The 144,179-nt window shown below is 37.8% G+C and overlaps 2 protein-coding genes across 2 annotated transcripts; both read right to left on the bottom strand.

Moving 5' to 3' along the window:
* Nucleotides 1-9,455: 9,455 nt before the first annotated feature.
* BCKDHB (branched chain keto acid dehydrogenase E1 subunit beta) lies at nucleotides 9,456-120,669 on the bottom strand. Its single transcript, XM_036380876.2, has 11 exons — nucleotides 120,557-120,669; nucleotides 118,009-118,086; nucleotides 115,381-115,449; nucleotides 98,968-99,101; nucleotides 98,131-98,286; nucleotides 94,124-94,232; nucleotides 87,261-87,358; nucleotides 85,037-85,147; nucleotides 56,443-56,529; nucleotides 16,307-16,459; nucleotides 9,456-10,962 (listed from the first exon to the last, which is right to left on the bottom strand). Exons 2-10 carry the CDS (start codon nucleotides 118,070-118,072, stop codon nucleotides 16,319-16,321), a joined length of 969 nt encoding a protein of 322 aa, XP_036236769.1. The 5' UTR covers nucleotides 118,073-118,086; nucleotides 120,557-120,669; the 3' UTR covers nucleotides 9,456-10,962; nucleotides 16,307-16,318.
* Nucleotides 120,670-135,397: 14,728 nt separating this feature from the next.
* Nucleotides 135,398-140,606, bottom strand: LOC118685763 (nuclear receptor subfamily 0 group B member 2-like). The gene is given in 3 exon segments (XM_036381436.1): nucleotides 135,398-135,531; nucleotides 135,534-135,650; nucleotides 140,036-140,606. Coding segments are annotated over 3 exon segments (822 nt in total).
* Between the last annotated feature and the right edge of the window lie 3,573 nt (nucleotides 140,607-144,179).

A 144,179-nucleotide genomic window follows, 5' to 3' on the forward strand; every position in this document is an offset into this window, starting at 1 on the left:
CAGGCATATCCAACAGAAATTAATTCTCCTCAATTCTCCTTCTTTTAATCAGAGATCTGTTCATCAAATCCACTTTAGAGAACTGACATTGCTGACAGTTTTAGATGTTCTCCACATGAACACCAGAGATGCCTCTTGGTCATTTTTTCTCCCTTTCAACAATGAAGGCAAGGAAAACAACAATAGGCAAGGATAAGGGAAGCAAAGGAAAAAAGCTGAACTTTGGTAATACATGCACAGATCCCATCATGGCAAAAAATATAGTCAGTCTAATAGCATATCCTAGGCTGAGTATATATAATAAAGGCATGTAGCAGTATACAATGTTTGCTGACACTACTGGGGTACAGTTAGTTCAACTAGAAATGCAAGTGATGAGGTAGTTTTTAAGGTGATGATGTTGACAGTGCTGAAGGAGAAGCTCTTCAGCTCTTCCCTGGTGTTCCTGTGCTTTTCCCTGAGAGGACTGCTGGCTGAGGGAGTAGGTGAGGATCTCATCCTGCTCATTGCATGTGTCACAATATTCCAGTGGAATTTCACCCATAACAGGGGTGAACTTCACACATAATCCAGGGGCTGCAGTTTGGACTGGACAACAGCCTTTTGTTCCCAGCTCTGTGGCAGAGCAGAGCAGAGCTGCCCCTGCTCCTGGCACTGTGCCATGGGGTCGTCTGCTTGCTCAGTGCAAGGCCCTACCTGTCAGCCACACAAACAAGAGATGCTGCAGGCACAGGCCCATCTGAGTCACTGCTCATGAAAGGCTTTCCTGGTGTGACAGGAATGCTCTGGCCAAACTGACAGCACTCTGGTCACAGCCTTTCAAATTCCTTTCAAATCCCTGAGCACACCACCACCACCACCTTCAAGGAGCTTTGCATTCTTTCATGGCCAGGAAGCTCTACCCAGGTGTGGGACAGAGCTGGAGCCCCTGTACTCTCGTGTCATTTTCACTGGCCTGTTTATTTCTGTGTGGGCTTGCAACCCAAAAATCCAGCTGGGCTTTTTGTATTCTGGGCTGCATCCAAAGCAGCCTGACCAGCAGCTTGAGGGAAGTGATTCTGCCCCTCTGCTCTGCTCTTGTGACACCCCACCTGGAGCACTGCATGCACCTCAGGGGTCCCCAATACGGGAAACACACAGACCCTTTGGAATGAGTCCAGAGAAGGGCCACAAAGATGATGAAAGGGCTGGAGCACATCCGTGAACACAGGCTGAGAGAGCTGGAGTTGCTCAGCCTGAAGATAAGATTCCAGGACAACCTCATGGCAGCCTTCTATGACCTAAAGTAGGCAACAAGAAAGCTGGAGAGGAACTTTTTAGAAGGGCATGTAGTGATAGGATAAGGGGGAATGGCTTTAAACTGAAAGAGGGCAAATTTAGATTAGATACTAGGAAGAAATTCTCTGCTCTAAGGTGAGGCAATGGAACAGGCTGCTGAGAGGTGGTAGATGCCCCAGTCCTGGAAGTGTTCAAGGCCAGGCTGGATGGGGTCCTAAACAGCCTGACCTAGTTGAAGGTGTGCCTGCCCATGGCAGGAAGGTTGGGCTAATGACATTTAAAGGTCCCTTTCAATTCTATGATTCTATGATTCATGCTTAGCACCCTAGTCCTGTGAGGTGATGCATCAAACCCCAACAGTTTTCAGGTCTAAGAGAAACCAGACCTGGTCCCGTGGTCCATATGTCTACCTCACAGCCATCATCACTGGGCTCTCAGTGGTTTGAAGATATCAGGACAAAAAGGTTTCCAGGAGTTTCTCCTACTGTTTATACTGCCTGAAACAACATTTTTCTCCAGACATCCCTAGATCTCAGCAGCCAAAAGGCAGAGCTGCATTTACCCTGGGACTAAGAGGAGCAAAACAAGAAGGAAAACAGAGAAGCCTTGCAGACAGGAGTCCAGAAGGAAGACATGGGGATGGGGTGAGCCAGAGCTTGCTCAGGGATCTGCCTGCAGCCGTGAATGCCTCTCTGCCTGATGCTGGCTCCGGCGGCTCAGACGGGCAACAGAGGAACCGTGACTGGCACTTGGCAGGAGGATAATTATAATCTGGGCTCTGCAAGTGTGGGTTAGCTCTCACTGAAATAAACTCCTCGAATCTATGATGAATATCAACATTGTAGGCACAAGGGGCAAGGCAGTAAATTGTAGTAGGATGAAATACCTACATTTAATTATGTAAAATTATATAGAATTTGAGAGTTTTCCTGATGCATGCTATTTAAAGCTATGCCTAAGTGCACTTCCTTGTCTGAATAAAGCAGCTTTTGTTGCAAGATGTGGGCTTACTTTGTAGTTTACAATTTATAATCTTCACCACATTTTGTCACTTTGTTATTTCTTAACTGAGATGTTTCTGAACATCTTATTTCAAATAATAGAACACTGCTCAAGTGCTGCACTATATACAGACTCTTAAAAACTCATGAACAGGGTTCTGTTGATTTTTTTTCCTCCAAGATACTGACACTTGAGTATGCTCTTCACTGAAGTGTGTAACACATGCATGCACAGACAATAGTCATTGTTCCACCAGCCTAAAATTCAAGCATTTGTACACCAGGTGGATGGTGCCAACCCCAACCCCACTGATTTTCCTTGCAAATAATTTTTGATCAAACCAACCAGGAGCATTTAAATAGCCCCGGACCAGCCCAACTGAGCTCACTCTTAGTCTCCAAGGTTGAGCCCTGCTTTGGGACACTGCCTTGGGAGCTGTGCTGCACTCTCATCATGGTGGGGCTTGCAAATTACAAAGTAAGGAGCATCCATCTCAAGGCAGAGGGACACCTAAGTCATTTCCAGTGTGGGCAGAGGAAATGACCAGCTGGGGAAGCTGAAAGGGTTGCCACCCACACAGTTTAGCAGCCCTGGAAATAAAAGAGGGTTTTATGTGCAAATAAGAGCCTGGAATATTCCTGCCTGACTGGCTTGGCATGCAGGATTGTGCAGAGTGAGCTTACAGCTGCAGGCCAGTAAGGATGCACAGGATGTCAACAGAGAGACTGAAATTTTGTTCAGCCTCAGTGAGCACAACATTTAGCTGGTGACGGTGACCCAGACCTGAACCCTTTATTCACATGCAGAGACACATGGGAATATCTCTGATCTGATGTTCCTGCCAGTACCCAGCCCTCAGCACCCTCCCTGAGCTGCAGGGCTGTCCTGAGGGGTGGTCAATCCTGCACAAGCCTTGCAGCTGCATTGGCTGGTAGGACCAGGGCCTGGTGATGAGGCAGCAAGATCTGATGTCCTCCAGGTGTACAGGACACAGGACAGTGGAGTCATGGCTTTATTTCTCAGTGTTGTGGTTTAAATCCAGCCAGCAACTAAGAACTGCACAGCCACTCACTCCTCCCCTCCACCTCCCCAGTGGGGAGGAGAATAGGGACAAAAAAAGTAAAGCTTGGGGTTTGAGGTAAGAAGAGCTTAATAATTGAAATAAAATAATATAAAACAAAATAAAATAAAATTATAATAATAGTAATAATAATAGTAATATTGGAAAGGAGAGAAAGAGATGAAACCCAAGAGAAACAAGAGGCACAACATACTTGGTGACCAGCTGCTGACTGATGACCAGTCCATGCTCAAGCAGCAATCCTCCTGGCCAAGAGCCCCCAGTTTATACACTGGTCATGGCATTCTATGGTATGGAATATCCCTTTGGCTAGTTTGGGTCAGCTGTCCTGGCCCTGCTCCCCACCAGCTTCTCATTTGTCTCATACTGGCAGAGCATGACAAACTGGAAAATCCTTGAATTAAGGTCAGCACTTCTGAGCAAAACTCAAAAGATCAAGGTGTTATCAACATTATTTTTGTACTCAATTCAAAACATCACATTGTACCAGCTACTTGGTGAAGAAAATTAACTCCATCCCAGCCAAAACCAGGACACTCAGATGCAGTATCAGGTCTTCATATTCCCAAGCAGAGAAGGGGAGTAATCACAGACACAGCTCATTGCATGGGACTGCAGCAACACTTACTGAGAAGATTTTTACAGCATAGTATCAGAATTAATGAAAGAACTAAAGAGTTTCATAAATAATAAAATAACAAATCTCATTTGAATTTAACTATTTCCCCTGGTTGAAAAACAAGCAAATAAATCCAAAGAACCTGCTTAACTGATAGCCCCATATTTAATACTTAGTTGAAGAATCTTAAGATTTCATCTATGGATATATGTTTCATGTACAGATATTTATGGATATTTATCTTACCAGGACAGTGGAAGGAAATTACTGTAACATAAGGATTGCTTGTCCTTAAAAATAAAATGAATCAAATTCATTGGGAAAGATACTTTAAATTTCAATCTCATGGAGCCAGATTCATTCAAGAGCAGCCTCACTAATTTCAGTGTGTCTGTAGACACCATAAACATCAGTTTCCTTTTGCAGCTATGCTCCACCGAGATAATTTTAACTGCATTCATAACTTGAACATCCTCCTTCCCAAAACATCAGGATGAATGCAGGCAGTTGCTGTGCTGCCACAAAACAGCTTTGCAAGAGCAGAGGCAGATGAAGCTGAGGGGAGTGAGCTGGTGCAGCAATGACAGAAACCCAGACAAATCTGCACAGGGCATCCCTTAAACCACAGGACTGTGGAAGCCGAGGCTCAGTTAGCGATGCTGACAGCAAAATGCTCCATGATTTCACTGCTCGTAACACAAGATGAATCACATGTTCTTCGTTGAAAGCTAATTAGATAAAGTGTCATCTCCCAAAGGCTCAAGCTGTGCAGATGACAACACCCAGATCACTGCCTGAGTGGGTGTTTCACAGCCTGAGCAGTGAATTGCTGTAAGTCACCAAAGCTGCCTCCACCTGGGTGAAAAGGAACAAGAAGGGATGGGGATGGGACACGGTGACTGCACGCACCACAGGCAGGGAGATATGCACAGTCTGTGACATCCAGGCTGGCTCCCTCTCCCAAGGGACTGAGGCTGGGATGGCAGTGGAGTGGGAAGCCTGGGAAGGCTGGAGTCACTGGTTGAGGATAGGCAGGGCTAGGACCCTGCAACAAAATGCTAATGCCTTCCTCACACCTCTTCTCCCTCTCACTCCATCACCCAGCAGCAGCAGCCACCACTGCTCTGGTCCACACTCCATGACCTCCCCGAGCCCAGCCCCCCTGCCTGGGGCAGCAAAACACCCAGCAAAGTTGTGGGTTGGCTGTGGCATGGGGCCAAGCCAGGAAGGGAAGGACCAAGGAGGAGGCCAGGGCTTCAGCTCTGCTTTGTAAGGCTGTTCAATGTCCATTTGCTTCAGTGGCCTCTAAGTCAACTGTAACACAGCAAATGAGGAAGAATAGTTTGGTTTTATTACAAAAAAAAAAAGGTCTGACAAAAATTACTTCAAACATTGAAAAGTGTTGTAGTTGATGGAGAAACTAGGTTGTTGGCAAAAAGGGAGGGGGGAAACTTTACTGAAGAGATAGGTGGGGGGACTGACAAAAAATCATTTGAGAGGACTAAGTTACATTTACACTAGGCTTGTCCTTAGTCCTTTTTGTTCTCCATGTATTAACATTTGAATGCCAACCTGCTCACACTTTCCTTCCCAAGCTAAATTCTGTTTTGTGAACAAACCACAGGATCAGTAAGTTACAACAAGAGATGCCATGAAACCATCAGAGCAGCACTTGAACAAGGCTGCACTTTGTTCCTCCACTGCCTCACCACTCTTTTGAGAGCCATCTTTGAAAATTCCTGAGGCCAAAACACTTTATTATGTAACACACACATCTCAATCATCTTATGCTTAGACTTGAGGCACTACCCTGCAGCAGGCTGGGTGGTAGAGAAAAGCATACAGCACTATGTTACAGCCACAGGTCCTGCTGGGGGCACCTTCCCTGCACCTCCTGCACAAACCATCCAAAAATTTTAAACGTGTCTGGGTTGGCCCCTTGCAAACCCCTAGACTAGCAAACAACAAGAGGGAGACAGCCGAGCTGCATGTGGAACACTGTGCACTGCAAATGCAGGCAGGTCCCAGGTCATCACTGGAACACCATCTCTAATATCTCCCCTGTGCAGCTGCCACTGAGACCTGCCTGGCTGTGCTGCTCCAGCCGTGCCAGAGCCCGTTCCCTGCTCACAGACCCGAGCGGTGCCGCTGTCGCAGCTCTCACAGGGCAGGGCTCTGCACCCTCTGCTGCCCCCGCCCCCGCCAACCAGAGGTACCTGGGATCCCACAGGGCACAGCTCCGCACAGCCACAGCGCCCTTCGCCGGCCGCAGCCTCGGCAGGGGCTGCCTGGAGCCCCCAGCACAGCTGAGACTGGCAGGCAGCAGAGGGGAAGGGGCTGCATCAGCTGAGACTGGCAGGGCAGCAGAGGGGAAGGGGCTGCATCAGCTTCAGCACCCGCAAAGTCCCGCCTGCAGCCCGGGTCAGTCCTCAGAACTGCCAGAGACTACTCAAGCCTGGAACTAACAGTGGCTCAGGCAGGGCAGAGCTCACCAGTGCTGCAAGAGAGCAACCAGAGGCAAGTCAAACAATTTCTCTTTTCAGCAAGTACTCAGCTGCAAGCAGAGTGCAAGTAAACAGGAATGATTTAATTACCATATAAAAGTAATTAATTACACACAGGAATCAACAGGGATGCCTTATGAGACACTGGTGGCACATTACTGTCAGCTGTAGAACAGTTAGCCACAGACCTACATGAGCAAGACCAGACACTAGTTTCTGCTCTTAGAGTAGCAGAATCATTTTGGCAGACAAAAATAGGGTTTAAAAACATCACCAAAGACCATAAAGCCATTTCAAAGCAAGTAACATAAAACCAAGGCTGGGGTTGCTTCAGTGCTGCCCTTGAAATATGAAAATAGGCAGCTGATCAAATTAATTGGTATTGCTCATCAGGAGGTTGAGTTCTTTCTGTTAGGGGGCTGGGGATGACTTTATGACCTGAAGTATGGATTAGGCCAATGCTGCTTGTAGCAGCTGGACTGAAGGACAGACCATCCTCCCCCAGCTTCTTCCACCATTTAGTGCATGGCCCTAGCATCCTCAAAACACTTCATGTGCCTCCTCTCCATTCTATCCCTTCTGCCAAAAGCATAGAATGAGAATTTTGTCTGAAGTTAAGAATCTAATGCCCACCTTTGGGCTGTGATCCCATGGCAGCCACTGGGGAATTAGATCCTGCTGCCCACACATTTAGCAATGATGATCTGCAGCCCTAGATGACTTCGAGCATGGTGAAAGAAGGACTGATGGGAGACCTGAACCTTTCCAGACAAGCAGCTGAGGGCCAGACAGGACACCTTACAGCACCTAATGTGGCACCAGGCAGAGACCAGTCAGTGGAGTCAGTTCAGCCTGCAGAATGAGTCAAGATTACCTTAAAGGAACTTAGTACTAGCTCAGCTGCTCTGCTCAGTCATACACACCCAAATCCAGACACATTTAGGTGGCTTAATCCTGAGCTGAATCCCACACAGAGCCTACAGAAAGCAAGGGAACTCATGTCCCATTAACTCACTCCTGTTGCTCATGGTTTTGCTGAAATAGAACTAGGTCCTTGCCCCGTTACCTTCAGATAATCATCAGAAACCTTGTGACATATGGCAACCAACTCCAGCCAGGTAACAGTTCCAAGGTTGGGGTTTTGCTCTAAATTATTCTCCTTGGGGAACTAACAGGCCAGTGCAGCATCAGCCCATCACCTAGGAGATGATATTTTCTTTCACACACAACATCATGTATCTCACCTTATGTACATACTAAGGATTTGAGCAATTTACTTGGAAAATCAAGGACTGGACCAATCTCAGTGTTGGCATTTTATGCAAGCTTGCAGGAAAAATAGTCAGACATCAGCTATCCAAAGTTCTAGAAAACAAAGGACTCCATTTAGATGCCTGAATGCCAGCATCTATGCTATTTGAGATGCACATGGGGTTGGCAGATGCCAATAGGTCCTATGGAAGCAGCAGCTGGAGACATGGAGACCATGCAGGATACCCCAGGGTGTCTCAAATGGTACTCGATGCCAAAGCACAAGCAACTGAACCAAGTTCTAAAAATCATGTTTCATACTGAAGTCAGCTGTAGCCCTCCCATATCTAATCAATGTGTATCTTGCAGAGCAGCTAAGCTGAAAAAGAGCTACAAAAGAATTGCATCCTTATTTCAGGTCTGCTGAAATCTGGCAGAGCTTACAGACTGTGTCAGCTTATTTTGTTATGAACATATAATGCTCACTGAACCCCATGAGCTGCTGTGATAACAATCTCTGCCAGCTTGCTGAATGGATTCCTTTCAGTTGCTGCCTCTGAAGTTATGTGGCTAGAACAGAGCTTCTGCAGTATACCAGTGCACCAGGAGCACCAGGTTTTAGCTAAGGGAGCAAGAAATCTGTCTGGAAAGATTAATGGGCTCAGAATTGATTATCAGACCGTAGGAGCAGAAGGTCATTGTGTCAAGGCTCCTGGCTACGGCAGTGAGAATGTACTACTGGCTAATCCTCTTACAAACACATGCACTTCCACGAGGAAGAATACATCTAATGATTTAAGTCCAATTTTTATATAATCAGCACACTGTTTATTATGGTGAGGTTGTTATGGCACTACAGTCTTAACTGAGCTAGATGACAGAAGAGGATACAAGTCTTTCATCTGCAGTTAATAAATCTGGGGTCTTAGGAAGGCTGTGTAGGTCTTTCATAGAATAATAGAATAATTTAGGCTAGAAAAGACCTCTAAGATCATCCCAGTTCAACCATTAACCTGGCACAACCAAGTCCACCACTAAACCATACTCATAATGTCAAAGCTACACACCTTTTAAAAACCTCCAGGCATGGTGACTCCCCAATTTTCCTGGAGCTCTTCCAATATTTGAAAACCCCTTCAGTGAAGATCTCAGGATTCAGCAATAAACTTTGTACTGTAAGTATTTCCAGCAATTGGTGTTAAATGAGCATGACTAGATAGATTACTAATTTTCTGGACTATCAGCAAGGAGTAGTGACATGATTTTTCCTTTAGGAGTTACTTAGTGTGAAACAATCATTGCCCAGGTTAAATCTGAGAATAAAATTAGGAGACCTAAGTGGTTAAAACCCAGAAAATATTACTTGTCTTTAGATTTTATTATTAGGAAACTTAATAAGAAACAGTTATTTGTGTGTACCAGCATACACCTTCCCATCCAGTTTAGCACTGTAAGTCATTTTTCCTTAACACGCACTTAAACAGCCTCCATCCTTGAGCACAGGTTATGTGAGTGAATACTGCCATCTAGGCAGGCTTTTGGAGGCAGCACCTATTTTAGAACATTAATCCATGTTTGCCAGGGAAAAATATTCTATATTACCCAAAACAGAGGAGAAAGGAACAATTTTTTATACTGTTAAAACTGACACAACACCAGTCACCTGAAAACACAAAACCTGCCCCTCAACCAGATTGCAGCAGTCCACATTAAGTGTGAATATTTTCTACATGTTTATTAAGAAATATATTATTTCATATATCAGTACAGGAAACTTGAATTTAAGCTTTGCACTACATTAGAAATCACTTTTTTCTGTGAAAACTGTAAATACAAAGTATATTTTATTAAGGCTATTAATTACCAAAGTACATTTTACTAAGGCAGTACTATAATTGCATCTATTTTATATGCTTTGAAATACAGTAACAGTACATTTTTAGGAGACAGTTACTAAAATATCTATTAATGTTTTACAAAGACAGAAATAATTTTTAAAACCATTTTCCTTCATATGACCAAAATAGCTTCCATCCAGCACAAAAAAAATATAAATTATGTAATGCACCTATCTTATTTCAGACAATAAACAAGTTCTATACATGGCATCTACAGGAGACTTAACACAATTTGACAACAATTTCATTTTGATTGGATACATTAAGAACTAGCTCCATTATCAGGTGTGAAATTCTTCAGGGAATGCACAAACTGTGAAGACATAATCTTACACAAAATGGTAAGACCTGAAAAGGTAACAGTTTAGCACTTCCCATAGATCCACTGATATTGAATGTGAAGTTATCCTCCTCAAGTTCCTCCCTGGTGTGTTTCACCTGTCACCTTGAGGATTGTCCTGAGCAGGTTTGTGTACAAAGGTATTCTTCTCTCTCTCAGAAAGACCCCCCCTGAACAATCACAGAAATGTGATTATCTGGCTACAGCCATCCATCTCCTCAACCCCCCCCAGTCCTTCCCCTATTCAGTAAGAAGCAATGCAGCATGAGACTGATTTGTACAGAGAGCAAAGCAGGCAAAAAGAAGAAGAATTGCTTTTTGCACAGCTGCTTAGTAGCAAACACATTCCATTTCTAGAAGGAAGGATATTGCAGCAAAGATGTACCAATTAAGCCTCTCACTCACAGCAACAAAGCAAAAAATGCTCTCCTCCCCTCTCAAGAAAAATGGACTTCCCCTTGCAGAAAGGGAAATCAGTATTAGGGACTATTTTGCATGAAGCCACTCAAGTAAAACACTGATGCCACCAGTTAAAGCAGGTCTCTATCCCACAAGTTGGTCTGGCTGTGTAAGGTTTATTGTGTGAAAAACAGTCACATTCAAATAACTTCTTTGGGTTCTTCCAAAACAATAGCAAAACGGAGAGACTACATGAGCATAACATGTTTTATTGAATAAAATTCTGCTTCTAATATTTACACAATGAAGTCTAGATGTAACCTAGTGAAGCACGGCAATGTGCAATTTTCATTCAACATCTGGAATATCTTTGAATACATCTGAAAGTACTTACTGTAACAATCACCTGCCCATCACTGATTTCATAATTAAGGAAAATTTGAACTTGCTGAAGAATAGCCAAGATGAACATTCAGGATAGCTGAGTTAAAAGAAAAGTCTGCTATGTAAATTCAAAACCCAAAAGATCTGATTAAAATGTCAAGAGTTTTGAAGGCAGCTTCTGTATTTTCCTGTTGTTCTTCTCCTCTCTGCAGAAAAAGATGACAAAATAAATTATAAATCTGAAGACTGAAATTAATATCTGCACATTAAACAGACAGCATACTCCAGGATAATCTTAGTTCTTAAATTCATAATGTCTTAACTTCAAGGTGTATGAACTAAAACAAATTACTATCAATTACTTACTGATTTTGTATTAAATACTATTTCATGTCTGCCAGGGTAGACCCACAGAAATTAGAAATGCTGCAAATGATACCTAGAGTCAGCACACCACTAATTATTGCCATTTACTCAAAGAAAATTATGATGAACTACCTTCCCTCCTACTCTAGAATGTTAAGCATTAAATGTTTTGTATTTTTTCTACTAGATATACTATTATTCTACTATTACAGAGAAGAGGGGTCTGATAAAGAAACTATAGTCAACACCTTTCCTGTTTACAGGGATTTTTTTAAGATAATTTCATTATTGATCTTGCATGAGTTCTCAGCAATGCCTGAATGCAAGTACAGATTTGCAGCAGCCATACTAACAGTCTAACTCATAGCTCTAGTAGAGTGGTATCTTATATGTGGACTACTCACTTGTAAGACATGATTCACTGACCACCTGTATGATTTTTGTCATCCAGAAGGAAAAGATTTATAAACCAGGAATGTTGTGTCCTACTCAAGTTTCTGGAGGTTGTTAATTCTAGTGGGTTAGAGATAGCTCTTATTAAGCAGGCAGTCTTGTCTGACACATTTTTGATTTATGTATTGAAAGAAACTGGTTGTTAGTCTCAGGTTAAAAAGATTTTGCACAGTCTCTCATATCTTATTTACCAAACAGGGAGAGGAAGTACAGTTGTCCTGTCCTCAAGCTAACCTGTATGAAGCCCTGCCAAACAGCCAGGAGTGCAAGGAAGACACAATTACTAACTAAAGTACCTTCCAGGTCCCTTCCTGTTTCCCAGCACAACCAATTTCAACTGCATGCTTGGAAAGAAAAACAAATTTAAATCAGCCCCCTAAGATCCCCTAACATCACCTAACCTTTAAGCACCAAGATTAAACTTCTCATAAAATAGTTCTGCAATGAAGTTTGGTGTGCTGCATTTTTAGAGACTAAGTTTGTAACAGTAACAATGGCTCTCCATGAACACACATGAACACTCTCGTGGAGGTAAATTGTAACCAAGCTTTAAAATTCAGAATTTGACAAGAAAACAAAATATGCAAATGTGGTAGTAAAAGCTGCAAAATATAACAGAAAAGCACTTAAATACCTGCCATTTCAATGCTACAGTCAGCCTTCAACGTATTTGTGAACAAGAGCATATTTTATAAAACTTGTCGCTATTTTCTCCAGTTTCATGGCTATCTTTTGTTTCTTCCTTTAGGGACTTTTTCCCTCCTCAAATAAACGGCCAGACACATTCCATTTACCCAGGAAATGTAGATCCATCCTAATCTCACTGCTCTTTTTATTTTTATCTGTTTTCCAACTGCAGAGAGTTATCTGGAACACAGCTGCCTACCTGGAAGCTATTTCTCATTCTCATTCTCTCTAATGTAGCTACAAATTTTAATAACTGAGGAGCTGCTGAAAGACAGAGACTTTGCTCTTGCCTGTCTCGTTGGTGAGGCACACAGGAGACATTAACAAACACTGGCAGGAAATCCATCTGTACTGACAAACTCAAGATAAGCAACTACCTGTGTGTGAGATGCTGTCAACATAGGCTGAACAAAACTAAATGTACATTAGGATAATAATGGTAACTTTAGAAATTATTAACCACAGTACCTAGATATTTTTACTTTTCTAGCTCTCTCTCCCCTATCCCTCTGGGGGGAAATGAGAAAGGCTGTGTGGGGTTGAGTTGCCTGCTTGGGTTAAACCACACCATCAGCTTGACCATTTCTGTAACTCAAAAGCCAACCCTACACCCCTCTTCACCACAGGGAACTCCTAGCTGCCCTGTCTCTCCAACAGCAGGATGTGAAGGGGCCCAACCTCTCTAACGTCCAGAAGGACTAGCTGTGCTCAAATCCACACAAACTGTATAACCATTTCTTAGAACAACATATGAGATGGTTTGGAACACATAACTTCATCACTCTGTACCAATGGCAAGTAACAAATGTTACCAATGAGTACAAAAATAAGCAAATGTAAAGCAATCCTTCAATTTCTTAGAAACATAAGTGAGCTACCTTGCAGGCAAACTCTGTGGAGTTGACAGCAGAATGGAGGTCTGTTGCAACTGCTGTGTCAAGTATGTAAGACCAATGTACAGCAGACAGAAAAATAAGGAAATACTCCCCGGAAATGTGCCTTACAACAAGACACATTAATGTTCTCTCATAGAAAAACATAGAAGAACTTTGAGCAGCTCATTTTGTGACACTAACATCTAGTCACACCGACCAAAAGATATGGTGCTATGGGCCCCAATATCTGGATGTTTTGTTAGACAAAGCAGAAAGCAGAGTTTTCTGTGTCTTGACACTGTTTTTCAGACAACCTCTACTAAACCTGCTCCTTGATATGCTTATGCTAAATCCAGGCAAATTTTTTAGACCAGGGTTAGTGTGGATTTCCAGTGTCGAAACTGGGCTGTGCACAATTATGATGCAATCTCAGAACCCACTTTTCAGCTCATACCTCCCTCACTTTACCATCCTATAGAGGAACAGGGGGTTAACTAAGTCTCTGAACCACCAAATGCCCTCAGTTTGTCTCCCTTTTCTTACAGAGGTAACAGTATTTGGTGCTTTGATTTCCTCTGAAAAGGAACAAATCAGAGGCTATCTAGCATGAGCCAGTAACTTGCCTCAAGGAACAAATACAACCAAACCATTCTCCTTAGGTAAGATACTCTGACTTTGTTACAGAGGTGCCAAAAAAAAGGAAATAAATCTTTAATGAGTTTACTTCAACCCAGATCAAAGGCAAGGACAACTGTTGAAAAAAGAAGAGCACTGATTACATATTCTACAAAAAATATGACAGGTTAGAAAACAGCTTTACTTTTAATACCAAGGAAATGAGGTGCACTAAGAACTGCATCACTAGCTGGGCAAGGGAGGGGATTGTCCTGCTCTGCTCTGCACTGGGGCAGCCTCACCTCGAGTGCTGGGGGCAGTTCTAGGCACCACAATGTAAACAAGCCATTAAACTATTAGAGAGTGTCCAAGGAGGGCAACAAAGATGGGGAAGGGCCTTGAGGGGAAGCTGTGTGAGGAGCAGCTGGGGGCACTGGGTCTGTTCAGCCTGGAGGAGACTGAGGGGAGACCTCACTGCAGTTACAGCTTCCTTGTGAGGGGAAGAGGAGGGGCAGGCACTGATCTCTTCACTCTCATGATAAGGCAGGACTAAGCTCAGGAAGCTGAGTCATGGAAGGTTTAGGTTGGATATCAGGAAAAGGTTCTTCACCCAGAGGGTGGCTGGGCATTGGAACAAGAACCTTAGAGAAGTGATCATAGCACCAAGCATGGCAGAGTTTAAGAAGCATTTGGACAACCATCTTAGGCATGTGATGGGACTCTTGGGATGTCTTCCACAGGGCCAGGAGTTGGACCCAACGATCCTGATGGCTTCCTTCCAATTCAGCATAGTCTGTGATTCTATGAATTGCTCTGGTTTGTCAGTCATAAGCGATTTTTGAGAAAAGTAGAACTACTACTGTAGTTTTTGCAGAAACTGCATCACTGGTAGCAATCCCATTTCTCATACAGAAACTCTACTGTCTGCTATTGAGGGAAACAAACAAGAGTGGAATGCCAAAAAGTCTCCTGAAAGTAACTCTGGGAGTTGGAGATGAGGGTTTGAATCCTTTCTTCCCAAGACAGGGTGGTGGGGTAACTCTAAGAAGGGGTACAGTCTTCAATCTTTGGCTTACAAGACCAATGTTTTTATAAACTATTAGAGTTAATTAGAGTTTGAGTAGTTTATTTTCTAGGGCGGCCACAAGGGGGAATAAAACTAGGATGATTGTGAAGTAAGTGAATGAGGCTAGTTGGCCAATGATGATGAATGGGTGTTCTACTGGTTGGCTGCCTACTCAGGTTAGAATGAGGACCTTAGCAACTAGGGTTCAGAATAAGATTTGTGATAGAGGGGGGAAAGTTATTGATTGCAGTTTTGATGTGTGTAGTAACGGAGTGAGGAACAGGACGAGGATCGAGGCAGCTAGGGCTAGTACACCTCCTAGTTTGTTTGGGATGGATCGGAGAATGGCGTAGGCAAGTAGGAAGTATCATTCGCGTTTGATGTGGGGAGGGGTTTAACATTATGGTATTGGTAACCTTCTATCCATGGCTCTAAAGTTAATTCACAGTTTAATGTAGAGGTAAAACAGACAGAAGATGGCACCCCTCATATAGGGCCCACATTGGCCTTCCTGTATTTGGTGTCAACAGCTAAAAATCCCTTGCCTGTCCATTACAGTTTCTATTGTTTTCTTCTTTTCATTTCCCATGTACAAGATCCATCAAGACTGTATCTCAAAAACCAGGTTACTTTGTTCAGTTAAAGGAAGCACAGAATACATTGTGTTAACACATTTTCTAAACTGTTAAATTTTGGTCATTATACACCAGAAGTTCTCCTACAGCACAATTCTAAATCCTCATCAGCCCACCCCACAGTCAAATGTTACTTAGTAATATTATCATGAAACAAAAGATGTTACAGACTGTGAGTAACAGACACAGGATTATGTATTACTTCACAGTCTTTGCACTCTGCAAACAGCAATCTTCAAGCTTGATCAAATTACATTGAAGACCATAAAGGAAAATTATTTTTATAATAAATATTAAACAGTAGTACTTCAACAGAACTGTAAGACACTATAGATGCTTCACGTATTTCCAATGGTTTGTGTGTGTTTACAATACAGAGGCAATATTCAGAGTAAATTGGGTGTTATTTGTACAGGATTACAGGCCACCCTGAGAAGTGAAAAATTACAAAATTTAACACTGTGGTTTGCCTACGAAGTAACTCTTGAGTATTCTAATAGAGATGAAAATATAGTCTCTGCATAAGTATTCTTTTCACTCTGCACTTTATACTCTTTTTCACTTCTCAAGATTCAAGACACTTAATTTTTAAATTGATCAAGCAGTGTAATTAATTTTGAACACTGATTTCAATGGCAGTACTCAAAAATATTCAGACCCCTTTAAGACTGAAGGCCCAAAGCTGTAAGAGGCAATTCTTATTAAAAATAATTAAATAAAGCAATAAATTAAATAAATAGTTTAATAATGATAAATTAATTAAATATACAAGTAGCAGTATAGGCCCAAACCTTGCAGTAATCCTGTCAGAACCCTTGGAGGCAACCTGTCAGTACAAGCTGTTATTCCTCACCTGTAGTGTTGCTCAGTAGTTAATCATTCTTCTAAGAGCATCATAGCATTTCCATTTGTCTGGGATGTAGAAAGGCTCAAAGATGTGAGGGAAGGGAGTGTCATAGCCACATACTCTTGCAATAGGAGCTTCTAAGTTCAAAAAGCATTCCTCCTGTTAACAAAAATACAGAATAAATGTTAGTGAGGACATTCTTTTCAGGAGTCTTGAATCACAAATTGGGGTCATATGAACTTTGCCAGACAGACAGTCCTGGAAACTCAGAAGTTCTATTTATATCACTGAATAAGTAGTCATAACCAGAATAGTCTTCCTCTTGCACAAAGGTCCTAATTAAAAATACAAATCATATTAATGTTATTTTCATTCTCTGCATGTGTGCTGCATTAAATCACAGCCAGTTTATATTTAGTACATCTGCTATACATTCAGACAACTCCTGCCAAGAAACAAATATTTTAGGAGCAAAGGAGTAAGAGTCTATTTCCTGTGCCACTTTTAAACATATAGAAAAATTATATAATCTAAGAGTGCATATTATTTGTTGGATAAAGGAACATCATATTCAAAATTCTTTCAACTCTTAGATTATTAAGGCTCTGCCTAAGCATTAAGCAGTTAGGAAAAGTAAGTGGATTTGCATATCTCCAACCTTTCAGTCAAATCCATGCTCTACTCAACGCCCCACAATTTGTATTCTACTTGGAGATCAGATTTGATAATGACTCATAATGTTTCATTACTTGACCTAGAACAGCACAAAATATTACAAACACCACATTAATTTGAAAGTAACCTGTAAATATGTAATATTATCAGCCTTAAAAACCAAATAAATAGTGGGGTTTCCATCTTCTTATTCTCAAGTGCCAGAATGATGGCATGGACCACAAAAATCCACGAGAAGTAGATGTAGAAATAACTTAGCCAGACCAAACTGATGTTGATGCTAATTATCAGCTCCCTTTTCTCCCCATATCTTTAGTATAGGTATTTGCTTTCCAAAGCAGACAAATGAAGTGATAAAACATGTCTCCTCCTGGTCTCTCCTTTATGGCGTGCAGCAACTGAGAAATCCTGGCCAACTTCCCCTGTACTTGGCTCAGCAAAATGGAAGATGAAGTATTATCTACCGGTCCTTTTCCGCCAGGCCCACAGGGAAAATAGTTAAAAAGCTTTTCTACAAATGCTTGAACGAAAAGTTAAAATGCTTTTCTACAAATGAGTGCCAAGTATTTTCTCAGACTGATGAACTGTTTTGAATGCACATTGCCTTGCAGTCCATGGCAGCCTAATTCTACTTACTGTGCTTTCTATACATCACTATTTAGCAGGATAGAAGGTACTGGTAGCACACTGAGATCTCAACCTTTCACTCCAGTATTGTGAGATGGGTTTTTCTGGACAATGAACCAAAGTAAAAAGTCCAAGAAGTCGTGTGATTGCACACAGTATCAATTACACTTAATAGTGCATTAAATCACCTAGAAAACTTCACAGTCTGAGTAGCTCTGAGGTAAAAGATAAAGGCAAACAATATAAATATTTTTGAGCTCCATTTCTAGGCACTCTTTTCTTTGCAAAGCAAAAGATTCACATTAGTACAAAACCCTGGAAAGCAGAGTGTAGTAAGTCCTTTATCTGCCTATGAGATAGATCATGATGTCTACTCTGACCTGCTGGCCAGGGTAATTTTGATACTAAACAGACCTCGATTCCCATGTTGTAACTGACCAATAAGACAAGGCAATAGATTTTGGACCATCCCAAAACTGACTGCCCAATCCACCTGTCAGTTGCATTACACCAAAACATGCAAATATATTTTAGACCTGCAGGCTCCCAGCCCTGCAGTGCTGTTTTCAAGTGCCCAACACAGACCACTATCTAGAAGACAGACTGTTTAAACAAACTGATATCTCCCCAGGAAAGACATTAGGAAAAAACTTTAAAGTTAAATGGTTTTGGAAGTAAAGTAGTAGGCATGGGATTTCTGGTTCAGTGTAAAATGTTTAGTTTTGAAAACCTGTATGAAAAAGTCATACTCTATTAGCACAATATCCATAATCTCCAAAATTCAATTAAAGTAAAAAATTATTATTTTGTTAGAAAAGTGTTTATGAAACCAACAGCTATAGTTATTAGTTCAATCTATCAAAATTTTTTTAATGTAAAAAAATAAAAAAACCATTAAATTACTGTTCTTGCCCTGCTTCCTAACTGCAGAGGCCAAATTCTGGCCTCAGTTATTCAATATGACCTTTGCCAATTTTCCTTCATTTGCCTGATTTTCACTGAAAGCTTTCTGGAAAATACATTATTATATTAAGATATAAAGGCATATAATTGGTCATATAATTCTATTTGAACATGTGATGCTTAATACACTCTCATTAAGACTTTTCAAAACACCTAAAGAGCACAGGTCGCAATAAAAATGTGTTCCTGAAATTCACAGCAATCAGTCAAATGTATCACACATGCAACACTTTAAAACAATCACATGCCTTGATTTCTTAGAATAGGACCTAAAACCAAAGACTTGCTGGATGTTAGATAATTGTATATGAAATGGATCCTCCAGTATGTGGTACACTCAATCTATTTCCCCAGATTACAATGTCCCAGTATGTTAATATAGAAAATTTTATCCAAGTTTCTTTTAGCTTTATTTAAAAGCATGTTTTACTTTTATCAGAGATACAGGTACTCATTGCTAAATCAGGGTTCTGAGTTAAAAACTCTTTAAAATCTTTGAATGAGAACTGCAGACATTTACAGAGATATACACTTGTATAAAAAGGATAAAATAAAATATCAAGTCCATTATTGGGCATTACTGAAAGAAAACATTACTCATCCATCTGCAATGTATGGAAAAATAAAGCAATCTCATCTGCTGTTTGGAGGAAGTGCTTTCAGGCATCGGGGCAAGAAGAAGATAGTTAAAAGAGGTTTTTTACTCCAGCCTGTCCTTCCTCTGAAGGGAATCTCTGCAATTCCACAGTCACAGTAAATGACCTTCAAATGCAAACACTTTGGTAAGTAAGTACTGGTAAATGAGACTATTTAATGCATAGCTAGCAAATCAGGCAAATTCAAACTCAGTCTTTCACCCATTACAATCCTAATTTCTTTATTTCTATCTTTTGGATCTATTTCATTTTCCCCTGTAGCTGGCATGGATTAAAATCCATAAACAGGAATTTTTTTTATTTTTAATTTCTGTTGTGCATAGAATACTTCCTAAGTGAGAAAGCTTTCCTTTAAAAATAAATTACTTCTGCAATATTTTATGTCCTCAGAGTCTCTCCCACACTATTCTTATTTTGCAACCCTACAAGTACTCCAAAAATTAACAGCTACTAGAATTCCAGATGTCATCTACATGAGACCACTGATTTTACAACTCCTTCTTCAGTACAGGAATTTACTTTCTGAAGGATGATAAACAAAAAGTTTATATAAAAGGCTAATATGAATACCAAGAGTTAGATGGAACTCTTGATGTTTATTCTGGTATTATAGGTATTATAATAAAAAGAAGACTAAACATAAAGTCCATTACACAAGGCAAACTGTAGGAACATTCTTCATGCAGAAGTACTCATTTTTTGGCTAACAATTATAACAAAATTTAGACTCAGGAATTCATTTGCAAATGAATTGCAGGATGCAAATCTTTAATTAAATTGTGGTCAGTATTGTCAATTAGAACTCTGAATTTTGCCATCTCATCTACAGATTATAAAATTTTAAAAACCACATACTTAATTAAAGAACTTTTCAGAGTGAAAACTTACTGCATCAGAGTTTCAGTTTCTGTTCTGGATTTTTATTCAGATTTATTTATGCTATTGCCATGAACTCAAGTGTGGGGCTTAAACAGTTAAGAAAATTTATTTCAGATCACTTTTTTTCATGATTGTTACATCTGTATTATCAATTACTTCCACACACAGATTTTCAACAGTAAATTACCTATTATTTTAAAAATAAGATTAAACCTATTATAGGTTAATAATGAACACGGAAATCTCATTTATAATAAAATCTGTTCTTTAACTCATAGCTTAGATTTTCAAAAGAAGCTTTCCAAAGACATTTTCAATCAAGTCCATTTTATAAAATGTGGATTTCATGCAATAAAGCTGACACTAAATAAAGACTAAAAGTCTTTTTCCTTGGTTTCTGCTTAAAAATAATGTCTTATTTTAAAAACCTACTTTTTTATAACAGAAAAGTCAAGCGTTTTCAGTTTTCATGTTTCTCAGTTGTAGTACAATACTTTTTACAGCTGCAAGCACCAAATGCTACACATTTTAAACACACTTTGCTTTGACAACAAATATATGTCACATTCCTATGAACAGTCACTTCTATGAGCTACATAAGTACTATACAATGCACCCCGAGATATTCTCAAGTTGACATATGAGTAGAGAGAGTGATCTATACATTCTTTCTTTAGAGGAACTTTCTTTTTTCCAACAGCTTAGCCATTTTTGTCTTAAAGTACTTCTATAAATCTTTTCCTGATAGTTACAACCATGACACAATTTTTCCTCAGAGAACTCTGCAGATGTATGTTGTAAACTTTTAACTTCTATCAAATATTTTTCTCCTGTTCAAATCACTTTAAGACTATACATTTATAACTTAGCATAGATTAATAATGATCCATTTTATTTGTTACCAATTCTTTGAATATATGTAATTAATATTTTGTCAAATACAGAAAAATAGTTAGCTGCTAAAATTATTTATTTTGTAATTGCCAAAAGAGATCATACTTTTACTTTAAAAATACTTCAGTAATAATAAAACAAAAATTTAGGGGGGAAAAATGTCTGTTCTGTGTAATTAATTTCCTTGTTACCATTAAAAAGCAATTAACTGCAAATATTGTCTTTGCAGTAATAAATCATATAAAAGAGTATTTATAGAATAGTTCAAATGTATTCCATAAAAGATAAAGTAATTATAACATAAAATGAACAATTCATACACAGGCTTGAAGATTGCTTTCGAATTTCATTTAAGCCAGCTTAAAAAATGAATGGAACAATCTTTAATTACCCAATACACAACTGGTATGGTCTGTTAAATTTTCCTTATCAAGTTAACAACAGAACCACTCCAACAAACATTGACAGCAAGAGCATTAACTTGAAGCTGTTGGCTAAGTTGTCTTGGTGGCAGAACTGCACAAAGAAATCGGCACTGCATTCCCAAAGTATTTACAATACCAAACAAACAAACAAAAAACCCCACACAAACCAAACAAGCCCAAAACTTTATTTATGACAAATAATTATCTTTTGAACAAGGAGTAAAATTAATAAAAAGTAATTTTTATTTCTTCACAACCTATTCCTGTGTTTTATGCAAAAAGTCAAAGACTTTGTATGAAAATACTACCCACTTAAATTGATTCTGGTAGAATCTAGGACTAGAATTGAAATATATTCAACTCAGAAGAACACACAGACAGGAATTAAGGTCTTCCTGGTAAATGTATAATTTGCATTGTTTGGGGTATGAGGTGCAGCAGCCAGTACAATTCTTCTCCACAAATTAAAGGGCACTAAACAGATACACTCAAGACGATGTGGAATGACTTGCAGATTATGGAATATGCTACTTTAAATTAACCATAAGAATGTCTTTTGGCAAGTCAAGTTTTTGATAATTAATTGCAATCTGCTAGATGATCACTTCCCACCGTTTTGCTACAAATACTAGAAATACTATATTGTCCTAGGCAATTATGTTATGTATCATGTATGCAGAATATGACAAAATTATCCAAGCGGAAGTTGTTCCTCTATATAGCAGCAAACCACCTTACAGCAAAGTTACTACAAATTATGTTATTCTATAGGATATTCCAAGTTTCCTGTGCACTTCTTAAGTGGCAATTACAAATATTTGCAGCAGAACCCACATATTTTCTAAAAGCATGCCCAAAGCGCCAGAGCTAGAATGATTCCCCAGGCCCATGAGTATCTGAATTCTTGCTTTTTTTAGCTACTTGGCATTACTAACTGATCTGTTCAGTAAATGATCCTGCAAACTGCTACACATACAATAACATGGCTGGATAATCCAAGGGAAATCAACAGAGCTGAAGTGCCTGCATAAAATTATTCTTACATGAAATTGTTTGCAGATCACGGGTCATTTTTCTGCATGAATGAGCAGTTGTTCTGTACAACAAACATTTGTTAAGATTTGCAGTAAAGATTAACCTACTTCTAATTACTTCCTACCTTTTAATAACAAAGCTAGAAATATGCTACCAATGTAATCAAACTTTATACTTTTCGATCATCATTTATCACCTACCATTCTAATTACTTATTTAAGTATTTTGTAAAAACATCTTCTGGTTAAGCTCAGCATGCCAAAAGTGACTGGAAGGATTTGCTGCTAAGAGTTTTAATACTCAGTGAGTGGTATTTTTATTTTTACAGCTGTCGAGGCAGCTGAGAGATTCTTGCAAAGACAGCCTTGTCAGTCTATCTATCTGGCACAGTAAAATTCTCGTAGAAGTATTTCGCTCAACACACACTAATGAACTTCAAAGGAAATGCAATTTCAGCTGCTGTTACTAAACAATTTAAACCAGCAGATTTCCCTCTTCACACTGAAGCATTTGCATTTTGGGACAGCGCAGCGAGAATGATGCTTTCAATGTGACTGTCACCAAATCCTTCCCCAGTGCAAACCTACAGCTTGGCCAGGCAGCCAGGGCACAAATACAAAGGAACTATTCTGTCCTCCTATGAAAAGGTTAGGGCTTACCTCATATCTTTCCAGAATTTTTTACATGATCACCTTTGCAAAACAGGCTCAGAGTGGAGGAGATTATTAGATCACTCACACAAAGATATAAGGAATTTCATGGTGTACTATTTAAACCAAGTCATAATTTTAGTTATAAATTTAATTTATCAGAAGCTGCTTGATGGTCCAAGCCCTCGGGTAGAAGAATTCTAGTGAAAAGTTTCAAGTGAATAATAAATATTCTCTCATACAAAGGCAAAATTAACAGTTAAGAAATCTGACTGGTGAGAATAGACACAATTTTTATTCTACAGAAAAAGTTTTAAAAGTTGGAGAAAAATGTAATGAGCTTTTAATATAAAAGTTTATGCAAAAAATTACTCAGAAATACTAAAATAATTATATTGGAGTCTGAGCTTTTGGGTACAGGTTAAACTAAAAAGCATGAAATAATTATTTCACCAAATTTCTTAGAGTAATTAGCTTTTCTTCTTTCCTAGAGAGATGCAATTTTTTATAGTTTTGATCATTCTACACTTCATTTCCTAAATTACTACTCAAACAGGCTACATTGATATTCCAGTGTAATGAAAAATTGCCAACAAAACAAATGAAAACAAGACTGTCTAAGAAAATAAGAAATTAATACTATTAATTTTTGCAGTTATAAATAGTCAATGCAACTCTGCTACAAAAGACCAAGAAATGGACTGCACATGAAACATTTTTATTTTAAAATGTTTAATAGACCATAAACAGTTCACATTACATCTCTTAATTTAAAAACTGATCCAAAAATGAAGACAAAGAATAACATATTTTGGAGGCTATGAAATTTTGAGTTTCTTTTATGCCAGAAAAAACAGTTGAAAATTATTGCCCTGATTTCGAGGAGTCGATGAAATGCATGTATAAAAACAAATGTGTGGGACCTGCGACATATTCAGCAATATTACACACAGAAATACAGATAAAAGAATTAATTATTTTTACACAAGAAACATAACATAGATGTCAAATGTATATTTTAGGAGTCTCACTGAAGTTTTCATTGGATTAAGCCCAAGTATTTAACTTGGTCTATGTCTTAGATCATTTAAATAAATTTCTTAAAATGGTTATGTGAACTTTACTTTTATGCTAAATCATTTACACAAATTTAATTTTCACCCCACTAATGAACTTACTGCTTTTAAGTTGAAACTATAAATCTTTTATATAACCTAACCAATCTTCTATCAATGTGACCAATCGTACAGTGAAATTTCTTAAAGAAGAAATGAAGGAAAATACCTACACAGCTGCCTTAGTTACTATGAAGCACCTCTCATAATTTTCTTCTTTTCTGTTTCAGTTAGCACTCAACATAAAATTGCCATGAATGAAATGCAAAAATAAGCTATTGGTAGTACAGCAAAAGGAAAATTGCAATAGAGTTCACACTGAGATTTTCTTTTCCACCTATGTGTCTGCTAAACAGTAAAAAAAAGTGTTTCTCTCATGCAAGTACTTGAGAAAAATTCTCAGTTTATTCACTAACTAAAATTTTTGCAGAACTCAATCCATCAGGACTCCACTGGACTAGAAGTCTCTAACAAATGACATCCAATAGCATAATACATAAAATCAGAATATCATAAATATAAAACAGAACAATAGTACAAATGGACATTAATTTACTATTTACAAGGTCTGATTTCATTAAGCTAATTATTACACAGCAATCCTAATTTACATCGCCCTGAAAAAAAACCCAAAACACTAGTATTATACTAATGCAGGATTTTTTGAGAATTAATGTTCCCTATGTCAGATTTTTTTTTCAATTTTTAACATAGCTCTTGAAGCACATTGGGCTTCTGGTCTCATCCAGTACTGTGATTGTACAGTAGCATAAACTCTAACCTCCTGCACTCACAGAGGCTGTGATACATGACATACAACAGGAAGCATAAAGGGAGAACCCAAAATGTAGAATTCTGTGAAAGTCTGAGATTCTATTTCCTTTGCTAGTGACCAAACTCACCACTGCTTGAGTCAGGCTTCCTGTCACCTAAAGCCACTACTGATGTCAGAAGGGAGGGATTAGGTGCACTTACACTGATGTACTCTCCCAGCTGGGCAACCACAAAATCAAAGCACATTTTCAAACAACAGTAATCCAGTCATGGACATTTCTGTGCCCACCAGTCCATATGCCTGATTTACTCTCAACAAATGAGACCACCAGGCCATGCACAGGTGAAGTTGGAGCTTTTTCCCCAGACTTCTGACAAAGCATAAGGATACAAAACTTGGTGAGTTCTCTGAAGTCCTGTCTCCAACATCACAGAAGGCCACAGTTTCTATCACAAATTGATATTGATACATCTGACTGTATTGTACTCTATTGTGGTGGTAATACTGTAATATGGTTATTGGCTTTTTTAATTCACACTCCTTCTATGTGACAGGTCATCTTTTTCTAATTTCACTCTTTTTCTAATTTCAAGCTATTAATTTCAGATTCATTCATATATAGTTTCCCCCAGTATTACTTCAGCAAACACTTTTCTGCTGGTTACCTTTGTGTATTTTCCCAGTAAATTTATAAACAGGACTTCCATTCCTTTAGTCTTCCTTTTGAGAGTGGAAAGAAGGCAGGCACCATAAGCTATTTTCATAGAGCAAGCTCTCCATAGCTTTTGATAACCCTAACAGCTCCTGACTCATGTCACCTGGTTTCAATACTTATTTTAAAAAACTAGCTCACCACACCACTGTCTTCTACAACAAAATAAGTCCTTACTATTTCTGCCATAATGGCCTCTGCCAAACACACTTGTCTTTTTATCCACCTGCAGGATATACAACTGAGCCAAAGCCAACTGATACACCAATTCTTCCTCTTTCACCCAACAAATCATTTATAAGCTTATGCTTTAAAAAGTTAGGAGTTCCTAGCCATGTAGAAACTCTGCTTCTGAGATCCTCAATATCAACCAGATAGATTCATTATAGGACTCTAATTTTTACTCATCAATAATAGACTGACTTTGTGACTTCAGAATTCTGTGTTTTTGACTAAGAAAGTAAAAGAATGTTAAGATCTAACTAAGTCTTAAATAATGCTTCTCTTTACAAATTGGTAATATTTTTGAGAGCCCACCATACCACTATCCCCACATCATATACCCTGCAGTTCTTGTACTGACAAGATTTTGCAATGTCAGGATCTAATCTGTCAGGTTAATCTGCCACATTCTACACTCACTGTATAAAGCCCAGCAAGTTCACTGACAAATTAAATTTCAAAAACATGAGGCTGACAACATTTTTATCAGAGCACAATAACAAGAAAATTAGTAGTTCATGCTTTTAGAAGGGAATTATTTGTCAAGACTGAAAAACAGTATTCAAAAAAATCCAGCCAGTACAGAAGTTATTATGGGGCTTTTCTCACTGTATTTAGTGAGATTTTTCACTGGTCAGATGGTAGAAATACAGTTCAACCAATCCTGCTAGCAACTGTAAGAATGAAACATGCAGACACTGCAGATATGGGTTTAGATCGCTAAAGATCCAGTTTAAGTGTTTGACATTGTACTTTTTCTTGATCAAGACAAGAAACATGTTCTCAAATGTCTTCTTTTGTGGTTGACTTTAAAAAAAGTAATGAAAAAAGTTCACACAACACTATTCTCCTCGTTTGTTTCTGCTATGAATTCAGGGATACTCCAGAAATTATGGGGTTTGTTGGCTTCATAGTTTCCTATCCACTGTAAAATCAATATTATTTTGAATACTCTACAAAAATAGAGGTTTAAGTATCTTTCTCTGAACAGTATATAATTTTTCAAGGCATTTCTACTTATTTTAGTGATCACCACAAATTATATAGAGAAAGAAAACCTTAGCTTGTAGTGGTTAATAAACAACTTCAGCCTAGAAGACCCAGTGAATGAACTGATCAAGGGCTGAGATTTGCTGCAGCACAGTGACCACAGCGTGCTGAAATTCAAGCTGCTGCTTTGCAGTTGTCTTATTGAATACAACGGTTTCCTTTATTCAAACATCTTTTGAAAGCTTTCTTAATTATTTGATATAAGTTTTCTAAATTATTAAGGCTGTTTTCAAGACTTCTTTCTTTCTGATTTCCCCCCAGTCAAAGAATTTTTAGGGGCAAAACAGGCAGTTCTTTGTAATTCATTAGCTTGTTACCATTAAAAATCAAGTAAAGCTATTTATGTTCTTAAAAGGGAGACAATTTTAGGAGACAATCAACAAGACCTCTAGTTCTCAGGCACTGCTAAAAAGTTTCAAATCTCTCCATAGAGATATTTACTCTAAAATGAAATGTACTATCCTTTGAAGATATTAATCCTTACTGACTACAAAGGAGGCCTGTAGTGCATAGATTAGAGATGCAATTTTAGATCAATCCCAACTGAGTTTTTTAGTAATCCCAATTACTAAAAAAATTCAAATCCATGCCACCTCATAGCAGTGGCTGTCTTTACACAGGCAATCACAGAGATGAAACAAATGTTCACAATTAAATGGAATTATTGCAGAAGATAGACCGCTACAAAATCTGTGGTACCCAGTAAGAGCATCCATCAGTAACAGTGAAAGAGACAATGATACTTGAAAAATCAATCCATATTTCCCTCTCTTTTCAGTCCTGATCCACTGTCAACTACCTGAATTCAAAGCCAGTATAATATCCAGCTTTACAGGTGAATGAAGACTGCAAGTAATCAAACATATAAAAGGAAAATAAATGCCATTCATTAGGTGGTTTCTGAAGTTGCTCCTATAATTTTGGTAAAGCCATTGGTTTTTGGAAGTTCTAAATCCATTTATAATGTTACAAATAGTATTCAGGGCCAAATGTTTCCCTCAACTAATATAAAATTCCATATGAAAATGGGGTAAATTCAAATCTTCCTACTCAACGTTAAATCAGAATTTCAATCCTTAAACAACAGTACAAGTTTGTTTATAACTTGTGCAAAGATGGTAACATCCATATTTATTCACATAATCCCATCATGCTTACTTATAGAAGCAAACCTTTTCTTAGTATTCTCAATATAGACAGTGATTAAATATACAGTAATTAGAGGATTTTGCTCAGAGGAAACTAGATTTTTCAATTTTGGTTCAACCAAGTGGGAGTCCTCTCAGAGAAAAGCTGCTAAAATTATCTTGGTAAGGCAACATTGATGACATAATTTGATTTTTGAGTAACAGTGGACTGCCTCCTCTGTATTATGTACCAGGTTCCTGGCACATCTGAAACATTTTCAATACATTCTGGAGAAAAATTGCTTACCTGAGGATTTCTCAAAAATTTTCTGACTCAACACATAGCAATATATGGTGTTACAACTCATATTTCAAAGACATTTTGTCTCCTTTCACTTCTGCTCTTTGGGACTGAATAGAGGTAAGTCCATCAATATATTTATTAGCATATAATCACATGAATTCCATCAATATATTTTGTGGTTGACTCAGACATATGCATATGCAGAATTGAACTTGACACCTACAATACACAGAATGTGTATTGTGACACCTACAATGCACAATAGTCAATGCTTTTTATAGCCAGTATTTCTTATTCTCAGCCAAACAATATTCTTAATGTAAGATGGTGGCCAGGCTAGCAAGAATCTGATGTTTGGAACCTAATCCCCAAGTAAGGTATCTGAAGCTATTCTACAACAAGCAAATAAAAAATAAACAAACAAACAACAAAATCTAATTTTTTAAGTACTTCCGTGAATAATAAATGACCACAGAGATGGGTAAAATTTGAAAGAGGGACATTCTCTTGTGGCACCCCAAAAGTCACAGTGCCACCGAACAGCAAAGAAGGGAGATCAAGTAGGGCACTTCTGCCCATGGCCAGGGTGCTCATCTCAGGGATGGCAGCTCCTGACCCCCCATGCTCCTCACATAAGCATTTTATCCAATGGACATGAACACAAAGCAGAAAACAGTCCAGGGAACAAGGTCAAACTTTCAACCAAGAACACCAATTTGTCAGAAATTCCACCTGGAAAGACAGAACTAGTATTCTCTGAAAAACCTCCTGCTACAACTGGCAAAAAGATTTGACATTGGCATTTTCTGACAGAACAGTATCTTGCCAAAAGGACCGTGGTCAGTCTTAAAATAGATGCACTTCATCTCTTTTTTTTGTGCTAAAGAATGGAAGTGTTACATGCAATTAGCCTAAATATTAGCAGCCCCAGTGGAATTGGTTATTCCTCCTCCAGGTCCTCAGCAACTTTCATCTGTCTCCTTCTCCTACCATTAATGTCTTGGATCTAACTATGACTTACAGAGGTATTCAAATGTAAGAGTCTGAACATCTTTTACAGTTCATCTTGAAGAAAAATATTGAAGCTATGTTACGCAAAGGGACAGATACATCATATTTCTACTTGCATATTTCATAAATGAATTGCAATGCTTGCTTCTCTGGAATAACACCAGTCAATGCTAGCCACCCAAGGGGCCTTCCAGGATTTAATTACTGAAACTTGGGCCTACAGATAACTTTTTTTCTGTGGCAATGCTGAACAGTGTAAGTTTGACTGTATTTAGAGCAGCAGCCAATCCTAAAATACAATTCATCCATCTCAGCTGTCCAACAAAAGCATGGAACTTTCACATTATAATGCAGGATTTAAGGAGTGGGGTTTTCTGCCTTTTTTTTTTCCCCTTCAAGTTTTTGCAGGAACACCACGTGAGTTGTCTTTGGCCTCACCAACTATTTCTTGTATGCTTTTTGGATATCACTGTTACCAGTACTTCTGCCTCCCTGACGGAACATCTTTGGTCTGAGGTTTCATGATTCAGAGCAATTATATCATAAAAACTGAATGTTAAAACAATTCATTTACATGTATGTTTATACTGCTCCGAAGATTTTGTACACTGAGATCAGATTATAAAGCACGTGCAACTAAATCTGAGTTTCAGCTTCAGCTAACAGACAATTCAAATACAGTAAATTGTTTCAAATTAAGAAGACTGCATTTAATTTTAAAGTTTGTGCATTTTTATAATTATATTATACTCTATGTATTTTGAAATGAATTAATTTTATTATTTGGCAAAAATACAAATTTAGTGCTTTTACGTTTCTATTGTATTATTTAAACCTGGCTTTGATTATAAAACCTATGAACAGCTGTAGAAAGAATAATTTTTCCTTTAGTCGTAAGTTATATAAAAGAGATAAAATGTAAAATATTAAACATACAGAATTCCACATACTATAAAATAATTATCCTATTTTTAAGGTATGGAAAACTAATTTTTAAGATTTACAGCGCATCAATCAGTGGGGTTTTTAAATCAAAAGTTATGGGGTTTTTTCTAAAGGACAATTACTAATATGGTCAACATTTTTCTGATCTTTAGAATTAAATTTAATAATTTCTAAAAAGAAATAAATGATAAACATATTAATTTAGCACAGAAAGAAATTACCTAAAATAACAGTTCCGTCTTTAGGTTCTGAATGTATGTTCCATAATTCACTGTTAAATTTCATGCTATGAAATAGGCATTAGAATGGCTTTCAGATTTTAAAGCTGTAGTGCTACAATAAACCAAAGAACATGGAAGCAATTAACTCCGATTGCAATCATCTTATGCTGTGTTTATAGAAAATTAAGCTTTAAAAAAATACTTATTTAAAATTGTGATCATTCACAGATATGCTTGGATACACATAAAGAGAATTAGAGGTAATCTACTATGTTTACTATCAAAGTATGCAAAGAAATATACTGTATTACTGAAGTAAAAACAAACACATACATTTTCTCTGGAATATATTTCATAATCGTTACTAATATTTATATAAATATGGTCACTAAATTCCCTCATTATTACTTCCACTAATCACCATTTTGAATTCTTTCTACAATATAAACAAAATTACTGGCTTGGAATTGTCAAAAAAGAAGTTGCATAGACATTAACAATTCCAGCCCTGTGACTTGTGAAATGCCTTCCCATGCTTACTTAAAACTCAGATTTCAGTCAAAGGTGACAGAAATAAATAACACAAAGGGTTAGGTCTGAATTTTTTGTGAAAGAAACAGTGCAAAACATGCTAAGGCACTAAACTCTTTTACTTATTTTACTGCTCGAACATGTTACAGCCCACTAAACTGCAGACTAAAAGCAAGAAACATTTCATTTTTAAAACAGCTCCTCAGTTTGGTTTTTGTGCCCTCGGGAATGGACGCCAGTTCAGCTCCCTGGGGATTTTGGCTGTAGAGGAAGATAGACATCCATGCCACCAAATATTCACATTTCTGCAGTAGCTGGTCAAAAACTGTAAGAGCTAAAACAACTGATTTTGCTTTATACTTATTGTAATTCAATTCATTTGAAGACAGTGACCAGTCTGCTTCAACTGCTGCTCTGGAAGTGGGCCCTGAGAAAAGCCATCTGTTCCACTCAATAAAATCTATTTTTTGGACCCTCTTCCACTTTTATTTCTGAATTCAAGTGCCAAACACCTGCAAATTCTCCAGGCAACTTCCAGATCCAAAATTCCCACTTCCCTCACATTTCAAGACATAAGTGCACGCTGCAGTGACTGGCAAAGCTCCTCAGGGTCGAGCCCCCACAGTTAGGGGGCATCTCCAGGGGAGACAGAGCCGTCCCCTCCGCTGAGCAGGCAGAAATGCATAATGATCACTCTCCAACCTTGGGCAGTGCAATTCAGTCCCTCAAGTCACAAAGCAAACATTGAATATCCAGGTTTGGCAGGTCTAAGATACCTAAAAGCAAGTTTTGTTACTCAGAAGCCGCTGAAAAAACTTGTGTTACTGTTTTACTACCCAGAGGAAAAAGGCAACAACCACAGCTGAGTATTACCTGAAAGGACTTCAAGATGCACTTGGACAGTAAAATATTTAATTTAGAACTGTTTTGTCAACAAAATGTCTGAAATCAGTCCAAACAGTGGGCAGTTTCTAACCTCAGCTGGCTATTTTAGAGCCAGCATCTGGTTTAAGCCAGTTGTCCAAAACCTCCTCACAGTTTGAGGAGAAGAGAGGGGAGGAGAAGAGAGGGCCCCCAGGGCATGGCAGACCCCAGGCATTCTGTGTGACTGAGACCTCTGCCTTGTGACTGCAGAGGGAGCTTATGGCACCAAAACTTCCCAGTCCCTTCACATACCCCAGCCCAGACAATTTTCCAGTCAAGCAACAATTAAATCAAAAAATAAGTTCCCTTTATATAAGGAGTTATCACCACTAAATTTAATGTATCTGACCCATAAAGAACATAGAAAACCGCATACAAAGAGTACACAACTACCGTGAGCCCTGGTCATCCTGAGAGTTAGCTACATAGTGAGGTGAACCTTTGTTTTTCATACAGTGCAGTAAATCATGCTGGAAGATGACACCATAGAGCATGTCTAAATCAAGAGAACCACTGAGGAATACCTAAAAACTATCCAGCCAAAGAACTGCAAAGAACCGGCACTAAAATCTCCCTCGTGCCAAAAAGTGCTACAGGGTTAAAAGGAAAGTATAAAAATACTCTGTAGTAGGGAAATGCTCAACAGCTTTTAACACTGTAACACACTTGCCTATTAGCATGGTTATCTGCTTATCTGATATATTTGTCTTCTTAACAAAGATCAAATCTTTTCTCTGCCTCCAGGACTTCACATTTTACAGCATCACTCAGTGCCTAGATGAAATAAGTGCATCTATCTGGGATTAATGACTCTGGCCTCCCTCAATTTAAAACATAGATACCCAGGTTCTGCAGCTGAAAATCCTAATTTTCAACTTTCTTGCTATAAATGCTAAGCATTTCTGAGCTGAGAAAGAATTTTCTCTCCTTAGTACTCAAGGGTGAAGACTGGCAGGAGAAAAATGAGTAATGGGTCGCTCACCATTTCCCAGCTACGGAAACAAAACCATCAGCGGTTCCAATCGGATCAAACACTTTGCTCTGTAAGTCTGAATCAGCTTTTCCAACCAACTGAGTAGTTAGAGGTTACAGCACATGATAAAATCAAAACACCAACGGCATTTCAGAGCAAATTATTGCAAACATCAGGATTTTCAAATATTCAAATGCAGGAGATCATTCTTAAGTCTTCCGAATAGCAAAATGTCCTCACTTGTAAAATCTGGCACCCACATAGCAATGTAGATCTTATGAAACTGAGCAAAAGTCTAAGAACAGCCTTTGAAGTTTCAATTAAGTATGTATTATTCGTGATCTTATTTTTATTCTCTAGAAATTATATTCACAAGAATATAAAGAAGAATTTTGAAGAACAAAAAAAAAAGTGAAAGTTCAATAAAGTGTAAACATAATTACAAGCATATGCAACAAATCTCCGTAACAAAATATTTGTGCAAAAGCCTGAGTGACCTGGAAGAATATCTCTCAACAACAGAATATATTTTCCTGATACAGTCCTCTTGCATTTTAAAATAACAATCTTTGAATATTTTTATGTATTCAATCTTCTCAGTCTGTACAACTATGAAAGACAGTAAGTCACAGGTAATGCCAGCTTTATATCAGAGCTTCAATCACATTTACTTATTTTGTTGTGCTTCAGAAGCTTGTCCTCTAGAATAAATGTCTTCTGTCATTTTAAAGACTACCATCTTGATTGCATATCCCCTCCTTTTTATGAATTCTGAACTTTGCAAACACTCCTGAAATCCCCTGAGCTCAGACCTCCTTTTGGACTCTATTCTGAACTCCAATAGTATTTTTTCCAGTAGTATTAGTGAGAGAATTAGAATTAGACCAATTGCTTTGCACAAAAATCCAAATTTCTTTCACTGTTTCAGGATATTTGACAACTCGGGCATTGAGCAAACACACCACTCAGAAAAAGCTCATGTTGTTAAGTATACTTCTCACTAATACCTAAAAATTTGAAAGATTTTCTGCTTCCTTTCACTTGTTAAAGTGTCATTTTATCTATAGCACTACACTAAAACAAGTCAGATTTTTGACAGACCGATTTCACTTTCTTGGATTTTAATATCTGAGAGAATTATGATTTAAGTTATCTTTTAATCCTCACATTTCTCAGCTGCATTGTGGGTAACACTACTGCTTACTCTTCATGTATGTGGTAATATTTAAAAGGATACACTACCTCTTTTTTAACAATTATTTAATTTTGGGATTTGAAAATTTATTTTGATATCCCTTACAAACTTCCCATTGAATATTTGCTATTATATAGGGTAAGATACTGTTTCTGTAGTTATCTTCAGAAAAAAAGAGGTATATCTTTAGCCTTTAATTCCTCCTTTTCACAGACACCATTACACAAGGCACTCCTACAATCTGGTGAATTAAGGCTTTTAGATACTTGGGAAACTATCTATTGCTAGATCATATAGGATCTTTATTAAAGATGCTATGGCAGCTTAAATAGTATTTTGATTGGGTTATGATACCATAAATACTTATTCACAGATTTTCCCTCACTGAGATTTTTAAGTATGACTCCTTATTTTATAGCAATCTAGAGGTATGTAGATATTGAAAGGTATTTCAAGAGTAGATGGTCCTTCTGCTTCACTTACATTTTATTAAGAGGCTCACAAAATCACAGAATTTATAGGGTTGGAAATGACCTCTAAGATAATTGAGTTCAACCATTAATGTAGCATTGCCAGGTCTGCCCCTAAACCATGTCCCAGTTTGCCACATCTACACATCTTTTAAATATCTTCAGGGATGGTGAATTCACCACTTTCCTGGGCAGCCTGTTCCAATGCTTGACAATCCTTCAGTGAAAAAATGTTTCCTAATATCCAACCTAAACCTTTCCTGGTGCAGCTTGAGGCCATTTCCTCTTGTCCTACCCTCTTGTCACATGGGAGAAGAGACCAACTCTCCTTACAGGTAACTGTAGAGAGCAACAAGGTCTCAGAGAGCTCAGTGATCACTTCCATCAGCTCACTCAATATCCTTGGGTGGATCCCACCCAGACCCATAAACATGTATGTGTCTATGTGGTGTAGGAGGTTCCCTTGGGTTCTGGGATCTTCAGATCCCCCTTTCTGCCATCCAGTTCAGAGGGCTGAATACACAGCTATTAGATATTGTCTTCAGTGTGAAATTCTTAGTCACCTCTGCATTCTAAAGCTAATCTCCACACCACATCTTCAGAGATCAGAACATTAATCTCAGTTCTAAATACATTCTTTATCTTATTAGAAATGCTGCATTATCCTAAATAAACACCTGTTCTGTGAAAAAAGTACAATAGTCCTCCCCTACTTGGTAAAGAATCATTTATCTGGAGATAAATTGTTTGATTCTGAATAGACAAAGCAGAGTGTCTTCAAGTGATAATCACACGTAATTTATTAACATGTCTCCTGTTAAACAGGAAAACTGAACAAGTACTCCTGAAAACAATGTGCTCTCTTATGAATGTTTATGAATTGTCTGAGGAGACATTAGCACTCCTTACTCAAAATTAGGGATTTTCAGCATGTAATTCTTACCAGACATGGAATCCATAAATCATCTATTGTAAATTATGCAGTCTATTGTAAATGATGCAGACAATTCACCTGTCAGTTATTACTCCCTCTAAGAGTGGAATTCTCCCTAACTTCAGTTTAAGTGAGGCATCCTAACCTAGCACCAAATACAAGATACAGCAGAGATTAAACACCCTCTGCATATGTTAATCAGTTTTAGAGAAGGGTCAGCTCTTCTGTGTAAAATCCTATTTCATCTGCTATTAAAAAAATAGATAAAAACCTGACCTTAATCAATTAAAACTAGGTCTGACAGTTTGCATTAAGAAACTATCTATCCACAATAAAATTAAACTATTGGCTTATATTCAATTACAGAAGCAGCACAATTGCCTTTGGAGAACATTCCCAATCAAGCATAGATATATGCAGCATAAGAATAGTCACAAATGTAATGGATTCAACATTTTCTTTGACTGTTATTAAACAATTTTTAAGTAATGCAAAATAAACAGACACCAGTCAACACATCTCAGAGTTACAAAGATCATATGTTGCTATCATTTGCAAGTGAAGCTAGCAAGCTTTATATAACAACTCAAAGTTTAAGGAACTTATTTTCAGTTGTTGACATTTTTATTGATTGCACTGATGCCAAGTGGAGGTAAATTACATGAGCAGTAGAGCTCAGTCAAGCAGTAATTCAATACTTATAATTCAATACAAAACTAGACAATATTTGTTGAGGAGCACCCACCTGGAGCAGAAGTCTCAGCAAGATCAATTAGCTACTTGCCAATACTGCCACAGTTTAGGGGATGTCCTTGTATTCTAAGTCACTGCACCTCTGCAACTTCTGGAAAGACTTTGTGCTGCATTCTGCAAAATCCCTCACAGTGCCCTTGCTTAAGATGCAAGCATCTTAAGACAGTAACAGGTTTACCTGCAACTTCAAAATGCTTCTCTAATTATTTTTATGGCCTGCGTTTAAAACAACAGTTTACCATTACAGGTTTTCCTTAGATCATTTTAAAATATCTTCTTGTAAATGAGACCATATGATTGCTTTCCTTCCAGGAGTATTTGAAAGAGCTGCTAAAATAACTGAACAGTGCTGAATGTGAGAAAAGGCAAAAATAAAAAATAAGAAAGGTACACTAAAAACAGAGAGTAAGAAAAAACAATGGAAACTAATCTTTAATTATGCAACAGGGTCATCTAACTTGATAGTGTGGAGATCTGAAGTGTTCTCCAGAACACACAGTCCACTGCCCTATACAGAACCATTCTGTTTCACACAGACAGCTTCCAGTAATCCCAAAGATAAAATGGATTCATACACTAAGACTTTATGGAAACTGTGTGACACCAAGAAGTAAGAGATAAAGTAAAAGCCTTTTGTCAACAGCAGTCAAGGCTTATCTAGCATCAAGGATCAGGAGAAATACAGGTCAAGCAATCCTAGATAAGAGACACTCATGCTCCAATGCTCTGCTGCTTTTCCTGTTAATTTTTCCCAAACAAAGACATCACAGGTTCCCAAACTTTCCAAACAGAAGTCCCCTTTTATCCAAATCAGCCAGCAATATACAAACCAGGAGTCTAGGAGAGAAAACTTTTCAGATTTCCTTCTGAGCACTGTTCCATTTGTCTACTTTTTGAGTCCAATTCCAGCTGTTGCAAAGGAATGCATGCAAAAAAAAAAACAAACTTCAGAGAAATCTGATGCTGAAAACCATGCATCTCTGCAGGATACAAAGCCTACCAGACTTCCAAAATAAATACCCTTCTTCCTTCAAAAATAATAAAATATTAATTCAGCTTATCTTTTCCAAGTATCTCAAAGTATCACTGTTTGAACTTTATAATATGTCAAGAGAATGTTCAAAGAAAACCCAAATTGACCTGTTTGATGATGACTGGGCTTGACAGATCAGATGAGAGGTAATTTAGGTAGTGAAAGATGTTAACACAATACATAGCAAAAGCATTCCAGTCTCATATGGTCACTGCAGCTTTTCATATTGACACAATAACTGCCAGGCATTAAGTTGCTATGTTTTTAGGTTTTTTTCAGAAATGCTATCATTAGTTTTCTTTTCTTTCCACCATAATATTCTAGATTAATTAGGAAAATTAGTTATGTAAGAATAGACTAGCCCATGCACTTCTGCCAATCCATTCTGTTCAGGCCACTGGGTACTGTATAAACAAAACCCAGCATGGCCTTTCAACTAAATCAGGTGGTTGACACAGGATTGGGGTTTTTGCTTAGAGGGACTCCCTGGTACCACAAAAAGATTTTATAAAACTGATTTCTTCCTCAAATCCTGTATGGAATCAGACAGACTAGGGATGTGATCTACAGAGCAATATAATCAATTCACATTTTTAGGCAGGGCAAGGAGGACCTACAGATGAGAATTTACAGCTGTAAGCCAGTCAGCCTAATAACAAGTTGCTAGAAAGACAGAGCGAATCATTCTCAATTCCATCTCCAAGACCACCAAGGGGCCTCAATGCCATGTCCAAGAGCAAAAGTTGTTTGGGAATGGTCAATATTAATTAAACAAGGGCAAATCTTGCCTGATCAACCTGACTGCCTTCTAACACGAGATGTCAAAGATAATGGACAAGGGGAGAAGAAGAGATACTGTTCTACCAGGATTTCAGCAAAGCTGTCAACAGCCTTCCTTTAGTCAAGCTAGTGAAACACAAGCTGCAAAAATGAGCACTGTTGGAAAACTGTCTGTATCCCTCAGGTACAAAGTGTGGAGATGAGCAGAACAAAATCTAATAGGAGGTGATTAGTAGACCTGTTCCTTGGGGATCAGTTTCACCAACAGCTTTATCACCAATCTTCAGGGATAGAGCACACAGAGCAAAAATACAGAGGGGACAAATATGGGGGGAAAGAATTGATAAGATGGGACAGAGGCACCTCATCACACAGAAAAACTGAATGACAAGCACATCATGGAGCACAACAAGTCCTACAGCCAGTACCCAAGCACTGTGAGCACCACTGCCAGCTGGGGACAGCTGGCTGGAAAGCAGCTCTGTGGAAAAGATGCTGGAAATCCTGTCAGGCAATGAGCTGCATGACAGGTAGCATCAGGCCTTCCAGCAAGGGCAGGTAATGGCATTTTGGGTTGTATTAGCAAGTCCAAGATCAGACTGGATTTAAAGACTTTGCTTTCAATGTCTTTGTTTCATGGTTTTGTAAATCATATTCCTTACATGACACAAATGTGACCCTCGTGGGTTAATACTACAACTGGAAGTAGTTCTCAGCTAATGACTTCTTCCTCAGCTCTCACTGTCTTTTCTTTCATGTATTGGGACTTTTCATGGATTTTCATTTTAAAAAATAGATTAAAAAGCTAGTAAAGGAAAACAGATAGGCCAAAGTCTGACAGATACATTTTTGTCGGGTTTTTATTTCTTGCTTTAAATGAACACTCTTTGCTAATGAATCATAACACATAACCCCTGTTCATACTATATTAGTTCAAAAGAATAAAAGCCAAAAATAATTAGCATTGGCAAAGATTTCAGATTTAAAGAGAGTGAGCACAATACATGCCTTGTGTTATTCCTCTGTACTGTACCAGAAACTCGGTAATACCCCATCATTACAAAATGTGCTTGTGAAAGAATATAAAAATAGACAAACAAAATAAAGACCAAAACACTCAAGCTCAGAACACACAGTGCACAAAGTACATTCCCATTGTATTTACCCAGTCATTAGCTATCTGTTTGCATTGTATATGGGGAAGTGCAAAGTAAACGAGAAAGCCTGCTTGCGTAGGCACTGACATCAGGACTGAAGGGTTATTAGACACTGGACAACCTTTTGCAAAAAGCTTTTATGATTTAAAAACTTTCTAAAATAACAGATATGGATTTACTGTGAGAACTGAGAAAATTCAAAGCCCTCATTGCTCTACTTTCTCTAATTAACACTCTCTGCTATGGCAGGCACAGTCCCCAGCACTGCATGACAGAGTTATCATGCCTTCTGTTGATGTAACACTCTTGAGTTTCAAAATATGATTATTTAAAATCCATAAACACAGTGCACCAGATTATGCATTTCTCTGTTAATCAAAAGGCGTTATTTCCATGCCATTGCCAAGGCACACAAAAAAGGAAGGAAGAGTGGCCACAACTGTGAAAATATCTCCAAGATCTGTCAATAATCTTAATGATCTCCTCGAGAGCTGCAGCTCACATTGCCAAGTGCAAATGAGAAAGCAGGGAAAAGAGTCCAGAAGAACAGCAGCACAAACACATCCTTTTCAGCCCAAAAGAATCTATGGAGCAGTAATTCAACTCACATTCATCTTTAGGACAACACACAGACATCAGTCTTTAGCAGAATGGCTACTGTAAACCTGTGGGTTTGCAAGCACCATAGTAAGAGAAGGGTATAAAAGCAGCATGCTGGCACATAACTCCCCAAAAATTGACTTTTACTATTATTTCTTGTTATCTAAAAAAATGTTTTGTCAAAATGGACAGAAAAACAAAATCACCTATATAGGAAGCTTAATGTGATGACTGGTTTTGATTTTTCATGATTGATGTATACCAGCAGTTCAGCATCATTCATGTAACTTAGTCCAGTCTGGAATTTAGGAACAAAACCTTCCCCCACTAAAAAAAAAGGTGAAAAATTTTACAGTTTAAAAACCCTAAGAGTTATTATTCCATTTTGGAAGCATCAAAACAATATTTATTTCACTATTTTCAAACTTGAAAATTGCCAGTAAAATCTGCAGCCATACTTCTCCATTTTTTTTCCTTCTGATCCATGTATGCTAAGGTTTCAGGAAGCACAAGCACTGCCACTTCCTTCAGGAGAGATACAAAGGCATGTTGCAATATGATTAATCACTTCAGCTGCAAGGCCAAACTTAATAGTAATTATCTCAGCCATCTTCCTCAATTGCTTCATGTTTTAATATATCTACTGCTAGTAAATTGTGACAAAATTAAAAGCGAACACAGAGCATTTTGCAACTGACTGGAAAAAGGTATGATGAACATCTAGGACTCCTAAACAGTGAAGCTGTCTGGAATACTGTCAGAAATTTGTCTCTATGCCTTTGCAGAAACTGTCAGTTACAGGAATAAAGCTGTTGCACAGTGCAGCTATTTCCAAGCAAATTGTTAAGGCTTCAGCAATTGAAGTGGGTGTAAATAACAATTTTCTAAGGCAACAGGGGGTTTCCTCTCAGCCCTCAATAGATATCAAGGGGAAGAAGGAGAAGATACCACCTTCAGGTTTTGTTGAAAATGATGCTGTTTGCTCTATTCAAGTTAACACATTTGTGATATCTAGTGAGACTCCATTCTAGCCAGTATCAGAGGGGACTTCAGTTATGACAGAAGGCAGCTTTGGGATGTTTTGATACTACTCAGGCTGTATTTTTCCTCTCAGAGAGAACATACTTCATATCATTCCCTATGGCCAAATTGAAGAGACTTTCTTCCCTCAGCTTGTGACAAAGAGGAAAGTAAAGGAAATGTACTTGTGTTTAATTCAGTCACAATTGACTGGCTTGTCAGATCTGTATATCCAGTAAATCATGAAGCTCAGCCTTTCCTAATGTTATTCCACACTTTAATAGCTCTTTCTTCCTGATGGTTTCAATCAGCATTTTAAGTGTTTACTTCCACTGCAATCCTGGCTGTGATATTAATGTTGTCACAGTCAGTCAAGAATAGAAGTAACCTATATATTGGCCCTTATGTATCTCATAATTTATTTCAGCCTTGTTTTGATACACTGTAATCACTGGCTCTATTTTTATGCCTCTCAGTACCACTGACCTTAACTATTGCAAAGCAGGACTGTATTAAGATAGATGTTACACAAGGGCTGATAATTGGCCCTCATACCTCTCATAGTCCAAGTGCCAGGTAACTCACAAGGCAGTGAGCACTGGGCTGCTGCCTGCAGCTGGCATGATACCTGTTAGCACACAAATAAAGGACCAAGATCTCACACTTGCAATGAATTTTAAATATTGCACAGGCAATTTTTCAAGTAAAATAAATCTGATTTACTTCCACAGGTGTAAGTGATCTTCACCATATTTTTAGCAGCACTCCCAGCTCATGACTCAGAGTAGGACTAACTTATGCAGAACTACATCCCACAGTGAAGCACTAAAGCACTGGAACATACGCAAAAAAGCAGCTTTTTTTTCACAGAAAATATTTTAGAATGTCAGTGAGGAGGACCTGGTTTTAATAATATAAAATATACCTACCATAATAAATATTTTAGGGGCTGATTAAAGAAAAACTGCCCACATAATTATAAAAATGTGTAGCCTATAGAACTTCAAGAACAAACCAAAATTCTATTTTAACACTGTAAAACCATTTTATTTTAGATATTCAGCAATTTTATTTAACTACCAGCTGCAATCAGATTAGGGAAGATATTTTCTTTGGCAATAATGCACAATTGTATGCTTAGAAATACATTTTATTCTGGTCATAGTTTAAGTTACTAACACTGGAATGCAAGTTTCAGTAGCAGATTTTTCTTTCATCTTTAATTTGAGCAGTATCATGTACTACCACAACTCAGACCTGAAATTCACTTCTGCAATATGAAGTCACTTGGCTGCCAGCATTTCAACAGTTCTCATATGTATCATAATAATTCTGTATTTAAAACTGGTATGCAGGATTTTCTTTAAAATTCATAGCAGCTAACTTTATTATGTCATCTAGAGTGCATTTAGCTGCGATGTTCACAAGAAGTGTTAATGAGTAATAGCCTCACCATGGCATCAATTATTATTCAAATATTCTGCTTACTTTCTATCAGACTGTTTGTACACAAAATATATAATCAGTGTAACAGAGAAAACCATATTATTTTACCACAACGGATATTCCTCTGTCCAACAAATGTCATATGCGTGGTAGAGATTAACATATTTGTATCTTTTAAATTAATCAATTCCTGGGAAAGCCATGTTTTTAACCACAGGAAGCTCAAATTATGTATTCACAACGTCACAGAAGTCACACAAGTTTCTAAAAGTTAAGTGATTGAAAGGTTCACATGAAAACTGAATTCAGTATGGAAAGATTTCTGAAACATAGTTTGCAATAATTCTCAGACATCCTTTTTTGCAAGCCATCCTACCTATAAATAATGCTTGCTCAGGGGCAAGTTCAGCCCACAGGTAAGGAAATAAATCAGAGGAAAGGACAGGAAAAATATTTTTTATTCTAAATATTAATTTTATCTCTATTTCAAAAAAACTCATTATATTAGGATTATAGATTTCTGTATCTATTGGCATAATACATGTGCAAGCCAAGTGTCAATCTCTGTCCACGGGGAGGCAAATTTCATCAGCTAAATTTGCAAACCGTGAAACACATCACTGTTAAACACAAAAGTGCTGCTGCCTCAGGAAATAAGATACTCCCAAATCTACAATCCATTTTAAGAGAACCTTTCAAACCACACAACTTCACATCTTCTTATTTCCAAAGCACTCTAAATTTAAAGAAGTTCTGAAACCAGTGAAAAAATAGTCAGATATGGACAGAAAACCCAACACCTTCTCAGTCACATGATCATGAGTGCAAAATTGCTGTGTAAAAATCATATCTCTCTCAAAAGGTAGAAAAGCTTCTGTATAAAGAAGTTTTGAAATGCTAGCTATGCCAAAGTTAACTAATGACGTGTTCATCTCAGTGGTTCAATTACTTTCAAACAGAAAACTTAGATAAAGACCTTTCCTTTTTCTTTCAGTACTTTCTTTTGAAAAAGGATCTCTGTGATTATGACATTTTTCTCTCATTTCTTCTGCAGATGATCTATGGACTATCAACTTTAAAAGGAATAACTAGGAGATTAGATTACCTTAGAGTAGATTAGATTAACCTTTTTTCACTTCAGTTTCAGAGGTTCTCAGAATGAGAACCACTAAGAAAAAGAAGCAAGCAGGACTGATTCAGTAAGCTTCAAGACAGATGTGGATTCATTATTTTTATTTTTTTTTTAAGTCAGGCCATATATTTAGGTAACCAAATACAGACTTCTTAGTCTAACTACAGGTATCTTATAAAGGAAAAAAACAGACACCTTTAAAAAGAAAACTTATATGAGAAGGACTGGAAAACAGAAGACTCCGGAGTCTCACAAATGGCTTTTAAAAACAAAGGCTAAAATAATAGAATTTCCTTTTCTGATTGTCAGTGACAGAACCACCGTAATTGTGGCATATTTTTCAGATGGTTGTGTGATGCCCATAAATGCACTTCATTGCCTTTTAAAACTTCCAGCAAGGCAAGACACACTGGATAATGAAGATTCCTTCTTTACTGCTACTTTTACCATTTCGTGTGGCATGGGTGCAATTTTGAACTGAATTGCTGTGTTGAGGAACAGAGTTCTCTCAAAAAATATACTTCATTTTGATTAATAGGGCTTAAAAGAAGTGTGCCCAAGCTACAAGTTTACTCTTACAGTTGGATGCTATACAGGTTCATTTAGGTCTCCCAGTATACAGTAAGTACTGGATGCAATATAAAGTACAAAGCCGTAGAGGATCCTGATACAATGTTGATGAAATCAACAAAATTAGAGCAAAACCATGAAATGTTTCCTCTCTAGAATACACAGTGATATATGATTCTTATACATCTACCAATATTATTCCTAATACTGCAATATTAGAACACAGTCTTGGCATATTATTTCTTGGCACTTTTTAGCTGTTTATTTATTGCAAGATTATTCCTCAATGCACAGCAAACCTAACTTTATTGGCTGAACAAAACAAGGTACAAAAAAGCAAAGCACTAGAGTCTTTGCTTTAAAGAACTAGAGCTTTCCAATTGTACACATGTGCAACCAGTTAAAGAAGAAAACAGGTGATTCTTAGGGCAAACCATCCTCTCCATGCACTGATATGTAAAAGAATACTAAAAATGGAATACTAAAACAGAGGTATTCAGAATGAAATCTCAATTCCACAGACTTCATCACCAGGGCCTACATTTGCACTGTGGGCAACTCAGAGCCAAGTTGATAATGCCAGAGACACGTGGGGATTGAGAAAATATGGTATCCACATAATGACTAAAATCTGTGCAGCTTGTGTTGCCTACCACCCCCTGGGAGAAGAGTCAAGTCTTTTTTTAATGTTGCTTTGAGTAAAAAGTCACATTTTATCTATATTCCTTCCTAAACTGCATTACTCCAAATGTAGGACATCAGTTTCTTTAAAATGTACAGGAGAAACAGCAAGTTTTCACTAGATATAGGGAAAAAGTGAAACATTTCTGTGCCCACTTCAAGCATCTATTCAAGAAGACACTTGCACGCCTTAGACACCCAAGTTACTGTTAGTCATTTGTGCATGCTTAGTGCTTCAGCAAAACACAGCTGGGTGATGAGCATGCCACTTGCTGGAACATGGATAAAAGGCACTTCTTCAGTGATGACAGGGAACAAAATATTATTTCCAAACAAATGTATCTGAGGAACAATTCCAGCTACAGCTACACAGATCAGCTTTTCCAGAAACTTCAGAAACTTCTATATGTAGATTAATAAAAGATGGATTTGGCTCTTCATAGAGAAACTTTTTCAGCTTTGAATGTTATTTTATAAAATTATTCCTTCAGTGTTTGGCAAAGAGGAAACAGCCCTCCCTCCCTCAGTCACAACAAGCATTAAACCTTCACCTGCCTTTTCTGCTTGTGAGATAAGTGTCATTATAGAAGGATTTGTGCTGTGTGTGCCTAGAACTTTGTCTCTTGCTCACCATGATCACAGTTAAGTGTGGTAAGAGTAACAAATATTTCCAACAGGATGCAGACAGATGCCAGTACTGCTACAGCTCTTTCAATAATGCTGCCTTTCAAAATCCCACTGTGGTAGCAAACAGCACAACTCCAAAAAGCATCACAGGCACTGCTGATATACAGCATATGAATTACATGCACCACTAGGAGTACCTTAGCTCATTCTCTTTTGCTGGTGTTACATTACAGAATAGAGCTTTCTCTAGCACAGATCTTGTCACAGGTAAGATCATAGGAAGAGAGGAACACACGAGGTTCTCTCCCAGTGTGGTTATTTTTCTCATGTAACTGACTGTAACTGTCTTTGTCATTGGAAATTCGCTCCAGGCTTACATCTGCTATTCAGGCATTTTTACCTGGCTTTAATCACTTTTGTAGCTTTTCAGTTGCCTCACTGTAACTGCTAGATCCCTGCATGATTGCAATGAACATGTATCCATTTGACTGTTGGACAAATAAGACTATTTGAAAATTTCTTCCTCTGTGCCTACCTATAACATGGAAACTTGGCACTGTCATAACTTATCCTACTAACCTGCAGATCCAGATTTGAGGCTTTAAGCCAGGTTTGACATCTGGGGCACTGAGAAGCTGTGCCTGCCCCAGGGAGATCAGGCAGTTCCCTTCACAAGGAAGCAGCAGAAGATCCTAGAGTAGTTTTTTGAGGTAGCAAAACTGTACCCTCTATTCTCTCTTCTATATTAAAAATCTTAATGTAGCCAACAGCAACAGTATAAAATTCACAGTACTCTGGAAGAGCACAGAAGCTCAGAAGAGCTCAAGAGGCTCTTTTTACATCTCCTCCTACAAATACATTCATCACAGAACTGAAATAATTTGATCTTATGAACATACATAAAACATCAATAAACACACACACACTGTTTTACAGGCCTTTATGTAATTATTAAATTAAACCTGCAAGAAAATTAAAAAGGCAAAATTCCTTACATATTTCTTTTTATTTTTAAAACTTCACTGAGCCATTAAAATAGAAGGATAGATTTTTCTGTGTTGCTCTATAATTTTCCCCTATTCTGCATAGATTTTTATATGCTACAGGCCACTCTTCTCTAATCATGCTACTCTGAACTATGTCTGCTGCTCTAAACTAATAGTCTAGCCAGATTATTTCCAACAGCCATATCAAAATATGAAAGACCAGGAAAAAAACAGAATATACTTGCATGAATCAGCACTTTACAACCCCAAACCAACACACTAAAATAATTTTTTCAGTAAGTAAGACAAGGTAGTGATTGTATGGTCCAAGGAAGTAAACCTGACATGCAGTGCAATTAAAAACCTCCACATTTTTCTTTATCCTGGCTTGCCAGGGTGCCTTAATATGTTTTAAGTTGTTGTACCTGTGACTAGTAAAGGATTCTAGCATCCCACTGAGGCATTTGGAGGAATTATGCCAAAGGTTGAGTGACTTTCACCACCCAAGTAGTTTTTTACAGCTCCAGGGCACTGAAAATTGAAAGAAAGGTCATTATTACACTTTTACAGGGGACTCCTGGGCTCCCTATCATAAACTACTGTTCAAAGCTCTTACTAGTAGTTCTAGTGCAACTCATAATTTCCTGGGAATTAAAGATAATGCCAAAGACAATAAAGCAAGTTACACATGGTATTGTTCAGCTTTCAGACAGGAGAGAAGTTGAATATCCTTGAATTAGTAGGTGCTCTTCAGAGTTGCCTTATTCTAGAGCCCTGTCACAGATCATCTGTTATCAGACTAGAGTCAAAATTTCAAAAAAATTTATTTATATTAATTTTCATTAAGCAATGAGTCAGTGATTTGACAGGGTGTAATATAAAGGCCTGCTGAGTAATAGGCTTATCAGGGACCCAAAATTGCTAGAGGGAAGTTCATAGTTCTGATGTTCTCCTAGATCATCATTAGCTGTATTTACACATCAGCTAGAAATGCTGACATGACTGAACTACAATATGGTATTAGAGGGAAAAAAAAAGGAAAAATATCACTGGATTGCAAAGCAAAAAACATAAGATGAGCAGTTCAGAGACTGTTTTTTTGCCCTCCTCACAATTAAAACCATTTCATTTCTATCAACTCCATGAGTTATCAGAAATGTAAACACTAGAATCACAACATGATTCTAATCAAAACAGTTTGCATTAAAACTGTAAATGTAAACTCTACCTTAAAGTAAGTAAAAAAATGTTCCTTCCATTAGAAGAATTCCTGATAGCTAGAAAGATGAAAATGCAAAGGGAGGACAGTGTACAGAAAAGAGAAAATTTTAATTCTGCCTCAGTGCCCATGTTTTTGGTCTTTTTCAGAATTAGCATATGGAAGACTAAACACATTGTTTGAAGTTATAAATCACATTGAATGAACATGGGTGTATCAGCAGGACAATGATGCTGGAGCTCAGCCTCAGGCATATGAACATTTGCATGCCAAATTAAATATTAGAACATGGAAAAAATGTCCTCATTGGATACACCAAGAGCACACTTTATACTCTACACTTGAGTTATTAGGGTGAATCAAACATTGAATTGTTCAGTAGTTAAAACTTTTGATTTCACTGAATCACAATGACTTTCAGCATATGCTTCCACTTTACCACTTTGTATTGCCCAGGGATAAACTCGTTCCTCTTCAGGAATTTGCATTTAAAAATTAAAGCACTTGGCTGCACACTTCTGTACCCCACCAATACAAGGAAAACCAATTCTGTCAGGAGAAGACAAACAGGGTTTGATGCAGCTGGAAGAAATGCTGCCCTCTGCTAACACACAATGCAGCTGAAAGTGGGACAGGAAAGGGTTATTTTGTTTCAATCCCAAAAGCTGTTGCTCAATACATTACTTGAAAATAAGTAACTCCACAGAAAGCATTTAAGGTAACCCTCAGTTTTAAAAACGCTCTTTTCTCAGTTGAATGCTTTTGTTAAAAGTGCCCATCTTGCAGGGCTTTGCCTACCATAAATGGCAGCCTGGAGATGCAGGCAGTCACAAGCTGATCACTGGCTTGAGCTTTCCCTGTTCCACCATCCATGGTGAGGTGTTCACGGGCACACACCCCCCCCTCCAACCCATCCTTTCCATCTGTGAACTCTGGTCCTGCAGCAGCAAAGCTGGCATGTGCAGCACACTCCCAAAGAGCAGGCATTTATCCACATACAGTGGGGACAGTCCCTCAAAACCTTACTGCTGGACATGTTCTCTCACTTACAGAAGACTTTTAGCGAGGCAGACCTTATTGTTCTCCTCTCCTTTCAGTGCCTATGGAAACTGCCAAGCTCCTGTCTCGTTTTTCTTGTAAACAAACAGCTTTAGCCCCATAGCACATGGGAAAAGCTTACCCCAACCCGTATTTTTTAGACAGAACAGACCCAAAGCCAAGTAGATGGGGCACAGTCACATAGTGTAGAAATCCATGTCCAAATCAATGCCAATGGGATTCAAACACAGTTTAATCACTTGCTACCAGAAGAACATGCCACAGGTGGCTGACTGAAACACCACCTGAAGGCAAGGCATTGGTTCATGCCCTCTCTCACCCATGGAATGGCACTGTGCCCAAAGCCAGGAGTGAGTGTGCACAAGCAACCTCGTGGCTGGCACTACTCTTAGCCCACGTGCCCACTCTTGTGTGGACTGCATCATGAAGTGCTTCACAGAGCTGAAAACACTTCAAGCTAAGCTGCAGCTGAATAAGACATTTTGATATTTGTTATGCCTAGAGACTGGACTAATTAGACATGTAAACACTTAATGCTTGCATCTTTTGAGAAGGTATTCTGGGGCTGATTTTATGAAAATCCACCACCATTTTTGAGCACTTCATTTCCCAATGTTGAATCTTGTTTTAGGATTTGGGGGGCGAGAGCTTGTTTTAAGAAATGTATTTGGGAGGTTTGTACAGTACAGAATACTGTGTTCTGTTCAATATTTGGCTACACTGAATTCATTAAATCACTCTTCTCTGCTCAGTATTGAATTTATTGCAGCCTAGAGAGAACACAACAGTCCCTTGTAGCTGAACTATAACATATGCCACTATTACAATCATTTGCTGTTTTCATTGTAGAAGAATTTGTTCTTCCTTATGTTCACTAAAATTAAATAAGTATGTGTAAATTGGACTTTATCACATAACATCAAACAAAACATCCTAGAAGTTCATTTCATCCTGTACTGAATTTCTCACATCCTCTACTGCATTTCCTAGTTATTAACCAAGACATCTGTAAGTGTATCGGTATCAGAATGTAAGACAAATGAAAATTAAGATACTTCCATGCAGTGAGACAAACTAGAATAAGAGACTTTTATGCAATATCCAAAACAGTTTTGGCCTCATAGATTTAGTGTGAAGAAAGTCCCAGGCACCACCCTGTGAACAGGCATTGCTTGTTAGATTTTGGTTCTCTTTTAAATGTGATACAGGTTCAGGAAAATGCCATCTCTGCCTGACAAACATAACCACCAAATCCCAACAGATGGGCTCACAAGCCCAGGACTGTGCAGACACTATAGCAGTGAGGGGCAATGCTCCTCCACAGGGCACACAGTGGAGTACAAGGCACAGAATTTCTTCTTTCTCATTTACAAAAGAAAACAAACAAAAAAAAATCCTAAATGTTTACTGCTATTTCCAAGCTCTTTGGAAAGCACTTTTAAAATAAAAAATAACTCTTAGCTTGATAATTAATATAAACTATTCACACTAAATTAATACATCAAATTTCTAATCTGAAAGAGGATTTTTTAAATATCAATTTTACTGAACTTTTCAGAACCACTGTTGAATCTTTCTTTTCAAATATTTTTCATAATGCATAAACCTTTTTTTTAAATAGATGAATAACAAAGCTTCATTTCCTTTGAGAAACCCTGGGTTTGTAACGTATTGTCTATTCACCTTTATTTTCTACGTTGTGTAACAAAATATCCTGACATTCAATGCTATGCAAGACTCCAGACTTGCATAGCAAAAATTGCTTCGAGTTCATCCTGCATTATAAACTGGGAGTTTGCTGAACTGTTTAGAGTCACATTTAATAAACACAGGCAACATTTTCATGTACCTTTGTATCCAGTCACTGAATGGCAACTTTATGCTGGTATTTCCCTTACTGCTCCAAATCCCTCACTTAAGAAATAATCTTATTGGTTTTCATCATTATGGCTTATTTCTGTATACTTTGATTTTATTTTCCTTCAAATCCCTGTTCTCTTTTGTATTGCTAAACAATTTATGACCACCTTGAATTTACTTGCCGGTATTCTAGCTTTTCTTTATATTCTATACTAATATTTTCTAGATCACACTCCTACTGACAGAAACTGATGGTGTGATCTATAAAACCAGACTTTTATATTGTAGTTTGTGATTGCTGCTAGATATGCCAAAAGAGTGATAGTGAAAGTTAAAACAAATGAAGCACCACATTGTGTCAATATTTCATCTCTTCCAATTTTGCTGCCTATTGTAATTGTGATTTACTGTATGGTAATTGCATCAAAGGAAGTTAAAAAACATCAATTCAGATGTAATAATCTTCTTACATCAGCTGAACTACCATACTGCTGTACCTGTATGTTTTAGTGAGCCTTTTCCTTGGATATTTATGTTACATTTAGTCCAGAGCCTCTTTCTTTAGCCATCCCATTAAATGGTACTCAGTGAAAAAAGTCTGTGTCCTATGAAAAGCTGCCCAGGCTGGCCTCAATTATTTTTTCTAATCAACTTGGGGAAATATATTTGAGTCCTTTTATTATTTCTCCAGCTGAATAGAGAACAATTAAAATTTCCGTCATTTCCATAATTATGTAGTTCTAACAATTTGTACCTCAAGCTCCTCCAGCTTCTTAACACACACACATTCCATTATGTCTCAAAGGTCAGTTCAAAAGGCAATTTGCTTCAATACACCTTGTGAGAATGAAAACATTTACCTATAAATGAAAAACAATTACTCCAGAATCACTGCTTTCAATAAAGTCAGACTTTAATACCAGTTTACAGCCTGTTCATTAAAATAAGATTTCAAGTGTCACCAGCACAAAATCTGATGCTATTCACCGTAACTTAAAAATCAATCCCAGAGACAAAGTTATTCATTAGTTCCTTTGGCACTAAGTACAAACACAGGTGCATAATCTGAAAGTCAAACCTGGTCCCATGGATATTTTTAAGTACTGCACTATATTCACTATATTCACTGCTTCCTCAAAGCACCACAGAGACCCACCGAGGACTGTTACAGCTTCCTTGGGAAACCCCACCTTAACTTCTACTCATGGAAAACTGAAACAATGGAACTATTTGGAAATCTCAACATCCCAAATTCTAAAGACAGATAACGCAATGGTATGAAGAAGTATTTGGGACCAATATTCTGAAAGCATTTTGTTGGAAAGGTGAAATTTTTCATTAAGACTCTGTAAAATAATAGTTACTCTACACAGTTCCTGTTCAATATCAGTCAGTACCAGGTCATTTTATTTCAAATGTTCATACTGCTGAAGTCATTACATTTCTTTTTCTCATTCTTTTACTTTTTTGAGCACATTTTTTTCCTATGGCCACCTGCTTTAGGATAAAAATGCTGTGGAACTCTGATGTCTTAAAAAGGTATTTCACAATACACCCACTTTTCCTTTTCCTGAATGCTTCTCACAAAACCAGCTCATCTAATAGTTTCCCCTAATGCCACACTCTAGCAGAAAATTACACCACTTACTGGAGATTAGGACTTATTTTGCTGCAGGAGAAAGAAATCTAAAGCATCACTGATCAAACAGTCAAATACTGTTATATCCAATTTATAGGTACAGAATGCAAGATTTGAAAAAGTAAGATCGTGTAACTCAACTCTCAGAAACAGGTTATTTCACTGAGTTTTCTGAGTCCTATCCTCTGACTGATACCAGTCCTCTGGAAGACTGATACTTCTGTGTAATTCTGAGAAACATGCCATGTCCTCTGGAAGGGCTCCTGAGGACTGAGCTGTGCTCACCTGAACATTTCTTTGGTAGCTGACCCAACATCCCCTGTGCAGGCAGATGCCCAAGAACAAAGTACTCACCAGGCAGTGAGAAAAGAAACTGTGCAAAATACAGGAACCGCAATTAAATCAGAATTGCTCTGTTCCTGCAAGAATGATGCATCTGTGCAACCATCTACAAAAAACAATGTGCTAGCTTGTTACTTTATAGACAGCAATGGCTTTTACCAGGTCAGCTAACCAATTTCTTTACTCATACACATTTATTTTAATAACAGCATATATTTTCATGGTGTATCCAGCTATAATGGCATCAATGTAAACAAAAATCAAAATTCCTAAATGAAAATTTAAATTCCTTAAATGAAAACATTAAAAATTATTAGAGGAATTTTCTATTTTTAATAATTTTAGCCATTACTTGCAGAGAATGGGTAGAAAACCACCAAGATCTTCCTAAGACGTATATTTCCTGTATTTGCAGGATCAATGCCAGAGGGTATATGCTACTTCCCTGAATTTATTTCAGCCTTGTCAGAAAATAGCAACCACCATATTATTGAAGCCACAATACAAGCTTCCTCTTTTTCCCTTTCTCTCTCTGTTTTCCCATATCTGTGTTTCTCCAAACTACTGTGGCTCCCACATCGCTCCAGTTTCGATTCCTTCTCTAAACATCCCACAAGGCTTGTATGATTCCAAAATGCTTCCTCCTGCATCCCATACCAAGTTCCCAGTGCTGGCAGGCAGCAACCCTGTGAAATAGTCCAGAGTCTCTTACTCTTTGTGCTAGCTGTCTCCATCCCGCCTGGTTCTCTTTCCTTTTTTTTTCATTTTTGTTTTTAAACAGGACACAGTTACTGGATTTATGTTTCTGTGTATTACAAATGATTAATATACTGATGATTTCCACACACAATTCTTTGTTATTTTGGAAGTGACATCTCAGTGGGCTCCTCTCCCAATGCTTCTCAAACTGTGCTTTATGCAAATTTAACCCTTCCTCTGCTGAACACAACAGTTTTGCAAGCTTTTATACAGAATATAAGCTATTTCAACTTTTAACTGTACCTGTATTGAATTTGTCCTGGTATCTGTTGCTCACTTCAGAATACCCATTGAGAGCACATATGAAATACTGGAGCAAAGGGCACAGTTGTGTCATGTAGAGTTTTAAGTACACCATCTTTTCTTGGTTTTAGTTTTATGCCTGAGCAGAGTAAATGACCACTTAGTGCAGCAACATGACCCTTTAAAATATTCTGTACTCGACACACAACAAACCTGATTTAACATGCTCTCCAAATGCTGTTTTAAATCTCTCATATGCAAAAAGGAAAATATTCAATGTATTTTTTTCCTATAGTTCATGACTGAAAGCCATCATTACCATTTGATCTCTTTTCCTTGAACTGTATATCACATGAAGTGTATGTGACCACTAACTTTTAAAATAGCCTATATACTTCTATTCACCTTATTTCTGTGATGAGACCTCACAGCAAGGATGGAATAACAATATGGAAACGAACTATCTAATCCAACTGGGCATATTTTATTGAAGTCTTATTACTTCCATGTGTAAGAAGAAACTAAAGCCAACTGCAATCCCCAATTTTTGGCATTCTCAGTATGCATTGTATCCAGCAAAAGAGAATTTCACTTTTTGTTTTCATTTTTACAGCACAGTGATATTAGACATACAGACTTAACTTGATTGTTAAGAGATCAAGATTTTTAAGTGAATAAGAAAAGCAAAGTCTTTATAATGCCTAAAGCAATAGTGTTCTTTAAAAAGTTGAAACTTTTTATTTTAATCTCTTTCGCAGTATAATCTTTAAAGAACTCATATCAAAATTTTCATATGGATGATAGAATCTTCAAGAATGGAGATACAGAGTAATGACAACATGGTTATAACACAGAGTCAAGTCAGGCAATTTATATGAAAGAAACTTGTCATGGATAAATGCAATGCCAAAGAGTTGTATTCAAATTTATTCTGAGGGAGCACATGTAATAGACCAATATTTCTTAAGATACAAAGCCTATTTTCCTAAGAAAGATAAATATAAAATTATGAGCAACTATAATAAAACAAATTTTTTTTTTAATATTGACAGAAATAAATAGCACTTTAATAAAGCATTTTCAACTTGGTTTTCTAAACAAGTGATATTTGTCAGATATACCTCTGATATGAAAAACAACACCTCAAGAAGGATCAATCAGGTACGTGGCTTTCTCAGGGGAGGTCAGAGAATTAAAAACTAATATTGTAATTTTAGCAATATATTGTGCATCCCATGTTTTTCCAATGATATTTACTGATAAAATTTTTTTCCACTCATTTTTTATCCACATATGCTTTCCTCTGTTATATGGTAGAGTTTGACTTTTCTGCTCACCTTAGAATAGTTTTCTCCTCAAGTGTTGATAATAATACAAGATGCTAGAAGACAGGCTCTTTTGGTTGAGTCTATTTCACATTTTTGTGAGAATTTATAAAGGAAATTAATTTCCTGCACTCACAGCTGGCAGTACCTTATGGCTTTATTAGTCCTAGTTTAATCAGAGGCTATCTACTAAAGAACGGAGGTCAAATGCTGATCATTTAGAAGGATGAAAAATCATGGAATCATAGAATGGTTTGGGTTGGAAGGTACTTTCATCTCATTCCAACTCTCTGCCATGGGCAGGGACACCTTCAACTAGTCCAGGTTGCTCAGAGCTCCTCCATTTAACCTGGCCTTGAACACCTCCAGGGATGAGGCATCCACAGCTTCTCTGGGAAACCTGTTCCAGTGCCTCACCACCTTCACAGTAAAGAATTTCTTCCATAAATTTAACATGAATTTCCATTTGTTCAGTTTGAATCCATGACTCTTTCTTATCACTAAAGTTCCTGATGAAGTGCCCTTCTCCAGCTTCCTTGTAAGATACTGGAGGGCTGCTATGAAGTCTCCATGAAACCAAATATTTGGTTCTTAATACAGAAAACATTTTGGTGGAAAAAATGAATTTAACTTAATATAACTACATTAAAATTAGTTCAACTACTCTTTAAAAGAAACTGTACCACCAAGTTAAAGAAACATAGTATTCTGATTCTTTCTGCATATTTAATTCAGAATTACACTCCCAGAACTAATAACTCTATTCCTTCCCATAAAAAGGCTAATTACCAAACTTTAATAACTGCCTACATGATTTATATTTTGAATATTGGGAATTTTACAATCCTATTTCATTCTAGTCCTTTAATTTAACTATCCTAAAATAATCAAAAAAGAGTCATCAGATAGTGATGGACACAATTTGGATGTTTCTAGAAACTGGAACTACTGATGTGCACAGGAAAGAAATCAAGTTAAGGGGAAAATTTCCAGGGAGGTACAGCTATAAAACACATCAGAAAGCTCAGAAGGACTTCCAAAACCTAATGCTCCAGCTGTAAGTGACACTGATGGACAACTCAGCCTGTCCAAGCTGCTCTGTGTGCACAAGCTTGACACGTGCATGAGCATCACCACAAACACGTGAACAGCTTCTGCAGACTTTTCTCAAGAGGTCTCTGAACACTGTGTGTCACACTGTGTTATACTGTACTGGACAGGAATGCTTTTTCTTTGTCTGATTTCAACATTCCTAGCATGTATTTTTAAGAAGCTCAAGGGATAAGCATATGAGAAAAATAAAAAAGAACATTAAAACCAGACTACACATGAAGATTTTTCCCCTGCATCTCACAGTGCACATTCTCCCTGTTTTGCTGTGGAAGTTAAATTTCTAGCTTAGCAGACACTATGCACAGTGCCTAGTAGGTACATGATTTCTCATCTGTTCAGATAAAGAAAGGCAAGCATGCACAAAACTGCAAAACAGAATAACTTTAAAAAATATAAAACCTCAACTTTTAATGTAGTGTTAAGTATTTCTTCTACAGGGAAACATTCATCCACACAGAACACTTAAAAACAAATAAGCTGTGTACCTGAACTGTGGAACTGATTTCAGATGCAAATCCTCCTGTCAGGGGAGCCTCATGGCTAATCAGCAATCGCCCAGTCTTTGCCACCGACTGAAAAGGAAAAACAAACGCCCAAAATGTCACCAAATTACAGCTCTTGTGATTTCTTACTTGTACTACTTGTGGTATATATGAAATATGTGACTTTGTTAGCAGTGTTAGAACACAGCTCCTTTTCCCCTCTTGCATTTCCAGTGAACAATAAATTATCCTAAAATACTCAACTGAGTCATTAATAGAATGGTTTTATACTTACTATAAAAGTATTCACATTTTCCACTCAATTTTAAGCAAGTATCAAGAATAAATTTAAACCTGTTTCATATTAATTTACCCTATCAATGCAAACTGTAACATTTCTGAAAAGGAATAAAGATTTTAACAAGTAGCCAGTAAAAAACTGAGTCCTCAAAATACTAAAATATGCATACACAAAGAAATTCTTCCCTGATATCACTGTACAAATAGATTCTATATAAAATCATAAACCACTGCTATTCAGAAAGTAAAATTGCTAAATAAAAATTTTAGCAAGAAACGTGTGGATTAGTGCTGCAATTAGTAGTATTTAAATTTCACATGGCAATTAGTAGTACCATTTTCTAATTTTAGATTTCTATGTTTGTGCAGTTGTTATGTAGTCTACTTCATAGCTAAATAAAGAGCATAATATATACAGATGACTTAACTATCTTTGATAAAAAAACCAAAACTGTGCCCCTTGCAGACAGTAAAAATGAAAGCAAAATATTTTTAATCTTATGGGAAATATAAAGCTTCACCATACAGAAATATATTGATGTTTATTGGAACTATGCTAAATTGACTGAATCCAACAGTATCGGATACCTTTAATAAGAAATATGGTAGCAAAGTCTCTGCTTCCATGACATGTATTTTAAAATGATTATAATAAAAAGGCTCATTAAAAAGTTTCATAAACTTCTAGATATGCACATCAAAAAAAATCAGATTACTGTGTATGTTAATCTTTCAAGAACAGTTGCAGTCTGACATTTAAGGTAAGTACATAGTGTACTGCTGGTCGAATATTATCCATCAAGTGGAAGAGCCCAAGACAGTAGTTGCTATCAGATCAGACCTTCTGAATACTGTGATCTTTAATTTAATGTCTACACCAGCACACTCTCCAGTCAGACAGCTCCATGTTATCTACATAATAGGATACATAAAGGCAATGCCCTAATTATGCAGCTTTCTCTCTGATTCAAGTATTTTACTAATTCTTTTGCTTTTCTAGCAATGACTCAATCAGTGGCTCTAAGTAGCTCATGCACAGATGTACTGGCAACCTGTAGGCTACGAACATGTTCCGTATACTGTACTATGAAATGGTTTGAAAACATTCAGAGCTAAACAAGACAGAAAAAGTAATTTCAGCAGTTGGAAAGTAATCCAGTTACATAGGCTGATTTCTGGGGTATTTTTCCAGCACTGGAAATTCATATCTAAAGGAACAGAGGTATTAACTGCACCATAAATCTGTCCAGTACATCAGAGTAACAGTTCCACGAACAAAATGTACACTCTAGTTATAAGTTGATATTATTAAAACTGATACAATCAGTTGCTATAGTACAAGTTGCTATAGTAAAACTGATACAACTAATCAATGTTAAAGTTCAGTCTGGTTGTTCATGTGTTTTTTAATCCTCTTTATTTCAAAGAGAGATTCTTTTGCATTACAAGCTGTCATTAAAGTTCCAGATCTTGTTTCTCAGATAACAGAGTATAATCTAACACTGTTAAGTATATAGGAAAATTCACATGGGGTCAGACCAATAATCTGTCAGTCCAGTAAATTATCTCCCCAAAGAGATAATTTAATGTTTAGGGTAAAATAAGAAAAGGACCTTAAATGTGTTCCTTCACTATGTCTCAGTCTCCAAATACTTTCACATCTCCTGTTTCTTGAATCCAATATTGTCTTTTATACTAAATAATTAATAACTTTTATTCATCTGTTCTCGAATCCATGTAAATAAAGAAAAGGCGGGGGAAAGGGAAAAATAATCTCTTCTCGGTAACCTGCTTCTACTGTGCGAGAAATCCTTGTTTTTACATATGATTCCCACAGGCTCCAAGGAAGTCCATGTCTGTGGGAGCTGGTTAAGAGTGAACAAGCAGCTGTGATCACCAAGCATTGCATACAAACATCTCAGCCCTACTATAACACAATATATGCATCACTCCTGCTACAAAATCATGCAGAGCTTTGGTGCTTTTAGAACCCAACCAACCCTACAGTGCATTTTTCAGGAACACATGCAATCTTAAGTATTTCTAGTGTTTGTAAATGAGTCATACCTATTAGTAAATTGTTCCAGTTTTTACATCCCTTCCTGGTTACAATTTTACAATTTTGCACCCTATTTCCAAACTAATTTGGCTGACTTACTTTCAAAGCTGCTGCTTCATGTTTTATTTCTGTTTGCTAGAAGGAGGCACTATCTATTATCACATTTCTGCTCCCAAATGAATACATTAAGAGTGTGATCAAATGGTCTCTTAAATATGATTTTGATAAATTAAGAAGACTGAGCTCTAAATCTTTCAGCAAACAGCACATTTCCAATTCCTTCATCATTCTTGTAACCCTACCCTGAATCATCATCTCCAGTTTTCTATGTCCTTCTTGAAGCACACCCATCTGGAACAAGCATTCCAGATTTTATCAGAACACCATCAAATGAAAAGATAATACAGCTGCAGTACTGCAGCTCTTGGATGTGTGAGGCCTGTTGGCCAAAGCATAACTGGACAAGTCCAGCTTTCACTGATAACTGGAACTCCCTGCTGGTGGGAAAGAAGGTTAAAGGATAATGGCTTCCTGGAATAAAGATGAAAATATAGTGTCCCTTTATTATTTCAAGACACAAAATTATATTTTGGATATACTGAAAAACATCTTATGTGCCTGAGCTTAGCTCAATTAATGACCTTATCTTCTCTTTATCAGTAACTGTCTATTTTACTGGTTTCTTAGCTGTTTCTTACCTCTAACTTTTTACCAGTAATGGTTATAATGTTTTGAATATATTTGACAGAAATATTAAGAAACAGGTCCCAAATCCAACTTTGCAGGAACTTGAGACTATTTCCATTCACTATCACATTCACCACACAGTTACAAGTCAGCTCACTACTAATGTCTTACTTTTCAAACTATGATAATTTATTTTGAGCACCTATTAAATGTTCTCAATGCTGAACAGTTGAGCATGTATTTCTAATTACTGTTGAATAGCTGCTAAATTTCTTGGTAGTGTCTTCTGAGCTTACAGATCATTCTCCCCAGTTAATTTAGTACAGGTTTTTTGTGGAAAAACTGATCCATAAGGTATCAGACTAAGAAATTCCTGGTCAAGAAATACTTTCAGTTAGCAAATATTTTGCAAATATATTGCAGTCTTTGTATTCCCTCTTAATTTTAATTATTATCTTGTTTTTTCTGTCTACATATGACAGCACAATACAGTAATAACAGCAGACAATAACAACAGATGGGATTCTTCTAGATACAATTTTTAAATATCTATTATCATGTAAAAATATTTTAGTTGGCATAGCTTAGAACAAAGCCCAGCAAACACATTCATAGTGTCCTAGAAAGCTAACATTTCATTTCAATATCCTCAAATGAAAATTTAATCTTACTTCCTGGAAGCAAAATAGTTATTCAGTTAAAAGTTTCAAAAAAAAATTTTCAAAACTAGCTGCTCTACTATCTACAGGGCACAGCAGACATGGTTAGTGATTATTTGCAGATATCATCATTGTTCTTTTATAAGGCACTAATTTCACTTTATAAATCTATGGCAAAACATTAGTTCCTGTTAATTTAGACAAGGTGATTATTCAACTGCCAGGATACCAAAGCCCAGTATTCAGAAGAGCATTTGGTTTACAAATAAATGCAGCTCAATAACATTAGATAATGGAGTCCTCAACCTTCAGATTTCCTAGGAAACACCACTGCATAAAACTGGAGAAAACATTGGCTAAATCTGCACAGTGTAGCACACTGGCCAGCATATAATCCTACCATTTTACCACCTTTTCTGAAGGTGGACAGATGGATTGGTTTTATTGGTCTGAATTAGGTAGAGAAAAGGATGGCCTTTCAAAGAACAATGTATTTTGTCCCCTCACAACCAAACACTTGTATTTCTGTAAGGGATTGATTTGCCCCACTTCCCCAACATCCCCATTCTGTCTTCCAAAGCCGCAGTCTTTACAGTTTATTACCTAAGTAAAAACCTAGATTTTGAAATGCATGCACATTCTGCATCTCCTGAAGATTATTTTTGAAAATATGTCTTCAAAAGTGTGGTATGCCTTAAGAGATTAGCACTGATAAAAATGTTCCTTCTTTACAACTAGAAGTTGTTGCTTCCTGATCTTTAATGTCTACATATACTTCAGAGGGCACCAAGAGATTCTGCATGTATATCACATCTCAAATTAAATGAAAATGGAATTTTTTTTTTTGCTATCTTCAGTAACAGACCATAAAGGGAAGTCAGAAGCAATATCCAGGCACTTAGAGAGCATGGCTTCTCCTTGCATCATGGTCACTCTGTGCTGTCACAGCCAAGTTCAGATGACACAACCCTGGGCTTCCAAAAGGGAGAGGTCCTACCCTGCCCAGAACCCTCTTTTTCCCAGACCATCCCTGACATCTCCTCAACACCGAGAGGGCTACTGGGAAAGTCACTTGAAGGGGTTAATCTGATTTATCCTGTACAGTTAGCACAGAGCAGCAAACACCACTTCAGAGACAGATTTCGAGATGGAAAGTACATCAAGATTTGCACAGAAAAAGCTTCAGCAGTGCTCTCTCCTGGAAGGCAGCAGAGACCCAGGTTATGGCACACCAATGTCACCTCTGCTATATCCAATCATTAGAGAAGAGACTCTAGGGCTTTAAACTACTAAATTAGCCCTCTAAAAACACAGAAACCAATACTGACTATACTTTTCCACCTCAATTTCACTGTCATTTCTGTTTTACATTGGTGTCATTCACAAGAATGACAACTGATAGTGCATCAGAGAAAAAGGCTAACAGCATGATCTAATACGGAAATGTAAAAAAACCTAATGCCTTTGCAAAACAAATGCTTTCAGGGTGCACTCTGAAGTTTTTCTGAGATGCAGCCCAGTGTTTTTATAGTGAAGCAGTTGAGCAAATTGTTTTCAACCTCCCTGACCACACTCTCTATCCAAGAGTTTCTATAATCACTTTTCTGTTCAACTCTCAATTCATTTTGTTGGATATTTTCTCCTCTCCTACAGGAATCGATGACAGAAGAAAACAACACAAGCCTGGCACTTCCAAGCACTTTGAAATCCAAGTGCTGACACCACCAGTAACATATTCTGCCCTTACTTAGGAGAAAGCAGCCAACCAAAATGAGTTTGATGCTAAGCCACATGTAACACTACTGCTCTCCACATATAGCAACACCACAACTACCAGCATAACCAGCTGCTTCACTAACACAGACACTGCCTTTAGAGATATTATCAAAGTCAAACTTTTCTTATAAATAGCTGTTATTTTGTCACAATGGTAAGCTAGCTATTTTCTTTAAGAAAATTCTGTTCTCAAAAAGATTTTTCCATCTCTTACAGAAAAGGATTTTTTTTATTATGTTCACTTTCCCCTTTAAATTTTTGCATACCTTTGATTGTGCTTTTTAGAGACCATAAAAATTTCCTGCATAATGAAAAAACTAGCTTTTCACAATAATTTGCAAAAAGCTGGCAAAAGTACTGAAATTATATTTTTATTGTATTCCATTTTGTACTGAGCACGTATGAAGCAATTATAAAACCGTATAAAAATGAACATTAATTGATATGTGCTTTTGCTGAAAAAACTCAGAATATGGAAGCTTTAAAAAATTACCTGGCAAAGTTTCAATAAATGTCTTGAAAAACATTTTCCTTTTTCATTTTTAGACCAGCTTAAATGAATTTGTGCTTGGAAAACGTAAATCCTGAGGGAGGCTACTCTCCCCATTCCATTAGTTCTACCTTCCCTTTAACGTTTCAATAACAAATTGCATAGCAGCATTCTTGGTACTGAACACCACAAGCACAGGGATAGAATTAAGATCCCAGATTTCTATTCAGCACTTCCCACAGAGAAATATGTAACATAATCTGCCAGATAAATCACTGAGGATTACATTCACTTAGCACAATCAGATCCACAGGATGACACATCCCAGCTACAATGAATTGTTTGTGCATGTGATACATTGACAGTCTAGAAAATGCAGTTATTCCATCCCCTATTTCCAGACATCCCAGAGGATGAAACCCACTGGATTTTTGGGATCTCTGGAAAACCAAATAGATCCTCAAGCACCATTTTTCCCCCCTAGGGTCCTAAGAAAAGGAATAGAAAGGAAGGGGGCAGTTTGTGTCCTAGTAGCCTGGATGCAAGAAAACCCTGCAGCTTCCTAACAATCATGTTCTAGCTTACAAATTATAGCCCAAGAGTGCCTTCTCCTAGAAGCAGGAAAACTAGGAAAAGTATGCCCTCTTTAAAGGTCCAACCAACAAAAACTAATTCTTAACATTGAAGAAAAAATCAAACAGGAAACCAAAATAACATCATTTGCTGTGGGTTTCAAAAGAACTAGATTTCCAGAAAAGGAAAATGAGAGATGTACTCTATCACAATGTCTATGCTCCACTTCCAAAAGTTGACTGAAACTCATTGAGTCATTTTTCAATAAAGTCAAGACAATTCCCAGATAAACAAATGGCATGAAAACCATTATTTCATCAGTTCAACAGCCCAAAGCATGAATGAGATTTCTCAACTACTGGTAACAAGGCAGTCAGCCTTACCCTCCTGTTAAAGATTCTCTTAAGTATAACAAATATTATCACAGTATTGCAATTGTATAGCAGAGAATCCTAGCCTAACACTGGCACCAATCTATGAAGATCAAAGATAAATCTACTTGGAAAGAAAATACTTGAAAGAAAATTTTTATTACACCTCTGACACTTAGGAAGGCCATTGGACAAAACAATCTTTAACCAAAACTTCTCAAACAATAAAATGAAAAAAAAACCATAGGCAATTCTGTAATAAACTAGTATGCTGATTAACAGCAGGGAATGGAAAACAAGTCTATCACCTTTTTAGCCTGAGACAAACAGCTAAACAGGTGCCAATTTGAACTGACCCACATTAGCAGAGCACAAATCTTGGTCTTCCTGTTACTACTTAACCAAAACTGAGGCTTCTAAGCCACACCTGTCTGCGTTTTCAGCTGACACAACGAAGGTCTGAGCTTTCTGACCTACAAGTCTGGAATTCATGGACTGCAGATGGCACAGCCAAAGCTGCTGGGACAGGCTCAAACCTACTGCCAGCTTTGGAGGCACAGAATGAGTTTCCCCAAAGCAAAGGGATCTGTCATAACTGATTTGCATGTCAAGAATGATGACAAGCAGATCCTTTACGGTTTCCAGACTGCAAAGAGCCAAAGATTAAGATACTTTGATTCTGGTTTCTATCAAGGAGAAGCAAAACAAAGAAGAAGACAACATTAACAGGCAACTGTGACAAGGGAAAGAACCGAGAACAGTCATCCACTAATGTTGAACAAAATGTGTGACCTTTGCATATCAAGAGTGGTAAGAGGAGCTGTCCTGCTACACAACCGCCCTCTGACACTGTCCCTGTACCTTTACCTGCTTTCTCTGGAGTAAAAGATGAAAACAAATAAAACCCACAACACCCTCTTTCCAAAAAAACAACGAAACAAAAAACCACCACACAAAACCCCAGAATTTTTTAGTCTCACCTCCTTTCCAATTGATTTCAAATCACAATAAAAGACCAGATATTAGAGAAAATCAACAAAGACCTAAAGTATGAGGCATTACAACTATAAGTATAATTGCAATGGACAAAAATGTAGGAAAATTAAGAGAAGTATTAGAAATGTATTTACTGCCCAATAAGATGTCTACCTGAAACCAAATGACTAATGTTTAATCAAATAAATTATCAAACCACGTACTCAAGTATAGTATGTTGTAGACAGTTGCCATGCTGTCTACTCAGCTCTTTAAAAATGCATATTCTGCATTTGAATATTGACTTTGAATAAGGAGCAAAGCTCAACAAAAGAAACTTAAGTTCATTTTACATAGCCCCTTTAAATCTGTTCTCTCCTAAACAATCAGTCCAACTGTGATTCTACCTAGCTGCTTCTTTTACCAACTCCTTAGTATTAGCAATATATAGCTGGAAGAAAATCCTAATGAGAGCTCAAAGGAAGGGGAAGCAACAACAATTTGGAGCACAGAGAGTAGCTGGGCTGTATTTTTGACAGTGCAAATGCAGAAGCAGGAGATGATGCTAACAGTAGCATGGATGAAGGAAGGGAGAGAGGACAGGCCCTAGTACAGATCCCTGCAGTCCTTGCTTGCCACTGGCCTCCAGGTAGAATACTGTGCTCTACCCACTAACCATGACTTTGCAAGCACTCAAGCAGTATTTTACCTACCCAGCTGAGCACTGGACCAGAGCTGTTCATTGGATACAGGAGTATTCTGAGAGTATCAAGAGTTTTCTTCCAGTCAAGGTGTCATTCACTGCTCATCCCTTGTCCACAGATCCAGACATTCATCACAGACTTAGCCTTAGCAAGGCCATGCTTACTTTTCCTTATCTCATTAACACATTCAGAAATCATATGAAACATTCAGTTTGGGTGAAGTTTTATCAAAAGCAGCTTAAAAGCATTTACTGATAACTCTTTCATGAAATACGCAACATTTTCTTAAATTTGATCACAAGATGCAACCAAGAGCTCACTGAAGCAGAAGACATGCACCTGTGAGCAGTCTGAGTGCTGTCAGTAAGATGACCCACAGCTGGGAGCACTCCAGCAATCTCAGTACATATTTTCAAATCCGCATTCTACATCATTATTTAGAAAATTTTACTGTTTTCTTCTTGAGCAAATCTGCAGTTGCATCTGAATAATGGGTAGACTGTATACCCTTAGTAGAGTTGCAGATGACACCAAACTGTGAGGAGCAGCTGATTGGCCAAAGCAGCTGTGCTGCCATCTGGAGAGACCTGGACAGGCCGACAGGAACCTCGTGTAGTTCAAAAAAGGGAAGCACCTACCCTTGGGGAGGAACAACTCCAGGCACCTGTGCACACCAGGGGCTGCACAGCTGGAAAGCAGCCTGGCAAGAAAGGGAGATGGATGTCCTGATGGACACCACATTGACCATGAGCCAGAAATGTGCCCCTGCAGCAAAGAAGGCAAATGGTATCCTGGGCCGCATTTGGAGGAGAGCTGACCATACAAGGGATGTGATGCTGCCCCTCTGCTCAGCATTGCTGAGGCCACAGCTGGAATGGTGCATCCAGTTCTGCACTCCTCAGTAAGACAGGCATGGACATACTGGAGAGTCCAACAGAGGGCCACAGAGATAATTAAGGGACTGGATGAGAGGAGTGGGATGAGGGGTCCTCATTGATATAACTACAAACCCAAAGGGAGGGTGCAAACAAGACTGAGCCAGGCTCTTTGCAGTGATGCCCAGAGGCAGAGTTTCTGTTGTTATGCTGATGTTGCATTCTGAAATCCACATCAGGGCAGATTTTTTCCCCAGTTGTATGTATGGCAGAAACAGTTCATAAAGAACTAATGTGACCACAGCAGGGAAGCACATATGAAACATCTTGCTGAGAAATGTTAACACAACCATAAAATTTACTGACTCAACATACCAGGATTTTAATATTCCAGTATGTATCATTTTACACTATAAACGCCAAAAATAATTCCAAAATACTAATGTGGATTCTTCCTGCATAGCACCAAGAACAATGCTGTGGTGTAAAGATGGTGATGCAGAGAGAAAGAAAAATGAAAACAAGCACAGGAATAATGCAAAGTAACGTGGAAAATGTTTTAAGTTGCAGTCAAAACCAAATGGGGTTGCTACAGGACTAGATAGAACATCCTAAGAAACAGTGAAGAGATGATAATAAAACAGTTATGGCTTTTATATCCTACACAACATTGTCAGCATATGACTGAGATGATCAACATAGAAATTTATAAGCTTCCTGCAAAGCCAAGAACCAAAGAGAGATCCCTCGTGTGTAGAGTAGCATACGAAGAGTAGCAGAAAATTCCTCTCCAAAGAACTTGCAATTTAAATAGCTGAGACTGTGAAAAGAGAAATGAGGTATGACACATGGCAGGGTGCACCTCAGTACAGTTTGGGTTGCTTGATATAATTTTTAATAGAAGAGGGTTAAAGTACACTAAAAGGACTAATATTCTACCAAATAGTGACTAACTCTCCAATGCCTTTCAGTACACTTACTCTTGTAATACAACACTGCTACAAACTCTCTTGTAATACTTTTGTATCATTCTACATACCCTAAAACACATAATTGCTGAGAAAACAACAGGTGATAATAATGGTCATGGATTGTGGGGACAATGAAGAAAATTGATGTTTTGTGCAGATGGACACTCCTGCATAACTTAAAAGTATTTAAGAACACATTAATCAACTTCATTAAGAGATGGGCAAAGAAAAAGTACTTCTCGAATGCAACAGCATGCCTTTTTGATATCCATAAGACAAATTGCTACATACAAACTAGACTGAATTGGTTAGGGATGTAAACTGATTCAGTATTCAAAAGTAAATTTAAAAATAAAACCCATCTGGCTCATTCTTATAACTTCAGATACACTATAATGATTTAATTGCATTATTTTCCTCCACCTCTTCACATCTCATTTACTTTCTGGCACTGGAAGCTCTCCTTAATAGTGACAATTAATAATTTTAATATACATTTGGTGCAAGAGTATGTTTATTTCTGAGGACTCCATGTACAATCCGCTAACACTACTGAAATAAGTAGCATGAATGTTAAAAAAACTTCTTTTAACCAAATACCTCTAGATTTCCCAGCCATTGTGCTCTAGCAATAATTATGAGCAGATTCCTTAAATAGACATGTGAAGTATAATGGCAACTAAACTCAAGGAAAATATTAATGAGTCCACTGTATTGGTAACTCATGACTCCTCAGTACTTTGAACTACATTTGCCTACTTAATCACAATTAAATATATCTATTCAAATAATCCTTCTTTGTGTATAGCCTACAACATAACATTTAATAGCACAGGTTTCAGAGAACAGGAACTTTTGCAGCAGCTTCCAACCTTCACCAGTGTTAATAAAACACTTGGGTAGACTTATCCCTCCCTCACCCTCTACACCATTTAATTCCCTGTTTATGGGAGCAAAATTAGAAAGTCTCAGGAAATACAGATGAACAATACCGCACCAAAGAGATCCTTTTCATCCCAAAAATCTACATGGAGACATTATAAGACACCCTTCAAGTCTGTGAGGCATCACCACATTCAGCTGACATTCCATGGAGAAAAGTCCTTTTCTGAGTTTTAATTAATGGTTAAACATACTAATTAGTGCCTTCATAAATTAACTTGCTTCTTCAGTTTTTCTATATTCATGTTCAAATCCAGCACTTATTTTAGGCCTTAAATGTTGTAAGTCTGTTAATAAATTAAAATTTGAGATTAGCTAGCCCTCCTCTTGCCTTTCAGAAATTACATGCATATTGTTTATTAATATTCTCAGGTTTTGAAAATTTCATCTGTCCCTCAAATTCCTGGAATAATCAAGCTGACATAGTACATATTCTTTTCACTATAATACTTTTTTTAAAAAAATTAAATCCAAGCTTTCAAGTCTGAGTGTTTTTTGAGGTTCCTCCAAGATAACCTTTAAGGAAAGACTGCAGTCTTCTGCAACCAAAAAGGTAGGGAAAACACCCACATTCCACAAGATGAAAGTCTCAAAATCTTAGAGGGATCTACCCCAGGACTATGAAGGTACCTAAACCCTGAAATACTTAGAGCCTCTAGCTACCTTTATTTATCTCCTTTCTTCACAACCACCACCACCATTCTCTCTGTTCAGTACCCCTGCTCTTCCAGGTGCTCTGATTCTCAAGTAGAGTCACATCAAAAAGTCAGACAGTGAAACCAAGTTATAAAACAAGAGGATGAACAGTGCCTCAGACATTCTTTTATTCTTGAAAAACAGATGGGATCCTGGGCAATTCTTAAAGGCCCTCCATGGACAATCCAGGGCTTTGTAAGATCCATAAATCCTCTTTTAATCCAAATATTGTACTATACTTTTTGTATAGAATATATTTTATATGTTTTCTCTATACCAGATAGAGAACTTCCCCAGCTAATCTGGAGGATCCAAGAATGGGCCAGCTAATTCACTCCATACTCACACCCCAACAGACACACAATAACAATGTCTTGGAACAAATCTTGGCAGTACTCATCCAGAAGCAAAACACCATCCTGCCAGATATGACCCACATAACAAGTCTCCTCAGAATAATTTTACTGAAGCTAACTATAGGTTTGGAGAACTTGAAAGAAGCCAAGAACTGTTCTTAAAAGAAAAGAGAAAAATAGAATCAGGTCACCAATAAAATAACTAAAACAGACTGAAATTTCATTGCTGAAGATAACAATACTTTCATTTCCCCCCACTGAATTGGTTAGTAGCTTTTAACACAATTCAAATAACCCTGTAAGACAAATAGTTAGAGTGTCTCTGGTCCAAAGAGAAAGATTAAAATAAAAGTGATGTTTCTTAAATCTGTAGGTGAAGAGGAAGACTGTAAGAATAAAAGAACCTGAAGGCAATACAGACAGAAGAAAATTAAAAGCACAGGAATGTCAATGAAGAACGGCAAGGAAAAAGAACAGGCCATAGCAAGAGAGACGCCAAGTTCTGGAAAGAAAATATCTGGATTCTGAAAGGTATGGAGAAAGGAACTGAGAAAAGTACTGGCAATACCACTTGTGGCATACCCCTCGTTTTTCACTCTGGCTCATACTGGGAATTATAGCATGACCTGGACACCAAACCTTCCAAAGAAGCAGGAGCTTCAGAATCTCTGCATCCAGCATCTGCTCAATTCTTATTTCCTAAATTACTTTCAATTCTGATAGTACAAATTCATAAAGTTCATCACAGACACATGAATTCATTTCACTGCAGATGTTGAAACCACTTAGGCTTTATTGGACTTAGTATCTGAATAACTAACATGGACAATATGGGAAAGCACAAGACAATATAAGGGAAAGCTCTGAGCAAAATAATCACTAAATAATTAAATAAAAATATGAAGTAGACCAGGACGATCAAATAAAGGTCTGAAAATGAGAGCTGAGCCACCTCTGCCCCTTTTAAAAACAACCATTAGCAGGTGAATGGATAGATATAACTAACTGAATAACAGATTGTTACAGAATTTTATGCCAATTATCTTGCAAATCTATGCTTTAAAAATTACAGTATCCCTTGGTTATGTTCTTCTTAATATATTTTTTCTGTATTACTTCCCATTTATTTTTCTAAAGCAACAACCAATTCACCTTCTCCTTTCGTTCTTTCAGCATCATATTTTGTCCTATTCTCTCTTCTATCTTTTGTACTCTCTTCATTCAAACTATCTCAGCAATCCTCATGTCATTTCTTCTACAATCTCCATTTTTTTTCTATCAGTTACACTCTCTCCCCATCTGGCTGACTTCAACTTACAGAAGAAGGAATAGCCATTTTCAAGACATGCATTAATTTTCAGCCTGTCAGCCAAGAAAATGAGGGTCCCACAACCTGAGCTCATTTTTCTGTCCATTTGTCAGTGTCCTGATAGACATTTTGCAGCCAAATGCAAGTCTTAAAAATATTAAGTTCCTGAAAGCTTTGTAAAAATCAGTCTGTCTGAGGAAGATTAGCACTCCTACTAACTTCATAACCTCATGAAAGCCAAGCTGCACTTAACACTATCTCTCCCACAGCTCTTTATTGGTAAGCACCAATAAATTGTCCCTGTCACTTTTTGTCTAGCCATCCATTTTAGAAAGGAGCTGAGCATCTTGATGTAGTTAAATGGAGAACATGGAGTGATGGAAGGCAGGAAATATGGGACATAAATTCATAAAAAAACAGTTTCACTCCTCATGTAGTAATCATTTTTCATTATTTATCATAATGTTGTTATCCAAAGTAAAGAAATAAATTAATTTCTGTGTCTTCACAGCATTACATGAGAAGGGAAAATATGGTAAGGCCAAATGCAAAACCCATGGAACACATATCTGAGAGTTCTCTAGGGCTTTTGTTCAGGCTTCCATTTCATGGAACAGTCCTACTATGCCAATAGAATCTCTAAATCATCAACACAGAGTTGATGATTTAGAAACTCAGTAATTTGCCCATAATTTCGTCATTTAAATTTCCATGAAAATACCATTAAACAATAGCTGTTTTCTATTTAAGCAATAACTCTGTTGCTTTTATAACAATTAATTTGACCTTTTTGATGTCTGTCACTCAAGCTACTAATTTGGATATAACTTCTTTTTCCCCAGAAGAGAGACTACAGCTGCAGTGCTTGGGATAAAGGTAAAACAATACTTCTCAATATCAACTGAAAAAGATCACATGATGACTCAAGTCTATATAAATTTGCAGGTTTTATTATTCCTGTTTTCTGGACCAATTGTATGTAACAAAATGTCTGTATCATATAAAAGAAAGGTTAATATTCAGCAATCTTTTCTTTAATAGATAGACTTGAATTTTAGAAACTCTGATTCTATTTTCTGGCAAATGCCACTATTATAATCTTCCAGCATGTTCCATATGTCTTTCATATCCAAGCTAAAATTAATAAAAAGATTAGATTACACTAAAATAAGAACTTCTAATGCTCAAAAACATTACTGTGGTGAATCATATGCTGTTTAGGGCTACTTGTACTCAACCAAAGTCATCCTCCAATTATTCATTTCCATAAAGTTTAATGGTCTTTCAGCTACTGAGAGCAACAATAAGCCAATGACATTTGATGGGTTAGCACAGGACAATGAAACATTAGCACACACAAAAACTGTCACAAAATGTATGCATTTGCCACTGACCTCAATGGAAATCTCTTTAGTGACCAACACCGAAATCAAGCCTCATATTTGAGACAGGTATTTCTTGACACATAACTGAGCTTCAATCAATCATTACATCAAAACTTTTAACATGCTGGTCCAAGAATCACTAATTATAGTAATTTTAAAATGTAGACAAAAAAAATTCTATGTATAGACCAAGAAATACGTTTTATTTTTAAATAGCCTCTCCTGGTGAGCTGAAAAAACTGTGAAAGTAATCTGGGAAAAACAGCCTGATATAAATTTTTTTCATTGATCACTGATCACCATAGCATTAAAATGAGACAGCAGCATGAGAAAATTATCAGAAATAAGAGTTTGGAAATATTCCTTATCTCTTTGGTATATACTACTAAAAGAATTAACTGTTTAGGTTCTTCTGTTCAACATGACACACAGGCACTGGCATTTTTCACTTAGATCAGCAGCTTAAAAGACGTTGAACTCGTTAAATGTTTATCAACTAAAAGACAGCAGTCATCTTTGTACATGACAGAAAAAATAATCAAAGCCTGTAATTCATTCACTGCAGAGTTCTGACTATTGCTGAATAATAGCCTTTGTTCCCTCCTGTCTGCTTATTTCATATTCCTTGCATATCTGAGACAGTCTTTCCTCTAAGCAGTTTGAAATGTCACAGTCTTAAACTATGTGTCACATGAATATTTTTCACCCAAATCGCTAAGGCAGTTTTTATGTTTTTTGCCAGAAGGAATACAGACAGAAAAATCATGAAGTTGCTGTAAGAACCATACAAGGCACAAATGAGACCTTCCTGTCTTGAAGCTTTAATTTCCAAATGCAATATTATTGAGTAACACTCATTTCCAGTCTGGAATTAATGCTGCATCACTGTAATCACTGAAATGCCTGTAGAGATCTCCTCATTTACATCCTCTAAATATGCAGGGCCAGAGAGAGAAGGCATTAAACACAGATCTATGGAAATACCAGGGAGCTTTGTACATCTCAGAGCAGGACAATGAAAGAAGCATAACCAAGCTTGTCAACAGAGCAAAACTATATTTAACCAGAATGTCAATTCATTTTGGGAAAGCAGTAATTAGCAGAGCTGTCGTTTTGTAAAGGATCTCTAAAAACCTTGGTTTTGCTAGAGGAAGGGCCAGAGGGAAGACCAATTACCCAGCACTGTAGGTAGCAAACAACATGTGGTTGTTTACTACTTTTCTCCATTTTTTTTTACTCTGAGCAACATTTGCTTACAGAAAAGCATTTGCTACACACCACTTCTCACAGAAGCTCAGCAACTTACTGCCCCATAAATTCTGTGTGCTCTGATATTCTTTAGAGGTCTATTTGCAAAAAGCTTTTCAGAAGCCAGTTTATCACAGTTTCTGGAGTTCTCAGGTAAAATTTTCTTCAGTGGAATGCAATCATTTTAGAGAAAGAACTGTTGCTTAGTCTTTGTTGTCACTTGGTTTTCTTCAAGGGGAATTGGGTAAGCAAAAGTTTAACAGTTAGAATGCTATATTTAGAAAATTGAAAGAGGGAACTAAGGGAAACTTGAAGAAAATGAGAAAAAATACCTAAAAATTTAAAAGTTAGTGGAAGCTCTAAATAATTCATCAGACAATCATAATTATCTCATGCAACACTGGAAAAATGAAAGATTAATACAAAATTTATAAAAGAAATTGAGCATAAAGAAATTGAGCATTTTCACAAATATCTTGAAGGATCTGTAAGGCACTTGACTAATGCAAATCCCAATTTCTTCCTCAATACTTCCACGTTTCTAATGATGTTTACTTATGAAACCATTGAGCCTCTAAATTATGGAATTTTAGATTGCTCAGAGTTTCTTACTTGTTTAAAGATCAGCACTTCTGTATTGCCAAAAAATATTTTATTCCTTTAGAACACAGATGGTGAAAGCTCAAAACTTCATCACATCAGCAGCTTCCTCTGTACTTTGCTGAATCATCAGATCCTCAATTGTGTCAGTTCTGATATTACTTTAGGTGATAATGAAATAAATACTAAATTAATACAGGAGAGAGGGGGAATGTGAGTCTTCTACAAACCTTTATTTTGACTTTTTCCCAACAAAAAAAAGGTAAAAAAAGGTATTTTATTCTAGTGTGATACAGGTCAGAAAATTTATGCTGATGACTTGAGCAAAACAAGTTACAATTATACTAAATATGTGAGAACTTCTGATGTCACAGTGAAAAAAAATATATAGCTAAATTTATCTTTTCTATTAAGCAAATCCCAGTGTGCTACTGAGTAATTTCTGAAACAAGAAAGGGTCCATATATTAGCTTTTCAATTACCCCAAGTAATTGCCTTAGAAAATCTCTACACTTTGAAACACTTCAGTATTACATCTATGCAATTAGATATAACAGCCAAATTTTTTCAGGTTTAACTTCAACATAGATACATCAATCCTGATGATACTTAGATGTCTAGATCATCAAGATGATACTTTAAATCTAGACACATACATACCCAGTAACATATGCATTAACTATTTCAAATATATTTTGATTGTCCAGTAGAAAGGACAATTTACAAGTGACTATGCAGACAGATCACTCTGAAAGATTCATTTTCTTTCACTGGAAAATAAAACTGTATTACCACAAACTGCTGACAGTGTTTTAAGATCCAAAAATCACATCTTTCCCTAGCCAATCTATTATTTAAAACATCACTGAGCTCTTAGCCAAAAAAATGACAGTATCAAGACAATTTTCTAATGTCAGCAAAACACCATAGCTGGTAATCAGAAATTAATTGTTTAAATGGGCTTGTTAAAGTGCAACATTTTTTCCCATCATATTGCAAATGGTTCCATATTAACATGTGAAAACTAGGTCCCACTGCTGAGCTTAATAACCCAAATTTTTTTCCCCTCAACACCATTGTCCCTATAAGAAAAAGCAGATAGAAAACACACATCTTCTAAATTTAATTTTAAAATTGAAATTTTTAAGAGAAATGTTTTAAAACTTTGAAAAAGTTTTAACAAATCAATTTTTCCCTTTATTACTAAAGTAACATACCAGTTTAATGGCAAATAAAAAATAGATGCCACTTGCTCTTTAAACTCAAAACTGATTCCCCTTTTGCAGCAAAGCCATATATGTCCTTCTTCCTTAAGAAATCTGTAAGCTTCCAAACACAGCACTGTTGTAAATTTCAAAGTCTAGGGAGCATGTCAAAAAAGGCACCACAAGTGCCAGATGTGATAATATAGTACAGATTGGTACTTATTGGTAACGTGTTGACCACATGCCAAAAGAGTGATTTTACAGTTTTGTCATGTGCAGATCACGAAACTTATTAAAACTGGCAATATGGGGGTTCTCAGCTGGACAGAGAAATTAGAATGCACATTTATAGCACAATCATTATACAGTAACCAAGTGGTATTAAATTACCACTTCCTCTTTTTCTCATCTAGAAAATTTGATTAGCATTCTCTGTAAACTTTTGTTAAGTCTTAAGCTACAAGACACAAACCAAAGCACAGTTCCAATTTACAGCACACTTCACTGCTGATCCAAGTAGTGTGACTACAGTTTAAACAGAATACTGCTTAGGCAAGTTAATAAATACCTCACATATGAATCAAATGGAAAAAATGAATTAATTGCATAATCTTAAACTTATATCATGGCAAGCATTCATTATGCTGACAGCTTCCTCAGTAGGCTGAATGAACAATTCCCCTCACACCACACATTTGAAAAAATTTTGAAGATTATTCTTATGTTTAACATAGTTAGTTTAGATTGTTTCAGATTAAGACCTTCCAGTACTTTATTAATTTCTGACTGCTTTTCTTATATGTTATTCTTCATATTCTCTCACCAATGAGATGAAAAATCAGTCTGAACTAGTTCCCCCTAAAGACTTTTTATAACTTTATGAATAAAATCTCTTATTTTAAATTAAATAAATTGGCAAAATAACTATATAACGCCAGCTCACAAGCTACTAGGTTGATTAATGGCAAAAGCATTTGCAGAATAATCACACAAGTAGAAAAGTAGGGAAGAACAATGTCAAGATAGTAAAGGAAATTTATTTTGTACTAATATTCACAAAAAGCAGAGAATACCCAATTTCCCAGCAGATTTAGCACTGTAGTGAGATTCATTATGCAGTAAGTAAAATCGCACCACTTGCAGTACTACAGATGGGTAGCTCTTAGTCAAGTCATGGGTAGAAGAACAGGACATGAATCAAGCAAATGACAACATTCTAGCACTGCCAGTGGAATCTCCTGCTTTTTCTCAGATGTCACTGGTCCATCCTGCATTTCCTACCACTAAGGCTTGGTCTTTTCCATTCTTCTCAAAGTAACAATGATGTATACATGCCACAGCTCAAAACACTTCCTTTCTCTTGGCTACTCATTTTAACTAGTTTGTACTTCAAGTACAAAGACTAGAAACTGTTGTAACACATCTCTGTGAACCGAAAGGGTACCTGAAGAAGAGAGCAACAAAAGCAGTAGCAAATGTTCCAACAGTCATTCCTCCTGCTCTTTGTGTCTGGGAGAGACTAAGACAACCCCTGTAATCAGATACTTCTTTTCCTTTTTTTTTCCCTTAGTGCCTAGAAGAACCAAGGTGAGTAAGAGCAAAGCTTTTCTCTTTTTCAGCACAGAAAACAGAATATGCTCAGATGCCAGTAAAAAACAGGTGCAAAGATCCCCAGAGATCTTAAAGGGCTGATATTAAAGGTAAATTAGATGAGCATCTTCCAAGAGATGAAGCAACATGGTGTCACAGCATTATTAATCATTTGCTGTATCCACCATACAAACACCAACAATCTAAATGTAGTTTAGCCGGGAGCAAAATTTCAAGCAGAAGAGACTAAGAGTAAAAGTTAGTCTCTGTCCCTTGAAATTGCCATGTGTTGTCTGAAAAAGAATACTCTGCACAACAGGCAGCTTGTGAGTTCTGTAGGGTTAGATCTATACAACAATTGAACGGAAATCACAGATGAGAGGGAAAAGCTGCTAAAGTACACTGCTAAAATGCAGTATCACAGAAAAATATAATTAATTATTTTGGTTTATATTTTCCTTTTATGTTAAAGTTCTCAAAAACTTTGAAACACACAAAGTTTAGGATTCTCAAAACTGCACATCAAGTGAAACAATTTCTGCCGTAACAGCTTTACATATCAAAAGCATATTTTGCAAACAAAAACCTAAGAAAATGAAATTAGTCTAATTTGTTTCTGGAGAGAAAAAAAAAATGCAGACATGTTTTTTTTTTCCATGTTAAACCACTAGATAACTATGCAATAATTAAATACATGCATCTCATTCTAGGACATTTTTTGTGACATTACAAAACAATTTTTTTGTTTTCTATATCCACATGCAAAAGTAAAATGTCCACCGAGCCCAAGTAAATTTTGTCTATTCTATTGTATTATGAAGTGAAATATCATAAATTTCAGGACAATGCAAATTACATACATAGGAAAAGTAAGCAAATTGCAAGGTCTTCAGATTACTTCAACCTCCATATGATAAAAACAGTAGTAGAAGACTCATTAACATATAACCAGAATTTCAAACATTTCAGTATGGTAAAGGTCTTAATGTACCTCAGAGCTATCAAAAATTATATAACAAGAAGTTATAATACATATAACAAGACAGTAACTGTTCTATCATAAGGAGTCAATAAAGTAATCAGATATTCAGGATTTCATGCATTAGTTCAGCCCACCAGATTGCAGGGAGCAGAATTAAACAGCCCAAAACAATTTCAAGAGATTTGAGGTATTTTAGGAGTACTCCATAACAGCTTGAAAGAAAAAGTTATTCTTGAATAGACTGAGTTTATTTAGAAGAAACCCAATCACAAATTGACTGTGCTGAACACTGTTGTGTGGCAGACAAAAAATGAAAGCAATCTTTAAGTACAGACTCTTGAACACAAAACAAAGATGAGAGGGTTAGGAAATATTTGTCCAGTTCCACATTAGTAGTATCAGAGAAGGTAGCAGCATAATGAAAGCCAAGTAATACCAAGTATAGCTCTAAGACCTTTGGAAAATATCTGAGTATATATATCTTAAAGAAAAATAAAGCCTTCCTATAAAAAAATTCTAAGTATATTTACCTTTGAAAATCTCTGTAGTCAATGCTTTTATTATAAGCATTTCAGATTGCCTTCACTGTGAACATAAAAATACTTACAAGAGGCTAAATACAATGCACTGTGCTATTAATAAATGCATATTGTTAGACAATAATTCAGTAAAAAGTAGGTTAAATCTTGGCATGATGAATTTCAATATTATCTTTAGAAGTACAAAATTATTGTAGAAATACTTAAAACTTCATTCTCATGGGGTAAAGGTTAATAAAGCACAAACATGAAGAATCTACAGCATGTGAATCCTAAAAAAAAGTAGTCTAAAAGAGCAGGTAGTAGTCTAGTTGAGCTGGCTCAACTAAGTGATAATGGCAAGATAAATAGCTACAGACATTTAAAGAAAGGCAATACTGTAGAGAAGCAATAATTATGTCTGTGGAAGAATGATTCATCTATAATCACCATCACAGAACTTCATCCCAACTTCCATTAGAATTCAATCAGCACCACTTGCAAGGAAAAAATAAATGCACATACTGGAGCCATAAAATAGCTTCTAACCATAGACTCTGTACCACTACCCATTTATTTGCATAAGTGCCTTTAAATCTGAACGTTGCAATACATAACGTGAGCAAAAGGGAAAAGGTTTGATGAAGAACTGATGGACAGTATCATCAGCACTATATGTTAAGAGAAACTAACATATGCTTTTTTCTAATCAGAAACTCTACCTATGCTTTTTTCTAATCAGACTCTTTCTCACATATCACTTGTCAATATATAGGCAAAACGACTGAGAACTATTTTTATATTGGGAGGGAGAAAGGAGAAAACAGAATTATATATAGACAAACACCTTGGCACTCAGGTACATCCCTTAAAATTCAAGATGCGTAGGAACAAAAAACAAGAATTTTTTGTTTCAAAGAAAACAAGAACTTTTTGCTTCAAAGTTTTCTTAAAACATAAACAAAGATATGAATAATTAGTTTCTAAAATGGTTCTGTATATATTCTCGTAACTTTAAAAATGCCTGCCTCCAAGTATGGCTCCAGCATTCTGCTTCTGGAAGCCAAGCAACAGTCCACAGCACGCTCTAGTAACCTGAAACTACAAGACCAAAAGACACAAGTTTCTTATGGAAACCGTGACAAAATTAACTGTCATCATGCAAGCAGTACAACTTTAATCATATTTTATAGGTGCAAGATCCATTCAATAAGAAATCCAAGGAGCAACATGTAAAATGGCAAAAGATCAAGAACAGATAGCCAAGAAACATAAATCTGATCCCAGGATACCTGTGCTACAATTGTACAGTTCAATGCCTGGTGAGTGTAGTTAATGCATAAAAAACCCACATCAGGGTTGCTGATCTTGATTTTCCTTTTATTCACAGTCCAAATAGATGAAGTAAACTTAAAGGAATGGAACAAGCTGGTAGACCTATAGGTCTGCTAGGACATGCTGCCTATTAAGTATAGGACATGAAAGATGTACTACTGAAAATTATTCACTGATGACATCTGACAAAAATGCCACTTGTGCATTAAGGATAATGCTTCAATACATGCTGGAAACAAAAGCTCCCATCAAGAGCCTCGATGAAAAACAGGCACAGAGTTTGCTCAATCTGTATTACCCCCTGGTTCCCTCTGTGGAACTCTGTATTTCTTTTGCTCAGATTTGCTCTTTCCAATGAGTAGCAGATGTGTTTGGTGCCTGACAAGCATTTTTGCTGACCTCCATGAGGGGGTCTGCAGAATCCTTCCTGAAGAGGAGTAAAGTAACACGGAGTGCCCGGAACTACATACATGCCTTCACTTGATTGTAGCATAGGGTCCTAAAGAAGCAAATTCTGAATTACTATTCTCAACATTTCTTTGCACTAAGGTAGTAACCATTTAGAGACAGTTAAGATGACTAATTCGGTATCATTGTGCATGGCAAATACTTGCCTTCTAAATAATTCAAAAAGGTAAAAAAGTGCATTTGCAAATTTTCACTTGCACAGTTAAAATGGCAGATTGCTACTGATCGGTTCAACATTTAAATTAACATTCTTGCCTCAGTGCAGGGTGAAAAAGCTACAGTAACTTGCACAATCCTTTAATGAGTACTTAATCCTGAGCTAGATTTCCTACTTCCAGTAACACATATTTTTCAGTATAAAAAACACTACACCTACAGAATTTTACCCTGAATGTGACCAATGAAGCACTGGGAAGTGTGCCATGGACTTTTTAATCAATACCACACCACCCAGCAGTTCATACACAGGAAAGTCCACACAGCCTAATCTATTCAAAGTGTCCAAGCAAATCTGTTAAGTATAGTGAAGGAAATAAAACTTCTGTTTGAAAATTTCATTTCTGAAAGGGAGAAAAAGTGCTTTGAAACAGTTTTGTGGCTTATAAATAACTAATTTTATAGACATTTCATATATCACTCATGTTTCAGTTTTCTGAGCAGTGTCCTTCATGGCAGCTTATTCTTTCAATAATAACACAGCTAATCAATCAAGTAGTGGAAAAGGGTTATCTGTCTGGATTAGGAACTGACATCTTTGCTGTGGCTGCACTAAATCCAGATGTCTGCATGCACATGCAACAGCTGAGGAGTCAGCAGAGCATTTAAGGCTTCTTTATCAGCAGGATATGTTGAGAAACACATTAATTTCATGCATTCATGTTTACAGGTGAAGGTATAATGGGAAAAAAATCACTCCTGATCCACATGAATAAAATACACAGATACAGGATGATGTCAGAATAAGCACAGGGAAAGCATTCTCTCCCTCAAAAAAGTAAAAAAAATATCAAATCTATGGACAGCTAGCTCACCTCTTTTTGAGTTATAACTGCTTACCACTTATACTCCAATCCTAGTGAATAAGACAAGAGCTATAGTCAGAAATCAGTGAAGATTGTCAAAGTAAACAAAAGATCTAACAAATTTCTCACTGACCACAATAACATTGTGCTTTGAAAACTCATACATAGACAAGATGCTCAGTAATCTAAGGACAGCCTTTGCTGTTACACTTCCTAAGGAAGCAGCTAAGGCAGCACATAGTCTTTGAACAAGCTTGTGTCAATTTTTTGACACATAACAAAACTTTTTAAGCTGGTTTATACAGCTACATATTGGGAGTTGATGCTGAGTTTACTTTTAATCCTGCAGGGAAAAAGCACATGTTTGCTTTTGCTCCATTTTTCATTCAGAAGCAATATCCTGGGAAACCTGTGCATGTACAATCTGTACAATCTACCCCATTTTTCTTACGAAAGTCCTTAGAAAGATTACAGATCAGTGTGCATTTTAATGTACAGAAATGTATGCCAAACACACAGATTCTTTACTTTTATCCTAGTAAAAATGTCGGATATTTTTTAAACAGCCCCAACTACTTATGTCCTTTATGTCAGCAGCAGGTGTCATTTCTCAGGTGCAAAATTAGAGTTCAATTTGCCTCACCTAACTTTAGGAAAATTACAGTTTCCCTTTTCTTTAAAAAGGCCAAACTTTTAAACCATGACATTTCCAGAGGCCAATTTATCTCATGAAAAAAACAGACTGCTGATGTAGTTGTGGAAGTATCCTTTCTCTAGAATAGCCTTATGAGCTGCTGTAACTTCATTTCTCTTTCATTTCTCCTTCTTAGACATCTGAAGAACAACAAAAGAAAAATCTAGCCCCTGTTTGCATGTTGACCTATTCCAAGAATTGCACCAAAAAAAGTTTCAATAACTGCTGGGATCCATTAGAAGTCCATGGTAGCCTGCTCCAGGCAGGTGCAAGCTCATCTCCTCATGCAGATGACAAATGCTAACCTATTTCAAAACTGAGAAGAATCTCAAAATCTTAAAAATGCAAAGAAAATATCAGTAAAATAAGGCAGCAATTTTTATTTATGCTCACTGTATTTATTCTTTATGTTTATTTATGTTTCTCTCAGAGATATTTATTCACAAACGCGCTCATAGGAGCAATGCAAAGTCAAACAGATGCTTAACTTGGCTAGAAGAGGCCTCTGCTGGCAGTTGTGAAGTACAACTTCTCATAGTTCTAGGAAATATGCATTTTGAGGACATAATTTTCTGTATTGAAAAAGCTACAAAAAGCAGACCAGTTAGATTTGCAGTGAAAATCTACATATTAGTGCTCATCTCCAAAGCACTAACAGTTTCAGCCCATCCCTCTTCATGGCTACACCACAGCTGTCAAATTAAAGTTGCATGTATTTCCAGCTAAGACTAAAATGAGAGCCTTTACTGATCATAAAGGACACCACTCCCAGCAGTGAAACTGAGGGATGTATTTTTACAGCCAAACCCAAAGTCCTGGTCTCCAACACCACATAGAAGTCCCATCAACCATGGACCATGCATTCCAGCACCAGCAGAAGAGCAATAAGGTTACAGCATATTATGTGCACCACCATCTGCATCCAACAGGACAGACAACAGACACATTTCAAACACACATGTGAGACAAGGAAAAACAAAAAACTGGCTTGATGTTTATGAATGCTGACACAAGTAATAGTCAGCAACAAACAGTCAGACCTGTAACAGCTGATAATTTGCTTATTGGTTGGACTGGAGTAAAAGTAATTCCATTATCATTTAAGAGCTCACAGAGAGAACATAAGCAGACCAATGGACAGCTGAGGACTCTCTGGAATGGCCAACTTTTCTATTCATCTTTCGGACCTTGACCCTGGCATCTCAGGACAGGAATAACAAGTCACGTTACCCAAACTGATGCTGTAAGCCACTGTCGACTACAACAGCTGCCACAAGCAATTCCTCTTGGGATGAGACTAGAGCAAGCAGCTAGAACTGTGGTTCCATTCATCTGTTTACACAAGTAATTACCTTAAAAACTGTCCAGGATGCAAATTAAATTAAAAAGTTTCAGTGTTACATAATGCAACCAACTAATGCACAAATGCAAACCACAAATTATTTTCAGCTGAGCAAAACAGACAAGATCTAAAGAAGAAGAGAATATTTCTCCCATCAGACCAGCCAGCATACAGCCAAACTAACATAACAGCAATGCTAACTAAAAACATTTACTGTTTGGTATTTATTATAATAAACAGCTGAACTGCCTAGCCAACAGGCACTATACTTTTTTTAAAATGATTCTCTTAATTCTTAATAGTAAACATATTAACAGATTTAAAACAACAGGTCCATCTATTCCATCTTTTAGAGATATGGGAAAGCTCTCCTACAAGGAAACACTAAGAATTGGGATTGTTCAGCCTGGAAAAGAGAAGGTTTTGGGGTGACCTAATTGCAGCCTTCCTGTATCTGAAGGGAGCCTACAATAAAGATGGAGAGAGACTTTCTACAAGAGCATGTAGTGACAGAACAAGGGGGAAGAACTTCAAACTGAGAGAAGTGTTAGATTAGATATTAGGGGAAAAAAACCACCTTCATTGCAAGGGCAGTGAGGCACTCAACAAGCTGCCCAGAGAAGCTGTGGATGTCCCAGCCCTGAAAGTTCAAGGCCAGCCTGGATTGGGACTCTGAGCAACCTGATCTAATAAAAGATGTCCCTGTCTATGTCAGGGGAGTTGAAACTACATGATCTTTAAAGTCCTTTTGGACCCAAACCATTCTATGGTACTTTTATTTATGCTACAGTTACCTTAAAAGATGTTCAGGACAGAACATGAGCCAAAAATCTTCATGGAGTATCCAAATTTAAAGATCATATTTGTAAAATATTGAACAACTAAAACTCTGCACTTCCTCTGCACAGCTACATTTTTTCCTGATGGTGTTTCAGTGCAAGTCCAACCCAACAAAACAGATTTAATTGCTCTTTCAAAGAGATACTGTTTTCAAAGAATGACAGCTCAAATCTTCAAAGAAGGAAAAAAGAATTATCAAAAAAAAAAATCATTTTACTTGTCCAGAAGAGATTGTAAAGGATTTATTATGGCCAAAATTTCACTTCATATTGATGACACATAACTCAACACATTTCATTTTTTACAGTTAGAAAGTATATCCAAGTAACAAGAAATACACTTCAAACAAAAAATGAAAACACTTCAATGAAGAAGATCAAATTTTATGAGGCAACTCATAGCTACACATATAAGTACACAATTTGTAATACTTCCACAACCAGACAGCAGAACGCTGCCAATAGCAAATGCACAACATGGATCTTTCCTCCCATAATCTATTCCATCCCATCCCACTGGCAGCCCCTCAGATAAATAGAACTGAGGAGAAATACAAGCTTTGCCATAGAGTAGCAGACCAATGGCCCATCTTTCGCTTTATCATACTTAATGTGTTTATATGTTACCTGACCAGAAGCAAGGCCCTTACTGAGCAAACACAGGATGACAGAGCACTCATCTACACAATTAAGGTATTCCAACTATATAGAGTCAGATTTGTGCCTGATCTGCCCTATTTAAACATCTGTACAATCTGAGTTAGCTGTACATGACACCATATTGCCTTAAATTAGAAACTGCAGGCAGAGAAAGTATTTGATGGAATCACACACCTTTTTCCAAGCCCATGGCTGCTCTCATCCCTGTGGTTAACTCAGTACACTACAGTTACTAGGCCTGAGTTAAGAAAGCTGCAGACATCTCTCAATCTTCTGAATAATTTGTTCAGGAGCATAAAATGAGCAAGTCAACCCAGCTTGAATTAGGACCCAAGGAGTTGTTAGCCGTGGTCCTGCAGGGCTGTGGATTTGCCAGATTAAGGAAACTCTCAGCTCTAGCAGAAGCAGTAAGTGTTCTGTTAGTGACATCAAAGACTTCCACAAAGAAGAAAAGGACTTTCCAGTACCCAGGAATTTCAAACTAGGTAGTCTGAGAAGAATAAATGCTGCTTTTTCTCCCCAACTCAAGAATTCATATACCTTAAATCAAAACATTTATTTCTAAAAATACAGATAAACAGCACTAAGGCACGTTACTGCAGACCTATAACTAGATGAAGATCTTAATGTAAAACAGCAAGAAAAAGAAAATATAAAGATTTTCCCAACTCAGCAGGGATGTCAGAAAGACAAAGACTAAGAAATTGTGGAAAAGCAATTTTCAGGTGGAAGTCTGATTAAATCATACCCTCTGCTTGAAAGTAAAGAACATGTATTCTGACATTATTTTGAGCCCTGAAACATAATTCTCTTTCAATGCTAAAGTAAATGTCTGGTCCATGTAATGTGCATGTACTCTGCATTTATGATACAGAACAAAAATACAGAATATATACAAAGAAAAAAACATAGGTCTTTTTAAAACAACCTAGGTTGTTTTTAAATTAATATGTATCATTTCCTTACCTTGCAAACAGTCTCTGTATCCCATGGTAAGATGGTTCTCAGATCAATAACTTCACAGGACACACCAAGTTTTTCTTGAGCCATTGCTGCCACCTCTTTAATGACATGTACCTGAAAAAACAATGTATCATCACCAAATAATCTGAATTATGCAAATTGCTCTAAATTATACATCTGGAATACAAGCAGTAATTTAACACATCACCTGCACGTTGAGCAGGGATGTTTCTATTCAATAATAACCATTTAGTATTTAGTGCATTCTTATTTAGTACCAAATTATTCCCAGTATTTTAGCACCACTCCAAAAACTCAATTCACTGAAGAATCACTGAGAACAAAATTTGCTTTCTAAAGAAGTGTCTTTCAGTGAAAAGTACCAGTTTTCAGTGAAAAGTCCTCACTATTTTTTTTTAATTAGTTCGAATGAGTTTTGGAAGATTTTTGTTAGGATTGTAACTAAGCTAATACCCAAATACATCAGAGTAATGTATTTTAATGTAGCAGTCCCATGCAATCCTGCAAGAAGCATTAAATACATTCAGAAATGCTGCACTCCACTACATCTGATCTTAGCCAAAAAGCCAAGAAACAGGTCTAGTAGCCCCAGTAACTGCTCTAACTTACTGAAACATAGCCAAGTGATCATCTCCAAAGCATTATCTTATGAAGTGCTAGGAGAAAAAGTGATTACTACAACCTGTAAATATCCAGTCCTGATCCCCACAGTCAAAGCATATAGCAGTAGCACGACATTAGAAGCACTTATTGCTCTTCCAACACATAGTTTAACACCAACAATACAAATGCTGCATTACCTGATTACTACAATTAACATTCTACTAAAACAAAAAATTCTTCTCTAGCAGGAGGCTATCACTGAACTGGAATACAGATTATTGCCTATCCACCAGTCAAGGTACCTATTTAGTAGTAGTGAATCACAGTAGATATAAATCATCCACATCTACACCCATCCTTTACATAAGGTGTATTATGCTAAGAACAGAAAAGAAAGTAATACTCCACACATTCAAAACTGTATCTTGACATTAGGTTATAATACACTTTTCAGCAAAATGAATCTCAAGCATTGGTTTCCCTAAAACAAATATTTGCAAGCACATGCTCCAACATGGAAAATGAGAACTGTTACAACTCAGATTATCCTCCACAATACCTCAGCAAGAAGCATTTGCTCATGAGATATGTGGGTAGAAAAATTTCAATATGATGTTGCCAATAAACTCTGGTGCTCTCTTTACTGTTAGAATATTTCACAATACGATTTGGATTGTGGCAAATGACCTCCATCAAGCAACTCCTAGGCTTAGCTAAGAGGTTGAAGCCAAGGACCATCCCCACTAATCAATTTGGATGAAGTCATCTTCATCTTGAAGGCAACAGAAATTTAGCAACCTGGACATGGTCAGGCAGTGTCAGCTGCCTGAAGGTCAGAGGGCATTAATAAATCCTACACAGACCCCAACAACAACAAAAAGCACAAACCCAGAGATTAAGTCAAAACCCTTTTGTTACAAAAGTTGTAAGATCCTCTCCTCTGAAAGCTTCTCAGATACAACTAGGCCAAGAAGACAGTAACTTCTGATTAGTCCACACTAGACTCAAATTTCTTTTCTGTAATTCTGGATGAATTGAAGGTGTATTTTCTTAACAGCTTTTTCAGTATTTGCAGATTTTCATCAGGGGAGCAGGGGAGCGTTGCCAATGATGTTCCTGAACAGCTTTGAAATGTAACTGTTAGAATCAAACCTATACCAATCCCTACTTGTATTAAATGCCCCATGGATTTTTAACTTTCAACAAAGGGACCCAAGGTTCTTTAAATCATGCAGTGAAGATCTATACTTTTCTTTCAGCATACCATTTTGAACTTTTCTTTCCCACTACCTTCCTCAGAGTTACATCTCACTGCCCCATTCTTAAATCTATCATTTTCATAATCATAAAAAAATCATTAGCCTGATGCACAGGTACCTGTTCTACACTTCCAGAGTCATCTTCAACCAAAAATGGGTAAAAACTTACACAACAAAAAACAGGTTTCATAGAAATTTAAACACTGGCAAACATTCACCCCAGCATATAGTGATGGAAGATACACACATTTTAATGTCTGGCACTTGAGTTTGAATGCAAACATCACCTACCCCCTAGCCCAGGCTTTGCTGGGTGACAAATAGCTTGTAAGAGAGTTACTGACCTGAGTGCCCCAAGCAACCATTGTCACATCACTGCCCGTCTGCAGCACCTCAGCTTGAGACAGTGGAATGTTGTAGGGCTCTACAGGAACTTGTTCCACTGAAAAAAGAGAAATGGGGGAGAATAAGTATTAGATTCCTTTATTAGTCAATATTATCCCATAAAAACATACAGTAAAATTTTTCTTCACTGTTAGAGCCATCTAAAACAATAGACTAAAATTTCACTGAGTATGTTCCTGGTGCCCAGTGACAGGATTAGGAGCAATGACCATAAACAAAAACAGAAAAAGCTTCACCTCAATATGAGGAAAAACTTAATGTTGAGGGTGGCAGAGCACTGAAAAGGCTGCCCAGGGAGGTTGTGGAGTCTCCCTCTCTGGAGAAATTCAAAACCCACCTGGATGTGTTCCTGTCTCACCTGTTCTAGGTGACCCCTCCTTGGCAGAGGGGTTGGACTGGATGATCTCCAGAGGTCCCTTCCATCCCTAACAACTGTGCAATTTTATTAGCATTAGACCAAAATAACTGAGTATTAGCATTCATTTCAAAGGTTTAGCTGCACTTCAAATTCTTTTTAATCAGACTCTTACAAATATGTTCAGTGTAGAGTTAAATTTCTGTTATATACCACAACAAGATTATGCATATAGACACATGCAAAAGATAGTAATAAGTTCTGACGTACATCCAGTCAAAATGTCAGCATCAGATTTGGAAATGGACACTGCTACAGTTGATTAAAAAACTCAAGTAACCACTAATTGATCAGAATTCTTGATTATTCTAGTAATCATCAGAAGAGTCTTGAAAGTATACATTAATACTCAGACAAGAAGGACCATCTGTCCCAGCATCCTCCTGATGCTCCAAATATGGTGCTCTGCAGTTTTATGTTTAAATTGAGGTAAAAAGTTTTCAGAACCTACATAGGGAATGTCAGCAAGAACTTCTGATTATAGCAGTTTTAAGTAAGTCTAAATATTTTTCCTTTAAAAAATGTTACCTAGTCACCAAAAATACACAACAATTCAAGAGATAAGGCAAGAATTAGGCATCTTGTCTTCTCCTAAGACATTTAACATAGCTCCATTCAAGACTCATTTACGAGTATTGAGCTGGAAAAATGTTAGGTTAGGTCAGTTGTGCTAGTTTTGAATCAGTGCTCCAATGCACTATATATTGACTGGTTTAATGACTAAAACTATGATTAAAGACATCCATATATAATATTTTAGAAGAAATACTGCTTTTGATCTAAAGATGAACTTGTCTATGCATCAGCAAGCCAAATAATACTTCTTGAAATATATTCTAGTGATAAGTAGAAAAAAATAAATCTTCTAAATACACAGAAACAATTTATAAAGAAAACACTCTGCCTTTTTTGTTAACATATTTTATAGCTCATAAAATACTTATTGAGCTCCTGCTGAACAAAATTGCTTCTTGAAGTAACAATGAACAATCTCCATGAGTGATAGCAGTAGTGAAGTGGTTAGTATTTTTCCTTCCCTGTTATGGTAAATACAACACAAGTAGAATGACCTAGGTTTCTTCCTGGCTTACAAGTTCCAAATGTAACTTCAAAAAAATAAAATAGCAAATAATTTTCAATCCTGGCAGACAATTTTCTTTTTTCTTGTTGATAATGATCTATAAACACCATATATATTACAGAACCAGAGAATGGCTGAGGTAGGAAGTGATCTCTGGAGATCACCTAGTACAAGCATCCTGCTCTGTAATAATTTTTTGAATGACAAGTGGCTAGAAAAATATAGGGCTGGGAAAGAAAGGGAAAGAAATGCACATCCAGCAGTTGCTCACTGCACATTAGTGGCAGATCGGGTTTCTATGAATTTTGCACATTGTACAACCCTCAGGCAACAGAAAGAGATCCTGAAAGATAATCAAACTCACAACTACACTAATTGGCATTGCATGACTGTCTTTGTCATGGAATGGTCACCTACATGAAACCTGGAGAACAAGAAACTTAAAAAGATACCACAGGACCTTCAAGTGGAAACCCAGGATACTGACAAGAATTAGAAGGTTCTGAAGAGAGGATGAGCCAGAGGAAGAACTAGAAGGTGTACAAGCTACAGAAATAAAAGCTTTTTCTCTGTGCAATGGTTTTATCCATGTAAGGAAAGGAAATATAATATACAGTTACACAAATTAACTAATTTCTTACTATAGCTGAACCATTCTGCACTAAAATGTTCATTAAATGAGCTCATCTATCATACCTGACATTTTTAAATGGAAAATTCAGCTTGTCAAAAATTTACAGGAAAGTCCCATTTGGAAGGACTTTTCTTGATTGCTTTGCAAAAACTCCTTTCCCAACTAATTCTGATGAAAAATAGAACATGGAATTATTCTATTAATGTTCTTTCATAATAATTATCTAATCCAGGATAACAATGTTTACGTACAAAGCAGCCTGTTCATCTATTACTGAAGAAATCAAATATTTTAAATCAAATGTTTCAAACACAGATTTCAAATACAGCAATTAACAAAAAGTTGTAATTATCAGTGAAAAAGGGCCATGACAATTTTAAGAGGTTACAACATCTGTTGCATTTTCTAAAGGAGCAGTCTGAACAGCAGAAAGAAAATACATGTTTTCTCATCTTACCTGCCTTGTCTCTATAACAACCACTGATGCAAGTTGTATTTATTTCTACACCACCAATGTCATATATAGTACAATTAAATGAAACTGAAAAGGTCAGAAAACATCAGAGTAGGTTCTCCACAAGATGTCTAAACCTGATAATGTCAATGTGACTCATCTTCTCCTTTGATTCATAACCATTATGTTCTCTTGACACTGCACAGGGTGTTAACACTTTTTATAAAACAAAGCCTCCTTTTCCTTTTTAATTCAGATATTTTCTTAGTATCTGATATTTAGGGGGACATCACTACAGCACTTTCAATAACACTATGATCTCCTAAGTTAAATAGCAACAGAATTCTCTCTTCACACATGTCCTTGCATATTTAACTAGATTTTCACTCAGAAAGGTTTACATTTCTTTGCTCCTTCCTAATATAATTGAAGGAAAATTAACATACACAATACTTCTGATAAACACTTGTATGGTTATGTGAAAGAAGAAAGCATCTGCTACTTGAAGGGTGTCTAGACAGGGATCTTTATAACATAAAAGGGGATAACAGGAAGAGAGAAAAGCCATGAGGAAGGACACACAGGGAGACAGACCTTACCACAAAGGTTGAGAGTTGCAGTTACAAGAACCAAACCTGCTCAGTCCCACTTATTCATAAGGGGATGGGGAATATGGGAGTGTTTCTTTCAGTAAAACTATCTGATGGGATGATAAAGTAAAAGGAGAAAAAATTTGCAGACATACATGAAGACAAATATGACTAAGACAAGAAACAAACCTTGTCAGAAACACTCAGAGAAGGGTTATAAATTTTTGGTGGCTGGAATGGAGTGAAGGGTAGCTGTGGTGAGCTGGGGGTCGGTCTCTTTCTCCGGGCAACAACCGACAGAACAAGAGGACACAGTCTCAAGCTGCGCCAAGGGAGATGCAAGCTAGAAATAAGGAGGAAGTATTTTACAGAAAGAGTAGTCAAATACTGGAATCATCTACCCAGGGAGGTCGTGGAGTCACCATCCCTCGAAGAGTTTAAAAAAAGACTGGATGTGGCACTTGGTGCCATGATCTAGTTGAGGTATTAGAACATGGGTTGGACTCGATGATCTTAAAGGTCTCTTCCAACCTAGAATTTCTGTGTGTGATTCTGTGTGTGAAATGGGATTTTTGTCATTATTTTAGTTTAATTTTTTTGCTTGCTTGTTTTAAACAAAGCATTATTAGCTTCAGGCTTCCTGAATAAGGACCGATACCCTGTCTTTTAAAGACTATCCCACCTAGAGTTTCTTTTCAACTGTAATTTCAAATATATCAACAACTCTGAACAAAAGATCACTGACAAATATTTAGAGGCCTCATAGGAAGAAAGAAAAGTCCATTAGAGGAAAATGATGAGGCTCAAAAGCCTACATTAATTTTACAGATAGAAAATCTTCTTTCTCATTAACATCCTTAACACCTTAATTTTTCAACGAAGTCCCTACACACCCACTGTAACATCAGTCACAAAGCTCTCTGAACAAACATGTCTATTCACATGAAGCTAAAAAAAAAAGCTATGGTAGGGGCAATATAATTTCATTATTCAATGACTGAGCCATCATCATGGAAATAAAGAAACTTATTTTCATCTGGAACAACGAGATCCCAAATCTTAGGTGAAGTATTATACCATGCTAAAAAGGAAAAAAAAAAAAGATAAATTAAGTAATAGAGGACAACTGATACCATTTTGTGTTCTTGTTTTGGAAAGCCTGCATGTTCCCAGCCTTCAGTAAACCCTGTACTGTTCTGACACACTAATGAAAAGCACAATAAATACATAGTTCAAGCTTACTGTCTAAGTCAGAAAATTGTACAGATTCAGAAACTTTCTCCTGCTAGAACAACATATTCACATGGCGTGTTGTAAAAATTTTCTTTAGGAAACACAAGAAAGTCACATTTTTAAAACCCTTCTTTCCACCATTTATTTATTCTTGTTTACCAGGTTTGTGTCTCATTGCTGCTGCATCTTGATCTTATCAATCATGATGGCCCCAGTGCATTTCTGAATTCACCAGGCCACCTGGTTTCTATGGTGGAATTACCAGAAACCCTGACTGTGGCCAGGAGAATGAACTCTAAGAGAGATCAATTTTATAGGAGAAACTCCCAGACAGCAGTCATCTTCCAGTCCAAGCTGACCCAACCCACAAAGGATAGTAAAGATGACAAACTAATGATAACACAAAGGTTCACAGTGAAAATAAACAGAACATGAAAACCATTCCAAATAGTAAAATATTCCTGATTTACATTGTAGAAATAATAAAATATCCTTGCAGATGAAAGAAGTTACCTGTTACAATCATCCCTGTTATATGCACATATGCAACATTTGTTGATGCAAATGTACTATATGTACATTTACACATATTGTACATATATTTGCACATTTGTACATATAAATTTCAACTTACACCACTAAACTGATGTTCCTAGAAATTTTAAGACAAAAAATATTGGTAAAGTCTCTGAAAATTAGCCATCAGAATGCAGGAGGAAATCACTGTCTTTCAGAAATTACCAACAACAGCAATGCTGTAGCTGCTTACTGACCAGCACATACATCACATTAAACACTATTTCAGCACATCTTTACTCAAGATTTCCATCACAAGCCTGATTTATATTCAATAAATGATCCAGTAGTTGCTTTACAAGTCATTTCCTCAAACACAAAAAACCTCCCTATGTTCTCGAAAGCTGTGTGATGTTGATGCGCGGCCTTTCATGCCAATATAAAAGCAAGTATTTTATTAACTCTACAGTCTGTACTTGTGACTTGTAAATATGGGGGGAAGAGGGAGAAATAAAGGCCTGTTTTAAAAACACTTCATTTTTTTTCTTTGTTTAACAGGATTCAGACTCAGGCTCATTTTTCAAACTACTTTCTCTAAATGAATGGACAGAGGCCCTCCAGTTGAATTTTAGTAAGCCCTCAAAACACACTGAACTTAAGGAATGCAAAACCCTATGAATATATCACACCCACCACTAAAAATAGGAGAAACTTAAAATAGCTAAAAATAGCTGCACTTTGAAATTTACATTGCTATTGGGATTTCTGGGCTTTTTTTAAATTTAAAAGCAAATAAGCAGTTTTACCAGTAAATATCCTATTTGATCCTGAGTTATATTACTATTTCTTTGTAGTTTTGATGTCTGTTTTCTAAATTTTTCCCTTATTACTGTCTCTCTAGGAAGAGGATAAATTTACTTACAAAATGGATGCACTGATGGAAAAGTGCTGTTAAAAGGTCCAAAGCAAAACAGAAACATTTTGTCTCTCACTCAAATACAGTCCACACAGAGTCAACTTATAAACTGGACTGATGGATCAAGCAGAGTTCGCACATAAAGCCACAGGACAGGGAAATGCTACAGGTAAGTCAGGGCTTCTGTTCTATTTTATCAGTTCCTCATCCTATTTCTCTGCCTGTTCCACATGCAAAATTTTTAATCTGTTTTCTGTTCTGTCAAGTTTCTCTAGTCCAAAGAAGTAACAAGGTAATTTTTAGAAGCAATTCAAACACCATCATTGTCAATTTCCACTGTTCCAATACATTACATGCAACTGAGAGTTGTTTAAACTAATCTGAATCAGAAAGTTCACTATGACTAAAAACAAAGTAATGGCAATCACATTTCCTTTCAAATAAGGTTGAAATCTAAATGAGGAGATTTTGAAGATTTTTAGAAATTAGGCATTTCAACGAAATTTAAACTTTGAGAAAATGGTGATGGTGGGGCTCAGTTCTTTTGGAAAAATAAAAACTGATCTGGAATCTTTTTTTAGTATTTAGAGTTATCACAAGAAAGCAGTTTAAATTCTGCCAAATTTATACTGGAATGTGATGAAGAGTAATACCTCTTAGTTCAACTTCTTTTGTTAATCTTAGACTGTAAAGCATTCCACTTCTGAAGCTAATTGAGCATAATTGAACATAAATCTGACTGTAAATGTTTATCTTTGCAGTCAAACTTCAAGAATTTATTCAGTTTTCACAATTCCTCTAAAAACTCATCCCACTACATAGCTAATGTCAAGACTCCTACTGAAGTCAAAACAAGTCAAGACTTCTACTGAAGCATTGTTTTAGCTGAGGCTATTAATATATATGTGCAAAAAACCCCAAACATTGCTGCTTTACTGGAAAATACAACATACAAATCTTTACCTGCAGCTCTGTAAAGTATTTTAGGTTCAAAGAATATGCATGGATTTTTGTCCTCTATGCATGAGAGCAGCAGTCCTTTGGCCTGCAGAGGACTCCTTGGAATAACAACCTGTAAAAATATTTTTAAATAGTTTAGTTAAAATAGCAATTCTGCTAGAAACTTCCTCAATAATACTTAAAACTAAGCAATTATTTGCTTTAAACAAATCTACATACAGATTGAGCTGTTCTTACAAAGTGAATTGACATCAGTGCTTCATTATTAAAGCACACTCCAAATTTTGAATTTTATTTTGTTCGCTGATGAGGCTTCAATAGTCCCCTCTATACATGTGATTGAAATACAAAGGTACTGTGCTCAGATAAGGTAGAACTAACATCTTAACAGTAACATTTGAGGTAAAAAGGAACAGAAGTATATCAGTCAGATTAATATACATATATACATAAACTTAGTGAAATTAATGTAGATGTACAACAAAAAATGCAGCTGAATGATCCTCAATTACTTGGGTGAAAATTCATCAGAACAGACACTAAAGGTATTCAGACTTAGTCTGAATAGTTTTGAAGGCTACAAAATGAAATAGTTACTTAAAGCTGATTTTCTTTTCTTACAGTAGAAGCTTGAAATTTGTTCATTTTGGAAATAAACAATCAATAAATACCTTAAATCATTATCAAGCAAAAAAAACCTAAGGCCTCCAGATGTAATCCAAATACTTGGAAGGAAACAGTATAATTCATTTGCCAACAGAAGAGTTAACTTTGGATGACGTAAGAGAATTTCAATTATGAAAAGAAAATTACCAAATTATTGCAGTTTAAATGAAAATAGAACCCAAGAGCCAAATTCCCTCAAATCAAAAGAACCAATTAATTTCCATCCCAGAGACCTCAAAGAGCTGCAACATGCAGCATGAAGTCTACCAGCAAACACTTTTATAGCTGTGAAGTTAGAAGTCACTGAAAACATTAATTCTAGCACTTGTTAAAAAAAATACATTTTAATTACAGCCATGGCTTCAAAATATATTTTGAGAGTAGTATCATTTATTTATATAAAGATAATATAAAAGAGTGAAAACACAACCTAAATCTCCTATTACATGAAATTAACTTGAGAAGTGATTTTTCTAAACAAGGGAGAAGCAGTTTATTAATATTTCACCAAAGCATTTGGTAACAGGCACATGGGAAATTACCCACGGATGTCACTAGTACAGCTGCTTAGGAATGAATCATTTTTAGGACAGATTTTATTTACCTTATTCATTTACGATGTTAAATCAGAACATGGTGATGAAGACTATTCCAAAGCTGGAAGTCACTACACTAGAGAGGATGATACTAAAAAGACCCAGTTCACAAAAACAAACTGAAAAATATATATTTAAAGTCACATGCTTAAGGTCTACATTTTTGTTACAGATTTAGAACTCAGGAGTAGAAATTCAGATGTGAACTTATTATCTACTCAAAAAATGACTAGCATACTATGCAGTTAAGTCCTAAAAAAAAGTAACATAGCCAAGGAACTGTTAGTGCTATTGTAAAAATCGCTGCTGGAAACTCAGCTGGAATACTTAATGATTCTTTCAACCCTTTGAAAAGAAAATGAATGAAACAGATGTCAAAAGAGCTCCAGATACTGTTAACGATTCTTTGATACTTTGATTTCTTTAGTCTAACAAAACGAAGACTAAAGAGAGTACAAGTGCTTTAGGCTATGAATGAGCAGATAAGTTAAATATACAAGCTAGTCAAGAACAAATTTAGGCTGGAAATGAAAAAGAAAGCTTCTAACCATAAGAGAAGATATTCGTACAAGGGAATGCAGAGAATCAATATTAATGTCTTCCATGTACACCCTCACAACAGTGGACAGAGGATACAATCATCCAGTACCCAATAAGCTTTGCCTAAGTACCAATGACCACAGTCCTTCCACTGAATAACTAAAGTTGTACAAACTCCCCTTAGCTTGAGCAATCCAAATTCTACCTGCCACTTAAGAAAAACATAAAATAAAAAGCCAGAAACTTCTCACAAAGTTTAATAAGAGGGTTGTTTTGAAAGCCACTCTTTTCAAAGATCAAACCTTACCCTTCTCAGCTTGTAAGACACTGACTTTCCTCCTGTAATATGGAGAAAGTATGCTTAGATATGGGACATTTGAAAATGCATCTGAAACACCAGTTCATTTTAACTTCTTGATTTCTATTTTAAGGGCCAGGGTTATTCATAAATACCTGCAATCTTGAAACATTATGAACTGTACCAACAAACAGCTTTGCAAAAAATATTAAAGAACAACACTGTTTTCACAAAGCAATATTATTCAAAAGATATAGTCTAAAACACTTCTCTGTGCACAAAAAGCTAGTAGATTGCTCCATCAGGTCCACAGAATTAGTGTGCCTTTACCTTTAACTGAGATGACATATCTTAGTGGTAGCAACCTACTTTAGCATTTTATCCAAGGAAAAGTGAAAGAAAGTGAAAAACGAACACAAAGATCAGAGGTGGGAACAAAGAAATCATATTACATGGAGTGACTAAATAAAATTCTGACTTACTAACTTGTTCATAAGACTAGCCATCAGTCTAGGTAGCTGGTATGAATCAGAAAGAGTATTAATCACCAGAGTGGACCACTAAACCTCATCCTTTGGTTTAGTATATAAAAATTTAAGATTGACCTATAAGATCAGCAGAAATTAGCTGGACCTGGAGTCAGTATTTTAATTAGCTGAGCTATGTTTTGCTTTCATACAATATTAAACTACTTTAGTTTTAAACAACGTCTAGAAAACATTTGATTCAATAACCTGGCAAAAGACTTTGTAGATTGCTTTTGTCTATAATCAGGAAATACTTTCAACTTCAGAAGATGACCTCAAATACCATAAAGAACACCCAAAGACAAAAATGTATTCCATTCCTCAAATATAATGAAATAAAGTGTGAATAATACAGGATTTTTTATTTAAGAGAAGAACAAGTAGGAAAAATGGCTATGGCCTCCCTATAGATGAGTAATATCTGAAGCTTTAGGACACCAAAATCATACAGAGACAACAGTATAAACAGCAGATAAACAATGAACATGTGTCTCTAGAATACAAATACTGGTTCTGCTTAAATCTTCCACATTAATCTGCCCTGAGTCATTGCTCAATGGACTGGATGCCAGCTAACCCAGAAGTATAAGTTCACAGACAAAACTTTGGTCAGGAAAAAATGAAGAGCCTGACAAAGTATTCTCTTGGTCTGAGATGATTATATCCTACACTTCCCTTTCTCTAGGAAAGTTATCCACCTAAGCACTAGGTGTCTTCACTTCAAGGGAAGCCACCATCTCAGGCAGAAAGCTTGCCTGAAGTTCTCACTCCAAGAATCACCAAGCAGTTGAGTTTGGCAAGGACCTCCAGAGAGTCATCTATTCCAATCCCCTTGACCAAGCAGAGGCATCCAGATCCAATTGCCTGGAATCACATGCAGACAAATTCTGAGTACCTCCAAGAATGGAGACTGCAAATTCTCTGGGCAATCTGTACTTCCTCATGTTCAGAAAAAGCACCTCTGGTGCTTCAGTTTGTGCCTACTGCCCACCACTGTCTTTCATATAAATTACTTCAATAATGCACTTAAGAGAGATGCAGAAATTTTAAAAAAATTAAAAGGAAAGTAGTATTTTTTGTTAGTTTTTAGGTTCTGTATTATACTGGACACAAAACTATGTAAAATGTATGTTTGTAGCACAAGAGAACAGACAAATACAAAATGCTATGTGTACTAAAGATTGCTTCAATAATGGCTATAAATTTTCAAACACTCAACAGAGTTTAAGTTTTCTAATAGTTTTTAATTAGCATATTCAGATATTTTGTTATGGATTGACATCTACTCTTCTTCTCCTCTGCACCCAGACTCATTGCTAGTCAGGTCCATTATAAAACAAACAAACAAAAAAAATAATCTTCATCAAATAAGAGCTATTATACCTTTATTCCTGGACAGTGAGCAAAAAAGGCTTCTGGACTTTGAGAGTGATATAGTGCACCATGACCCACACAGCCCCACGGCGCTCTAATGGTGAGGCTTCCACAATTGAACAGATCTCCAGAGCGGTAACGATATTTGGCTGCTTCATTAACAATCTGGGAAGATTTATATACAAAAGTAACATTCAGTCCAATACCTCTAGTTATGCATCAAGACACTTCAGTACATGCAATGTAACTACATCATCTGTTCCATGCATGGGATTCAGAGGATGAAATTAGAAGCAAAGGAATACTGTAAGTCAGCACAAAGACAAACATTTTCCAAGGCAAATAAACAATAATTTATTGTGTTCAAGTTAGATGCCTAAGCCTCAGGGGTAGCCTTATAAAACAGTTGTTTCATCATTCTATACTGTCAATCAGCCCAATCCAGATCTGTACTTTGTCCTGTGGACATATGGCCATCTGCAGCTGTATGCAGAAATTGTCTGTGTTCAGAAGACATAGGCTGTTGACTTTATGGCTGCTGAAGCCAACACAGCCACAAAACCAAAAATTAAAACAAACAGACATTTGCCTCAAACCAGATCTTTAATTTCCATTATTTAATAAGCCTTCAAATTGGCCATGGTACAGTTTACTGTTTACAGTACAGTACTAGCACTGTTTGCAGTTCACGCCTGTTTACCTAAAGCATGCATAAATATTAGTAATACAGCTGTGGTTATATTTGCAAAAAACTACATATTCAAACCAAGTACTAATGCTAACAAAAGAGTAGTTTAAACAGATGTAAGATTTATTTTAACCGCTCTCAAATTTATTAGTACTAACCTGATCAAATGCTGGAAAAATGTAATCTGCAAATTGAATTTCTGCAATGGCTGTAGCACCTGTAACAGCAATTCCAATACCAAAGCCAACAATTCCTTGTTCACATAAAGGGGTGTTGAAAACTCTGTCTTTACCTAAAAAAAAAAAAGAAAAAAACCACAATTCCTTTAATAAAACCAGCTTTAAGAGGAAAATATTGTCCCAGAAATATTTGACTTATAAACAAGTCACATGCAATTAAGCATATCGCTGTTTAGATGGGCTTTTTTAGGTGTAGCAACAATAACCATCCATTACAGGTACAGATACTTTAACTTGTAACAACTTAGAGGAAGAAAAGGAGAAACTAATTGAAAGCTAAGAACAGTTTCTGTGACTTACAGCATTCTGAACAGTTGAAGGAAAATTTGTTCTGGCATTTTCACATTTAAACATGCCTACCCCCCATGCTTATATGGGAGTGAACAATACTTACAATCATCCTTAACAGTTTACACTAAAGGTAACTGTTGCTTCTTCCATTTTTTTTTCCAGGCGCTGACAAGTAACTGTCCCTGCTCAAAGGCAGACAGATGCCCAGGGGCACCTGTACAAAAGCACACTGCCTCTGGTCCACACTCCCCATCAGCAGTGCCCATTCTTACCACTCTTCTCTCCCAAGGTAAGGCCACATTTACATAAGTTGCTTTGTCCCCAAGGAACTGCAGTTCCTGCTACAAACCCAAAACATTTGATTTCATTTCTCCCCTATGGGAGTGCAAAATTTCTGTGCCACAGTAATTTCTGATCCCAAATATGCATCAATCTAATAGATGACTGCACATAAAATTGTTCAGTTCATGAAATTAAAAACAAGAAGGAGTGGGAGGGAGATGAAACACCACTACAATATCCTGTATAAGACTTATTTACAATACTTGCCAGCAGTACTTTTCTGCCAAGGGAGTACAGCAGAAAAATCTTGGTCTGCTATTAAATCTTCCCTTTAGAACACTGGGTAGACAGTAGATTTCTATAGGAATCCATCATGCATGAAAATACCAAGACTTCAAATTGGATAGAAAAAATGTGCACAGTGCACACCAGTGGCTATGAAATAAATTAAACAATAACAAAATAACCATGAATCAACTAACCAAAAAACCAGACTAAACTAATAAGTGGGAAAGCTGTTACTAGCAGGACTTCTAATTTCAATATCTCTAAGTTCAACTATAAAAAGGAAAGCTAACAAAAGTTTTCAGAAAGAGATGATTAGGGAAAAAACATTGTCCAAGTACTTGCAATATACTAAAGGGAGGTATGTTTTACAAATCTTTAAAGGACACATCTTCCATTTCCACAGGTCACCCCTTGTACCCTGTCCACATGCATGTATGAATGTATAGATATATCAGTGAATATGTTTTTGGCTCTCCCTCTGCTTTCCTCTTTTTTCCCCTCCACCAGCAACATTCATTTAAAGCAAGTAAAAAAAGAAATGCCATCAAATGATACTACAGTGTTGGTGGTGTCAGTGAGGCTACAGAAGCCAACACCAAGTCCAAAGAGCTGCCACAATTGCAGGACACACCATGATTTCTCATACAAGACAGTGGAAACAAAGAGAATCCAAGATTAATTTTCCCTCTAGAGGGACCCTTCATTGCGTAAATTGTTCTCATTCCTGAGGAGCTGTATTCTCAGTTCCTATATTGCATTCTCTGGTGCACTCTCTCCATTCACAGACATCATGGCCAAAAAAAGAGGAAAATAAACTTCCTGTGCAATCATGTAGCTGTCCCAGGCCTTACCACCACAACTGTGAAGGTGCAGAAGCCTTGCACCCATATCCATCTGTAACAGCATAAACACTTGGCAAACACTTCCTTCCCTCCCTTTTATTTGTCTAGCATACCATGAATTAGCCATCTTGATTCCCTTCTCTTGCACTGACACAATTAATTTTAATTTAAAACAAATCTTATTTTAATAAACTAAAAATGTATTAACATTATAAAGACATATGGTAAGGTTGGTCATTTTCTTTCCTACTTCCTACTTTCCTGCTTCTTCTAAGTCCATTGGCAGATCACTATTTCTCACTTCACTTGCTTACAGGATATTTTGATCTTAGGCTTATAGCTTACCTAGCCTTGCTCTTTATTAACAGATTTTTCAGAGTATACTGGAATAGCCTAATACACAGATTCCATAAATGAATAAAACTCACACAAAAATTTAAATGTATTTGAACAATCCTGTAAAATGAGCTTTCAACTAATAATTGACACAAACTTGAAAATTAATTTTTTAATATCAATTTAGGGTGACAAATTAGTTTAAAAGCACGTTAGCCCCACCACACTAACATCTAACACTATAATTCAAAATATAAAATACATCCTAATAAAAAGGATGTATTTCATCCTAAAACATGCTACATACACACTAGCATGTAACACTATAATTCAAAATATAAAATACATCCTAATAAAACTGCTGAAATACTAATGAAATATTAAATGAGAGGTATCACATTGCTATCAATGGAGTATGATGAAATAAATGAAGTGAAAATCATTAAAGCAAAAGTAAAATGTAACGAGACACTGTAATGTGAGGAGTGTGAAGCACCTAATTTGGAGTTTCAGGACTAAAGGTACAATTCTCAAGCACCATGACTTAAAACAGAAAAGAGTAAGCAAGGGAACTCAATGAATGAAATTTATTACTCAGGAACAGTTCTGATTGTAGCATTAAAACAATAATACTGACCACTTAAAAGAAAATCCTAAAGCACTTTACTATATATTACATCAGAAAACAACTTCAGGCAGAGTTTTGAGGAGTAGGGCTTTCTTTATAAAATCTAGCCCCTTATGACAAAAAAACATACACATTGTTAGGATAAAACAAATATATTCATTTCCCCAAACATTAAAAATTGTATCGTGTTGTTTTCACCTTCTATTTTTATTGATACAGCATGAAAATCATTACTAAAACTAACACAACATATTTAAATATTTAGCATTTAAATGCACTAAGCCTATGTATTTTTATCTATTTTTTTCACATTTTCTTATTTTTCACTTTTTTCAAAACATAAAAAGGAAGTCCATTTTGATAAACAGCCATTCACACCATCCTCTGCAAACCAGCTGAGTCAGATTTCAGCTGAAATCTGACTGAAGCAGACAAACCACCCAGAGATATACTTTGTATTTCCATATTTCATTTCCTTACCAACAAAGAAACACTTCCTAAAATGTGTTCCTCCTATGATTTGTGTCAGCCACACAGCTCAAAACAAACTAACACTAACTCAAGGAGGTGACTTGCCAGCCCAGGGGAAAGCAGCAAGCTGCACTTTCTGCAGCCAGGTGCGTCAGCCCCTGCAGAAGACATTATTACACTGGTGTGCATTTCAATTAACCTGCCTGGCTTTACAAACATCCCTGGCTCCAGCCACCTGAACAGGTCGGCGCCCTTTGCCAGCTACTGAGGGAAGCAATACGGCAAACATGGAGGGTTATGGGAAAAAAAAAAAGGATGATTCTTCTCATCTCTCCATCCCAATAACTAAGGAGTAAGACTAGATGCATGTTCAGGAAGTTGAAAAAACACTCTAGAAGTCTTCCCTAATAAAGAAAATCTGAAATTATGAAGAACAAACATTAAAGAAAAAATGTTTGTTCTTCATAATTTCAGATGAAGAAATTTTATTTAAGTATTTTTTTACTTAAATAAAAAGGAGTGATCTTTGTGATTTTCAGAACAAAGAGTATCCCATGAATGTTCAAATTACCACTGACCCTTTGTGTAAGAGACAAAAGCTTTAAGGCAGTCTCACAGTCATCTTCTCGTTCGCCAGGAATAAAGAGTTTCATAGCAACCTAACAGAACACGTTTACAGACATTTGTAGTCGATTATTGTGCATGAATGTTTTGGCTGCTTCATCTTTATTTGTTCCAAGCCATCAGGAAAAAAGTATTTCAGGATTCTGCAACAAGTCATGTTCCTGTCTTAATTTAACTTCAAAAATAAGATATTCAAACAATATTAAATATCCTATAATGTTAACACACCACCCAATGCTCCAACTCTGAGTAATTTTATATCACTCTGCACAAGTCCACCCTGGACCATTTGGGTGGTTTAGGGAGTACTGCTGGTGATTTAGCCAAAGGAGAACTGTGCTTTGTTTTCAAAGTACAGCTGCATCACTGGTGCTAAAAAAATGCATAACGCATCTTAAAAGATGTCAGTACTGAGCAGTATTAACAATATATGTGGATAGCATTTCATTTGTCTCAATGATCTCACTGACTTCCATTTAAAACATCCATAAGAAGTCAAATAGAAAAGTCTAAGAAGCTAAATATATTAGGAGTTCAACCAAAGCAGTCAGGCTCCATATGCAGAAAGGACTGGAAAGAAAAGATGAGTTTTTTGGTACTCACCAGGGACTTTGTGTAGAAAATTCAAATAGGAATTATTAATTCCCAATCAGTCCTGCCTTCAAAGACCTTTTTTAACCTTAAAATATCTAGGATTTTTCACAGATGTACTTCTACATCAGTCTACTAATTTTATTTCTTAACATATTTAAAACAATCTATCCAACATTTAAGCTTTCTTGGTCCCATCATCCCTTTTAAGCCCCATTTTACAACTGGTGACACTTGCTGTCTTCCATTTCTCTGATACTATGGAAGAGGGCAAGCCAAACAGTAAGTAAATTTTGGAGCTCCTGGGTTAACAAAAAGTATTTCTAACAACTTACTCATTTTAATCATTTTGTTCTACCATTTTTTCTACTGATAACCTAGTCACAGTTCTCCAGCTTTAAAAAAATAGGCCCTGTTGCTCTGAAGGGAATACCAGTAAATATACATTGACTTTACAGCTGGATATAGAAATTTCAAAGCTACTTGTCCAAAGCAGGGCTTCAGGCTCACTGACACAGAGATAGTTTAACTCTCAGTCTTGAAACTTTGCACACTAACATGCTGTGTTGTTTAAAAAGCTGCTTTTTCCAGAACTATCCATGTTACAATACTTCACCTGATGAAAAGTGATTGTATGAAAAGGATTTCATACACTGAACTTCTAAAGATGACTTTGACCTACTGTGCACAGAATAACAACACTTACAGAATTTAGCGATATTCCTCTCCTGTTCTTCCCCAACCCCATATCCTCCAAAAGCCAAGAACATTTGTGTGTGCCCAAACATTCATAACAGGCTTCAAGGGCCCAGCCATGCCTCTGGTATAACTCAGCCAACCCCAGGGCTGAGTAACCAGGTCTCAGCCCTCAGTCAAGTCAATGTAAAGTCCCAAGTCATGTGCAGTGAGTTGGTCTGTTAATAGGAGAAATACATGCATCCACACCCACTGTGTATAAACTGCCTATGCCTTCAAAATTTTCAACATTTCATTACCTTGAATAAGAAGCCATTCAAATTTTGACTATTTAGCAACTAAGTACATCACACTCCCATTATACTTTCCATAAATATTCCAAAAATTCACATTATGGCAGTAAGATACAAAAGTAAGATACAAAAGATACAAAAGTAAAAAAACATACTGCCAAAATCTGTGAGCAACTGACATGAGGGTCAGAAATGAGATTTGCATGCATTAAACTAAATTAGCTTCTTCCTATTTTGCTGCTGCAAAATCCACTATCACACTCTATTTTGCAACAAAGGAGCTGACTTCCTATTCTAGTTTTACACAGAAGTTTTAAAGATCAAATGACAGATAAGCCTTTCTTACTTGGTTTCACTTGTTCACAGGAGTCCTAATTATGCTTCATTTGGGGCAAAAAAAAGAAAATCCCACAAAAAAATGCATTCTTCTGAACCACTTGTCACCCCTGTGTTGCCCAAAGTAAAGGACACCTGTTCTGCCTGGCAACTGGTAAGAACAGGAATTCTTCACAGGTTTATAATATATGTCACTGACATATCCTACACTTTAGAAAAGCACTTCAAGTAATTTGGAAATTAGGAACAGCTGAAAGATTTCCTTTTAAGTCTTTCCCAGTTACTAAATCATACAAATCATACATTTGAAGAAACATGAATGTTTGAACTAGTAGTTCTAGCTCAAAGTGTTCTCAACAAGTCATTCTTTGACCTAAGATGATGCATTTTTCTTCTAAGAGCTTATTAGATCACAAGTACACTTTCACCTCCTCTCCCCCAAGATTCCCTCAGGAGAAAAGCCTGTTTACTGCAGTTCCATTTAACCCTCACTCTCACAGACTACAAATAGTATCAGTCAGGAGAACTGCTGAAGTACAAAGAAAAGGTTACCATGGACAGAAATTCTTATAATCTGCACTGTTACCAAATTTCAGGTTTGGAAGGAAAACTTTCTACTAAAACTTAGTAAATTCTGAAAGTTCACAGCATAAATATAACATTAATAATGTCCTTGTCAGGCTTACAGAATTTTGGATTAAAGAGGACCCAGAAAAACTCCATAGATACCTCTGCCTTCCTAAAGCAAAGAGTAAAGATTTCATTTTTAGCCCTCTCCCCCAGTTCAGAATTCCTGTCATTTGTGACAAACTAGCAGCCACTGAAAGCTAAAGAATAAAACAAAATATTAAAATATATTATGTCATTGTCTCCCTTTCTCAGGGAAGAAGTGAGAGTTGGGGGAGGTTAATTCAAAGCTTTGGCTTTAGCTTTCAATGCTGGTAACCTTGCAAGTCATTTAATCCTCCCACAATGGAAGAGCAGCCAAGCAGTAATATGAACAGGGGGAGGAGCAGATTCTTTTCAGGTACACAGTGTCAAGTGAAAGAATGGTGCAAGGAAGTAAACAAATTATAAAAAAGAAAAAATCCCTACTATGACAGTAGTCACATGGTGGAATAAGCTGTCCCAAGAGGTTGTAGAAGCTCCTACCTTGGACATGTTCACCTGGACAAGACCACAGGCAAACTAAACTCTGTTGAGTACTGACTGGTTCTAAACAGATGACTTTCAAGGTCATCTCCTTACAACTCTCTATGGTTTATTAACAGCCCCAAGCAGGGCTACATGATGACTGCCAAAACTTTTTATGCCTGCCCTTTTCACCTGTCCTGTTCATGGAAGCAATTCATGACATTGATAAAACAGTACTCATTCAGACCCACACTCTTAGGAAAATATTTAAAAAGATGCTCACATCTCAGCAGCAGATTTCCTCACCAGAATTTCTTTTTACTTTTCTAAGGGACTCTTGGAGGAAGAGAAGGTGAAAGAGTAGTCGTGATCTAATGAGCCCTTGGAAGGAAAACACATCATCTTGAGTAAGAGAATGACTTGTTGAGAACACTTTGAGCTGGAACTGCTAGTTTAAACATTCATGCAGGCTGCCCACTCCACACTGAAATCCTCCTCATCATCTGGCTCATACATCCAGTTGCAGCCTAAACAAAAAAAAGAGCAATGCCTAACTAGACAAAGCATTCAAATATTCCTCCAGCTATGATTAATAACATTCCTTTGTCAACTACAAAAAACTTTTGCTGCATGAGAAGCACACTTGCAGAAAAGCATAACTGACATACAGTTTGACATGAGGAGATATGCCAGACGACCGAGTGCTTACTTGCAAAAATATGCCCCAAAATTGACATCTACCAAATACTTATATGTGGGTATAAGCAGAGGACAACACACCAGCTTAAATTACAAGGCTTAGATCAGTTCCATGCATTTTCACATCATCTGCAACATGACATGACAGAGATCCAACAGGAAACACAGAACAGTTGTCAAGGCTAAGTTTTGCAAACTGTCAATGAAAATTCTGCTGTAATAAGCTGTGCACACCATCTGGATGACAAATCAAGAAGTAGGCAAAAATGTCAAACAATACCAGTTACCCTCTCTCACATTTCTCAGTATCAGTAGTGTAGATGTATTTTATAGTATATGTGAAAGCATGCTGGATCTACCTGGAATTGTGAAGCAAGTATTCTCAAGAGCAAGGATTTCATGCTGCTGTAGAAGTACTCAGGAGCAAAGAGCTCAATGACCAGAAACCTGCAGTAATGAAAACCATCTTACAAATCTCACTGGTAACCATGCCTGTCCCTTTATACTGCAAAGCATGTGCAAGGGAAAAATTAATAAAGTAGTCTGTATTTGGTGCCTCCATCTAAGTGTGAAAACCCTGTGCCAGGTTTTAATTTAATGCTTCTGCAAATTAAAAAGAAAAGAGATCTTTTTATAATAAAAGACTAGCATGTTATATTAACCTGGTCACTAGAAGATGGCTCTAAATCAAGTCAAAATAAGATGAACCTCCACCTCAAAGTGCTTCTGCTGCAAATCTGGTTAAACAATTCCCAAACTTGGATACTAGTCTTGATTTCTTTCCACCCTTCTAGGCTTCAAGCAAATTACTTCCAAGAAAACTCTTGAGTTTTATTCCCTGTAAAAAAGCCTGCAGAACCTTCTTAAGTTGAAATTACCACCCTCTTACCACCAAACTCAGAGTAGAAAAAACAGCAGACATATTGAATTAACCCCAGCTGATGAGTGGGATAAATAAACATACAGATAAACAGAGGGAATCACAGGACTAACCAACGAAATTGAGAATCACTTCATTCCACCTAAGGACATAAAGAGAGATGTCAAAAAGAAGGTACACAAAATGTACCTTGCGACCTCATATTAATACAGACTGCAAGACTAGTTGTGTTTATCAATTCCATCTTGGGTCTTTAATATACATAAAGTTTCATCCTCCTCGACCTGATATTATCAAAATACTGTTTTTACATGATTCACTGCAAGTATTTTCTGAAGTGGAAAATTCCATTTTTATGAAGCTTAGCAGCACATACTTTTTTGCCCAGCAATGTATCTTGAAATATCTTAAAAATGTGAGAACAGCTTTCTCTTTTTCACTGAGTATCACGTTCTATATTAAAAAATATATTCCTTATCTTTCCTTCAAACAGTTTTACAACATAGGAAAAGAAACATAAGTATTAGCAAGCCCCAAATAAATAAAATACAGTTTTCACAGCGGGCACACTATCAGAACAATTAAAAAGAAAATAAAAACAAAACTAAAAAGCTATTTAACTCTGACAGTGACTGATTTATATTACTATCCCACAGATAAAAAACATGTAGAAAGGACACACTATATTTTACCAAGTTTTTACATTTTACCAAGTTTTCAAGTAACTTTCCTTCTAACTGTAAATTTCAAAAAAGAATTGGCTATTTAAGATGAAAATGAACAAAATGTACTATTGTGTAATGAGTCCGGAACACGTTCTCCAGATGTTACTGTTCAAAGACATTTATATAAATCAGAACAAATCCAGGTCTTGCCAAACTGTTCTGGAAGAACCAGGCAAGCAAACTGCAGAATTCTTCACTTAAATCTATGCAAAAAGAAATGAGGATAACCAAACCCCAGGCTATTTACGTTTTACTCAATCTACAAACAAGTAGTCATTTTGAACTCTGAATGAAATGTTCCACCCTTAGCTTACATCCATGATGTCAAAAATTCTGAACTCCTTCCTTCTACCACATGCAATGTTTTAGAAGGAGCAGGACCTATGCCAAAGAAGAACCATGTTTCTCTAGCAAGCTTGCAGTCTGCTTTTAAGCATCGAGATAACATTTTTCTATCTGCTTAGAGAGTAAAGCCCTAACACTTATGCTACTTTAGGCTGAGTTTTTCCTCTTCCTCATACTAGCCTATGGTTATGTTCTAAAAGAATGTAAAAGACACCATGATTACTGATTCAAAATTCCACATAAAAACCACAGAGTGTCTTCCCACCTGCTGAATTAAGACCCAACTACTAGTAGCTTTTGGGAGGCAGAACACACTGCCTTAATATATTGCATTACAGCCCATCCAAATTGTGTTCTTGTACTTCTTACCTTTGCACTGTAACATTTGGGACCACAAAAACAACCACAACAACCCAGAATCTCCATTAACAGATATGTGCTATCTTACCAGTCACGTTAAACATAGTCTACACAATAAAAGATGTCTTGAAATCACTACCAAAAATATATACAATATAAACATTTTAAAGTATTTTATGTATTTTGGAGGCAAACTATCAGAATTGTTTTAAAAACAACCCCATACTATATATAGTTCTATTAGCTCAGCTTCAAAAGATTCTCCCATCATTTCATGCTAAAAGCCATCAGGACATTAAGCAGTTTTTGCAAGCACATCCAAACTTCAGCCAACAACCTTCACCAAATACCATAACAACACGGGGACAACTCTATCTTCTCACCCATAGGTTTCACTTAAAACACAGAACTTGCTTTCAGGAGTTTTCCACAGCTAAAGCTCACAGAATAATATTGTGCTCAAGTAAATACTTATCTTCAAAGAATGACTACTATTTTTTTAGAAAAGCTGGTGTCCTTTGGGCATGGCTAGGTACAGCCATCTTCTGGCCAAATAAACAAAGACTCATGAATTAGTTTACTGGACTATAAATAAACTATTCATTTACTGAGAATGAAGTGTTCCCTGAAAACTCACACAGGTGTTTACACCTTAGACACAAGATCTACAGAATAACAGCCAGGGATTACAGTGGATCAGGTGTTGTGAATAAACATTATTGCTCAAGACAAGCTAGCATTATCATGGGATGTAAGAACAGAGAGCTGTAAGCAACCAGGTTTTACTCAGTAAAACACACGAGTAAAGCATCCAGTTTTGGATGCCCTATATCCTCCAGCTGCAGCAACCAGAGTTCAGAGAAATTGATCAATAAAGAAAAGCTTCAAATCATAACAATAATCCTGCACTGGGACCATATGTGTAGGAAAGCCAGAGAAACTTCACCACTGAAGGCTAAAACCAGCCTTTGCCAGTTGATCTGTCCCAAAACATACCCTGTGCTTCAGAAAGAAAATTTTGTAAGGAAGACAGAAAGAAAAGAAAAACAAATATGGAAGTGATAAATAAAATCATTTTTAAAGAATCCAGCTGATTGCTAATGTGGCTAGGTCATCCTGACATAAGGATACTATTTTCTTTCACAGCTACAACTGTGGTTTTATATGTGTAGTTCAGTCACTTGCTTTTTGCTGAGTTTGAAACTTGCCACAGGGGAAATTTCTGATTCAACTCTCCCTCTTCTCACAGGATTCAATAAAAGTGTTACCTCTTCTCCTGATGTTCCTTTTTTGCCTGTAATTTATCAATTTGCAAGCAAATATCCTGAACTCACTTAATAGACAGAAATTAGTGTTTACAATCTGCTCCCAATCTATTTCACACTTTTTTAAAAATATGGTTTGGAAGAAAATAATCCTAGCAACTATATTTACACTCCTAGCTGCATCAAAATAATAACAATAATAACAATAATAACAAAGCACAGGAAGGATTATATATAAAACAATCCTATAAGCTTGAAAATATTAGGGAAAAAAGAGAACTAAATTTCAAGTTACTTGTGCATTCCCCTTCCACTCTACATAAAACCATAAAATGAGTAAGGAGAAAAAAAAATGAAGCTGCTTATTACACATTTACTACTATATGCATGTATTAATGTCTCTAGCCATGTGTGTACCTCAGTATTACCTAAAAGGAAATGATCTGAGATTGATTTTGTTTTATCCCACATACATACAGGAGTGACACACAGTTGTTCTTACAGAGTTTCATTTTATCAAGCATCCACCCAGCAAAAAATCAATTAGTGGCTGCACAGCAGTAGATTAGAAAAAGAACTTGGGGACTAAATCAAGCCACAAACTGACAGCCAACACTGCATTGCTAATAAAGGCAGCAAACATCCCTCTAGAACATTTCAGCAATGTTACACAGAAACCTTGGGAAAAGCACTTTGTTCTAACTGACTGTGTTTGAGGGTATCACAAGCTGCTGGGGGGGCAGTAGATCTCTGTGTGCACTGAGACACAAAAAGAGGAGAACAGCAATAACAGAGACCAAACAGAATAGATAAAAAATAAAAAGCCATGAGTCAAAAACTCTACTCAGTGATGGGACATTAATTCAGAAAGGAAGAACCCTATCTTCCTCTTATTCACTCTGCGATCACACAGAGGATTCCAAACAGTGACACATTAACCACATGAGCAAAAGACAAATTCCTTCCAAAATATTTCAAAAGAACAACTGCTGCTGTATCTTCACAAAGATCAGCTTTGGCATCTCAGTCAACTCTTTGTGAAGTAAGTTCAGAACTCCTGAGGGACAGCATTAGGCCAAGTCTCTTACACCCTGAGCAAGCATTTGCTTCTGGTAGGAGATACCACAGTGACATCCTCTTGGAACTGAGAGAATCTTGAAACAAAAACTCCCATTCAATGTATTCACATTCTTACCTGTATTTGCAAATAGTTGCAAGGGAATTAAAATGGCATTATTCAGGAATTCCCTACTGAAAAGTAAAACACTCATTTACACTACTCTTTCAGTCAAAAATAATTTTCAATAGCTCAAAAACTTGGAAAACAATCTATTCAGGCCTGTAAATACTGGAAATCTAACTTATACAGTCACCTAGATTTCCTTGATGGCAAACAGAAGGACATTCCATGACAAGGAATTGAAGGTTGCTGCACAATAGGGAATTGAGCGGAATCTCAAAAAGTTTGCAAACTTCATCTGAAAAAGTGAACATATACACCAAAAAAAAGTCAGCTCCTACTCAAGCACTGCTATGGGGAAAGACCTGCCAAGCTCACCTTTCTTCTGTTGGACTTTGAGTTCTGAGCAAGGGCTGATCCTATTCCACAATCTCAAAATACCAAGCTCTGAAACAGCCAGAAAGCTCCTGCTCCTTACCCTCGCTAAGGACAATCTTTTGACATGGCAGCAAGTGCACATTAGAATCTCCCTTCAAGTGCAGACCAGAATTGTATGAAAGAAAAATCACCACAGAGGTCAAATCACCTGGGGCACTTACAGATATGGAAGCACTCAAGCTGTAGGTGTTTGGAGGATGGCAGAAAGAACAGTCAAGGAAAGTATAATATATATCTATATATATCTATATATATCTATATATATATATCTACACTTCACTTCCCTGTTTATGTAATTTTCATTTTTTGGCCACAGCAGGATAGAGAGGTCTTCTTTTTGTTTTGAGTTACACAAAAAACACCTGCCTTAGCATTCTTCTGAGTTACATCATTTGTCAATCACTATTTCTACTATTCTTATTTCTGTCTTCACTTCTGTCCAATTTCTCCATTTTTACCTTGTTTTTACCTCTGTTTTTTCCTCCCATTTCTTTATCTCCTATCATCTAATTCCTACCTGTGATCTCCTCTATATTTCTGTCATGTGGATGATACTGATCTTTACATGTTGCCGCTTTATGTCACACTTCAGGCAGAGCAAGAGAACACATACTCCCATTCCAAGATAGTTGTTTCAAATCCATTTGCAGACTCAAAAACAAATGGACAGCATTTTCTCTGAAGGATTGGCATAATAATGTACTTCCCTTTAAAAAAAAATTTAAAAATGTTTGCACACATTACCTAGGCTATTAAAACACAGTTTACATCACACTGTTCTAAGGACAGGAAACACCTCCAGAGAGCAGGACTATGGAACAGCAGGCATTCCTTATTTTGATAAATATACTCTAAAGGTTAGAGGATATAACTTCTGCAAAACAGTGACAATCAAAAACCTGTCAGAGGGTGATGGGGAAAAAGATAAAAAATAAAACATGAATATGCCTTCCAGAGTACCAGATCAGAGAGAGGGGACAAAGGAAAAAAACTGTACAACACTTATTTCCCTTATCTGAAAGGAGCACTCTGCATAAATATTCCAGAAAGTCTACTCATTTTCATTATACAGTGACAGATTTTTAAACATTCAACTCAATGCCAGAAAACTGGAATAATGTATTTTAGACCTTGACATAAGATGCATAGGAACAAACATACCATCTTTAGTCACACTATCATGAAAATTAAATTTCCACACACTGACTGACTTACATACAATTCCTTAATTAAATATTTTTAAACATAATTCCTGGTAGCACATTAAAAATTCATATGCTCAAAAGGTTGCATTTATTTCCTTAAAAAGTCAATGAGCTTTCCTTCACTTACTAGTACAGGCCTCTGGCTATGTTTATACAATGTAACGCTCCACTGGAAAAAAAAAATAAGCAGCTTTTATATTTTATGACCAATTTATTCTAAAAGCAAACTTTTTTTCTGTCTCTCGAGAGAGACTTCAGTAACATTCTGGGCACCAATCAACATCTCTATAATACTACTACTGATTATTAATATATTAAGTTCTTCCTACTATAGTATTAGACTATATTTAAATCTTGACCTCTATAGAAGTGCTTTAAAATGAACTATCAGTTTTTATCAAAATAACAACTTACAGGCATAGACTGCCACCTAGTGATCTTAATTATCTACAAAGCAAAAGAAACAAAACAAATGAAACAAAAATCAGCTCCTCTTCCAGATAGAAGGAAAAAACCCCATTCATTCCTTCATATTTTATATCAACATATAGAAACAACCTCACATTATGTTACTTGCATCACCTACTATAATTTGACAGTAAATTCAGGAGGGGGATGGGGAAAGAGTCAGTAAGTGTATGTAATCTTCCTCATAAGATTCATCAGGTTGGTTGGTTGTCACTTCCATCTGCAATTCCTCCTTATTTTACAGGGAGTCTAGCCTTTTCATAATACAAGCATTCCATCAAGAACTTATTTAATCTCTGAGATTGCACTGATAGGCAATCTCCTATCCTGACAGACCTCCTGACAGACCACTCAAAACACTGTATTCTTTCAATTTTTTGCACTTTCAGTCTTTTCTGTTTCTCCTCAGCATTGTAACTATGTTTTCAGTACATCCTCCAGTTCATCTTTGCCATTCCCTCTTCAGCCACTGCCTGTTTTCTACAGAATTTCACTATCAGTGAACAAAGAAGCTGAGTTACCTGTGTCCTCTTATCTGCCTTACAAAACTGAATTCCCATTATGTGAGTCCTAAATTCAGGACCTTATCTTCAGACTCTCTTCCTGTTCAAACTTGTAATTCCTCTTATTCACTCTGCAGAGGTTAGTACCCTTTTTGAGCAAATGGCAATACTAGTTTAATTAGTCCTTGTTCAATGTTCATGTAAGTACAATTGTAAGTTGTATAACTTACAATTGTAAGATATATAAGTACAATATATAAGTACAATTCCCATGTTCCCTCTCACATTTTAAAGGAGTTCTTCCCAAATATTCCTGAAGTCACATCATAGCTTTCTCAAAAATCTCATTAAAAATCATTGATATTATACCCATGAAATAAACCTGACCCTAGCTAGACTGCTAATGTGCTGTGACTGCTGCTTATCATGCTGATTAGCACAGTGTAAACAGTCCTTTTCACTCTCTCAACAGACCCCCTGTGCTCTGTCAGGGCTGTCACAGTCTTTGAATAGCACTGGCACATGGAATACACTACCAATAAAATATTACTACAAAGATTATTTAATCTCTTTTCTTCATGCCAATATTATATGTCTGTCTTACATCAAAAAAAACCATCAAATGACCCTCACAGCACCACCCTAACAATATAAAGTTTCTCCCCTCTGTCTTTTAAACTGGAGATGTTCACTAAAACCCAAGAGGGTTGCTTATGCAACCATCTGCTTCTTTTACTTACTTCCCAAATAACATCTGTCCCCTGTGTTTCCAGCAACTGGTTGCTGTCTCAGAGGCCTGGTTTTCATATGGAGTCTAGTACACACAGTCAATATATCACACCAGTTACAGAACTATACCTCAGTCTCAACAAGCAGCACTGAAGATCATGGCTAACAGAAGTTTATCACTAACGAGTAAACTAGAGAGCAAGAGAACATCTACATAGTAATTGAAGCATAGAAGCAAGGCAACAAAAACTTCTTAGAAACTTGTGCTTCTGAAACTTCTTAGAAATATAGTCTTCATCCTCTCTCTTTTTTGGTTTACTCAAAAAAAAATGTGGATGTTTGTTCTCCAACATGGCTGTAACACATCTTAATTATTGTTAAATAGATTTAATCACTTGCTGCAAAAGGTCCAAGTCATCTCTGTACCTTGAAGAAAGTAAGCTGCTGAAACTAAATATGTTATAACCTCTTATTCTCTGTAATAGCCCAGAGGGGGAGCAGCAACTGCCAAATTAAAAGCTGTATCATGTTACTGTCTCCACAACCAGCTTCCAAGACCTGTAAAATGCTATACACTAATTAGCCGGCGTACATGAAACATTGATTTTACGGTTTTTTAGCATTCCAGTAACAACACTTCTCACAGCAAAATGGGTAAAAAGAAAAAAGAGCAGTGATGTTAATATGAAACTGATGTCAGATTTATAAATTACATAAACTTACCATACTTGTCTCGCAAGCCAACTGTACATCTGAAGACTCCACCAAAGGCCACGTCTTCACCAAATACAACTGAAAATAATAACAGTAGGGGAGGCTAACATTACTCCAACACATCTTACTTTCAAAGGCTTTTATATGGGACACTAACAAAAGTAACTCCTAACACTTCATTTCACTTCAAGATTTATCTAGATCTAAGAATTTCTCATGCACAGCCTGACTATAACAAATGAAGAACCAAGGTTAATAAGGAATCAGAACACAGCTGTCTCTAAACAGAATTCATGAAAATTATTCTGTAAGGCTTTCATTAGCTATGTACTTTTTTGAAATATCCTATAGTAACACAATATCTGAAACTAAATGAGTAAAATTCCAAAAAGCAATTACACTCAGCCACAAATGAGTCATTGAAATTAAGCCCTCTGCTCCAACCGGTAACCATTTTCATTCTTCATCCACAGACTTCAATAAATATAATGTTTTGAAAACCATCAAATTGAAGTTTTTTTCAAAATATCAATCCAATATGAAATGTCAAGCCTTCTCCAAACATACTTGCCAGACCCCTGAAGAGTGACTTCAAAGGAACTCCTCTACAGAAAAGATGACTAATTAATAACTAGCACAGTTCTCAGTATTTAACAGTACTATTCTTGTAGTTAATAAAGTTTTATTACTAAAAGCATTTGCCTTTAAAACTTAGCTTCATATCAACTAATCTATTTGTGGGAGTTTTTTTCCTTGAATTTAGGGGATGGTTATGTCTAATTTTCTTAAAACAGTTTTGCTATCTGCTTCACAGAAACAACTATTGCCCATTTAAAATTCTTAAGCATGTAAAATGTGCAGCAATATCACCAATAGCTGTCTGCATGAACCAGGGTCAGCTCTGATCATTCCACAATTCTTCAATATTCTCCATATTCTAAAGGACCCAAAATAATAAGTTAACCTTCTTGCCTTTCAAATACTATTCTTAATTAAATAAAATAAATTTCTGATTGGAATCACTAAAAGGGATTAGCATACTTGTGCTAATCACATCAGTGACACCACTTAAAGAAAATAAATTCTATAAAGACGTAAAATGAACACACTCATGGTGTGTATGATTGCACTATGTCCCTAAATCACTTCTCTAATTTTTAACAATAATTTGGGTGGGGTTTCATGTACTTAAAATCTTGCAAGTCCTTTCCGTTACCATATGGCTCCTTACTTTTGAGCCAGCTGGCATCTACAAAAAATATTCCCATTTAATGCTGGTATCCACAAACTCAAATGGATTTACTCATTCAGTTCAGCCACTGAAATGTATTTTCTAGGAGACATTCTAATTCTCATCAACACAAGTATGAGGATTTCCACACTTAAACAGCAATTGCTCAATTCCCATACAACTGAAAACATATGAAGGACATGTTTTCCATTGTGAAAAGTCCTAATTAGTTCAGTAAGTGTGGTGATTCTGAGAACTCACATCTGGACTGGAGAACTCCAACATGGTCTTGCAAAGGGCTTTACAAAGACTAAGCCCTGCAAAGCTGAGGAGCAAGACTGGAACCTTAGAGCAACTGGTTCTCTAAAGGCTCAAGATTATATATGAGTCTAGGCTCCTGATGGACTTCACTCTACTTGCTTTTATACAGCTGATTCCACAGAAATGGTAATAAAATCTGTTCTTGGCCCTAATTTACCCTCAGTTGTCTAAATTTAATCTAATTGAGGAGCATATAGAACAGCTGAGATTGAGAGGGAATTTATACAGGCATAGTACTGCACACCACAGGGGATTTGTCCCAACAGATTAGACAATTGGTCAGAATTTAGGCTGAGCAGTGATTCAAGCAGTGACAAAAAGGGCTACTAACAAACTAAAAAGAAAACTCAAAATTACACAACATGATGCAGCCTTAGCAGCTTGTCCTCATGGCATGAAGCATCTCTTTCATATATCTGGCCATCATCATGCCTTTGTTGGGACAACAGAAGCAAAAGACCTCCTGTTATATATAAGAATTAAAAGTGGAGTAAATAGTTTTGTGCAATAGTTTACAATAAGGCTTTTAAATCCTGCTATAACGAAGTAGCATCTTCCAAATCATGGGTTATCCAGACCACAAAAGCCTAGCAAATCTTACACTGCTTATGGACAACAATGAACAGAAAACAGTAAAGCTATAAATCAATTTTGGAGGGCAGGGAAGAAAGCAAAATGTACAGAGCGAGGAATATGTGGGCTCTTTAAAAATACCAGTTTTAGGGAACAGAAAGTTTAAGAAATGTAAAGTAATGTTTACATTTTTAAAACTCTGACTAGTGGGACTCAAGCTGCCCTCAAAGACAGTTATCATCAGTAATACTTTAAACATAGTAAATAATGTATCTTCTGTCCTCACTTTCAAGTGAAATATACAGAGCTAATACAGAAGATACAATTGCATTTTAGACCATATAATCCATTAGTAATCTGTTAATGCAACACATTTTTAAGATGTGAGATCAAAGTGTACTAATAACTTATTAAAAAACTTCACAGGCCATGAGAAATACAATATTATACATAGACAGGCAAACGAAAGCACAATTTATATAAAGCAAAATACACTAACAAGTATAAGTTACCTGCAGTTGGATCTTTGGCTAAAGCATTGTCCAAGGCACTTGTAATGGATTGGAAGAGATTCATCTTCTGAGTTTGCCCTGTGTGAAAGTGATCATTCCACAGTTTAATTTGGTTCAAAACACAAAGTACATTAGAAAACACTGGTGCAAACATGTCCGAAAACTTAACCATCAAAAACAAGATCCCTGTTAGGAATACCCAAGATTCATTTGTTGAATAAAATTAAATTATGGGATAGATAGGATTGAGCAGGGTATACTTGGCCTTCCAAGGACTGTAATTCCACTTCCAATTCTTTTTTCAAAAAACTATGCTCTTGCCTGGAGCAGATGCAGCTTTGCAAAGCTCAAGCACTGGGAAGAATGTCTTCCTTCTCAAAGGAAGAAACCAAGGTATTATTGTTTTGAGGACTGGGATAACCCCCTTACTAAAATTCACTGAAGCTTACTTTATCATTCTTTAATCACATTTCTTTAAGCTCCAGCCTTTCCCATTTACAGACATCTATTATTATCAGAAATTTTCTAGACCACTGGCCTGCTCTCTGCACTGCAGTTAGTAAGTGTCTGAAGCTTCAAATCAACACTTCAAAGAAAGAAACTTGGTACTGAAGTAAAGCAAGCTGTTTAATTCAAACCAAGGCTACCAGAATGCCCTTCTTCATTCCAGCACTTTTGGGAAAAACAAGGAGACCTGAAAGCAAAGATGGAACCAAAACAGTAGCCTAGTCCTCACTACTGTGACCAATTCAGACTCTCCAAGCAAATAAAATAATTCTTAAAAGAAACCAAGTAAGTAAGAAATTGCTTGGCTGACATTTCATAGATCTTTAACTGGCAAAACCTCTGAAGTCATAACTAGAAGCCACAGTCCAGGAGAATTCTACCTACCAACACACACATTGTGTAAAATTAAAGAGATAAATAAGATTATTAGATGAAGATCCCACACAAACTAACAGGAGTTAGAATTCAGAAAGGTGAAGTACATTCTTTTCCCAGTAGTTATAGTACCTCTCAACAAACATTCAGCTCCCCTTTCTTCTAAATCTTTAATTAATGTTAGTATTTTTTGCTAGACTCATGTCATGCCACACTTGAGTAGCTGCATATTTGCAGTCCTACACATTCCTGTGCTTGGTAACTTCACTTATACTTTAGGTGGCCCTTTAAGGAGAGGAAAACGTGGAAAGGAAAATGTGGAAAAGAAAATGTTACGGGAACTCTTAAAGTTATACAAAAGCCCTAAGAAAATTTACAAATTCAAGAGAAGAAAAGCTCAGGAATGGCAGCTGCTTCTCTCTTTCCCTAGTTGTCCACATTAGTACTTAGGTGATCTTTCCTACAAGAAACCATCCTTCAGTATTTGATATAAATGGCTATTACTTAAGCTACTGTCAGAAACTCCTCACCATGACAGCTCTACCCTGCTTCTCTTGCTTATAACACAGGCCTTTGTATAAGGCCCACAGAGGAATGGGGGAACAAACTGTGCCTTTTAGATTTGAGCTGTGAAGTTGAAAAAGCAATAGCTCAACAATATCAGGATCAGCATTGCCATAATTTTATTTCACTTCCACTGCTTTTCACAGAATTTCAAAGTGTATTTTGACTCACAGGGAATTAGACTTCTACTAATTAATGGCAATAACTGGCACACCACTCCAGAGCTTCTTTGCATGATCTCAAGCAGGGACCTGCCATACACAAGCTTCACCACGTGGCACTTTGGTCGCCTGTACATCTTTGTCACTAATAGAAACTCTGTTTCTGTTGGTCATGATCAAGATGCAACACCAAGGTACCCAACCAAGTAACAAGTTTTCTACAGGACAGTGAGGTTCATGTGACAGAAACAGCTGTTCTGCAGCTGGCAGACTTCTTCCAGGAAAACTCAGCACTAGCCATTTCCAGGGATGCATCTCAGAAATAAAAGTCAAACGCTATGCACTGCTCATTCCCAAGTAATCTGTGTTTACTCTCAACCATGTGACCACGAGGATGACCTCGAACCTTTTGGCAGACAGCAGTCTTTATTCACCATAGGTTTATTATCGCACTCATGACCTAAGCATGCAATACAAAAACCAGGATAGATGTCAACTCGCTAAGTTACTGCTAGAAGCTTTTGGTCTAGAAGAGGGGCCGAGGATGGCCTTGCAGGTCTGAGCACACGATGGGCCCATCTAGGGCAGCTCCGGCTCTGACAGCCCGAACCATTTCGCCACCCCACTGTCGAGGGGGCCTGCCGGCCCCGCCAGCGGCCTACGGGCCCTTCCCACCCACAGCCCAGGATTTCTGGGACGACCCGCGGCTGGAAGTGCCGAGGACACAGCGGGGTCACGCGGCCGTGCGGATGCCCCCGCCGCCCGGGGCCCGACTGGCAGCGCCCCACGGGGCCCTGGGCGGATTCCGCCTCCCTCCCTCCCGTCCCGGACGGGGTTGTTGGCGGCCTCCGCCAAGAAGGCGGGGGTGACAGGACGGACCCGGCGGCAGAGCGAGGTTGAGGCCGGCCTGCGGGGTGGACCCCGGCCAGCCGCGCTCTCACCGTACTCGCTGGGCGCCGGGTCCGGCTGGAAAGAGAAGTGCGCGGCGGTCCGGCGGGGCGCGCCCGGCAGCGGGGCCAGGCGGCCCCAGAGCCCGGCGGGGAGCGCCGCGCGCAGCGCCCGCCCCGCCGCCGCCGCCGCCATCGCCGCGATGCCGGGCCCTCCGCCGGCAGCGCGTTCTAAAGAGGCGGGGTCCCGGGCCGGCCTCCCATTGGCCAGCGCCGCCGGGGCACGGACCAATCAGCGGCGGCTCCGCGGTGGGTGGAGGTGTGGGAGGGAGGGAGGGTGGTTTGCTGCGGGCCCGCGGGGGGCGCGGCCTGGGGGGCCGAGGGCGCGAGAACGAGCATGGGCACGCGCGCGGCGCGCGGCAGCCGTGAGGGCGGGAGCGCGCTGCTCCCGTGTGCCCTCACAGTTACAGGGACAGGGACAGCTCCAAGGCACGGCCACAGCCATGAGCACAGGCACAGCCATGGCCGCAGTCATAGGCTCCGCCCCGGGAGGCCTCGCCTCGCTGCTGTCACAGTCGCAGCTGAAACCAAAGGCTTCACCTCTCCCCTTAAACTCTTCTCTTTTCTTCCGCTGTAGGAGTTGTCGTGTCACCACTCCAGAATCGACGAATCGTAGACTGGTTTGGGTTGGGAGGGACTTTAGGGATGACCTGGTTCCAACAAACCTGCCAGCACCAGGGACGCCTTTCACTAGGCAAGGTTGCTCAGATCCCATCCAGCCTGGCCTTGAAGACTCCCAGGGATGGGGCACCCATAGCTTCTCACTGTTCCAGTGCTTCACCATTCTTGCAGTAGAGAATTATTTACCTAATATCCATTCTAAACCTATACTCTTACAGTTTGAATCCATTCACCCTTGTTCTGTCACTACATGTCCTTTTAAAACTCTCCATCTTTCTTCTAGGCTCCTTTCACAAATATCTGAAATCCTCAAATTCTACCCCAGCAGCTGTCCCAGAAGGTAAAAAAGAATTCATAGACCTGCAGATATTACCTGTTCCACTCTGTCTCTCAGAATTCCTCTCAACTGCCCATCCAACCTGGCTCTCAGTCTGTCTTATTTTAAATTTATTTTTTCCAAGGTCTTTTCTTCCAAACTCTCTTGCTCAGACCTTTGTTACATTATTTTATTGAAATTATGATCTTTCATATGCACACATTTTCTTTGTCAGGTTTTATAAAAACATTCTTTCTAATGGTCTCCTCATCAAAGTGTAACAACCTCACTATTCCTTCCATCATCCAGGTGAATCTCCTTGGTCTACTTGGTCTACTTGCAGCCTCCATTTCTTCCTCTGTACACCCATTCTTGCTGCCTTTCAGTTGTCTCCAGATCAATCTTTTTTGACTTTCCCTTTCATCAGTGCTTCACATCTTGTCCCTGTGCATGCCCCTGCATCAAGCCCTTTCATGCAGCCTCCAATGCACGTGACAAGCTTTGAGTTGTTCTTCCTTGTCTGTTTTGATGTTATCTGTAAGATCAACCATACTGGCTAGCATTTTTACCTTGCTCCAAGCACTCATTTTCATCTAAGGTCAGAAATCATCCAGTTACTTCTGCCGTATGACCCACCTCTGTGGTAAGACAGTACTTCCCACTCAGTCTGGAATAGTAACTGTGGTTTTCATCACCAATTGCTTTTTACATTTTTAAATACTGCACTCCTAAGTTGAAGACAGTCCTATTTTAAATTACATGAGTAATTCATAACATTAAGTGAATCAAGGCTAGAAACTGTGGTGTCTATCCACAGAGACGTTATTCAGCTTTCTTTATACCACATTTCAGGGTTTTATAATTACAGGATGAGAATCCCACTCTGTTTAATTCAATCAGTTTTAATTGCCTTGAAACCACAGAGCATATTTAACTCTATTTCCTACTAACTTAATCTAGAAATACCTGTACAGGGAAATGATTTCTTATACTTGACAGTTCACAATTCTAATGCCAAAAAAAGTCATAATTAAATCAAATTTGTGCAAGGAATGGGGATCACATTTGTATCCTGGGGATAGTTAAATGTAGGAACAATTTGCCTGAGAACATGTTGGATTCTCATTGCTTCCACTCTTCAAATCATAACTAGATTTCTTTGTAGAAGATGTACTGTAGCTCAAACAAAATTACTATCTTGATAGCAAAACTACTAGGTGAAGTCATACTAAAATAATCTTATTAATACCTTGCAGTTCTAAAATACCTGTTCTTCAGTAATAAAGTGAGAATTGCTATTTGACTGGTCAAGAAAGTATGCCAAAAATCTCAATCAGATTCAGAAACGTGGAGTGATGGATTTTTCAGGTATATTGAATGTATTTGTGTGTATGTATATATATATACACATATAGCTGACATTATAACAGTGTTCAAAAAACAAATATACAGAGATGGTTTTAAGTAATGGTCATGTGATTTAAAGAAGTCACATTTGGATCCCATGAGTTCCCAAAAGGTTTCCACAGTGTTCTGTCTGCTGCTGGCTGGTGCTGCCTTAGAGATAACCATGTACCAAGCAACACATTCAAGTTTAAATAAGTGTTTGAGGCCATGTTCACCTTGCCACAGGTTGGCTTTCAGCTGCTGATCAGAGTGGGAGCTGTGAGCTGTCATCAGTTACAAAAGTAATAAATCTCTCCCCAGAATGTTAATAGTAATTTCTGAAATCAAACATACCGAATGTGTACTCTACCAGCCAGTGAACAAGTCCTATTGCAGCCATGTAATTGTAAAATATGCCAAACTTCTACATGTGGAAACATCAATTTCTGTGCATCACCTGGCTATTTTTTGAACTAGCACCACTAGCCAGAAAAGCAGCATTTCATAAGTCAGTGCAGTATCCAGACCCATGTTTCATTGCTGTCAAGCATGAGAGGATTGAAGAGAACTGTATTCAGAGTATGAATAATCAAAGCTACCCAAAATTAGACCATACTTTGGGGATACCTGTGCTACTAATTTTATAAAAGCCAAACCCCATACTCAGCTGTCAGTTTGCCTAAATTTATTCCAAACTGCAGGGGATTTTTTCCTTCTACATATGTCTTCCTTTTAGTTTGACCATCAGTGCAGTTACAGAATGTTCTAGGTGTTTTTTCTAGACTAGGTTTCAGGTATTGGTTCACATTCAGATTCTAATGCTGCTTTCAGTGTGGCACTGCTTTCTGCACCACTGCAGTCACCCACTTGCAGCTGTCTTTAAATAAAGTAGCTGGTTGTGGTATTTATTATTACTTTTCTTTTCCTTTACCCAATCAATTTTCATCATCCCAGCAAAAAATGTCTAGATGCATCTTTTCATTTTAATATAGAGTGTATCTTTCTGTATTCTCTTTTGACTAAAGATTTTCATCACCACAGAGTACCTGAAAATTCTGTGGGTCACCATCAAGAGAAGGAGTGCTTAACACTCATGCAATTTGTATGGGTCTGGGAAATCTAGGATGGGTTCAGCATTTCTATGTCCCATTCAAAAAGGACAACTAGGTTGTGGCAATGTTGTACATTAAAGCTTTCTTTTATAGAAAAGATTTGATTTGTATAGAAAAGATAGTTTCAAATGCATATATGACAAGCTTCTGCCTAAGTTTAATTTAGATGAACAGGATATCTTTAAACAGGTTTTCAGTGACACCCTTAGGCAGCACAGGGATTTAATGTAAAACACAGCTTCACTAAAACACAGGATTTAGACTAATTTAGGCAGCCTGGATCTCACTGAAAGCCAGAAATAATAATTCACATTTTTATCCCTAACTTTCAACTTTTTCTATATTTAAATAAATATATCAACATCTATTAGAAATAGCATAAATTGAGAATTGTCTTACTGGTTTGTAATTTTTAATGTATACCATTAGGTGGCAGGAAACAGTAAAGATTTACTTGATGAAATACATATGTTGAAATACAGATCTATCAGATTGTTCTCTCCACCCTTTTTGAATCAGATTTCCTACTGTGAACTGTCAAGAGCTTTGTTTAGCTAATTATTAAATGACTTACCAACAGGGCTCGCTGCTTTCATCAAAACAGCTTCAGATTTCATTTTTGTGCAATCCTTTTGTGAAATAGGGGGGAAAAAAACAAACAGAAAAAAACAACAAGGCAAACTCATTCCACTGGGAGTTCCTTAAAAATTAAACATCAGCACTGTTGTGTATCTACTTCTAATCTCTGCTTCTGGTCAGGCTAAATCTTCTGCTGGAAGAAACCCCTAGGCCAGTCTAATTCAGTAAGCATTGGTGGAAGGCAAGAAAGTTTATTATTTTTTGAGAGCCTTGGTTGTAAGGGCTATGCTTGTGTCTGGGTCTGGCTATAAATAGGGACCTTTTACATAGCATAGGCACAAAAGGATTGAACTGAGAAGGCTTAGACACCCAGGCTGACACCCAGGCTGCAAGTAAAAAGACAGGGAATTTATACTACTAGCAACTTTTATGTCTCTAAGTCTAGCTGGCTGTTGATTTTAGAGTTGCAATGGATGTCACTGGTGAGAGGGTAGGTGGCAGGAATCACAGGGCAAGACTTGTCTGCTTGATAACTCACTCAATGATTGATGTATGGGAAGTTAATTGCACTACTAGTGACTCTGTAGGAGATAAGGAAATCTATGCTCAGCATTTCCCAGAGATGTGGAATTAAATCCCTTGCAAGAGTATCCCCTAAAAGATTTATTCTTGTCCCCTCAAACTCATCACGTGCTGTTGGTAGGAACTGTGCCACAGATATTGTCACACATGCTTAACTGGAAAGACCCAAAGCATATTTTTCCATATGTTAATATAATAATTTAGTGCCAAATAAGTAACCATTTCAGAAAATACTATACAGCTGCAGTTTGCCATTCTCATTTGATAAGCTAACACCTGAAAGGAAGAGAAGTACAAGAGAGATATTTTGTTGATTTGTTATTGATTAGTCTGATATGAAGAGAAATTCAGCTGAATGCAGTTTTAACATGGCAATGAGACGGAAATCCATTATTCAGAGAAAAATGTGTGGTAGCAGCTCAGAGAACTCTTAACAGTGTGTCTCTTTTGTGTCAGGCAATTGCCTCTGGAAGCAAGGAGTCCTTTTTTCCTCCTGTTCAGCCCCAGCATTGCCTGAGAACACTGATAGTAACTACACAAGCTATAACCTCATTATTTGTGAAGTCCACATGTCTTCTTGAGTTAGAATTCAATATTTTTAATCTCAGTCTCTGAGTTTTAGTAGTTGTATTGGATCCACACCATTCAGACATAGGCAATCTTGTGGGAAACTCCCTATCTCAAACAGGAATCTTCAATAGTTAAAAATGCCAAAGCCAATAATAATAATGGTACCACAAGATGACTTAAGCAACAGGATTGCAGAAAATCAGATTCCTTCCAAATATAAGTACTCAATGCCTGTGCACATCACGGTCCCATGGCCACCACAGCTGTCAGCATAAAAGGTGGGTCATCTTCAACATCAATTTCTTTCCCTCACAAATAATAGTTACAGATTTCAGAAAGCTGCCAAGCAGATTGAATCTAATTCAACATGCTATCAGCATGTTGAATCATGCTGTCAATGCTGACAGCAGTATTGGTAATCCCAATGGATCAGTCTAGCAGTCAATCTATCGATCACCCTACCCTGTTTCTACCTTCTAACTGTGTAGACCACAAACCTCCCAGGAAAGATGCAGCATAGCCCTGGAGAGCATGGGAAAGGAGCTGCAGTGTGTTAGGAGATTGAGCTTGAACCCTGTGTGAAATCAAACAAGCAATATTTTTTCTGGTGCACTGTGAGTTGTTCAAGAACCAAAAATTTTTGTCTTTGAGAGACAAAAGTCCCTCTAGTCACTAAGTTACTAAGCAAGTGTGTTTCTCAGAGGGAGTTGTGTTCAGTGGGGCTGCTCAAGCTCTCCAAAGGACAGGCTGCTGGGAACAGGTGGGTGCCAGGCAGTGCAATATGCAATGTAAGCTGTGTGCACATTGCAATTTGCCCCTGCAGTCTGCAGCACACTGAGAGCTCTGGGGTGGATTGGGCATGAACTGATCTGTGTATGCACATCCTGATGCTGCTGCTGGGCTTTCACTAGCACAGAGCCTAACAGGACATGGGTTAATCCTGAGCTCGGTCTGGTAGTTTGCTTATCTTTGTGGGAAAGGGAGGAACAATCATAACCATCAAGCTGATCTCTTACTGTGCTTTATGTTTTTAAAACCACAGATAAGTAGTATGAAGTATTTGCATCTCCACAAAGGAAAGGTCTTTCCAGTCTGCATAATTCAAATGTGGGTTACCATATGCCTGAAGCTAGGAAACATTATTTATATATATTTATATGTTATCAGCCTGTTCTCCTTATGTTGTTCTTTACAGTTTTATCAGAAATGTTTAGAGTTGCTTACTCAGCTGAGCCAAAATACTGAATATTTCTTTTTGTACTTTGGTCCTCTCATTGTTGTACAATCAGATGTGAAAGCATGCTCAAGAAGAGGATAAATATGTTCTGAGATATTGTCACATTTTGAGAATGTAAGGACCTAAACAAGCAGTCTCCCTGGACTCTACTTAGAATTTACAGTTGTTTGCAAGAGGGGGCACAACCACCTTTTTGATTTCTTCTTATCTCTGTCCAAGAGGACAAAGTTCAGCCCCCTTTGCAGGACTTTGCATCTTCCATCTACTTTCTGAGGTGAATATAATAAAAAACAGAACTTGAAAAATCATCTGCCTCAACCTCCTTACCCTTGCTTCAAAAAAATCCTAAACTATTGGTGTTCTGTATCATCTCTTTTTTATAGAAAGCACCAAACAGTTTGGTTTTGTTTTTCTTAAACTGCCCATATAATAAACTGTAGATTTGTACTTTCCTGTGCTTTCTTTTGAAGAGACCTCAGTAAACTAAAACGTATTTCAAAATGCAAGACCATTGGTCATAACTAACTCAGATTAACGAATGAAAACAGTTTCCTTTGAAAGAGGGATCTCAGGCAGCACAGTAGAAGCAAGTTAGCTAAAGAAGTCAAAATATTCTGGAGGTCAGCAGAACAAAGTGTATTTCCTAGGCATATGATGGCTGTGTGAACACTTAAGCTATCTAACAACATTCTCTGTATTCCTGATAGGCTTCCCACATCCCCCAGAAATGAGATTAGGGGAAAGAAAGAAGTATGCTTTCCTAGGACACTTTCCTTAGCATGCCAAAAAGGTGATAGCAAGAAGTAGGATGGGATAGAAAACAGGAGTGGTTTTGCTTAGGTCTGAAGATACTGGAATGATTTACATTGCAGTAGAAGAATGCCTAGGGTTGTTTTCCTTCAAATGTGCCAGGAGGTGGTACAAGACCTACTGGTAGTTTCATATGTATTGTCAAAGTACTGCCTATGACTGCACACATTCAGCTTCTTGTGAAAGACTGTTACAGGCAAGACCAAAGGAAAAGTTACTCTTGCAAGGAATTTTCTACCTACCCAAAACAAACAACAGCAAGGGTGGCTTGTGTAGCAATTTGTAGGAGGAGATCTGAGAATTTTCATCCTTTCTTTAAGGCTGGGATCTAGGAAACTTACCTGAAGGGTAAGAGAGGAAGAAGGATGCAGTTGCAAAATTAAAACAAAAAAGACTAACTGATAGAGAAGAAAAAATTGAGAAATTAAATTGCAATAATGGAAAGGGATATGAAAAATCAGGCAGATGATGGAATGGCAAAAGAGAAAATTAGGGAAGACAGTTGCAACAGAGAAGAGGGAAATATAGTTGAGATAGCTAAGAGGTGGAGTCTTAGATGGAGCAATGAAGCCTTATGTGATACTGACATAGAACAGGAAACAAAAATTACCTCCACCTGAAGGAGATGAGCAAATCCGAGATTCACCTCTGTATCAAAGAGTTTCATCAGGGAGGTCAAGTTAGTATGATGTTAGCTTGCCAGTCAAAAACAAGAGAGCGAGATGTGGACCAGAAGTTGCAAACTATCAGTGTAGAGATGACAGATGGAGCTGCCAGAGGCAGATGGATAGGGGACATCACTGTTGTCTACAAACATCTTGGATATCCAACACCTTGAGTGAGAAAAGCAATTTGAATTCATACTGGTAGTAGAAAGAAGGTAGACTCTGTCTCATTATGTACTGTCCTATTAGGAACAGGGTATGCAAACATATCCTAGATTATCTTCAGGTGGAGCTTGATAAGTTTGGGGATGCAATCATACACACAGTTGATATCGATATCCACGATGAGTGAGACCAGATTGGATGTTGTAGGTGGACCTTCCTAGTCCCTGCCTTAATCTTATTTTCCTAATAATGATGCTGTTGACTCATATGTATTGACCAGGACAGGTGCAGACAGACACACATTTGCCTCACTCACTTTCCAAGCCAACTGGATGCCACCCACTTCTGGAATCTGTGTAGCTGGAGTGGCCCAGGGCTGTACCCAAGTTGTTAAATCTGTGCAAATACATGACTTCCAGATCTGAACCGGCTTGCTTTCGCCTAACTTGGAGTGTGGGCGAGGGAGTCCACACCTATCCATACACCCTCAGAAGGCTGTGCAGAGCTCACATGTTCAGTGCCTCAGAGGGGTATGAAAACTTCATAGATTAGGGATGCAGGGACTATACAGGGTGATGTAGCAGGACTGAGGGGACTCAAGATCCCAGAAGTGCCAGTCCAGGGTGCCACAGCAGCATGGTCAGGAGCCACGTGTAACATCCCTGTGGTTGCTTTTATATGACAATGTGGTGTTTTGTGACAGACTAGTCTGATACACCACCAGTGTGTACCACGTCACCAGGAATGGCAACTTGCTCTTACATCTTTGGTTGCCCTCCCAGTTGTGTTGAGTTCCTAGACAATGCTGCACAGTGGAGATGGTGCTCTGTTCCTCCTGGTTAGAATATCCCTTCCTTGTCTGTCATCATACTTTGTGTCTCGCTCCCAGGAGCTGCATTGCTCCTCAACAGACGTGCAACCCCCTGCTCATGCTGCAGTGGCCACAGCCATCTACTGCATCAAGTTATGTTCCAAGGCACCAACTGATATTTGAATATATGGAGGCAAACACTTGTCTGTTACAGGTGTATGGCAGATTACTTTCCATTGCTAATAAGATCCTGGTAAGGAAAGAATTTTGGACCCTTCACTGTGTGGTCACCTGCACAAACAAGACCTTTATTTTTCCCACTAGATTTCCATTTTTCCCTCCTAGTAAAAATCTATAGTTATAAGTGTGCGTGGGTTGCACTGTTTCCGCTGTGACTGGAATGGGACCATTCCCACGCTACTTGAAGTTTTGCATTCTTGGCTCATGAGATTACTTGCAGAAAGCTGTGGCTATGTCTTCCTTTGATGAAGATGCTCTTATCTTAGGTGAGATGTGGAGTGCTTCATCTTGCAACATTTCTGCTACCCCCCCAGGCAGAGAAAGAGAGAGAGAACAGAGGAAGAATGACAACTTGTACTTTCAAAATCACAATCTCATAAGGACAACAGTTGATAACAAGCCCAAGCAAAACCAAACTACTGACTCACCCTCCTCTCTCCTAGCCTACTGGGAAAGATTGAGGATTTATGCACAAATAGTAACACTGGCTTCAATGAGACCCTTTTTTGTCATTACAGGAATTGATGCTTTTTTAGACTATGCATTTATTGTAGAAACTTGACTCAATTTTTTTCCCTTGAGCCAGGCTTCTTTTATCAGCAGTCCTGTGATAGAAAAGGAGCATATATTTCCTTGTGTGCCTCTATTAATATGAAGTGAAGAACTGCACATTTCACATACCCATGTCCTGTCTGCAAATAAAATTATGTCTGAGATTATGACTTGCAAGTGCTTTCTAGCAAAAGTGAAATTTTGCATTTTGAATTAAATGCCTTTGTTTCTACAAAAGAGGTAAGAAAGGCATTCCACAGGAAAAACAAAGAACCCAGCCAAACAAAAAGAACTCCATAGAAATATTAGTATAGATAGGACAGAGATTTGTAAATGTGATGTCCTATGTGTGCCTTCTTAGTAATTTATGGGCAAGTGAATAAAATCACAGAATTATGTTTGTTTCCAAGCCTGTATCAGGTTTTTGTTATTAGAAATACATGTTTAGCTGAAAGCATAAGTCTACTGCGTAATAGTCAGGACTGCAAAACCAAGCATGCTTCTGACATTAATTAGAAGACATTAAAGTTAATACTGCAGGGGCAAAATGGATCCAAAGCGTTTCTGTATATGCCATAGAGGTAGGATTAATCTCATTTTTACTGTGTGAAAGGCAGTGAATCTCAAATCGTCAGGTGGGCTCCTTAGCTGTACCAATAGGCAGAAGTAAAGTGCTTCAGGGTGTGATTCATCCAAAATTAAGGCAGGTGTCTGAGAGAAGGGAGGCATATCTCCCTCAGAGCATGTCCCTCTCTGTGCTCTAGAGAGAGTGCAAGTGACTCTCTTGCAAGATGGATCCCACCATTGGAAATGTCATTGTTACTTTTGCTACTAGATCACTGCCTTACTTGGTGCTTACTAAAGCTTGATCTTCAATATCTTCTCTATTTATCCCTTCCCTGTAGTGTTTAGGCTTCTCCATTACTTTACTGCATGCTGCTGAATTTAGCATAGAACACTGAATTTATTCATTTTCAGTGGGATTCCCTCATGTTCTCAAGTACAGTATTTGTTAGCTCTTTACAAACACCAATTAAAATCTTCAAAGATGAGTCAAAAAATGAAGGCATTATTATTACCCCTTCTTTTTACAAAGGAGGAATGAAAACACCTAGAATAGAGTCGATGAAAGCCTCCTGCATTTCAGGTGTGCACAGACTGATTTTTCATGGCTTACAGCACTATACATCATTCTGGAAGCATGAGACACAGCCTGTTGTGACCTGGATTGCTACTTGTGAGAGCCTTCTGATTTCTGCAATCTGCCCTTTCCCAGGTCTTGTGTTTGCCACTGTGAAAAACTATAACCTTTTACTCCACTTAACACTGTTAGTAGCAGCTTTTTGCTGGGACAATACCACTCTGGAATAGCGCCACTTCGATTTATGTGGCTCGCCCACACTCCGTAATGTGTCATTCAACCAATTTCACTGTAAGAGCATTGTTTCTGGCACTGCAGATCCATTTTAGTTCAGGTTCTGCAATGATGGTGCTGCAACAAAAGCAGCTGAGCCTTAGCTGACAGCAGCCTCCTCCATTGCCCAGTCATAACACATTCCTACAGCACACACAGGCTATTCTTTGCCCCAAGTAAGGCAGAGAGTCCTGAGGGGAAACCACAGGAGTTTGCAATTAGGTCATGAAAAGAGTTTATGATCATATTCAGAAGGAGGCTGGAGTAAGGTTTCACAAGCAATTTGAATTTATTTTTCATTCTTGATTTTGCAAATGTAGATTTCTTCTAACAATTTAAAATATTGCCATATACTATTTTGAACAAGTCAGCAAGGGGAGAGGAGATGTGTCCCTGAGTGAAAGCTCTGCCTGGGTCATCAGCAGCAGTAGGTGCTGTGTCTGGCACGCTTCCAGCAGCTAAGCTCACACTCTAGGTGATGGCAATACTGTCGTCTCCTGGGCGCTAGAGGGGGATGGCTACACACGTCACATTGGTGGATTTCACAGCTGGAGAAACAGTGCTTCTGTTGTCAATCCAGAAGCTAAATAAAGTGGTGACAAACCTTTCTTCATTGCTTCTCTCTCTTTGTCTCTCCCTCTTTCTCTCTCTTTTTCTTTTTTTTCCTGGAGTATGGATTTTCTGTTGTCATCCTCTTGCCTTCTGTTCATTTCAGTCTCTGCTTCTTCATTCCAATGCTTTATTTCCATTGACTTCTAAAGGCTCTCTGGTGCTGTGCATTTCCACTTTCCAGGGAGAGCTCCTGTTTTTGCTCCTGACCTCTGCTCACAATCCCTCACCTCTCCTGCTCCTGCCAGTTTCTTGTACCTGCACAGCCTCCAACTTCATGCGACGCTTAAACACAGTAAATACAGGTTCTTACTCTGTCCTCAGCAAGACAAGTGGTATCTCAGCCCCTTTGAACAGGATACCAAGATAAGATCTGTTGATCTTCTGAAGAATCTTGTATTCAAGCACAGTGAAGTGAGATCCATGAGTATCTGATCTTGTGGGAGTTCCATTTGTATTTGCCTTCATGGTAGAAGGTAAAGTCATCTTGAAAATCCAAGATGTTGACCACAATCTTCCCTGTGGAGCACTAGGCACTCTTTTCAGACAGGTTTACATAGACTCACACCAGGCTAAAAGAATCATCAGCAAATACAGCATTGTCTTCTAGGTGAGCCAAGCCATGGGTCTTGTTGGCATCGTGCCCTACAATTCAAGGAGAGCTGATTTGAAGCTGTTGTATATCTAGATAAAGACCTTGAACAGATTTTTTATAATAAAGCTGTGAGCAGAGACTATCTGGTGTGCTCTCATTAGCCTGAAATTCAGGCTACAGAACCATGAACCATGTCCTGGGTTCACGTTGTTGGTGAGTCAGTAAGCAGGCCTTTTACTTATGAAGGTAAGCTGGATTCTGCATAGAAATGAGCTCTATTAATAAACTGCTTCTGTCCCTCTCTTCCCCTTATTTTTTTTTTGACCTTTTCTTTTGTTTGTTTGTTTGACCTTTTTGCTCCTTTCTCTAAGCCCCCATGACTATTTTTCATTATGCATATTTTCTGTATATTTTACCTTTCTAAAATTCCTCAGTCTTCCCACTGAGCTGAGGGTATTCCTTCCCCTCTCTACACAGCAGTGGGAGCTCTGAGATGAGAGCATAGCCCTTCCTCCCTTTTCCATTGCAGAAGCTGCTGCGTGTGCAAGGCCAGCTGAGCCCTGCTCCTTCCAGCCCCACCTGTGCTGCACTGTCTGGGTGCAAGTGGAGCATCTGTAGTAGTGGTAGAACCTTACAGGACTTGGGAGGTGTTTGAGCTCATATATCTGCTACCAAGTGATGTTGTAGATACCAAATGTACAAATGTCAGTTTTGGATGTATTCTGCTTGCTTAAATCTTGAGAAGAACAGACAAAAAGCAAATGTCTGGAACCAATGTTTTCATTCAGCATTACAAACAGCTCACCATGGAATATCCTCTCACCCTGCACTGCAGCAGATCTGTGGCAGTACTATTGAACCATTTTAATGAAAGAAAAACTACAAAAAACTTCAACTCTGAGGACTTGCCATGGAAAATTATCAGTCTAAAAATCCACAGTTCTGAAAGGTTTAGTTAGCTTAGGGACATAGGAAGGTGAGTTGTGTTTACTGCAGAGATTGTTACTTCTGTGATCACTACTACCTAGGGACTTAATTGGTTTGTCTTGGTTGGAGTTTGCTTCTTCTCCTTGATTTTTGCAATTTATTCCTTGATTAACAAAGTGGGAGAAAAATGTGTGTACTTTTGTCAAAACGGATAGGTACTAAACTCTTATTATTATTTAAACTTCTTTTTTCCTTAGTTGTTTGACTTCTAGAAGTCCTTTCAACATCCATCTCTGTTGATGTGCATTTTTACATATATATATTATATATATATATATATATATTTACAAGTTCTCTTTCCTTTGACTTTAGCTTGACATTTTAAGGAATTCTAAGCTGTCATACTCTTTGTTGTGTTATCTGTCCACGTGTCTGTCAGTGCCCATTTGGTGAGTATGAGCCCTCTTGCCAAGCAAAACTAGGCTGGATCTGCTACTGAAAACCTCAGAAATTAATTCCCTTAAATTTCATGGAAACCATTGCGAAAGGAGTGGGGCAGGAAATGGATACAAATAACTTCCCCTGTTGCAGCTGAAGTATAAGCTCAATGTTTTTTTCATCCTGACAGATGGGCAGTCAGCACACACATTGTTTGGCACCCACCCCAACACGTGCTGCCTCTTCTCCAACCAGACGGGTAGGGGACAGAGAGATTTTTGGGGCATGCCATAGTGCATTTGGAGGTGGAAACATGGAACTCTTGCAGTGAGAGATGCAGGAACAGATTGTACACATCTGTAGGAAACCATATTTTAGCATTTCTGCTGTCCAAGGAATATCTGACATCTATTTGGAAGGAAGTGAGGGTAATTATAGAAGGGTGCAGGCAGGGCTAAAGGGAAAAGGTCTTAAATGTGTAGGAAACTGGGCTACATTAGTTCTGCTGCTTCTGGCATGACACAGTAACTTTCAGCCTTTGTTATTCCCATTCTGGAAACAGTCGTGAACAACAGCGTTTGTCCAGTCAATAAATTTTTGATTCATGTTGTTTAGTTCCTCAGTTAGGGAAGGACTTTGTAAATAATGGGAGAGGGATTTAATGCCCACAGTTTGCTGCAAGACTTAGAAAAGAACCTAAAAGAAAGCAGTTAGTAAGGGGAAGCTCCATCCAGCAATTACAGCCAAGGACTAGAGTTCTCAGTGGAACAGAAAAGGGACTGGGGTCAGGGACTGACAAAGAAAAGGAAGGATTTATACTGATTTTACCATTGACCAGCCTTTTATGTATCTATCTTCAACTGAATAAAATTTACCATTGCCCCTGTTCCTTAAAGCCAAAAGCATAAACAGCTGGAAAAAAGCTCACTAGAAATAATACAGTTGAACCTAGCACAACTGGAAAGTATGATGCTCCTAGACAATCTTTAAATACTTAGACTAAGGGGTTTTTAAAGCACACAGTATCATGAAATGCTTAATTTTCTCTGCTTTTAATTATAAAATGTTACAAAATTACTTCATCGTTGAAGCATATATAGCTTACAAATATTTATCAATGATTTGCTTGAAATGTGTTTATTTAGCTCATAATATTCTCTCATCTCTTCAAAATGAAAAACTTTATTGCTCAGATGTCACTTGTTTTCAAAGCCAGTCTGGCTTGTTATATAGGGTTTCTAGAAGTAGTACATTTAGGGTGGCCTCTCCTAGGATGGGCCTGAAGAAGAGCTCTTCAATAGCATCTGCATCAATGTCTCGAAGAGATGTGATTAGCTGAAGATCGAAGCAAACCTGCTGAGGCTTCCATGGAGCATTGTTGAGATAAATTCCATCAGGGCTTTCTGAGCTTCCTGCTGCAGTAATTGTACGTAAGGGAGACATTTCAGGACACAGCATTCTGTCAAAACAGAAAGTAAAATAACAAATCCCGAGTAAACATTTCTGTTCTGTGTCTTTTGTAATGATGGGTGTCTGGATTTCTGGCTTATAGGACTACTTTCTCCATAGAAAAAAATAAACACTTCTTAAACATACTTTTTGGAAAAAGAAGGTATGTGTAGCTCAATAATTTGAATGATCATTGGGCAGCATTGTAATCACATTGGAATCTAGCCCATTACATTAAAATCCAGCTTTGAAATGGTAACAGCAGGTAATTTTGACTCAGTACAGATGGAGGAGTTCTGTAGTGCTGTCTACCCACCAAATGATGCTAAGATAGTAGTCTGGGCAGGTGAAAATATTCCAGCTCTAATCCACCCTACCTAGGTAACAGCAGGAGATGGAGAGGATGGTTTGGAGCAGTGAGCAGGCTCATGGCCTGAAGATGTAGGTTTCCAGTACACCCAGCCCCATCTCCTTCCTATTGTTGCCTCTGCTTACTAGTGTAGGCTGGGGCACTGTGGTTCACTGCACTATCTAGGTATTTTCATTTACAGTCTAAAAAGAGCAAGAGGAGTGCCTCAGCAAGAGGAGCGTCTGAAGGAGAGGCCTTTGCCCTATGGAGTCACGGTCATGAGCCTCAATCACATATCTCCCATAGCATGTGACCTGCTGGCTCACTGAGGGTGTTTGTGGGTGCCAGAACTCAGTGCTAAGGGCACCCTGTGTTCATCCTTTGCCTCTGAAGAGAGTGCCTTGTCATGTAGCTCTCAGCAACCTGTTGCCTCCTGTCCTGACTCTCTAAGGATATCTTTTCTCTCCTAGAATTGTTGCAGTCTGGACAGAGGGTAGAACACACTATTTGGCAACTTTTACAGTGACTGACCCCACACCTCCCTGGAATAGAATCTGAATAGCTCACACCAGGTGTGTTTCACACAGTATCATTCATTTCAGTGTGGGACGTTCAGCATTCTTGCCTAGTGCCCTGTACCAGGGCAAAACCAACCTGGCTGGGTTTCCTTCAGTCTGTAACTGGCTGACTGTTGTCAGCCTTCAGCAGCTCTCTTCTTCCTAGACACCACTGCCAGAGGAGAAGCCTCAGCCAAACCTGCAACCAGGCTAGCCAGAAATTAAGTGTTTGCAAAAGTCATCATCTCCCCCAGGATTACCAGCAGCTGCAAGCTGTGAGGATGATTCCAAATGTTAGATTTTTCATGGAAAGGAAATTGTCAGGATTTTGTGGATTCAGGATGAAGTTGCAATAGTTTATATCTCTTAAAAGATGCTTTATTTCCCCATTTGGTCTTCTTTTCTATGTAAGCAAATACTGGTTTTAATTTACACCTTATGAGACACTTCTTGTTCTGACATATGTTGTAATAATATTCAGTCAAACACATGTTTCCAGCTGTACTGTAAACCTCTTAAGAGTATCCTTTTTTTTAACAGAAGCCCTGTCACAGCCTGAATGGAATTTTTGAATATGTATGTGTACATAAATATGTATATATATGGCACTGATATAATAACAGCACTGCTTTTCACTGTTCCCATCTCTTCACTGTGCAGTCCCAATTGCTCTTCAGACAATTGTCAAAATCACAAAAATGTTTTCACCTCTCTCTGTGCTGTTCCTGTGTGGCAGAACAGTCCTACCTGCTCCTTCCTTTGACTTATTGCTTGGTTCCAAGTAGAGAAGGCCTTGCAGCTGGACCCTTCACCCACAGATACTGAGGCAGCTCCAAAGCCACCCAGCCAAAGCTCCCCTGGGAAGAGTGGGGATGCCAATATGTTCTGGAGAGTCTGGATTCTGTTGATGCAAGGTGCTGGTTTCCCCTCAGGGGCTGGTGCACAATTTCTTCTTAGCAGGCTCTTGCTGGCTCAGATGTGGGCAATCAGTAACCCAGCCAGAGCCTCCCACACAGAGGTGCTGCACAGATTCTGTTGTTATTTCCAGCTCTGGGTCTCTCAGCATAAGAAGGACATGGACCTGCTGGAATGACTCCAGAGGAGGGCCCTGAAGATGATCAGAGGTCTGGTGCACCTCTCCTATGAACACAGGATGACAGAGTTGGGGTTGTTCAGCCTGGAGAAGAAAAGGCTTTGGAAAGACCTTAGAGAAGCCTTCCAGTGCCTAAAGGGCTTTACAAGAAAGCGAGACAGGGACTTTTTACAGGGGCCTATAATGATAGGAGAAGTGGAAATGGCCTTGAACTGAAAGAAGGTAGGTAGGCTTAGGTCAGATGTGTAGGCAGAAATCCTTTACTGTCAGAGTGGTGAGGTATCGGAGCAGCTTGCTCAGAGATGTGAATGACACAGCCTCAGGGACTGGCCAGAAGGCCAGGCTGGATGGGGCTTGGAGGAACCTGGTCTAGTGGAAGGTGTCCTTTCCAATGGCAGAGGGGTTGGATTAGAAGATCTTTAGGGTCCCTTCCAACCCAAAGCATTCTATGATTCTTGTAGGAGGACCTACGCTCCATCGTGCTGCCTGCCACCCTCTTGCCAAAGGGATTTTTCTAATCATAGTAAGCACAATGTCTGTGCCACAAGAGATCCCTCAGGGCACAAGCAAAGCTTTACATAGTTGTCATGCTTCTTATCCAAGTGATGGCTGCTACAGCTGCATGCCTGGATGTCCTGTGGAACTCCAGCTCATGACCCAGCTCTGGTCCTGGCCCTTCCCCATTGCTTCAGTCAGTTTTGGTGGTCCCAACAGAAGTAAAACATTAAGGGTGGTAATGAGGTACTTCATAATCCAAAAGAGAGTTAGTCACTGCTGGTGACTTCCTGAAAACCTTTAGAACTGAGGCCTGCAAAAATAGTAGCATTTTGCCAAACATCAAGCCAAAACTTGAAACGTTTGAAAATGTGTTGCAAATATGTAGAAAACATTTTCTGAGTTTGGTGGAAGGTGTTGAAAAACTATTAAAAGTAGTAGTTGTGAAACAAGAGCTGTACAGGTTTGTTTTCAGCAAAGGGTGCTTTGGGCTGTGTATAAGCCCTGAGTACCTGTTTCAGCCCAGACTTAGATGGTGACTCTGTTTCATATGGAGGCTTAACTGAATCTAAGCTTAACTGATGTTCTCCAGGCTGCCTTCTGCAGCTCATGGAGAAATATTCCAGGAAATAGGGTCATCCCAGCTAAGAGCTGAGTGTCATTCCTGAAAGTGTGGAATGTGCCTGCAGACAGCATTGAGGGCTGCTGGCTCTCTCATACAGCACCCTGGGGAAGCAGCAGGCCTTTAGGAGGCACAAATCCAGAACATAACCCTGCTACTGCTGTTTCTCCTTAAGTGAATATTGCATTTTACCCACAGAGACAATAAAAATGCCAGCTAGTTAAACTGTGTAAGCTGCAGATGAGGCCTTTCTCCTCTTATCATCCCCCTGGATAAAAACAGTGGTTTCTTTTAGCCTGATTTTATTGTGAAAAAAGCTTGCACTGAAATGAACTCTTCTGCTCTGCTGCTGCAGCACAGACACTCAAGGCAATACCAAGCATCTGGATGACATTACACCTCAAGAATCAGAATTTGAATCCCATTGGAAGCAACTATAAAGTCACACAGCCTTTGAGCAGCCTATAAACCATCCACCACGAGAAATATAATGGAATAACTGAGGCATTCAAGTGTACTTTTGGTGCTGCCCCAAGTACAGCACACTGCTGACAGTGCAGCCAGCAGCAGTGATTGCTGTGGAAGGAGCTGGGCATCTGAGCCAGAGCAGGCTGGAGTCAATAAGTCTTTCCATTTACTTTGGTGGACTTAGAGCTCAGCTTTTAATGACTCATGCACTCCATGGTGCTGACTGAGGCAAACCTTCCTTCCTAAGGAGCCTGAACTTGGCATCAGAAGTGAGAGGATGCAATCAGAAGTCTTAGTTTGGTGTCCCAGGCTTTGAAAGTAGAGATACTAAGTTATATAAATATACATAAAAGCTGTGTAAACTCAACACATCATCCTTTTGCCTCACTGATGAAAATCAGATGGTTATTTTCTCCAGTGTTCTTGTTACTGAAGAAGCCTTTACTAAAATACCTCTAAAGCTCACATCATGTGCCCGTGTACCCTCTCTCCCTTGCTGTGATGTGAGGGTGAGGCTGCTGTGTTACCTTTGAGCTGGAAGTCATTGAAGTTACACAATTCTTTATGACTTACAATTTGTCAGATAGAGGTTGTTTTGGCTTACAGTGGGTGACATACTGCACAACGTCCAAGGAACCAAAATAAACCACATCAGGCAGAAAAACTGTTAAACCAGGGAATACAGGTTTTTGAGAACATTTAACAATATTCATAGAAATGAGTAAAACAAAACATTTTCTCTATGCAAATAAAAAATGTCAAATATCTTTCTAGGCACATAATAATTTGTGTAATTTCTGGGAGGACTTACCAGAATTAAAAAGAATAATTCCTTTAAGATAGGCATATTCTTTTGCACTTATGTCCAGGTCCCAGAATTTCCACAATAAATTCTTCATCTTCTGAACTTCTGTGAAAGATGCCCCTGCTGATGAGCTGCCCAGTTCATTCATAGCTGTTGAAGACTGATTGAGGAGGATTTTTTTCAATAAACTGGTGGCTGGAACCTCTCTCAGGTCAAAATCCACTCCTTCTTGTGCCATGCCCAGGACAAAAAGAGGGGCCCAGTTCTGTTGTATGAGGACAAACTGATCCTCCCAAGGCATGTGATAAAAAGAAGGTAAGTTTCTAATAAAAGTTGAAGTCTTCAACAGCACTTCAGAAGCTCTTCTGCATGTGGCTTCTGGTGTTCTCAGGACAACTCTTCTGTCCAAATAAGGGCAGCATTTCCTTCTTGCAGAGCAGTGGGGGCTGCAATGCTGCTGGTGCCACTTGGTCTCACTTCCTTGCTCTTTGTTAAGGATCTGGTACAGGATGCTTTTAGAATGGAGTGTCCCACACCGACATTTCCCACATTTCTCAGGAGGGATCTTGGTGGCCATGCAGCCAGAGCTCCCTGTGGCAGGAAGCAGCATGTCTGGAGCTGTGCGTCAGCAGCAGGGGGAGGGCCCTTCTGCCACACAGGGAGGCATTGTGTGCTTATATAGACCTGGGCAGGTGTTGGAAAGTGATATGACCCTGATCCATAAGGTTACCTTGAACTTTACTTGCACCAGTGTGTTTTGAATGGGGCGTGGCTGCAGGCTGCTGGCGTCCCTGGGCTGCTGTAGCCCAGGGTGGCATGGGCCAGTCCTGGGGACAGTCCTAGAGATGGAAATCCTGTGTTTCAGAATTACCTCAGGCTTCTGTGAGATTTGAGAGAAACCTCAGAGAACGTCAGCTGTTGGGAGTTCATGACAGTGTTCTCTCTTGCATTTCACAAATGGTAATTTCAAACACAGAATGTGAAGGCTTAAGTCATAGACTTGATTAAGTTGGAATAGACCTTTCAGATCATCAAGTCCAGCCATTAACCCAACACTGCCAAGTCCACCACTAATCCATGTCCTCAAGTGCCACATTTACATGCTTTTAAGTGCCTCAGGAATGTGACTCTACCACTTCCCTGAGCAGCCTAGGCACCTGGGCATTGATGTAGAACAAGACAACACAAGACATCCAGTATACCTTCCTCCTTCAGAATATTTCTCCCAGACAGGCTGTGTAATTAAATTTTCCTCATAGAAACTGATGAAACAAAAATGGCAATTCATACTAGTGTATATGGGAACTTTTGTAGCAGCACAAGAGCTGAATGATTGAATTGTCAGGACTCTTCAGCCAACATCAGGGAACATAAGGTAGCAGGAATGAAAGCAACTCAGCCTTAATAAGAAGACATTGGTACTTCAAGTTTTTGTTACTTCATACTCTACTCTCTTGCTTGCTCTTATACAGGGGAAAAGGTGCTAAGTTTTTTTCAGCAAGCATGATGTTTATGCATTCCTACCATCTGGGCTCTTAGCATGTCTCAGCAAGAACTGGGCATTAAAAACAACAGCGTGAAGGTCTCTATCTGCCAGATCTCCAAGCCTTTGGTGGGCAAAGGCCTTCCCCCCCACCATCAGATGCCTAACTGCAAATCTGTGTTTTACTACACCAGGTTTGGGTTTTTTCCATGCTGGGCTATTTTAAGAAGTACATTCTTTACCTCTTCATGATATTTATGTTGCAAAATTTTCCCCTTCTGAGGAGGCAAAAAGTGGAGTAAGAGATGTCTGCTCCAAAGTTGAGAAATTTAGGAGTGTATTGCTGCTGAGGTGCAGTGACTGCTAACTGCTGTGGAGGTTCAGGGCACACACAGCACTGAATACCTGGTGGTATTTGCTTGTCCACCTCTCCATTCATTCAACAGCTCCCTGTTGCTGTCCATTGCTGGGGTATCAAAGAGCTTTGTAAGTTAAATGGCACAGCAATAGGGAAGTCCCCAGAAAGTCCCCAGAAAGGCCCCTCCCTCTTATTCATGATGTAAAATTCAAGCTGGGCTGAGGTTGAATGGAATGAACTCCAGTTACAGGGGCATTGCCATCTGAGGTTCAGCATGAATTATATTGATTAGCTAATGGCTGTACTAGAAAGACAGACTGAGCTTGCTAAAATCATTCTTGCAGAGTGTTTGCTTGTGAAAAGAAGTTCTGTCTCCTAACTGCTGGTGAGTGTGGTGGTGTTTCAGTAATCTAGGCAGCAGAGCTCTGAGCAACCCAGCTCCTGTGCTCCAAGAGCAACATCTCATGGTTAACCATTTCACTCTCTTGGTACATGCCACTATTTCACAGCTCCTATTAACTGTGCTTATGAATACTCTCCTTCAGGTTAAATTGGCTCTTTTCCTACTTTTTTCCTTCTGAGGTTCCATCAGTCATATGCAGAGTTCTGATGTCAGCAACATATGGTATTGGATACCATTTCTATTTGTCATCATTTATTTCCTTTGTTTGTGTATAGAGCTAAGAGGCAGAAGCAAATTATATTTCTTTCTATCAGAATTTCCCAGTATGTATATATAAATATATATATATAATTATATAATAACTTTATGACTATTTACCAAAAATAAGAGTTAAGGTCACTGCACCAGTATGACTGCCTAGGATGCATTATGCATTATCAGATTTCCTGAGAAAATGATTACTTAGAATTATGAGTCAATACTGAATTGCAGGTGAAACTGATCCTGGTCATCCTGATTCAAAACTGACTGCCTGTGTGACCCAATTTTCTCAAAGGTAGAAGACCAGCAGCCAAATTCAGCATTATACTTATAAATTAGGCAATAGTTAATTTTTCTTTCTAAATCTTACCTATAGAATGGTTGCAGCCACATGCACCTAGATATGAAGCATGCTGCAGTAGCAATGATTCATACTTTCAAATGTTAAGGAAGAACACAATACAAACCCCAATTTTGTGATATGATAAATCCCCATGGATTTCTATCTATTTTAGCTGTCTCTAGCATGCTGGCTTGAGAACAATAAGACACAATCACATCAGTGTTATTTTTTGTTTTTTGCATTTATATACTTTTTCAACCTAGGAGACACCCATGCCCACAAATACTCACTGCCCCCACATTCTCTCTGAAACCATCAGAACTGCTTCTCCAGCACAAGTGTTGCCATTTGGACAACAATACAATGTGTCCTAAGTTCACACACAAAATTAAAAAAACTGAGAGAGAGTTGGTTTAGATTAGATATATGGAAGGAATTCTTTACTGTGAGCCACTTGTGAGGCACTGGCACAGGCTGCTCAGAGAAGCTGTGGATTGCCCATCACTGGGAGTGTCCAAGGCCAGGTTAGAAGGACTTTGAGCAACCTGGTCAGTGGAAGGTGTCCCTGCACATGGCAGAGGGGTTGGAGCTAGATATCTTTAAGGTCCCTTCCAACCCAAGCCATTCTGTGTATGTTCACCCCATTGCTGGGAATTAAATAATAAATATCTCACTGGCTCCAAACATATAGGATGTATTATTTTTGGCTCATAGTCCATAGCATTAAATCACTTAATGGAATACTTGGAAGTCTGAAGAAATTGCCAGATAGTAGAGGAGCTTACATGACAAATTTATTCTTACCTTGGCAGTAGCCAAACATTAATCTTTCAGGAAGAGTGTATGATATATATACCACTCTTCTCATGACTATTTTTCTTGTCTTACATAATTTGCATCTTAGGGAAATCCTGAACCAGAATCACTTTATGCATTTAATAACTTTCAATTAATTTCTAACCTTTGTTCCTATGCAGTCTGCTTCTAAAGCCACAAGAACATCCACATCAGCCTATGTCAAGGAATTCTCTGTGGATGCTTGTAAGTGAGACAAAACTTGATCAAACATTACATTTACAGGATCTGGTGCCTTCTTGCTCTTTTGCTGTGGAGGAAAAAGGGGAATCAATCAATCAATCAATCAATCAATCAATCCTTATTCATCCTGTCTATTACTTGGTCTACTTATAAATCTCTGTAAGATTCCCTTTGTCCAAACTAAAGAGTTGTAGCTTCTTTCTTTAGAGTGACACAAGGCCTTTGCTCATCTTGTTAACCTTATTTGAATCTTTCCTAGTCCTA

This window comes from Molothrus ater, chromosome 3, assembly GCF_012460135.2.
Source record: "Molothrus ater isolate BHLD 08-10-18 breed brown headed cowbird chromosome 3, BPBGC_Mater_1.1, whole genome shotgun sequence".
Taxonomy (NCBI): domain Eukaryota; kingdom Metazoa; phylum Chordata; class Aves; order Passeriformes; family Icteridae; genus Molothrus; species Molothrus ater.

Excerpts from the sequence above, each read along its gene's own strand:
- BCKDHB (XM_036380876.2), bottom strand. The coding sequence starts at position 118,072 with ATGAATCTCTTCCAATCCATTACAAGTGCCTTGGACAATGCTTTAGCC. Across the intron at positions 94,233-98,130 it reads CTCACTGTCCAGGAATAAAG|GTTGTTATTCCAAGGAGTCC; the intron begins GTATAATAGCTC and ends ATATTTTTACAG. Across the intron at positions 16,460-56,442 it reads AAATCAGTTCCACAGTTCAG|GAGGAATGCTTTTTGAACTT; the intron begins GTACACAGCTTA and ends TTTTGTTAACAG.